Genomic DNA, 143,276 nt, shown 5'->3' with positions numbered 1-143,276 from the left:
GGATGTCCTCCTGCATAACCATAAAACACACACAGTAATGGGCTAATAAAACCATGAGCCATGGTTGTATTCTCAGTTAAGTATATTTTCTACTGTATTCCATAAAACAAAACAATAAGTCCAAACAAATACTAACACCCCTCCCTCACACACAGAGCAGTGAGCCTGCATGCCCAGAGGGCTAAATCATTCATCAAACTGCATCTCATGCTCGACACAAGCTCTGTATTGTTACTGAAGCTGGTGCTACTGCACTGCAGCAAGATACATGCAGAAATATGTTAATGAAGAAACCTAATAGCAGTGTCATGTTTCCTGCTGGAGCGAAGCAAATGTACACGCACAGGCAACGCACACACGCATGCAATAAAAATGCCACCGAGGCTTAGATGACTGACACCACACACACAAACACAGACCAACCCCCCCTCCACTTCAGAGCTGTAGGCCCATACAGACCCAGAGCTCTCATGGGGTAACTGCCAATCATCAGACAGAGCCTTGAAGGGTTTTTGTTTTGTTTTTGATTTGATTGGGCCACTTGAGAACGCACAGCTGGCCACTTACTTCACATCAGAAGACATGTGTGCACAAGACAGAGGAAAAAGTAGGTCCACCAATTTCCAGAATGTGTAAAGTGATTTCTGGTTTGTCTCTCGTTGCGTTTTTCTTCCTTTCTTGGGGGGGCGGTGTGTTCAGGTTTAGGAAATAGCCAAATGCACACAGCAAAAACAACACACACATACAACACACCAGCTGGAAGAAGTACATGAGATGGTGCGAGGAGATACTTTTACATCCAACACATCTCAATACACAAAGAAAAAAAGGAAGCAGTAAATATCAAAACAAGCATTGGCATTTGTTCCAGTGCTCCCAGAAAGATGAGGAATATTTTGCGTCACTTAGAGCACGCTTAGTTGAGATCAGCATAACTCCATTTTTACACTCACAGCGTGAAAGGTGGGAACAATACTAGCTGCAAACATTTGGCTTGAGCTTGTGTAAGTTGGAAGCTTGAGCAAAATCCTGAATGTGTTATCATGTGCCACCTGAAGCTTTTTTTTTTTCTATGTGTGTGTTTGTTTTTCCTTTACAAATGTGCTGCATGCATTGAAGTACAGTAGCTTGTGAAAGGTACTGTTTTGACATCGTCTGTGCACATTGTGCAGTTTGCATTCTGGTTTATTTGCCTGGGTGACCACAGCGATCATTCCTGATGATGTGACCCAGATATGCTATGGGATACAGCACATTTGGTTGTCAGTCTGCTGTATGCAATGAGGGACAAATTTGCTTTTGATTGTCCTTAGTTGTAGGTAAATGTAATGTCAGGGTGTACACCATGACATGAGCCAGCAGGCAAATTAGTCAGCTTAAGCATACATCAGGTGACTAATAGGGCACCAAACGCGTTATTTGGATTTTTTATAAAGAAAGAAAACAGGCGACAGTCTTCTACCAAACCCTGTCTGACTTATAGTCTGAGCTTGTAATCAGATGTGAAGGTGCTAAATAAGTCAGTCTACCATAACTGAGATGGCCAAAAGCTTGTGGTGTTGCTTTTTTGTCTTAATCTTTAAACTTCTTTCTTTTTGCTCCTGGAAATAGCACCATGACAAAGACATGCACAGAGCGGTCACAGCACAGAAATTTCCATCTGCCCCTCCTGCTTTAAACCAACGTGGGGGATGGCAAATGAGGAGGCAGTGGTTGTGTCTGTCAGCTGTGCTCTGTACAGTGCTCAAGCAAGCTTGCAGCTTGCAGGGTTGTATATTTTTGGTACTTGTTCCTCTTCCTGACTTGTGTGGTCAGATCTCTGAGAAATTTTTTCTTTTCTCTAGAAATTAAAAAAAAAACAAACAGCACATCCACAGGCTTTCCACAAATGTAAGGAAACAGTGATGCAACAGACTCATATATCCTGCTGAGTAAATGCTCAGTGGTGATGTGTCAGGGTCACTGAGTCCTCCGAAGGCTTGCTGCTCCTGCTGCTGCTGCAAACGCTGCTACCGATCATGCGTCTTTATTCGGTTACTGTAGAACAGAGGGATGGTCTGCACTGCAGAGTGTGTGAAACAGACACAAAACATCACTTTAAAGCTGCTGTCAGTCAATCAGACAAGATACTGTAATGTCCTTTGAAGGATGGGGGGGCGGGCGATGCAGAGATGTATTAACCCTGTGAGCATGTCATCCACTGTAGCATTGAAATCACTCCAAGCCCTGCAAATGGAGGATCTAATGTATTTGAGTTGATTATTCTCCTCTGGCCTCCTCCTGTCAGCAGTTGTAGCCCTCTCTTTCTCGTGTTTGCCTTTCACCCAGTTCACAGGTCGAAGAAGACTCATGTAGTGCAGCAGCCCCACCTGTTGGAGAGAGGTGAAAACTGCAGGTGAAAAAGGTCCCTGACCAGTGGATTTGCTTGCTCTAGAGCCTCACGCCTGTAGTAGAAAAAGAAAGAAGAAGAAAAAAGGAAGGAGACACTAAGTCTCTTTTTTTAAAAATGAGAAAACGCCCCACCCCCCACCCCACTGTGTCGTTTCTCACAGACACTTTTGATCTAGGAGTGCTTCATTCACAAACACCTGCAGTCCACAGACAACACACACACACAACCCTGACAAAGACCGGGAAAATAAAGTGTAGTACACTACAAACACACACACTAAGCGCTGTTTCTCTGGCAGTGCGTGTTTTGCTGGCGTGGCAGTAAAAGGATATCAGAGGGAAGCAGTCTCAGCAGAATCACAGGGGTGCGCTGGGGCGGGAGCTGCAGTGAGATGGAATACATTTTCAATACCAAACACACTCGATCCTCGGCGTGTGTGTGTGCGTAGCCTTTCTAGAAGCATGCATATATGAATTTCTATCAGGGCAAGTGCACACGTCTTTATGCATATGCACGGACCTGCATGTCCTCTCTAACAGGCCTGCATTCAGCTCAGGATACAGCATGAATCTAGGGCAGCCTGATTAATGGGAGCATCATGACTTTGGGCCGCACTAGATCTGTGCTGTCCCTCTCTCTCTCACACACGCACGCACACACAGAAACAGGATATGATGCATTGAACTTGAGGGTGGGGCTGGTCTATCCATCTTATCCTCTTTCATCTCTCTGATATACAAATGTGGAAGATCCGCTTTTAGAAGTGCACAGGAAATGGGCCTGTATCAGCACGGGATCTTATTTTCCCACCATTCTAGGAAAGCTGGCATGAAACCACAGCTTCAATGGCAGCTTTTAACTGCTGTCTCACAGTTTCTCCCCAAACCCTTTGGGTTCTAATATATATACAGTAGCGTGCAAAAGTTTTACGCAGGTGTCAAAAAATGCTGTAAACAAAGAATGCTTTCATAAATATAAATTATTGTTTATTGGCCCCAAATGTATTCTGCAGCAGGACAACAGCCCCAAACATACAGCCAAAGTCACTGAGAACCAGCGTAAAGAAGATCAAGAAGTACTGGAAGTGATGGTATGGCCCCCACGGAGCCCTGATGTCAACATCATCAAGTGTGTCTGGGATTACATGATAACCACAGATGATGTTTGGAACAACCTACCAGCTGAGTTCACTCAAAAACTGTGTGCAAGTGTACCAAGAAGAATTGATGTTGTTTTGAAGGCAAAGGGTGGTCACACTAAATATTGATTTGAGTTAAATTTCTCTTTTGTTCATTCATTGCATTTTGTTGATTGATGAAAATAAATTACTAATACTTCCATTTTTGAAAGCATTCTTTGTTTACAGCATTTTTTCCTCACCTGCATAAAGCTTTTGCACAGTATTGCATATATATATATATATATATATATATATATATATATATATATATGAAAAAATATATATGTATACCTTGCACATGCAGTTACTCAAAGCACCTGGTCAACCGTGCATTTGTGCAGAGAAAAACGACAACGTGAGAACAGGCAGGAGAGTCACGCCTTAGTTTGTGATAAATCAGCCTCTGTCGCCACCTGCTGTCTAAACAACGCAACTGCCTGAAAGAATCTTTTTTTTTCCTTTATGGAGAGATTTAACCTCTTGTCACTCACATCATAAAACCAAAGTCTAAAAACAAAAAGATTACTGTCAAAGCTTTTTATAGCCAATAAACAGCTCATCATGAGGAAAGAAGTGAAGTCATTAAGAAACACACAAGGGCAGCGAAAAGACCCTTTCATGTGACATTTAGAGACTGACTGAACTTTAGTCACGTTACTTTACACACAGTGAGCTCACGTAATACTAAAAACAAAAACAGGTCAGCATAAACCCCTGAAGCACCAAAAAGCAGAGATACTGATGCATTTAAACATACTCCGAGACGCAAAAGCATCCTGTTACAGTCTGCATGTACTGTGCATTAAGTTTAACTCGGGCAGTATTTTCAGAATCTTCTAACATTAAATGAGATCGAGGCTTCGCCGGTTCTCAGCAACAGTCAAATGGAAGGGAATTACTGGCAAGGCGCTTTTAATGGGAGAAGCCACGGTGCACCCACCCTCTAACCTAATATATACAAATAGCACTTATGGCACTTTAAAGCTTCATGTTAATGAATCACTCACAATAAATGGTAAGTGGTAATTGATTTATCTGCCATCTAGCAACTTGGCTTTAACAGCAGCACTACTTCATAAAAATGCAGACCAGCAAAAGCTGCTTAGAGGTGCATTGCTATTATAGCAGTTATGAAGTTATCCTACACTTGCAAGCACAGCTTGTTTAAAAGGGAGTTAATTGAACCCATTGGTGATTAAATTTCTAGTTTTAGCTCTGGCAAGAAAATACATCACTGCTGTAACAGCTCGAAAAGGCCCAAGGGCTGAGCACAGAGCGCTGGAAACTGCTTGCGTTTAAGACAGGATGTTTCAGCTTTGCCTTTAAGTGTATCAAAATGTAGATCTACATTCAGTTTGTTGCCATTTTAGCTTTAAGCTTTTACAGATACCAGCTCAAAGACCAAAAACTATGAGCAAATGAGCTATAATAGAGCTGCACACTAGCATGACTTTGCTCCATGAATAAAGCATTGGTCTGGTTTTTACTGCTGTATAACTGGCATTTTAAGTCTTTAACACTCACTGTAATAATTTCAGCATTACTAAAAGACGACTAAGCTGTAGAAATGTTAAAGTCATAAAAACACAAAAGTCAGACATCACTTCGGAACACATGTGCACTTTATTGGGATTGTTTAGTCAGTGTACAGGTTGGCCCCACCGGTCTGGCACCCCATGTTTACCCCATCATTCCGAGACACCCCCTTGCCCCACCACCCCAGGGATGAAACCGCCAACATGGGGGGAGAAGAAGTGAGGTCAGGATGAGGGTTTGCATAACAAAAACAAAAATTAAACAGGACCAAGATTTTCTTTTAAGGCTGAAAGTACAAAAAACCCAGACATAACTTACATACAAGCGATACTACAACCATGTTAAGTATGCGCCAACCACTGGGCAGCCTTCACAGAGGCAAATACGTATCTGAACAATGCAAGTTAACATTTGGAATCATGTGTCTGAACAATGCAGTTAACAAACATTTGGAATGACCTAAAGAAAAACAAAATGTACATTTTTTTAAGCCCCAGATGAGACTGCAGAACCCTGGGGTGTCTTTTTTAAAACCTAGCCAAAAACATTACTGTCTCCTTCATCGTTCCAGTTTTTTTTAAATCCTGAGTCAAGCGCCAAAAATAACTGAAGCCATGCCAATGAGTTGGTCATCTATTCTCTGCGCCTGAGTTGTGTATGAGAAATGTGTGGTGTGTGGTTGTTTTGCACAGAGCTGAAGTTGTTGGGCGTTTGGTTGGGGAAGGGGAGAAGGAACAGTCTGTTTAGAAGCATTTGCGGTGGACGATGGAGGGGCCGGACTCATCGTACTCCTGCTTGCTGATCCACATCTGCTGGAAGGTGGACAGGGAGGCCAGGATGGAGCCTCCGATCCAGACGGAGTATTTACGCTCAGGTGGGGCGATGATCTGCAGGACAATGAGGCAGAGTGTCATTGGGATGCTTAATAATTTTTAAAAAGCGCATTAACTGAACCCTTATGAATGCCACTAGAAGGCAAGTCAGCTCACCTTGATCTTCATGGTGGATGGGGCCAGGGCTGTGATCTCCTTCTGCATCCTGTCAGCGATGCCGGGGTACATGGTGGTACCTCCAGACAGCACGGTGTTGGCGTACAGGTCCTTACGGATGTCGACGTCGCACTTCATGATGCTGTTGTAGGTGGTTTCATGGATTCCGCAGGATTCCATACCTGAGAAGATACAAGACACCAGTTAGCAAGTGGAACTGCAGGACACTATAAGGGCCCAGTTTGCATGTGAGGATTTAATAAGCGGTGGATTTCTGTTGGAAACATACCCAGGAAGGAAGGCTGGAAGAGGGCCTCGGGGCAACGGAACCTCTCATTGCCAATGGTGATGACCTGTCCGTCAGGCAGCTCATAACTCTTCTCCAGGGAGGAGGAGGAGGCAGCGGTGCCCATCTCCTGCTCGAAGTCCAGGGCGACGTAGCACAGCTTCTCCTTGATGTCACGCACGATTTCCCTCTCAGCTGTGGTGGTGAAGGAGTAGCCACGCTCTGTCAGGATCTTCATGAGGTAGTCTGTGAGGTCACGGCCAGCCAGGTCCAGACGCAGGATGGCGTGGGGCAGGGCATAACCCTCGTAGATGGGCACTGTGTGGGTCACACCATCACCGGAGTCCATGACGATACCAGTGGTACGACCAGAGGCGTACAGGGACAGCACGGCCTGGATGGCAACGTACATGGCGGGGGTGTTGAAGGTCTCGAACATGATCTGCAAGGAGAGGGAGAACACATTTTAGCTTTACAAATTTAAAAAGACAAGTCTAGCTTTTGTGACCACTGCACTCACTACATGCTTTAGAGTGAGGCTGACTGAAGTTAGTAGAATAAAAGTGCAGAAAGTAAACATTCCTTCACACTTGTGCAAGTAAGTCAATGTCTAATAAAGTGCAGAGCTACTGCGCTCCTAAATAGACACAAGTGCAGGTAAGGCACACAGTCAAGAGACCTGTTGATGATAGATCATCTTAGAGAAGAGAGTTCCTGGAGGAGAGGAGGGAGGGGAAGGAAGGAGCAAATGAGAATGGAACAGAAGGAAACTGGGGAGGAGATAAACAGAGGTCTGGAAAAAGTGTGTACCTGGGTCATCTTCTCCCTGTTGGCTTTGGGGTTCAGGGGAGCCTCTGTGAGCAGGACGGGGTGCTCCTCAGGGGCAACTCTCAGCTCGTTGTAGAAGGTGTGATGCCAGATCTTCTCCATGTCATCCCAGTTGGTCACAATACCGTGCTCGATGGGGTACTTCAGGGTCAGGATACCTCTCTTGCTCTGGGCCTCATCACCAACGTAGCTGTCTTTCTGACCCATACCCACCATCACACCCTGAACAGGGAAATCAGTTTTAGTTAAAAAGTCAAAAGTTACACAATTTAGAGAAATTAGAGAAGTGTTTGCCAAGTGATAGCTGAACTACAAACATAATATTTACTGTCATTAAATTGAACAATTTTCTTGATATAGGCTTGATTTGCGACACAAGTCACAATTTAAGGTGGCATTAAAAGTAGACATGCGCAGTCGCTAACCTGATGCCTGGGGCGACCGACGATGGAGGGGAAGACAGCACGAGGAGCGTCGTCTCCGGCGAATCCGGCCTTGCACATACCGGATCCGTTGTCAACAACCAGTGCGGCGATTTCATCTTCCATGGCTGAACTGTTGAAGATAAATGAAAAAAGGATTAACACTCAAGTCTGCGGCCATTTCGCTTTCACTTCCTGTTAACTAGCGGAAGTTCACGAGCTCTGCCGCTAGGAGGAGCTCGTGCCCCACATTCCGAGTAAGCCAGACAAAAGGAAGTGGCGCTGCGTTCTGTTGTTACCATATAAGGACATGGTTCGGTTTTGAGCAGCTTTGCGGCTACCGGCGCGTGGCGCGACGCCAGAGCGGCAACGCACGGCAAAAAAGAAAAAAGGGAACAGTCCACATTAAAGAGCCGACAGACCACTCCCTTCATTTTACTATCGTTACAACCAGCGCCCTCCCACTGTTGCTTAATCACGCTCGCTTTTATGAACCTTCTAAGTCCTTTGAGTGAATATCACTGCGTCATGCAGCAGCACAGTCATTCATTGCACAGCACGAGACACTTAAAGGCTGCAGGTATAAAGAAAAAAAGATCAAGTCTGCAATTACTTAATACTGAAGCTAGTTTATGAGAAGAGAAGTTGCATAATGAACTTATGCAGACTCATGAATGGTCACAAGCGCTTGACTGGTGATCCATTTCCTGAAAGCCACGCCTTTTCTCGGAGTGGAAGATCAGGCGATTGATTGGCAATTTCCTCATTTCTTTCTTGTCACAGCTAAGAAAACTAAACTGATCGGGACATATTCAGTCACTTGAGCTATTACTCAGTTTATCACCTTTAAAAGAAAGATAAGCTAGGCCTTTTATCTTTTTACCGCAAGCCTTAAACTGACACCAGATCAGGTTAAATAAAAAAGAAATTCAGCTTTTAAAAGCGTGTGTGGGAGTATCCAGGATAAACGAGAGAGACTTAAAACTGCAACTGCTGCAAATCTGAAGGGCGTGCTAGCATGATGTGGCTAGGCTAATATGCTAAAGTAGGTCACACCCCGCCGCATCGGGCGCACAAAGGGAGCAGCCGGGATCCAGACAGTCTCAACTCGGAAACCCTCTTCAAAGTACCCTGCCTGGGATCAAATGCCAGGCGTCGCCACAATCCTGCAAAAAACGTGTACGACTACACGGTAACAAACACCGGTTTTAGCGCAACCATTAACTCATAGGATGCCATTTACTAGAAGCCGGCTCCATCCAAAAGCACCTGTGAATCGCAGCAGCAGCGCTAATGAACTTGTCTGCAATCATAACAGTTCCTCGTTTTGTTTTGTTTTTTTTTTTAAAAGAAAAGCCAAACACAAGATACAGATACTGCTGTTTAACAATCAATACAATTCTTGTACGGGAAGACAAAGAACCGCGTGGTCCCCGACGACAGTTTGCATTAAGGTGAATAAATTCATCCATGTTTACATAAAATAAACAAATCAGCTCGTTGTTTACTTGATAAACATCCTAAAATAAGAATTTATAAATAAGGATTTCTCCGTCTCCTTACCTTTGGGTGGGGGGCTTTTCGCTTTAAGGGAAACGGTTTCAGGCAAATGATATCCCGCACAAGCTGTGAGTGTGACGGCGCTCAGAGTGAATCCGTTAGCTGTGGGCGCTTGTTTTTTATACCCAGTCGTTTGCCTGGCTCTAGCCATAAAAGGTAAACTTTCGGAATTGCGCCCCCTGATTGGTCCGGCGTCACTCACTGGGCACGTCGCGTGCACGCTATGGTGCACCGAGCGCTCGCGATTCGAGAGAGAAAGAGAGAGAGGGAGGCGATAATAGCAAAGGATTGGAGAAAATAAAAGGGAAGGGATTGGTGTGGCGAGGCCTACCTAGTAAGTCTTAATGTGTAGATATACCGCTGTATGTTCAGGTTAAATGACGTTTATTGTTTATTAAAAGTGAAATATGTCCCTGGTGCAACTGCTCAGAGCAGTTTGTTATAAACATATATGAACGTTAGCAGAGCTCAGCACCCAGGACTCCTCCCTGTGAAGGCTGCAGAGGCCTCAGGCTTTTTTTTTTTTTATCAAAAGGCTGCCCTCTCTCCCGGTTATTCAGCCTGGAATAACCTGGCATTATTTGATATTTCAGACATCGAAGTAGGGTGGGGGTGATGCTGAGGTTGCCTCCACTTTGAAAGGCAGATGTGAGCCCAGTGGGAGTCACAACCACTGCATCACCAGGTCAAAAGCTTAATGAACACAGAGCTGTGGAGCTGCCCCTCCACAGGCTGCGGAATGACCAGCTTGCTGTGTGTAAGGCCACCCCCTTGTCCACTGATGCTAGTTGTTTCTTATAAAGTTCATTTATATATCAGGTATGTGTCCTTCATGGTTGTCAGGTGTCCTGTAAATAGCTACCTCTTCCTCTCTGTTTGAGATACAATAGCATAATAAAGGTGTGTCATTTCAGGGGATAATGGAGGGGGGAATCTCATGCTTGTCTCAGATTTTTATGCTCCACTTGGTTATTATGGGTGTGATTCCTGCTGATTACTATGAAGCAGGAAGTATTAAAACTCCCTGCTCTATCAGACCGACGGCCAACACTCCCATGCCTCTAGCTTAATCACTCAGTAGATCCCCTTTGATTGACCTTTATTTAAATAAATAAAAAAAAACCAGGTTTTATTTACCAGTTTCAGATAAAACACACAGGCACACACACTGCGCCCATTTCCACTTCCTGTTCTTGTGTGAGTACACTTTAAAACGTGTGATTTTCGGCCTTGCTCACTCCCTGAGCAATGGGCCCAATCTAACCCCTGTCACAGACTTATGCTGCGGGGTTGACCTTAGGCCTGCAGGCAGGCAACTTTCCATCAACGATTCACTGCTGTATAAAGGTTTAACATTTAATCATACCACAGTGTGAAGGTTTGAAGGTTTTACTTTAACCCCACTCTTCCTCTGTGGTCCCCCATTCCTTTCTCATCTATCTCTCATTAAATTAAAACAGCCTGCACACCAATCCAGCCATCCCTCCATTCATTCATTCATTCATTCATTGCACAAGCATGCAGGTTATAAAAATGGCGAGGTGGCCTCAGTACCATTTAAAGCCACACTCACAGCAGCTCCTTCTCTTCCCCCCCCACACCACTTCCCTTTCCTCTCTCAGTTGCATCAACTCTTGTGTATCTCGTTGTTCCTGCCCTCTGTTCTTTGTCATGTTGACTTTAAATGGCCATTTAAATGGACCCTTATAAGCCTCTTTTAAATGAATTACAGCTTCCTGTAGTGTGAAACGGCGCGGGTGAGACCTGCACATTTTAACCCTTCTTCCGGCTGAACTTTAATACTTGGTGATGTGCAAATTTGTTAAAAGCGATCAAATCAAGTGTTGGTTTGTGCACAGACTCATGCAGATGCAGTTAGAGGGCTTGCACATGCAGGGAAGAGTGTTTGTCTTCTGGCTACACTTGCTAATTTACAGGTCTTAACTCTCACCTTGAACGCTTAAAGTTTTATTCATGTTTGTTTTATCAGTATTAAAATTGTATTTCTAATGAATAAAACAATAAAAAACAAAGCAAAAGCATGAACCCTGTTAATGGAGGTTTGAACAGAAACCAGAGGGTTGTGTCTCTGTAATGGCGTAAACAGGGATTGGCTGGGAAATGTTTAATCCGGCCTCAGGGAGTGCCTGTGGGATTTTGAATTCACAGTGTGTGTCTATGCAACGCATATTCGTGCATAGGTGAGTCATTGTTCCAACCCACAGCTCCAGCTCCTACTTTGATTCAGGGCAAAAGCATTTAAAGGAGGATCTATTGTTTTTTTGTTTAGGTTTGAACTCTACTAAAAAGAAGCTTTCCATCATTTACAGTTCAGAATAATCACTACTGATGTGAGGCTGGACCTCAGTGAGGGCACTCAATGCATTCTCGTCTTTAAAGCCAACTTTTTTTCTGATTGGTTGCCATCACAAACAGAAGGTATGGGCGTGGCTTGTGTGTACCTGACGGCCATATTGGGTCATGCCATGTACACTTGATATCAGTTCTGTGACATCATGCAGGACCAAAAGGATAAAAAAGTGCTAGGCTTGAGCTTTTGGCTCAATATTTGAACCTGTGGCCATTTAATATGACATCCACTATCGTAGCTGCGACAACGGCGTCGGAGCTTCTTCGCTCACTCCTGTATAAAGAATCAAAGCGGAGCTCAGGTTGTCAGTCAGCTTGGGCAAGCATGTATTTATGTATGTTTGCGTACAGCTCTCTGGTTGGAAGTGAGAGGTCTCTGGTTAAGTGCTATGTTGTCAACACTCTTCAGTGGGAAATGTGTACTCGCCAAGTGCTTGGAATGCTGTCCTGGAAAGCCTCCTCCTCCTCCACCTCCTCTCGTGTATCATACCAGCATGTGTGTGTATGTTGTGTAAGTGCGTGTTTGTGCTTACACCCAGTGTGCCAGCCAAAAACAAGCTTTGACCCTGGGCCCTTGCTGCCAAGATCCTTACTGCTATAAAGCCACCTAATGAATTTTTCCGGGGATTTTTCCCCCCCCCAGACGGGAGTTTACACACAGTCACTTGAGGTGTTGTGTATAATAACTATTACTGTGATCACTGGTTTTCTAAATAGACCACTTGTCAAGCTAAGTGACACTTTAATGTGAGAAGCGAGTGAAGAGTCAGGGAGGGTTAGCCATTAGACATGGAACTACGCCTGAAAAGGTCCATCTTTTCTTTACAGTGTGGATCCGCCACATGACCCAATGAATCTGCTGCCAGCAGCCCCGTGCGAGGTCCCGTCTACACGCCAAGTCCGAGCTGTTTTGATGACACAAGGAGGACTCGCACGACATCAGGCAGGTGATTTTTAAGTTATGGCAGATCCGTGTGTATTATGTAAGCACGCCAACAGGTGATCTCGTTGGCTGTTTTTTTGGCTGAAGCCAGGTATTACCCCGGCCACGTGACGAGTCAATCAGTAACCCAGTGACCGCAGCAGCATTTGTGTTTATGTGTTCTTTAAGGGACGGGAGCTAACCATGACCTCGTACTATCTTTGCTGACTCTGCTTTTATGTGTCTGAGTAATTTAGAGCTCACCGCCGACCTTTACATAGATCTGACACTGTGTCTGTGTGACTAGTGAGAAACAAACAGTGCTCTTTTGCATGAAAACACACACAACCTTGCAAAGTGCACGCCAGTCACGTGTGTCTGTGTACACTTACTGGTCAGTGATTTGAAAAAAACCCTGCTGTGACGTCAGCACCTCAGGTTTTGCTCTTCAAATAAGGTAAGCAACCAGTCGGCCGGGAGCGACAACACAGAGCGATGCCACTCCCTGAGTTGCTAAACCCGTCCCACCGTGGCTTCCTGTTCCTCTTATGAGTAAAGACGCCACAAGTTTCCCTTTGCTCTCAACTCGGCAAGGCCATTATTGGCTAACTCGCTCGCGCTGTAACCTGTTTTGGCTCTGTGTCTACACTCATGTGTCTCTTCTTCCTCTTTCTGTCCCCTTCATCATCAAGAGAAATAAGACAGTCCACGCCATGTTTGTGGACGTGGCACTGAGGCTGAAATCAAGGCTTTTTTCTTTCTTTTTTTATTGGTCTGTGTAGGAAGGTTAGAGGAACCACAAAAGGCCTTTATTTGTTGATGACTAAAGCCGGTTTAGAGGCTGGACAAGAATCATACACAGTTACACATCAGCTGCCTTGAGTCTTACTGTTACAAGACTGCAGCTCAATACAAAAAACATTAGTTGCAATTAGCTTTGCCAGAGGCTGAAAGCTCAATGCTGATGTCAGATGAGGGATGGGAAGCAGTGATGGCAAGAGCGAGCGATAAAAGCGATAAAACCATCAAATGGGATCTTGGTTGAAGCTAAGATGAAAATGGAAGCAGAAGAAGATGTCGAGAGGCGTCTTGATGTCATCTTGGAAATGCATCCTGTTTGTCGCCCGCAGGAGTTTCATTCTTGGTTCCCTGCGAGTGTTTTGTGTGACAGAGCAGCAGGAAAACAGGAGGCCAGATTAGCTTCCCGGTTACAAGCTTAAGGTGAATGCAGCTATCCGGGGATTTTCTCCTTTAGATTAATGGCAAAGTAGTTTAAACAAATACTTTGAGTACACTTTCGGTTTCTGGAGACTGACTCCAGCAACAAGTGAGCACGAATATGAGAAATAAGGGAAACCGCAACTGGGGCTCTCTGCAGGAGAAAAGGAACAACAACAGCACCTCTACAGCTGAGTTTAGCTTCAGGGGACAATAACTAGTTGCTGTTTTCCATGGTGATCTGTCCTGAATCCCTACACTATATCCTGTCCACACACGGGCTATTTCCCCAACTGCCAGCTGCTCAGAACTGAGCTGAAAGGATGTTTTTATAAATACAAAGACAAGCTGGATGTTTTCCAGTCTGCACTTTTCCTGCTAAGCTAAGCTAACTGGCCGGCTGCGTTGTGCCAAAATATTATTGCCCTTATTCAAAATGTTGCAAATGACTTGTTGGTATATAACCTGTGAAACATATGTCAAACCTACTGTATCTCTTATGAATGCCATCAAGTTATTCTGAGCCACAAACAACGTTCCTGCAAGGCAGAAGCTGCAGTCTGTTTTTTGACAAATTGACTTTTACATAGCCTTTATTTATCTGGCTAAGACATCTCACCTACATTAACGTGTTCTTTTTTTTAATAGAGGTCAGGCCAAGAGCGCAGCAGAAATTACAACAAATATAACATCACAGTTGTATAAAGATATTTTTAGTAGCCAAAAGGGACTGAATTGGTTACTGTGTAGGTACGATTATGCAAACTTATAAAGATACTTCCAAAACTGCTCTTTCTTGAGTTATACATGTCCGTACAACTCACTGATAAATCCAGTTGACTTCAGTCTTTTTACCAAATAAGCAAAGACAGTACACACACAAAACACACACAGAAACATTGGAAATCGCTTTTTAGCACAACACTGGCTCTGGTCTTATATTTCACAAACATCAGTGAGGTCTCGTCTATCCAAGTAAACTTCTGGTGTTTCTTTCTTTTTTTTAGAGTCATCTATCCGCCCATTTTGCTGAGCAGACATTTCTCTCCTTTTCCCCTGTCAAACACACACACACACACACACCCGTTTGTTTCCCTCTTGTCTTTGCAGCCTGATTAAAAGTGACTCGCTGACCGATTGTTTGCCATCTGTGACTGGTCATAGTTTCAGAGAGGGAAGCCCTATTCACCGTTCTTCCCTAGCCTCGCTCCCTTCCACTCTGCCTCCCTCCTCTTTGCGATGCAGCCAATGGATTGGTCGTCTGCAGCGTCATTGATCCGCAGGTCACCGTGGTGACAGTCTGACTCCAAGGCACGGGCCAGTTACCAGCTGTGTGTGTGTGTGTGTGTGTGTGTGTGTGTTGTGCCTGCCAGCTGGCCAGTTCGTGCTTCAATTGGATTAGCTTCCCATTTATGGCCTAAATGGATTCTTAACGCCGTCCCTCCCCACCCCCCCACCTCACGACTTCTTAAATGCACTAGCTATAGACACACAAATAATGTACTGACCACGCCCCACGCTGCCACCCTGATGGTATCTTATGTCATTTATCCTAATGCATATAACATATATATAAATAATGGATGAAACTCTTAATTGTCTTTTGTGATTCCTGGCATTTTGTGATCCTCAGATGAGTTCATCCCCAGCAGTGAGGCTGGTAGTTCAAATGAATGTACATTGCTGTTGATTTGCCTGTTTGGCACTTCCTGTGTGTTGGACTCCTCAACGAATGTGATTTATGTGTGTAGATTGCAGGCCACTGCAAGAGTGCCACCCTGGTTTTTGAAAGTCATGTGATTATGACCACTTTTCACACTTTTTTTGGTAAACAAACAGAGTCTCTCTATAACGGTTAAACAGTTATAATAAGGTACAGTGTTTTTCTTTCTCTCTCTCTTTCCTCTCTGCCTCTTCCTGTGCACCCACCTCACTTCCTCCTGTAGCTCTGGGCCCTCATTGGCCCAAATTTTAGGCCGAGGTGCCTTTTAAGGGTGCTATATGTTACTCAGGTAAACTGATGACAAAGCAGTCTCAACCATGAATGGAGAAATGTCAACGCAAAAGCGGCACATGTAGATGACCTCAAGCATTTGTTACGCTAGAGGTGCAGTTTTTTTTACACAAAAGTGTAGAAATGCATGCAGGCTTGCACACTTTTAGATGTAAAAGCTCATTTGCAGGATATATGCATTACTGCTGCACAAGCTCAGAAGACTGACAGCTTTATCTATCTCTGTATCTAATTCTATCTCCTACTCATGCACACACACACACACACACACACACACACACACACACACACACACACACACACACACACACACACACACACACACAATCCTTAGTCACCCCCTGCACGGTGGTGGACCCAGGGAGGCTTATGTCTCCTCTACCATCTGTCTCTGTCTAGTAGGAGGGAGCCTCCTCTCACATTGGCTCGTTTCACCACTTACCAGCCCTCTGATTGGCTTGTGTGGGAATTATGAGCTTCTTACAGGCTGCGGCCACGCTCCCACTTCCTGATCTACCTTACTTCATTGCTGCCCCCACTAAAGCATGGCGAGAGAGGTCAGCCACCTACTCACGCCCATGCATGCTCTTTGGTCTGCAGTCCTTGGTGATCGGCTGTTTGCACACTCCTTACATAACATGACAGCCTGTCCTCTTATTTCTGCATTTCCCAATTCCCTTTACATGTTCTCCTCTGTTTCATTCTCTGTCATTTACTTCCCCCTCTGTGTCTCCTCCTAAATCAAAAGTCAGTTGCTGACCATTCCCTCAAAATAAAGCGTCCGGGGGAATTGTGGCATCGTGCCGAGTCATATCTTGGTCCACACCCTCTTTTCAGCTCTGGAAATCTATCTCCTCTCCTCTGCATAGTAACCAAGCCCACCCTTTCCCATTTGCCACCAAAAAACAAGTTCAGTGCAGCGCTGCAGCATGCACCCAGTGGCCCCCGAATTTGCTGCTGAGTAAAGTTTACATGTGTCGCTGGGCTTTGTCGTCGTATTGTGACACCTCGCTTTTGTTTTAAGCCGGCGGGGGAGGCTTATGCGTGTGTGCCGGTGGAGTATATTGTTTTTGCACAGGGCGATTTCTGTTCATTTCTGTTTGCAGTTCCCACCCTTCTCTTCTCTCACACTGGCAGTTTGAATGAGCTGCCTGTTCAGTGCTGATTGGCTGCCCGCAGTTGCCATATAAGGGCATAGGCCTGCAGCAGAGGCAGGAAGTGGGGTAAGGAGGAAGTGGAGAGACGGCTCTCAGAGGCCGGCAGCAGAACGTGTGGCTTATGGAGGATTCATAAGAAATTTGCCACACCTTTTCTTTAATCCCTTTTTCTCCAGATTCTCTTTTCAGTTTCTAATCCCTTTAATTTATGACACAATCATCTCCTCCTCTTCATCTGACATAACGATTCCCATCAATCATCTCTCTTTTCATCTTCTGTTTTCCTCCGCTTCTCCTGCCTTCTGTCTTAGCATCCCTTTCCCCTGACGAGCACATGTCAGGGAAAGCCGGTCATCCATGGGTACCACCCGCAGTACCTGTGCTTGAAATGTGTACCCGGAAGCCTCTTAATCACTCACGCCAGCGTTTTTTCAGCTTAGTGCAGCATATTAGCTTTACTTTACAAGTGCAGAGTCCAGTTGGAACTGGGCAGCAACACATGGCAACAAAGATTTACACGAGTGAAGCATGACATAACGCGCCGGCGGGAGGCATCAAAGGAGAGGTCTCCATTTCTTCTGTCCACATCTGAACATCCAGCAGAGATTACAGGGGGAAGGGGGGAAGGCAAGCGTGTAGGTTCCTGTGCAGACTGAGGGATGTAAGATGGAGGCTGCAGTTTTATTTATAAAGTCTGAATAGTCTCCTGCCACCACTGTGGTAATCCAGTCTGGATTTATAAAGATAAACTCAAAATCTGCACTTACCCACCCCCACTCCCAGGACTATGGCAGCCAAGTCAACCTATGAGCTTTGGCAGCCTCCAGGAAGTTTTGAAACTTGAGCTCTAGTGAGTAGCCTTTGTTAAATTTCAGATTTTTTTAAGCTTGTGAGGGGACTCGTGTTTGAAAACGTTACCTACTAGGTAGGTGTATGTAAAAAAAAAAAAACCCTATGAGCCCAAAAGCTGAGGCCTCACAGTGTTTGAAATGCTCAGTTTTACACAGTTATTTCTTCTAAAGCTCTGTGTGATATTACAGATGTGGGCACAGCAGCCCCACCCACCTGCTGTTCAAATCTTCTGTTTTACGAGGGGCAGCCAGTCAGAAGACAGTTAGCTTTAAAGGTTCTGGGAAGAGAGGGGCTTATTTCAGACAGATGAGGGCCTGCTTTAAATGAGGATCAATTTGAATAGCGACTCATGCAAAGCTACCCTTACAGAGTCCAAAGAAATGAATGAGTTCTTGACTTCTTTACAGGCTTAAATAACAAAAACAAAACTCCAAATCACTCCCTTGTTAAATAAATGAGCTGAAAAGCAACATAACAGGGCGCCTTTCGTGTAATTTAATTTCATTGGCTGATTTATAGCGGGATTAATGATCAATAAATAAAATGGGCTTAATTATTGTTTTCATCTGTTACATAAAGTTAAACGTTTTTTCAGTTACAATGGGTACACTATTATGATCCAGGTGTCACGCAATGAAGCAGTTGGCCTGAAACTCTGGGGCGGTTGGAGTCTGGTAATACCTGCAAAGTGACTGTGACAGAGAGGATGACAGTGCTGCCAGTCTGATTTCACAACTCCCGCACCACTTTCTTCCGTCTCTGCAGGGTTTGTTTGTGTTTGGGTTGGAGCGTGAGGTATTTTAGAGTACATTTTGAGTGCATTCTTCATCAGTTTCAGTGCCAGAGTGCGTTTTCCGTGTGACCTGGGTGTGCATTAGTGAGGCCACACCCTCTTGTTAAGACTGACGTCCATAAAAGGAGATCTTTAAGTTTGTCACATGACAACAATCTGAGGAATGCGAGTCACATGGGATGCCATCTCAAGGAAATCAGCTTCACTCCCTAAGGACTGTGTTGTGTGCGTGTCTGTGTTTATCTTATTAGTTATGAGCTCTGTGTAGACACATGATGTATCAGTGTGTTACTGATGAACAGTGCTACTCTGTGTATTTTAGTAACTTTCCCCTTTCTTTGACTTCATGTGTTTGTCCGTGCATGACTGTGTGTGTGTGTTGCGTGCGTGCGTGCTTGCTACATTACAGGGGAATTCACAGCTCGAGAAATTTCACTTCTCGTTCAGTTGTGTTTCAGTAACTGGAAACTGCAGAGGAGGACGTTCCAATTTCCTTCTCTGTCAAGAGAACAAGCACTTCTATGTGTTCGTGTGTGTGTGTTCGTGTGTGATTGATTGTGTACTTCATGTGCGGCCTGTGCGCCTGTCAGTTAAGTACAAAGATGGGTGGGTTCAAACCCATTGATGCTACACAGATCGGCACACTGATGTGTCTACGAAAGCTGGGAAACAGCAATAAAACCATTAGATCCTGATGATGAGCCCTTCATACATGAAGAGTGGACCTGTAACACACATCTGTGGTCATGTAGAAATGAAAATCAGCACTCACACCACTTCCTAAAGCTGACAGTGTGGGCTACATGCTGATGCTGCTCTGTAGTGCCTCCTACAGCTGCTGATCCTCGACTGAAACCACACGGTTGTCACTTTTTTTTATTGCTACACACACAAAGGGACTTCCTCTTTTTTCACTATGAGGCACCATATAAGGTCAACGTTTTGACAGGTAGACACCAATACTTCGCACTCAAAGTTCAACCACGAGCACTTATGGCAAATGCGTTAGTCATATCTGGGCAAAAAACCAGGCTGTATAAACCACCTTTTCTTTCATCGCTGCGTATCTGCAAGCGTGCGTGTTAGTCATCGTGGGGACAGGAAATTTGAGGCAACAACCCGATGCCTGCCTTAGCTGTCCTCAGCATACCCGTTTGCGTGTTTTGGTTTTTTTTTCTAAACTGGACCAACAGCATTAGATAGGTTTCTGTTTTAGCTTCATTTAAATATTCCTGAGTTGAGGATTTTCATTTCAGGACTGCATAACTGGTCGGCCCTGCTTGACGCCATTTGCTTGTTTTTGCAAGAGATTTTTTTTATTGCCAGCAAACAAAACACCAGGCTTTCTTTTCAGCTAGTGTGTCTAGTGTGGTTAACTTAAACAGCCTGTAGTTTAACCAGAATGTATCTGTGAGGCCGCACATAAGTACAGTAAGGTTCTGTAGCTAACATGAAAGGTAAACACTTCATTACAACCCAGAATGTAAATTGAGGTAGCGAGTCTGAAGTCCGGGGTGTGCAGAAAATCAGATAGTTATGAAATACCCTGGACTGACCAGCTTACGGCACATCGTCTGCATGTGATGCATTCAGAATAATTCCTTTGAGATGAAGTAGGGATAAAATGCATGAACTCAGTGTAATTCTTATCATCTGAGGAATGTGCTGTGTGTGAGTTATGCTACGGGAAACCCATAAACAGATTCTGATTCAGGCTTCTGTCGGACACTGACCCTCTGTGCTGACTCAGCTCTGTGCTCAGGCCGCCACCTCACTGCCTACCCCGGGCTTTTACACCATGAGAAAACTTGGATACATTATCGATCCTCATCTGAATTCGGGCATCCCTCTTTCCCATCACAACCTCTCCCCCCTGCTCCTTTCCCATCCCAGAGCTATTACCGCCCTGACCACACAGCTGAGATCCCACCTCAACCCTCCGTCCAGACACGCACATGCCAGAGGGGAAACGGGACCTCAAACAGGATCTCCAAGACTTAGGTACTTTTCTCTGGGATGCCACATAACTTCACCATCTCTCTCTTTGTTTGACAGTCTGTCCAAATAAAACACCCCTTCTTTCCTTCTCTGCTTTTCTCCCTCCCTCCAAGTCTTCTCTCCCCCCTCTGCATTGTTGTATTAAGCAAGAAATTTGCACAAACCTATGACCCAGTTGCACTCCCGTTTCCCTTTTCAATGTGGGCACATATTCACTTCCTGTCAAGTGGTTACAGTGGAAAACACTTTACTGCTTCAGCGTGTCTTTTATTGGAAGCGCAGGCAAAGAGGGAAGACGTTAGCAGAGAAACTAGCTAAGGAGACACAGGGAAAAGAGCCTTGTGTGTGTGTGTGTGTGTGTGTGTGTGTATACTGTTACATGTATGTAAAAACATCTGTGTGTGTGTGCATTACAGGCAAACACATGGGATTCCCTAAGCAGTGGGGAACTACATTTTACCAAACACCCCAAAAATGTAGGTCAAGGGGCGCAGCAGTTTTCCTAGCACTGCTGCATAAACCTGAACGCACACACACACAAGCATTAGCTGTGACTGTGCTGATGTGCAGGGAAGGAATCCAGTGTAAGCAACTGTAAAAACACTTTGTGAGGCCTTCACTTGCAGCTGCGTCCGCTGGTGTCATTGTTCTACACAGGCTGATATGAAAATGTCCAATATGTGTGTTTAGCTTTGTATGTGTGGGTGTGCCCTGTGTTAAGATATGGCCACAGTGGACAGGAGAAAATGGAGATTGGGCTTTTACAGGTAGATGACTCCCTGCACTGTCATTGGCTGAGGAATGCAGGTAATCACCTGGACTGGATTGCCTTTTAAGGAAACAGACTGGCTGTAAATCTCTCTCTTTATCTTTATCTCTCTGTCACACATGCACACGGACATGCACACATGTGACCATTCGTTTTCCTTCACCTCTGCGTCCCTTTTTTTTTTTTGCCTATTTTAGCTTTGAGCTCTCTAAATTCTTTGTGACTTCTGTCATCAACTTTCCTGTCACTCCTGCGCTTGAACGCACCCCTCTGTGTTATGAAAGGCTTGAAGGGGAAAGTGGAGAAACTGGGCAAAGACAGAGGATGAGAAGAGGGATTGAGAGAGGTAGTTACGCCTTTCTTGGCTCATCTGATTGTAAGCTGATAACCTGGAACATACTACCAAGCTGTTACATAAGGGATAGGAGACACCCTGAGATAGTGTGTGTGTGAGACACAGTAAGCAGCAGTCTCATTTCTGTTTTGACCCCCAGCCCCCTCCCCCATTTTCTTTCCTACAGCACAGACAACTGTGTTAGTCACACTGCCATTAACTTCATGTGAAACAATCTGCTTGGATGTGTGATCCAGTGTGTGCTTTCAGAGCGACCACATTATAGCTGAGAGGAAATGGAACATGTTATACGTCTGGCTCTAATTCATCTTCCTTATTCTGACCCGATTTTAATAAATATCTGCTCGTGTGCCTGATATTGAACCGGTGTAGCTGACGTACATTAGAGGTCGCTGAATGTCCTACAGAGTTATTTAATGGAAAGTCCTGTATCATTTCAGAAGTGAAAATGGGCGTGGAGGGGCAGTTTGATGGGGAATTGTGGTCTTGATTGCATAAATTATTAAAAGCAAAACTTGAATAGAAATTCCCTGCACTCTGTCATCCCCCTGAATGCATCATTCACCGTATGAGTGGGATAATATGCATATTTTTTATTCTGCTGCTTTAATAATCAGAGATTTAAAAAAAGATTCCTGTCTGTCAAAAATCAAGCGATGATGTGTGAAATGTTGTAAAATGACTTTAGAGTATATACTAAAGTATGATATGAATGTTAGGTCTGCCTCCCTAGCATGTAGCAGCATCACACAGTTGCTGCACATCTGTGATGTAAGTCTTCTGTTCCACCACATACCAAAGGTACCCTACTGGATTTAGATGTGGTGACTGTGGAGGTCATTTGAGTACAGCCAACTGAGATGATTTTAGCTTTGTGGCATGTTATCCTGTTAGAACAGGGGTGTCGAACTCCAGGCCCCGAGGGCCGGTGTCCTGCAGGTTTTAGATAACATCCTGGGTCAACACACCTGAATCAAATGATAAGTTCATTGACAGGCTTCTGGAGAACTTCATGACATGTTGAGGACATAATTTAGCCTTTAAATCAGCTGTGTTGGATCAAGGACACGTCTAAAACCTGCAGGACACCGGCCCTCGAGGCCTGGAGTTCGACACCTGTGTGTTAGAAGCAGCCATCTAAAGATGGATAAAGTGTGGTCATAAAGGGTCAGTAGTATTTAAAAGAATCCTCGGTTGTTACTAAGTGATCCAAAGAGTCCCGTGAAAATATCCCCCACATTATTACACAATCACAAGCTTCAGTTTCCTTTTCTTAGCTGACAGGAGAGGCACCTGGTGTGGTCTTCTGCTGCTGTAGCCCAACTCAGAAATGCTTCAGAAATGCTCTTCTGCGTACTTTTGTTTAAACCAGTGGTTATTTGGGTTACCATTGCCTTCGTGTGAGCTTGGGCGTGTGGGTGAATCTCAGTAGATGATCATTTTCTGAAAATACTCAGAACAGCTAGTGTGGCACCAACAACCACGCCCTGTTCAGAGTCACTGAAATCACCTTTCTTCCTCATTCTGATGCTCACTAGCTTGACTGTGTGTACATGAATAAATGCTGCTGCATTTATAAATAAATCCCGTGGCAACTCATTCGTTTTTTGCACCATAAATACCTTGTTGGTGTAACAGATGAGAGTACTTTTCTTAAGGATAAGGTGATATGTGACTAATCCCAACTGGAAACGTGTTAGGTTGAGCAATGAAACAGTTAGGCTGGTCTAGTAGGAAACACTGAGTTGTGCATTATGTAACTCATATTTAAATTAAGCTGAAGTTGTTTTGTTTTTCTCAGCTTTGCATGTAGGTTTGGTTCCTTTTGAGCTGTACCAGGAACTGAAAGCTGCAAGATGTTCCATAACAACAGTGTTTCTAAAAGCGGTATTCCAGAGAATCTCATTGGGGCCATGTTACAGTTGCCTTTTAGTAGGAAATGTAACTTCCTGTAATTAATAAAGTGATAACATTTTATGATAGGGAGGTTAATGATTTCTTTGTAGCATCATGGGTGAATAAAACATTGTGTTCTACTCTATTATGATGTGTACCTACTGTGTGCGGCCCTACGCTGGGCTGAAACCAGTGTACCCGGATGTCTGGCTCACGAGGGTGGCAGCTCAGTGTGCTTTCAAGATGGCCATCTGTGCCAGATGTTAACGATCCCTGCCCCTGTGTGTACAGTGGCCGTGTGCAAGTGTAGTGCATGTGTGTGTCAGCAGATGGTGTGTGTCCATCACACACACAAACACACACACATTTTCTTCCATTATCAGTTCCCAGTCATCAATTATTCACACCAGGAGACCGAAAGCGATGAAGAAAAAACGTGTTTCCTGTAGAACCTGCCAGCTCGATTTCATTTTACCCGAAATTTGATAGAACTGCATAAATATTATGAGCATGGAAAATTTAGGGTGGTGTTTTATTCATGCGTGCTGGTGTATTTGTCTGCGTGTCCCAAAAAAGAAAAAAGAAACGGGAAAAAAAAGCGAGAACAGCTAAATCTTTCAGGGGGTCTGTGTAATAAGAGGCCAGCAGAGAACAGCTGGTGTTTGGTGTGTGTGTGTGTCCAAAGAGGCTCTCCGAGGGGGCCTCCAACCCTTTGTTGAGAGAGGGCATATCATTAGCATCTAAAACTCCTCATTGCCCGTGAAGAAAAAGAGAGATGAAAAGCTGAGGCGAGACGAAGGGAGCAGGTCAGAGACAGAGAAGAAGACAGAGAGAGAAAGAAAGAAAGAAGAGAGGTAAAGGGATGGAGAAGAAGGAGGGGACTCCGATGGTGGGGGTACAGCAGGAAAGTGGTGGCAATAACCGGCAACACCTGCCACTTCAGACAAATGGACTGTCTGTGTGTACGTGTGTGTGTGTCCAGCCGTCCACTGGGGATACACATGTGTTGCTGTGTGTCTGTGCAGAGCTGTGGGCGTGGAACCATGAAATTGGTGGATGATCTAACTTGTGTAGTATGCTGCTGTCGCCAGTTGGTGGAGCAACAGAGCTCCTATAGACTGACCTGAGTGCTGTGCAGGCAGCAGACCTTAAGGTGATTTGGTAAAATAAAAAAGGATCAAATAAGAGCAGACTTTTTGTTATTGCACTGTCCCTTCAAATTTTGGATTTATTTATTTGTATCTATTTAATGACATAGGACACGTCACAGTTTGGTAAAATGGAGAATAGAAGAAGAATCGACCTTTGACCTGTGGGTTAAGCTATCCTTTCAGGGATCACATCCACGTGGGACGCAGCAATATGATGCTTGTATAAAACTATGTGCACTTACATGATTACCTGAAGAAGTATATTTGGTTGTATAAAGACAGATTTAGATTTATTTCATTTACTGAAATATTTTGGGGTCTTAAATATATACCTGATCATTTGAATCAGGTGTGCGGGAGCAGGGATTTGGCTAACACGATAACACTGAGTGGTGGGATATGTCAGTAGGTGCTAACATAAATTTGTACCAACGTACAGGAAATGTTGACAAGAACTTTTTATGGAAAGGAAAAGGTCAATTAATGTGTTCGGAGAGTGAGGCTCACTCCCTCAGTGAGTACGGTCTAAATCAGGCCTGAGAGTGGACCCCAGAATCAAGTTGGAGAAACAGTTAGGAGGTCAGGGCAAGACAAACCCTTGCATGCATGAGCACGCACACACAATTTAGTTGTTCGATTAAATGTTTATATGAAAATTAACTTTATTTGTTAAAATGAAATTAAAATAGTGAACCAACTGCTTGTTTTCTACTACAACTACAACATGAGTATATACAGAAAACTGTGATATTCTCGTACCCTTATAGCACAATATTACCCTGAGGCAACAAAGCAATTTCTGGTGCAAGGCACATTTATTGATTGATATATCATCAGGGATGCTCAAGCTCTTGAAAAGTAGGATGAAATATTTTTTTCTCCCAGAAATAATATTCATGCCACAGAGGTCTAGTCCTGCAAAAGCCTTTTTCCCATGAGTTTATCTTTGTCCAATAGCCCACTTCTCATCAATGTGCCCTGGTTCTTTGAAATAGTTCATTTTTACTGTCATGTTCTGAGGTAAGCTTGGGAAGCCTTGGGGGCTTTATGGGATGCATGTTTCAATAGGGGTAATATTACCACTACATTCATACACATATGAACCTGTGCCGTTCCCACCAATGCTGTACACAGTGTTTTCATGTCTTTCGGCTGATTGTTTTGGTTTTACGTACCTCTGCTTTACTGCTTTGTCCCCGCTCTCCTGTCCAACACCAAACCGCTCAAAGACACAACTAGCAATCATCTGGTGGTCACCAGCTCCAAGTTAGCTAAGGACAGAGACAGAAACTGGCCAGCTTCGTTATCAGGTACCTGCTTACTCAAACTGATAATACGCTAATGCTGCGTTTACAGTTGGTCTTTCAGTAAATGTTTATCTCTAAATAAGTTGACTAAACCTTAACAGGGCAGGCTTTGTAAGGGTAATGACATGATGCCGTCTGAAGGAAAAGAAAAGCTCAGTATCTGTTTGTTAAGACGGAGAGAGATTTAAAGTGTGCAGCTGTTTACTGCATCGGAGATGAAAGAATTAAGGCTGGAAGAAAAGGAAGGAAATTAGTCAGGAGAAAGATCTATCAGGGCTACAGTGTTCATTCATAAGGACAGGATGTGATGTCACAGGCTCTCACAGTGAGGCAGGAAGAGGTATTTTTAGTGGTCCCGATCAGGTTTCCCTTAAGGCGCCAATCATGCCACAATCAATTCAAGCACACACAAAAGACAGAGCTCTCTGGCTTCTCCTGAGTTGTGGGGAGAGCAGTGTGTGTGAGTGTGGGGGGAGGGGCCTGAAAATGAGAAGATGTGACAGTTGCACCCACAGTTGACCGTCACGCCAGCATAAAAACACACAGAAAAACAGATAATATGTGACGCTAACAACACAAACGCATGCGCCTGCGCCGGCCTGCTTGTGGCTCATTGCTCCGTCTCTCCTTGAGCGGCCTGCGTCTTTCTGTCGGCTTCGGGCGTCGCCGTCGAACTCACAGAATCTCACACACACACTGTGTTAAACGAAGAGAGAGGCTGTGAAGTAGCTCTGCTGATCTCAGTTCAGCTGCTTTTCTGTAGCCATGACAATGTGAGGGCACAGGGAGCTGGAGGACACCCCCAGAGCACACACACATCGACACACACACACACACACACACACACACACACACACACACACACACACACACATGCTGAACTTTGACCTGACCTCTGTGTGAAGAATGGAGGTGAAGGCAAGTAGAGGGTGGGGGGCTGCCCAGTGGCTTCAGCTTCCAGTTCTTTGTTGGTGGAGAGGAGGCCCTTGGTAGGGCAGCAGCTGTGTGCACACACTCACAAGAAAACACACACACACACACACACATTCCTTACTGATTGCAAGAGACACCAGCACGCACACACAGGACCCTCTCAGACATCCACTTTCAGGATTGCTTCAGTCCATCTTTCAAAAAGTTTTTTTATGCAGTTTTCTTCATATAACAGTACTTATAGAAACATTTAAAAGGCTTTAATTATGACTGACTGGACATTTAGCAAACCTGAAGCATGAAATCTGGAGAACTGTTTCTCAAGAATTTAAGAATATCAAGTATTTAATTTGTCGATGGCTGAAATCAAAGCCAACATAAAGCATAAGAACAAAAAAAATCCCTCTTACATTTCTGACTTTATTCAGCTTTGATAATGAGACAGATTTGGTTTGAGGTTTTAAGTTAAAGTATTTCCACTATCAGTTATTTAGATTCAGTTATTGCTTAAGAAATTTGACTCTCAGACATTAGAGCTAACTATAGGAGCCCTATTGGGGGCTTTAACCTGTCGTTAGCATTTTTCAGGGAGAACTTCACCAATTTTCAAGCTCTTCTTAGTGAGAAAGACTCATGAGGGCAGGAAAACAAAGAGAGGGAAAACAGGCATTTGTTGGTTTCATGACACAAGACTGTAATGACAAGGAAAGTGATCAATACAATCAATGGAAGGACCCTGTTGTAGAACAAATTTAGCTCGTTATGTCTCCCACACTAGACTGGAGCACACTAGGGATCGAGCAGTGATGGGAGGCTAAGAAATCATTTGACGCTCGGGTTTGAAATGCTGGCACGTTTGCTACAACCTTCTGTCACAGCATCATATGATTTACTGCAGCAGGAAAAGTGGGACAGTTCATTCATGTCTTCACTGAGTTGGTCAATGCTCACTGTAAAATATAGGTTAATGCTTGAGAGGTGACGCAGATTCTGTTCCAGCCGGTTTCTCATTATTGCTCTGCCGTCCCTGGCGAGCTAAAGCTGCTCTGCGCTCAGTTGTGCATGTCTGCTCAGACCTGATACAACCCTAGCTGACCTAATATGAGATCTGTAGAGCGAGGACACTCCATACACTTTGGTTTGCGCTTGCCTGCTCGCACACACTCACCATCAAACAATGGTTTCCGCAAGTTGGGGTTTGTAAATATAGGTCAGAGGAGAGGGAGAGTCCCCCTGCTCTCCCCATCATTCTCCCTTTCTTTCTCACCCTGTTCATATCTGTCCCTTTCCTGCTCCTCACATTATTTTCTTTGTTCAGTTTCAGTCAGGTTAGTGAGTCACGACTAAAAACGCTGCAACAACTTCTCCACAGCTGCAGACAAAAACAACGGCAGGGAAAAATGTTGCCATTACTTTAATTAGACTCAGGCGTCTTATATAAAAAAAACAACAACTCTGTTTTAATAAAAATGTCTCCCAGGCTTCCCTTTGATTTGCTGTTTTGTCCAAAGATGTTTCCTGATTGGTTGATGTCATAATGCAGCTGTGGAAAAGGAGGTGCCATTGGCTCCAGTCCAGAGGTGTGTGTCAAAGGCGGAAGCTTATTGGTCAGCTTAGCGTCCTCTGATGCAGTGCTGCGCCGTCTGCAGGTACTGAATGTAGTGCGCGCGCGTGTGTGTGTGTGTGTGCCATCTACAGCAGAGTGCCTGCCCTTCATCAACTGACCGATTTGAGGCTGATCACTATAGCAACCATCCTCAAAGCTGCTTTGAGAACAAAGATGGCGTCCCTCTCTCTTTCCCTCCCTACCTCCCCCACTGAGTCTCCACAGAGGCTTGTGCTGATGGGTGCTTGACTGAGGTGTGGTATAACATAACACCGCAAATATTACCACTCTCATCAGGTCCACAGCATCTGTAAGAGATGCATAATGAGACTGTGTGTGTGTGAGAGAGTAACTACCTCTCTCTCAAACATAATTTAAAGATGCATCAATGGAGGCAACACTGCATAGCGTGAGAGAGGTGTAAAATGTTCACACACACACTCTATAGTAATGAAATGCCATTCCCATAGGCTGTATATAAAAGATGGCATAGCTGTCGCGATGTAGCTGATTGGTCAATGAAGTCGTGTTTTGAAGGCTTGATTTAGAGCTGTTATTATTTTGTTTGTATTTGTTTTTTTTAAAGAAGTGTTTCTTCCTCTGTCTGTGTGAAGCCACATTTTCACTGTAGTTTACAGACCCTGATATTAGCCCCCGACTTATAGAAGTGAAACGTCTCACCTGTGTGTTTCAGGCTCCCAGAGGACTGTCATGCAAAGCTGACCCACAGTCATCAGAATGAATTCGTTGCTTGGATGAAAGTCACTCTACGTCTGATTGTGTTACACGTTTATGTTGCTGTGAAATGAATTACTGTGAAATACTTCAGATTTACTGCCCTCGCGTCATTATTGTTGCTTCATCTAAATAAGCACGGCACAAGTAACGACGTCTGAATGTTGTATGAATGTTCATCCATTGGTTTCTGAAGTCTTGTTTAAAATGTGCATTTTCAACTTTGTCATTTTAGTTTAAAAAAACAGGTGATAAGGATGAGTGAGTGTTGCTCATTGGCTAACAACTGTCAGCTATAAGTCGTTAGCCAATGGGAATTGACTATGTGCACGTTAGCATATGCTACTTCCAGTGCGGAAACTCCTGTGGGGAGCTTTGTTTCCGGTGTCCTATTCGCGCCCTGTTTACGGTCCAAAACAAGTTAAGCAAATGAATGAATCAAGCAGTGATTTACATTTCTATAGATGTCTCGGGCATTTACCCAATATATCTGTAAATGATGTTCATTGACTTGTCGATATTTTTTCCCTGCGCCTCAGAGCAAAAGAGAAAAAGGATTCAAATGTTATATTTCTCAGTATCTGTAAACAGCGGTCCCTCGTTTTGTTGTGTTCTAAAAATAACCAGCGAAAGGTGAAATCAAGGTGAAATCAAGGTGAAATCAAGTAGCCAATTTTATTTATTGACAGTGCAAAACGTTTCGTGGACATCGTGGACATACAGTACTGCACCTCAGAGTCACACTGCTAGCGATCGATGCAGCGATTCTGTACTGTACAGGAGAGACGTCACGGAGGAGATCGTCTGCAGCGATCAGGACGCAGGACACAATGTGACGTAAAAAAAATAAGCATGCAAACTTGCACTAAAAAATCTGCGAAACAGCGAGGTGAAAGGTGAACCGCATTATAGCGAGGGACCGCTGTAATTTTTAAGGTAAGCGTTCGTACATGTTACCAGCAATCATTCATTTTGTGTGTGGGTTTTTTTCACGGTTTGTTGACATGCTGTGTAGGTGTGTACTTGACTAGCTGATATCGACATAACGGGGGAAACATCTGGTTTGACTATTCTTCACCTGTAGTTTGAATGCTGAACATTTGCCTGTTTACATCATAAGACCAGTCACTATACAGAGATGTGCTTCTGAATGTGGACGATGTGTCTTCTGCAGTAATGCAGTTCTGCTTGTGTTGAGTGATGTAAACATCTGATCGATCTAAACTCTTTAAACGTCAAAATTGATCATTAGATTTTTTTATGACACAACTTTCCGTTTTCGAGTTTTGGACATGATTTTGGAGTATATCTTCACAGTAGCGATTGACCGCAAAGTAAAGCTACTGGAAATGTACAACCCCACATCCGGTCTCAAACCAGGAAGTTAGCATTTTCTCGTGCACAGGGTCTATAATAATAACATTCTTTCTGAAACATAGAATGACCAAAAGTACAAAATCGATTTCATTTTCTTTTCAGCATGATCCAAAATGAATGACTGAGCCCACAAACACATCAGGAAAGTGTTGACAGAGGTCAAGTGAGAAAGCCATTTTCTTATAGACTTCTATAGGACTGGAAGTCTTTTATCAGCCACAGCTATCGCCATCTGGTGGCCTTCAGGTAGGTTGCAGGTTTAACTATCTTCTGCATTGGCTTCACTTTCCCCACCTGGAAGCTCCATCCATCATGTTTTATTCTGTCTATGAGCTCGATTTACTTTTGGTGCCAGCCTCCAGTGGCCATTAGAGGAACTGCACTTTTCATTCCTTGGTTATTCCTTGAATGTTGTTGTCGTGTGAGTGATTCATCAATCATTATGTTTCTGATTTCTTTTTATTCATTTTTTTGCTGGGTACACCGATTTGTTGTCAGTGACTTCATCATTTCCACACACTTAGACAGAAGTAAAAACATCAGTAAAAACATCTAAAAACATGTAGCATGACGAAAAAAATCACAAAGTAGTTAAAGATGATTTTCCTAAACAGGCATGGCCGCAAACTAAAGCTGTAATTGGGATTTTGGTAAAGGGGATGAAATTCTCTGAGCAGCAAACAGCCTGAGAGAGGAGGGGAACATGTGTGATTGTTGACATGTCTGCTAATCCCACATCAAACCCGAATCAATTATTCATCTGAATCCTCTCAGTTAATTTGAGCTGCGTTTGTCAGCACATAATGAGAAGGATTCTGCACTTAGGAGAAAAAGCTCACTGATGATGCTGCAGGCAGGCAACCCCCCACCAAAAAACAGCCGATTCTTTCCAGTTCAGCAACACAAGTTGTCCTACAGATAAGACTACCTCTAAGATGGATGGGTGCCTGAAACACGATCTTTAAAGGATTGGCTAGCTCAGCTCAACCTAAAGACTAGAAACAGCTACGTTGAGTGTGTCCACAGTAACAGAAATAATCTACCAAGATCTCAAAACCTCACAAACTGAACTCTTGAATGATGTTGAACTTTTATGGGAAGCTTGATTATTGCACTTTTTCTTTCCTTGAGCTGTTTTTAAAATGAGCATGTTGTGCATGCGTGACCCAGAAGTTCTTCGGTACATTGAAAATAGTTGAGGCTGGTGTGCTGACACATTTTTTGCATGCTGTTAATCTTTCCATGGAAGCTCCACTGGGATCGCCACAGCTTCTGTACAAAAGTACAGATGCAAATGGGTTCTGTGTGAACTGCAATGACTCAAAAGGTGATGTTTCCGTGCTGATCTGCAGTTTAAAGTCACTGCTTTACCACACACACACACAGACCCTTACACGCACATTTTAAAATTAAGTTTTGCAAAATAAGGCTGTTAGAAATGAAAACAACACAAGCCCCCAAAACGGAAAAAAATACATGAGAACGAGTGTGGTGATTTTATTAGAGTGGAGCTGATATTACACAGAGATTTGATTTGTTTGAAGATGTTCTGTCTGAAGATTGGATTTATTCAGACTGCAGGAGAGAAAGGCAAAGATTACTAGTGATTAGATTACTGGTTAGGGGTCAGATTACTTTGCGTTTGCAAACCCAGCAGAGAGGGGAGTAACAAAGACCTCAGAGCCTCGTGATCAGTTCACCAGATGTGACAGTTATTAGTTTTTTTATTAAATGAAAATGAAAATCCTGTGTGTTTCTAACTATTAAAGTTGGTATTGTATTGGTTAAGATGTATAGGACTAGAGTGTGATGTACATCCAGGCCAGCTGCACTGTATGAATGATCCAACAACAGAAGCACCCATTCATTCATGAAAGTGAGTGGGAGTACATCACTCTTTACTCCTCAGCTCCAGACACAGCAGATGACAAACAGAGCCACTGTCTGTTATAAATATAACTCAAGCACTCATTAAATAAAAATATGATTAAACAAGAAAAATCACAGTGCAGGGAGGTTTCAGTGCTTTGGCTGGAGGGGGGGCATTTGGCACTCTGAACCTCTGCTCCTGTTGGCAAAGTTAAAAAAGAACCAAAACTTTATTAGTAATAACATTCAAACATTAGAATAACAGAACATATAATGAATGCATATTTAGAAGTTGTTTTTAACATGATGTAACACATCCTTTCTACCAACATGTGCAACACTTTTTACACTGTGGTGCTAATTTTTTATTTCTGAAATAGTTTTTGTTGTTCTCCTGTTTTGTTTTGTTGGTTTTTTTTTGGGGGGGGGGGGGGGGGGGGGGGTTGTTGTTGTTGTTGTTTTTTTAGCTCGATGACAGATCTCTGATCACGATTGACGCCAGCTGCAAAGGTAGCAAAGCTAGCTTGTGATTGATCTTACTTTGCATAGTTATGCAGGTGGAAAGAATATTTGTGTTTTTTTTCTGTACCCAGATTGGAAACTCCAGCGCTGTCGCTCTCATGGCGCCGTGCCATGGACGTGCACGGGTCATGTTTGGAACAACTGCCCTTGAAATTTCACTGAGCCATGAGCTACTTCTGCGTTGGCCGATATCTGTTTGTATGTTTTGTTTTGTTTTAAAGTGTACACTTTGTGTACTTGTGTGTGTGTGTGTGTGTGTGTGTGAGAGAGAGAGAGAGAGAGAGGGGGGGGGGGGGGGGGGGGGTGCTCACTCATGCACATGGACTGAGAAGATGCCAGTGTGATCTGTTTGACCTCTTTGTTTCCAGCCCTCTGATGTGCATGCTCGGCCCATGAATAGAGCTGTTTTGTGAGCGGACACACGCACACGGTCCTCGTGATTTGAATGCTGAACCGGTCTCATATGTGTCTGAAAGCGAGAGAAAGTGATATTATTTTAATGCTTGGGTGGAAATCGAGTCGCTAGATATTAAAATAGAGGGCTTTTTAAAGAATTTAAGACAATTTTAAGAGTTTTGAGCTTGTACCAACACACACTGTTCACAATTAGACTTCTAGGGAATTCTGATGGGAAGCGGGAAAACAGGGGAAAATACCTAAACTAGACGGATAAAAGCAACAGGGTTCGAGCAGAGGAGACAACCGAGCTCTGCTCCCAGATTGCTGGTCATCCTGGAGGGCGTGGTTTGATGTGCGACGTCACTGATGGTTATATAGGCTGCAGCTGTGGCGGCGGTCTCGCGCTGCTGAGACAGGCAGAGCACCGAGGACCGGCGGCGCGCGCTCACAGACTCCCCCAAACAAAGAGAAGCACGCGAGGCTGCACAGCATCCCACCCTTTCAGCCGCGAGCTCACTTGCAGAACCGCTCCTCCTCCCCTCTCCTCCTCCTCGTTCTTCTCTCATCCCTCTCAGGACAGAACCGGTCCGAGGCTCGAGCGCACAGAAGCGACAATGACAACTAACGGAGCGACGAACGGAACCAGCGACATGCTGCAGATCCAGTTCGGTCTCATCAACTGCGGGAACAAATACCTGACGGCGGAGACCTTCGGCTTCAAAATCAACGCGTCCGCCACGTCCATGAAGAAGAAGCAGATCTGGACCCTGGAGCAGAGCGGCGATGACTCCAGCGGGAACGTGTTCTTCCTCAAGTCACACCTGGGCCGGTACATCGCCGCCGACAAGGACGGGAACGTCACCGGAGACAGCGAGACCCCGGGTCCGGAATGCCGGTTTGTCATCACCGCTCACGACGACGGCCGCTGGTCCCTGCAGTCCGAGCAGCACGGCCGCTACCTGGGCGGCACCGAGGACCGGATCATCTGCTTCGCCCAGACCGCCTCGGTGGCGGAGAAATGGAGCGTGCACATCGCCATGCACCCGCAGGTGAACATCTTCAGCGTGACGCGCAAGCGGTACGCGCACCTGAGCGACAAGGTGGACGAGATCGCCATCGACCGGGATGTCCCGTGGGGAGTGGACTCCATGATCACGCTCGTGTTCCGAGATCAGCGGTACCACCTCCAGACGTCCGACAACCGCTTCCTGAGGAACGACGGCGCGCTGGTCGCCACGACGGACAAGAGCACCGGCTACACGCTGGAGTTCCGCTCTGGTAAGGTGGCCTTCAGGGACTGCAGCGGCAGGTACCTCGCGCCCTCCGGGCCCTCCGGTACCATGAAGTCCGGCAAGAGCGCGCGCGTGGGCAAGGACGAGATGTTCGTGCTGGAGCAGAGCCACCCGCAGGTCGTGCTCACCGCAGCCAACGAGAGGAACGTCTCCACCCGGCAAGGTGGGTGTGGTGGTGGTCCGGTCCAGATCCTCTGTGTGTGTGTGTGTGTGTGTGTGTGTGTGTGTGTGTGTGTGTGTGTGTGTGTGTGTGTGTGTGTGAGAGAAGAGTGTCTGGTAGAGGAAGGGTTAACGTGATGGAATTTTGAGACTGCATCTCCCTCCTGCAGCGCTCTCTCTCTCTCTCTCTCTCACACTCACACTCACTCACACTCACACTCACACACACACTCTGAATGATGGACACAGAGCATGGCCTAGACTTCTAGTCCCACACCAGAGGCCTGTGCGCACTTACACATGTTTAAACAATGTCTTTTGGGCCAAATCACCCTCTTTTCATAAAAAGTACTCCTCGTGTGCCATACCAAGCAAATACAGGGCCAGTGTTGTTGATACCAGTACCAATACTTTTAACCTATAATGGCAGCTTATGTAGGGGAGAGCAGTGTGTCATGATTTATGAGAGGAATCTCTAATTTGCAAATTCTGAGCACATTTCAATGACCACTGAATCACTGATTTTTACATTCCACTATAATTGGCACTAATGCAACAAAAACCCACCTTTCAGCTTTTCATGTACTCTGAATCTAGGTTTTTGTTTTTTGCATTTTTCATAGTGCATGTTTGGGGTAAATGATTTCCATTGATTCTATCACGCTTGTATCCATCTGATGTCAATACCAGCATTGGTATCGATACTATCGATATTTGGATCGATCAGCCCACCTCTACAAAACGCAGCACGAAATCACCACCACCACCACCCCTCCCCTCCCACCCCTCACTATTCCCAACCCCCTCAGGCTGGAGCGGATTAAAAGCACTGTTGTATCGTCTATGGTCAGTAAACTTTACAAACCACCACCATGTACACAGAGTTCTCAGCCTCTTACACACAGAGCACGGTGTGCACGCGTGCCTTCATTCAAATGTAAAACAGTCTTAAACTGGAAGGCTGACCGTGCCACCGAAGCAGAATGGCTCCACAATTAGAGAAAGGGGAGAAGATGACTGAAAACCTGGTAGGCAACTGCTACTTTTGTCTTTATACCAAAACAGCTTGCTTAATTTAGGTCGGGTGAGGTTCTGACTGATATGACCAGGAGCATTTAAAAATGCAACACTAGAGTCCTCACCATCTGTGCAGCAGAAAAAGCTCCACAGTCTCAGCTGTCCAGTGAATGTGGATGGAAAAGCTGAAACTGGAGCCTTTGTGTCTCATTAAGAGAGATGCACAGCAGCATCCACAGCTGATGTGATTATTAGCTTCGATAAGGCGGAATAGTTTTTGTTTTTCTTCAATCTCTACTCCCCCTTCCCTCCATTACTGTTTGAGTGAGAGCTCATGGTCTTCATGCATGTCTGATTTTCGGCTGCATGACTGGGCAAGGACACAAGCTTCTCCCTCCACCTTCTTCCTTCCTTCCTTCCTTTTTTCCTCACCCCTCCTTACTTTTTTCCCAGTCTCTGTCTCCTTTATTGTTCTAACCTTTGTTTTTAACACCTCTTCTATATTTCCCCTCCTCCTGCCTTGCCACCCCCTCCCCTCCCCCACTCATACCAAGCCTTCAGGCTTGGCTGCTGTGTGTCTCCAGTCGTCATCGATGGCATGCCGCATGCTGAACAGTTGTCAGCCTTGATGTGTGCCTGAATATCTCTTTTCCCATCATTAATCCGAAACAAAAAAAAAAAGTATGATGAACTCAGCAGAAATTTGAGATCAGAGCGAGAGTGTGTGAATCATTCTCTAAATATCACTGTGAGCCAGCGCAGTAATCTCTGAGTATTTGCATGAGGCCGCGAGGCTCTGAAAGTAATGAACGACTTATAACTGATGCTCTCTGAATCGCTCTGAATATCTGGCGTCTGCTGAGAAGACTGGTGGTTTAGTGGCTTTTTTGCTTTGTTTTTTAACTACAGCTTCTATTTTCATGAAGTGTGATCTGTCTATCCTTTCATTTTCCTCTCTCATCGTTGTCACACCCGGGCATGTTTGCTCTGTCTCCCTGCTTTGTTTACTTGTCACAGAGACATTCATCCTCGACTCACAAAGTAGGAGTTGCTACTTTATTTTTTTTATTTTTGTCCAGCTTCAAGCTCAGTCCCAACCCACAAAATGGTGGTCCATTTTGAAGGTGGAGGTTGCGGTATTAAAAGGATGGGCCCCTGCAATGAGAGCACGAACTGCTCTTTAATAATCCACCACAAAAACAATCACACTGTGATCTGAATGGCTGGCTGCTCCACCACAGTTTATTATGGAAGGTGCAGTATCCTGCTTACATGCATGTGTTTAAGCAAATTTTGATACTAATTGGCTTGTAATCGAGGAAACTGCAGTTTGTCATATCTATCTCTTTACGATTTGAGTGACACATGGAGTATTGGATGCAGCGTGGTGGATCTGCATTGATGGTTACCTTGTAGACAAACAAAAATGTACTTGCACGCAATGTTTCTCAGTGAGAAAAAGGTCAAACAGAGGTGTTGGGTTCAGAATGTCTCTTGCCTGCGACCAGAACTCGTCTACAAACCAGCGAGTGATGTCACAGGTGGTGTGAGTCACTTTTAAGTGCGTTGCTTTAACTTAACGGTGCAGGGAAAGGAGCACTGCTATCAGACTGCTTCTCGTGTCTTTAGATGCTTTATGCTGAAATATTGGAAATCATATCAGACATGTACCCATGATGCCTTGCTCATGGGTGACTCAACCCAAGTCGTCCCTTCTGACCGCTACAACTTATAACGAGCAGAAGATCCGAATCTTGAGAGGGGGGAAAACCACATTCAGCCCGCCAACAACGGGATCATTGTGATGCAGATTAAATGCCAAGTGGAATTAAACTGCCTCCAGATGTTTTTTCAAATCAACAGCTGCTTATAGTCCCCTCCACTCCATTCTAAAGCAGCTATTTGGCTGACAGACCCAAGTCGTGATGATGGTTAAAATCGGCTGGCTTTTTTTTGGGGGGGGGGGTTGGCTCGGGCCAGCTCAGCCGGGTCACTCTGAAAGCTGGTTTTGTCCAGTCAAAACTGTTGATTTGGTGACTCGCACTTAATTGCTGTTTGTCAAGTTCTCACGCTCAAAAGCAGTAAATCCAGTTTAGATATCCTTTCATTAGTCGGCCATGATTATTGAGTCATGAAATTCTCTTTTTTTCTTTTTATCTTTCTCATGCACCCCTACTTTAAGATAAAATTATGGTCTGCATTGTGTGTTTTCAGTTTTGGCTACTGCAGGTTAGTTTGCACAGACACAGTGTTACAGTGGAGCTCGCTGGAGGAAAAAGATTCAGCTGCTCGTTTCAGGTTTAGCACATTTGATTTGTTGTGGTTACGTCATGGGAATCTGCATCCGCACACCTCAACGGTGCAGATGGTTAATATATTATGAATGCAGCTTCAGCTGATAGTATTAAGTCAGCTCATCCAAACACACCTACCAAAGACTCTGAGCTGAATGGGATTAGAAACGTTATCAGTGCTTTTGTTTGCACTTCTTCATGAGACCTCCGTTAATCTAAAATGTTGCAAATAACTCAAATGTTGCAAATGTTTTTACAAGAGAGGAGCTGACTCTTTACTCCCTTCTGTGATTTATTTTATTGTTACAGCCCAGCAGTGTTTTAATAAATCCAATATTTCATATTGGTTCACGTAAAGTCTGATGTCCGTCATTGTGTGACTTTAAACAAAACCCAAACGGTGCCACAGTTTTTGCTGTTCACTAATCTGAACTCACAGCATTTGTAATTGCTTTTTAAACTGACTCAGTGCTGCCGCTTGTTTCCGGCTCATAACATCCACTCTTCTCGTCTCTGGTCACGAATTCTCAGAGAGGCTGTTTAACGACCCGCATATGGACTCGGACGCAATCATCAGTCAGTTAGCCTGCAGCTCGGTGGCCCTTTAGTGGCCTGTTCTTCCTCTAAACTGTAGGGCAAGTGTGAGTGAAGACTGAGTGCTGGTTTGTCAGCTAAAACAATAAGAATCCGTCACATCCTGTTGGCGACCGGTGGTTGCTTTGTGACCACCGAGTGTTGACTGTTCTTTGTAAGCAACAATTCCCTGAGGGGCAAATGTGAGGTGACTCGGGGGGTCTTTGGTTTTTGGTGACAAAGCTCCTGCTGTCTCCATAAAACCCAAAGGACTATGAAAACAACTAGATTCAACCAAACCTCCAACCCCCATTGTGAAACAGTTAGCTTACAGTACTGTGTACCATCTTAAGTCTCCCTTTATTTCTTTGTAATTTACTAGGAAAATGAGAAAGTGCAGCAGCTTGTTGAAACATGCAATATCATATACTGTATGTGTATAGTTGTGTATATAATAGAGATGGCACGATACCACTTTTTTATGTCCGATACCGATATCATAAATTTGGATATCTGCCGATACCGATATGAATCAGATATAGTGTTTTTTTAATCAACAAAACTGTTTTTTAAATATCTTGCTGCATTTTGTATAAGTTCATACTCAAGTTTAAAACAACAACTACACTAAAGCTATTCTGTTATACCTGTATGCAAAAAAAAATATTTCATAGTTCAGCAATACTGATCAATAGGGCTGCTCGATTATGGCAAAAATGATAATCACGATTATTTTCACTGAAATTGAGATCACGATTATTTGACGATATTTATTTAACCCTTTAAGACCTACTATAGAACAAAGTCCACCAGAGCTTATATTATTTTTATTTATTTTTTTTACATGCTGTAGTGCCATTTGTGGGAGCATTTCAAGTTGCTATACATCAATACAACTGTTATAGCCCATATTTTAATAATATGTATGCATTAAGTGCATAGTAATTACATAAATTGCAAAAAAGTGCAATAAACTACAAAAAAATTGAAAATCGCTTTTGTTTTGTTTACATATATTTCTACTTGGAGAAATTTAAGAGGTTTATCCCTCAAAACTTTAAATACAATAAAGTTGCAAAAAAATAGTTTCCCACCACAGGAAATTTATTTTGAGTGTCTTCATAGTTTTATTTTGGAGATACAGCAATTTTTATATACTGCAGGAAAAACAAAAAACAATCCTATGATGCAAATTTGCAAAGAAAACAGCAGGTGCATCATTTCACTGTGGGAAGTGTTACGAACAGCTGATAGTAACGGCAAAGCGTGTTTCTGGAATATTATGTTTTTGTTCCTGCAAGCGCTTTTTATGCAATTTTTGCAAAGCTATATGTGGAACGAAACCGTGACTGAGGACAAGCTGATGGCATAAAATGTAAGTACAACTCCTCCGGTTTCATATGCAAAACAAATTATTGCGCTAGCTTACACGGTTCAGGTTCTACGGGGATTTAAAAATAGTTACACAAAACGGAGCGTGCTGCTCTGACCGGCTTTAAAGGGTTAACAATGACTTTAAAAAAATAATATAAAATAGTGTGCAACTCTTTTCAACCAACGGCAGTCACTCTCCAAATAACTTCTGCTTAGCTTTCCGAGCTTCCCTCGGGTCCTCTTAATCAGCGGTCCCCAACCTTTTTTGCGCCACGGACCGGTTTATGCCCGACAATATTTTCACGGACCGGCCTTTAAGGTGTCGCGGATAAATGAGGGAGGGGCTAATAATCGGCTCAGTCATTTTTAATGATCGTTGAAAGCCCAGATCGTAATCGTGATTAAAATTCGATTAATTGAGCAGCCCTACTGATCAATCTAATAAACTTAAACCTACACCATCCTCCCTATTCTGGTATTTTAAAGAGTACTTAGCATAAATATTAAGCAACCTAACTAATAGGGTTCCAACTCCCAGCAACAACAAAAATAAATAAATAAAAAATAGGGAACCACCCCTCACGCTCCACCTCATGATGCTTAATCGACGTAATCAACCTTAATTTGATGCAGTGTGAAAAAAATGCACAGAAATCAATTATTTTTCAAGAAATATTAAATAGATTCAACATCTTTCTTCAACAGAATTGCAGACTGCACAGATGGTACCTTCCCAAAGGAAAAAGTACTATAGCTTACAAGGGTATATATATTAGACTTAATAGTTACTATATACAGTAATTGACTTCTATTCCTTTTACATCAGATTAAAACTTTGGGTGTCAGATAATTATTTATTAAAAGCTAGACATTTTAAATGAGAATAAGAAAGAAAAGTATGTCTTTGTGCCCCCTTTTCCCTGTTAATGCCCTATCGGCCCCCCTGGCTAAACTTTGCTAGATCCGCCCCTGCACAGTTACCAGCCGTCAGCTACGTAGAAAAAGATCCTGTTGTAGAAAGTAATATTAAATAAATTCTAACAACAGCTGATCAAGCTTAAACGTGCTGCTGTTGTTCAGCCGCTGATTTCCTCTTTCTGGTGCAAAGTGGGCCAAAAGCAAACTAGAGACACGGACTCGCGACAGAAAAGCCGATCAGCTGATCATTAAGCAGTTTCATGATTGAAGTAGCAGCAGGAGAGGCAGTCGCTTGTTAAGCTTAACGCAGGAATGCTTTACAAACATTTAGAGATGGACTTACACACTTGCTTTACTTCTCTCGGGGATAACTTTATCGGAGATGAAATGCCGGGTTGCTAGCGAAGCTCCAAATGCTATCCAGACCACCGACAGGTCCCGCATGCCACAGCCGCTCTATCACGTGATGCATACTGCTCCGACGTGCTAACGTTCTGAGGTGAGTTACGGCGTGTTGCAAGTTTTGTGAGGTGCTTTCATGATATTTAATGGATCGGATTACATTTTTTTATTTTTCTCCGATATCCGATCCAGTAATTTAGGTCAGTATTGATACCGATACGTAATATCGGATCGGTCCATCTCTAGTATATAATACTTTAAGTAATCTTCAGGAATAGTTCTCAGGGCTTCTTTAAGGGCATTCACAGTTCTTCTTTGGGTTTCGGCTGCTGTTTCTTCTGTTCTTTGTCAAGATGATCCCAATAATGTTCAACAAGGTTGAGGTCTGGGGTGTGGAGGCCAATCCATGCCTCTCAGGTCCCGTGTCAGGCCTTTGCATTCTTTTTTCACCTTTATTTCTTAATGATGTAACTTTGGCATTTTTCAGATATTCAAGTAAACAAAATGTGAGCTAATGTTTTTTTTTTCTCTTTTTTTTTTTTTGACGGGATGCTAGTAATAAATTTACTATTTAAAACTGGTTCTATACTAAGTTGTCCAGTATGTGCAGACACTATGCTGATTTATCTCTAGAGCTGGGAGTCGGTTTTTAAATCTCTTGAATGATTCGGTGAGTAGTAACAAAAAAACAACCCCATTCCTCTGAAAATGATCAATTGCAACTGATGCAACGAAAAACAGCCTGAAGATGACATATTTTAAGAAAATCCGGCTCCTTGGAAGCGAAATATCAGAAAATGAGGTGTGACTAAAGACACTTGCACAGTCTGGGGATCGAACAAACTGAGCTTTAAATGTAGCCAGCCTAAACATCTCTATTGCCTTACAAAGCTCACTCTTGTTAAATGGTTGCTTCTCCCTATAAAGTCATCTATACGGATTACAGATTCATCTGTGGTTGCTTTGCATTAATTTGACAGAATCCTCATCTCCTAATTCATAAATAATTTTTAAGTCTGCACATTAGTCAGGGTGAAACCAACCGTGCAATGTGTGGTAAACTCAGGAAGCAGAAACACTGGCTCCATGTTGTGTCTGGCCACGAGTCAGCCCTGACACCCTATCTGCCTCCTTCATCCCCACCCGCGAGCAGGAAATGAGACGTGAGAGGCGCAGCTCTGACCTTGGCTGGTGTGCGATAATCCCCGCGGGGTGAAGGGCGACTATTTGCTTTCTCTCACTGCAACAAGGTCGACCAGTAGGATAAAAAAGATGGGAAGCATTTAATTTATGCATCCTTGGTAATGCTCGCTGGCTGTGACTGAGTGGGCACGCTGGCGTTTTAATGTTTGCACGCCCTCTGCGTGTTTGTGTGCTGGGAGCGCGCCAGAGGATCGGCCTCGCGTCAGCTGCATACCCACGAGGGGGGGAACCTCTCCTCCTCGATGTCTCCGCTTTATTATAGGTTAGGGTTCAGCTGGTCTCCAGCGTGTCATCCTGCCGTGCTCTGGGTGTGTCTCCACATCGCCGTCCTTGAGTTCACAGCAACTGTACTTCAGTAGAGACGAGCTGAACACACAGTTTGAATCAATTTGCCCAAAGAGTTGGGGCATCCCCGGGCACGATACTCTCTCACATGCCTGACCTCCTTTTCTCTGCATGCATGTGTGTTGTTTTTGTTTTTTGAGTTGAAGCAGCAGTGTTTCAGTCAGTGTGGGCCGGCTGGTTACACTCTGTGTGTTTGGATCAGAACAAAAGCTGATGATCTGGCTCCCTGTTTGTGCCCCAGCTGGTCGCCTCCTCAGTCAGGGCCTGGTGAACAATAGGAGCCACACAAACACACAAAGTAGGCTTGATAGAATCGCGTGCGTTCACAGCAGGCCTCTGGTGCTGGCTCACTGAGGACAATCTGTGCCTGCCGCCATTAGGCTGAGTGCGATGGGTGGAGTGGATTGTTGTTTAAGTAGAGTGTGTGCATGAGGTTTGGGAGGAATCGGCATGTGTGGTTTGCTGGTGTGTGTACATGATTGCAGACCCTCTCTGTCCTCCTTCATAACCCTGTGAGCTTCAAGACTGATCAGTGTGGACAGATCTGGTTGTGTAGCGGCCTCACGGCTGAGGCTGCACGGCCTTCAGGGTGACTGTTTTGTCTGTCAGTCTGGTATTTTTATAGCAGTTTTTTTTTTTTTTTTTTAAATGTCCTTGTGATAACTCAAGACAAGGCAGCTGAATGTGTGAAAGTGTCTGACACCATCTGCAAGGCTGACTGAAGTTTATTCAAATCAGATATTCAGAGAATCATTTACTCAAATCAGCTCAGCATGCAAAACTGCGTCTTAGTTTCCGGGTTTATTTTCATATAGTGAAATTCATGTTTGTTTTTCCGCTGAAACTAACAGTTCCAAACTCACGCCAGACTTTAGCCGGTGCCGGTTTTCAGTGTCTGTGTGAAAATGCACATTAGACATGCACGTAAAAATCAGACGTCTTAGATTTGTACAAAAATGAAGTAAATGAAAAACATTGAACTGAGAATGAAAAACAGAAGCTAAAGTGAACCCTGCTGACCTTTTATTCAATATTTTAAACTGAGTTTAAAAGTGTGTGATGCTTGATATTACCCCAAGTCATCGGTCACTGAAATGAACGTATTCGAGCCTTGTGATGATTTGGTGTCAGCGGTTGTTTTATTTTAGACTGAAGTAGTTGTTTTGCTTGGGCAGAGCGCAACTGAATAAACTGTTTGTTTGAAAAATTCCCCAGTTTGGGAAGTATGCTTATCCTCTTGACTGATGACAGTCAGATAAGATGTGTGGTTACACAGCTATACGTTTTGAAGCTGTAATCTAATTTCACCGGTCGCCTCATAAGCAGAAAGAAAAAATCTCCCAAAATATTACCCCGCCAGCAGCAGCCTGAACTGCTGGTACAAGGCAGCATGGATCCACACTTTCATGTTATTTATGCCAAATTCTGTCTCTAACGTGAATGTTGCAGCAGAAACTGAGACTCCTCAGACAAGGCAGCATTTTCCAAGTCTCCTGTTGTCCAATTTTAATGATTTTGTGTGAGTTTTAGCATCAGTTCGATGGGTTTTCTTCTACTGTGGTCTTCTGCTGCTGTAGCTGAACTGCTCAAAGGTTTGATGTTTTACATTCAGAGATGCTCTTCTGCATGGCTTGGTTATAACGAGTGGTTGTTGGAATTACCGTCTCCTCAGCATAAAACAGCTTGTCCATTCTTGTCTGGTATAAACAAGCTATTTTATCCAGAGAATCATTTTTCTTCTCAGACCATCCTCTATAAACCGATGGTTCTGTGGGAAAATCCCAACAGGCTAGCAGTTTCTGAAATACTTGGACCAACATCATGCTATGTATAAAAAGTAACTTGCATCACCTTTCTTCCACATTCTGATCCTCGCTTTGAACTTCAGCAGGTCGTCTTGAACAGATCTACCTGCTTAGATGTGTTGAGTTGCTGCTATGTGGCTGACTGTTGAGAGATTTGCAATAACAAGGAGTTGAACAAGTGGCCAGTGAGTGTGCAGTCTTTGAAAGCAGTTAAAGGATTTTCATGCAAGTTATTTTTCACCATATGAACATATCTAGCTCTTTTCACCAGAGCACTGATTTAAAAAGCCATGCCAGTTCATAATATGGAAACAGCCAGCAAAGAAAAATGATAGGAGGACGTGCATACTAATGAATAGATATGGCCGCCACCAACACCTGTGCTCCATGTGTCATTGATGAGTGGCTCAGGTTTCCAGGTTTGGCTCTTGATTGGTTCTTTTGGAGGACGACGTGAGAAAACCACCAACTTTGCCTTTGAATAGATTTCTGTTCAGTGACTTTGAGTGCTGTGAGTCTCGTATGTAATTCATCACATTTGTATGAAGCTGAGGTTAGCACCAGGTTAGCTTGAAATGAACAGATGTAAGCAGCTAGCTTGGCTCTGTCCACAGTAACAAGTCCACCTACCACCTGCTCTTTAAAGCTCAGTAATTACCACACTGATTTGTTCGCCTCGCCCTGGTTGTCTGGTTTGACCCCAAACTTCCTGAGCTGGATATCAAACTGCTTGTTTTTCATAGAGCCGCCTCGACACTGTATCAAAACAGAGCCCATGCTACTGCTTTGAATGAACAGCTCACATTAACACAACCCAGATGACATAACTCACGCTTGACGGGCTTTTTCTTTGTGCTCTTATCATTTACAAGTCAAAATTTCAAAAGTAAAGACCTCATATTAAAATGAGGTTTTGAATGACTTTCATAAGAGTCTTTTGTAGTGTTTTTAAAATTAGCACATTTGCTATTTGCATTGTAAAGTCGTCTCTAATACCAGCCAAAAGCTTGTCATGGGTCAAAACCACCAGCAGATGGTTTGATCCACGCATAGCCACAGTCTACATACATGGGCTCTGCTTTGCTACTAGAGTTGCGTTGGCTGAGCAGGAAGCAGCGAGCATTAGAGGAGAGTTCAGAGACGTGTCCCATCTTGGAGGACACGGATCTTTTTTGCCAGTTTTCTTTCTCCTTGTCCTCTTCAAACCCTTCTAAATGAACATTCTTGTTTCCTCCGTACCCCCTCCTCTCCATGTGGTTCCCATTATGGTTATATTTTCCTTCTTAATCATCTGTGTGTGTGCACATGTGTGCATCTCTGCATTTTTCTGCAGAAACTCAATCCCGAGCGCCAGACACAGTCCGTGAGCAGTAACTGTTGAACACCTTTATGTAACGCTGGCTCTGTGTGAATACTGTTACTGAGTGCTGCTGGCAGAATAGTTACTGTTGGGGTAAAGGTTCCCCTCTTAATGTGTTCACAAACATGTGTTGTGCCACTTGTGCGGCTGTTTTTTTTGTTTTGTTTTTTCTTCGTCTTCTCCTGATTCGCCCTCTCACCTCTTGCTCTGCACACATTTACATAGCAGACAGGCTCTCTCTCTCTCTTTTGTGAGCCCTCTGGCTATAGGTCAGTGCACAGTATGATTTCATCATATACAATGGCGGGCTTTGTGCTGCTTAGATTGTATTTGTGCGTCTGGGTTTTCGCTCTTATAGTTGACTCATACCTCTTTGTTGCTCTTGAGTGCCTGACTAAGGTTGATTTGATTTTAATGAGGTCTGCTGATCTGTACAAACACACACATGCACTCACAGACTCACTGATTTTTGTAGTTTTTTTTTTTTGGACTACAGATATACAGCAGGGGAAGAAGGACGTGGAAATGACAATTATAACTGTGATGTATTTTAAATGTTCACAGAGCTAAAGCTTTTTTCTTTTTTTAAATTGGCCTACAAGTTTTGTCAAGGCTAGCTGCCATCGATTAAATAGCCAATCAAATTATTCAGATAGTTCCCATTGCTTTTGGTACACCTTAAGGGACACCATCACTCTCGTTTCATATTCTTGGAATCTGCTATAGTAGCTTTGCATGATTCACAGTTCAAAATAATCCTTTTATCTTACACTGGGCCTTGTTGCAGTTTTCTTCTGATATCTGATTGGCTGCCCCTCATGAACAGGAGGTTTGAACTGCAGGTGGGTGGAGCTTCTGTGTGCCTGAAATGACCATATTAGGGATATGTTCTCACTGACATAATGCAGAGTGGGGGGAAAAAATATCTCTGAAATACTAAATGCCTACAAAACGAACAACTTATACTTTAGTTGAGTAATGTTTTCATGCTAAAAATGGAAGCATGTTAATATTTTATCATTATTTGGGGATGTAGATGTAAGTATTTGGCATCAGAGCTGCTGTGCCTTCTCAGATTCCCGCAGAGACTGTTGTCACTGCTGGCTAGCAAACTCTGTGTGCTGTGACCGTCCACTGTGACGCCTGATCCTTTGAAGTGTAGTGGGGTCTGTCTAGACCAGGACAGATGTGAGTGGGTGGGTGTGGGTTTGTGTGCAGCTGTGTTAAATCCTTCACTAATCTAAGCAGACTGATGTTGTTCATTTGGTACGTCTGATCCTGACCAGCGGATGTGAACGTGTGGGCTGTGTATACCTCGGTGGGTATAAGGGTGCATGCAGCGCTGTCCGGACATATTGAATTATGTGGACAGGGCTGATGTCCTCATAATCCTTGCAAAGAAAAAGCTTTTGGAGAATGTTTGTATAGAAGTTTCAGAAGAAGTCCTTACTATACGGTTACCTGCCTCACGTGTGCGTGCGTGTGTGTTGAATGTTAATGATGAATCTTCTGTGGTTATTCATATCCCTCTCATATTCATCAGCCTGACAAGGTCTCCCCAACATTTTAACCCCACACAGGTATGGACCTGTCAGCCAATCAGGATGAAGAAAGTGACCAAGAGGTATTCCAGATGGAGATCTGCCGTGAAAACAGGAAGTGCGCATTCCGGACTGCCGCTGGGAAATACTGGACCCTGACGGCTAACGGCGGCCTGCAGTGCACGGCCTCCACTAAGTAAGAATCGCACACATCATCACAGCTACACCTGCTTCAGTGAGGTCCGTTCATTGTCCGTGTGTGTGTCTGCTGACTGTGGAAAACTCAAACTGGTCCGTCATAGCTTCTGGTGTTTAGTCCTCACTCGTAATTTGACCTGTGTGTGGGAGGGATTGATGGCATGTCCATAGCTGTGGCATGCTGTGGGAGTTGAAGTGCATTTGTGTGCAGCCCTAACCTGTGGAGTCATTTGCTTTAATGTACAGTAGTTCAGTTCAACCAGAGAGCTAGCTATTAACCCCTGACCTTTGACCCTATGCTCTTGAGTCACTTCTCTGTGAGTCCCCAGACAGATCCAGGAGTGGGAGTCTGGTCATTTTACATGTCATGAGAGTTAAGAGAGTTTTACTTTTAAAGCCTCTTTCTTGAGGAAACTATGTGCGGTGATCAGGAGGAGCTGCAGATGTTTAGCATTAGCGTGTTTGCACGTGTGCAGGAATGATGCAGAGGACAGCAGTAAACTGATCAGCTCGGTCACAAGCATGCGCTATGAGGGAGCTCAGAAGCAGACCATTCTGTTTAAGATAAGACCGAGCAGATCCTCAACACTGAGGGGGGCCTGCAGGAACTTCACCAGATTACTCAATCACATTCTTGAGATTTCCCTCTGTTTACTTCTCGCAGATTAGACCACCAAAGTGCTTTTTTTTTTTTTTTTTTTTTTTTTTTTTTTTTTTTTTTTTTTTTTTTTAAACCAGCTGTGGTCTGCTGAAAACATTTTGAGGATGTTTCTGAGCTTCAGAGAATCAAAATCAACTTAAAAAAAATCCTCTCCCAAGTGAAAGGATTTAGTAAGCTACTTGATTCCACTTAACCAAAGACTTCAAGCTTATCCCTCTACCCGGATCCTACCTATCTAATTACCCAAGAGTCACTTGCACTGCGATAAAGCTGCTGGGCGTCTCAGTCTGTGAAGATGTTTTTTTGTTTTGTTTTTTTTAGCTGACAATCCTGCGAGTGCATTACTGCATATCTGACTGCTGTGTAAGGTTTTTTGGGTACTCCTTTAACTCTTTAATTTTCTCTCCGTCTCTGCAGATCAGCTAATTGCTACTTTGACATTGAGTGGCGTGGGAAGAGGCTGACGTTCCGGGCTGCTAATGGGAAATACGTCGCCGCCAAGAAAAACGGCCAGTTGGCGGCCACCATCGACAGTGCAGGTTAGTGCAACGTGTTGATACAGCCGTGCAAACAGACGCACGGGGGATAACCAATTTACACCTCTGCAGTGACGGGGAGAATTTCAGTGCAGTGGAAGTAATTCAATTGTGGCTCCAGTTGTGCACTTGAGTGGAGGGGTTCTGTTTTGTAAGCTGTTTAATGCTTTTTAACTCTGTTGCAGTCTTTTCGTTTGCGTTTTTTGCCAAGTTTTTACTCGATGTATTGAATTAATGGTGCTGATTGGAAACATCATGGGAAAATTCCTGAGCAAGCAAGAGTGTGTGTGTGACATTAAAAATAAATAAGGGCTGGCTTTTGTTACCAGTGTTGTGCAATGAGTGAAAAGCTTCCTGCCAGAGGTGTGGACTCGAGTCACATGACTTGGACTCGAGTCAGACTCGAGTCATTAATTTTATGACTTTAGACTTGACTTGAAAAAATGTTCTAAGACTTGTGACTTGACTTGGACTTTTACACCAATGACTTGGGACTTGAATTGGACTTGAACCGGTTTACTTGAAAAGACTTGATATTTTACCCCAAATATAAAATTTAACTTGCATATTATATAGAGATTGAAAATGTGACGTCATTCACGGGTAGAACCGCAAAGGATTCTGGGAACTCGTGGCAAGCGGTACTAGCGCACGCAGGCTTTCAATTAAAATCAGTTAAACAGCGATAAAAAGAAACACAAAAATGTCAAGAAGCTGTTGTATTATTAACTGCAATAGCCGGTCGCATGACAGCCACGGGAAGCCGACGGGTAAAGAGATCGGTTGTTATCGGATTACGTCGTTGAAGAGAAATTGTTCGAGCCATGTTTCCGAAGTAACAAAGAGGCGACTGGATTGCAGCCATTCAAAGATCAAATATAACGTCCCAGAACACTCCAGCTCACAGGTTAGTCTGCTCCAAGCATTTACACGAAGGTCAGTGTTTTTTAGTAGTTAATACGTCATTTTCATAACATAATTAGTGATATAGGTTACAAGCAAGTCTGGCGCTGAACAGAAATTGTCGCGCTATGCTCCTTTATTTATTGTGCATAAATAGTGAATTGTCCTGACACAATATTGCGTTTCGCTTCTGTTATTATGGTACATTGACAAAAACATATACTTTTATTCACAGGATAAAACAGGTTTTTTGTATCACTAATTGCCCAGTGCGATTACAGACTGCGGTAAAGTGAGCCGTCATTTGTGAGCCGCGGTCAAGCCAGCCGCCTCCTATCCGCGCGGTGATTACAGCATACAATATTGTTGTCACTGCTACATTTCTGTAACGCTACCAGAAATTATTTCCACTACTAATTAATTACCGTTGAGCTCAAAGGTCCTATTAATAAACGGTTAAGGAATGTGTATTTATGACGACAATTTGTGAGACTGGTAAACTTATGATACGTACGATGGTCTTTCGTTCTACACGGTGCGTTTCAAGGTCCTGCACCCATCCGTCGGTAAACTGTACCTGGGCTTGTTGCAGTGACCTGAAGTTACTAAACTTCATGAGTGTATGCACTCACTCCAAGAACCGTATAATTATAAATATGCATATAAATATGCTAAGATGAGATAGCTGACTTCATCTAACTAGCAAATGTTGTCCAGGCTACGTTGGTGATACAGTTTTTTTTTAATGTGTATGATATTTTTGTCATGCGATTTTTAAAGCTGGTCCTACAACCGCATCCAAGAATAACATGCAGCTTATCTCAGAACTGTCGGTGAAAATTATTCTTGGAGCTAGGTTTAATTGAGCTGCATTTTAAAGAGGTGCAATTTCACAATTTGTGTATATTTTCTAAGTTCACTATTTTGTCATGTGTTGAGAAAAACACAGATTTTAAAATTACATGGTCTAATATTTACATTTAGCATAACTGCAACATTATTTTTTTCGTTTTTTTTTTTTTTAAAGACTCGAAAGGACTTGAAATTCAAAGTTTCAGACTTGTGACTTGACTCGGACTTTTACACCAGTGACTTGAGACTCGACTCTGACTTGCCTGACATTACTTGAGACTTGACTTGAGACTTGAGGATAAAGACTTGAGACTTACTTGAGACTTACTTGAGACTTGCAAAACAATGACTTGGTCCCACCTCTGCTTCCTGCTGACTAAAAACAAAAAACCTCTTTATATCTCTCACAGCCATGAATGTGCTGTTTATCAGCCACAACATGGAAAGGGAAACCATTGCCCAACACATTATATTGGCATTTTAGAAAATACAGGTTATGCTGACATTATGAAGGTTTTTTTTTTTTTAATGTTACCTTCAAACACTGAATATTTTAAGCTCTTCTAGTACTTCAAAAACTGAGTTTATACAAGACTGAAAGTCAATATTTGGTAAGATCCCCTTTAGTCTCCAACACAGTCTGAACTCTCTTGCGCAGGTATAGAACAGTTCTCCAGGCTTCTTGAAGGACATTCAAAGCTCCTCTTTGGATGTTGACTGGCTTTTGCTCTGTTCTTTGTTAAGATGATCCCACACTGCTTCAGTCGTGTTGAGGTTTGGGTTCTGGGGAGGCCAATCCATGACTGACAGTGTAACATTGTGTTTTTTCTATCGAGATATGCAGATATGCTTTTATCCCATTGACAGCGTGTTGGGGATCACTGCAAAGCGCATTGACACAGATTTTCAGTCCAGTTCTTGTATAGTTTGGTATACCTATTACAGCCTTTTCTCCCCGTTTGTCAGTAAGAATGACTTCTTGACAGTCACCTTTCTACTGAGACCATTTCTCGTGAGGCATCAGTGAACAGTAGATGGGTCAGGTGAAGTTCTGGATGCATCTCTCAGGTCGTGTGTCAGGCCTTTCACCTAAGAGCTCTATGCGGGGGAAGGAGAAAAAAAAGTGAAACAAATGTGTTCTTTTTGGGGGGTTTTTGCAATAGGCTGCTAGCAACAACGTGCCTAAAGGTGCAATTTAAAATTGCTTGTGTTGGGTGCCTTTTCTTCATTCTTGAATGATTCATAGTTCTAAACAAAAGATCTTCCCTGTGAAAATGGTCAGATATAAGAAGACAATGTTGAAATAACAGCTTCTCCTAACAGTCTTTTGTAGTTGTAGACAGATTTGATGTCAGTGCTAACCAGCTAGCTAACCGGCTAGCTAACAGCTGCAGATTTTCCTCATACACTGATGCCACATATTGTCAAGTAGTTTGGTTGATTTGTGTTACATTGATGTCCTTACATTGACATTACACTGAATTTTTATACATGTAACGCTTGGCCAGATAAGTTTTTATTAATAAGTGTTTATTAACTTTGGCTACAAGCACATGATGAAAGTCTTTGTGCTAACTGGCTGCATGTAACATTAGCATTTAATAGGCAGATCAACACTCTGCAAACACCTTTTTCCTCACATTAGTCGGTGGCACAGAGGTTCTAAAAAAGGAAATGCCAAGCTTTTGCACAGAATTTAGGCTGACAGAAACTACAAGTCAGCAAGCGGATCACAAGATGCTCCGCTTATAGATCAGGCGTTGGTCTCCAGCATTGGCGGATCAAAGCTGACGGGTTTTTGCTTTGTGCTGCAGTTTCTCTTTCAGGAGGCTTTGGCAGCTTGAGCACTCGCTGACACAGATTTCTGACATGAGTTGCATCACATACGTTATTTTTTAATGAGAACAAAGAGTCAGCATTTTTAATCATAAGCAGCATTCCAGCAAAACAAAGAAGCACAATGTGCTGATGTGAAGACTGCACATTGCTCTGACACATCTGTTGTCTCTTTCAGGTGAGTCTGAGGAGTTCATCATGAAGCTGATCAACCGCCCGATCATCGTGCTGCGCGGGGAGCACGGCTTCATCGGTTGCAGGAAGGTGACCGGGACGCTGGACTCCAACCGCTCCTCCTATGACTACTTTACTCTGGAGTTCAGAGATGGAGCGTACAGCCTGCAAGGTCTGTTTTTGACACAACTGGGTCCTGCAGAGGAGAAGTCATATTAATGCAAACTTTCATTTGTAGTAACCTTAAACAGTCAGCAAGCTGATGCTATAACGTCAGTATGTGGAGAGACACGGACACGGGGGGTTTAATCATTTATTCTCCAAGAGATTTAGATTTTCACAATGGACTCACAAGGTGTCTGTGCCAAAAAAGGATTTCAATCTTTTGTTTCTTCCCCATGATTATCATTTTTAATCCTCACTTTTCCTCCTCCCCTGTGCCTCCTCTCCACTCTTCCTGCAGACTCTACAGGTAAATACTGGATGGTGGGGAACGAGCAGTCGGTGGTGAGCAGCAGCGACACGCCCGTCGACTTCCTCTTTGAGTTCTGCGACTACAACAAGCTGGCCATCTGCCACGCCGCTGACGGGAAATACCTGCGCGGCGACCATGCCGGCGTGCTGAAGGCCAACGCCGACGACCTTGAGACCGCCACACTGTGGGAGTACTGAGGGGGAAGCGGAGGGGGAAAACCCGCGGCGAACGGGGATGTGGTCGCCTGCCGCCGTGATGCCGGAGGAGGGAAACGAGAGCACGGCGGCGGCTCGACGACACCACCCGTCCACACATATATGGTGTCCTCACCCCCCCTCCCCTCCTCCCTCCCCTCTTGCTCCTCAGTATATCCTGTACTTATAACTTTATATGTTGATGAACTGCACAGAGAGAACAGGAAGGTTAGAAGAAGGAAAGAAGGAGACGCTCCTTTTTCCTTTCCTTTTTATCCTTCCTCTCTTTTTTCCAGCTCTGCTCTGCAGTGCCGACCTTTATCTGTTGCCATAGTTACCACAGGGCTGTGCACTTTTCTTCTGCTCCAATCTGGTTTGCTGCTCGACCCATCCCCACCCCCCCATCCTCCGCCACTCACTCCGTCCTTGCCTTACGATTGGGCTGTTTCTCCCCCCCAGAGCAGAGCAGAGCCACGTTTAAAGAGCCCCCTCCTCTCTGAGTGAACCCCCTCGTCTTTCCACTCGTCTCTATTGTTTGTGTGAGCGGCACACGGTGGCAGTATTTATGGTGTCTGAGCTGATCTGGTAGAGTCCTTTTTCTACTTGATCTGATCTCTGAAAACAGACTCAAACCTCATTGCTGTGTCCTGTCAGGTGGCTGTAAGATAGGAAGGAGGAGGTCTGTTTCTCTGATGGTTGGCTCTTGTAGAAACTGGTTTTCTCACCAGGCTGTTTTCTTTTTTTCTTAATTTCCTTTTCTCTCTCATGAGCGGGCCTCGTGCGCCTGTGATGACTGTGATACAACTGGAGTGGATCTGCTGATGATAAAGATGTTGAAGATGTTCTGATCGAAGGGTTCAGTCTCGCCCGTTTTTCATCTCAAGTGTAGGAAATGTCCAAACAGTTTCCCGTGTAGTTCCTCTAGCTGTTTCCTCATTGGTTTGGCAGGAAGTCTGATTTCCTAGACCAAACGATGGGAAGTAGGAAGTTGATCGCTAATACAATTGTCACAAGAATAGTGTAAAGAAACTAAGTGAAGCATTAAAAATGATGGGCCACGTGTGGTATGTGTAATGGAGGAGGAAAAAAGTCTGTGAAACACAGTTGGATTCATTTCTTTTTCCATGTCCGAGGCACAGACATTATCATGGGTAAGTGTACAGTAGGTAGTCCTAAAAAATAAAAACTGGAGTAAAATGATTTATAAACTCTTTGAAAGCTGCTTTTTCGATTCCCTCGACTTGGCGCACGCCTCAGCCTTTACATGTAGACCAAACCTTTGATACTGGAACCGACAAAAACTGGAACCTGGTGCTACTAACAACGTCCCGTCGAGCATCTCGCACACCGTCCGGGGACGGTTTTCCTACTGCCTGTCCACCTCTACACCCATTCCCCATTCCCTAAATCTGCTGCTTCTTTTCGGTCCGAGCAGCGCCATGACCGCATTTACAGCGACGTCTCCATTTCTGTTTGCGTTGGATTTTTTTTTTCTTATGTCTGAACTGTTGGTGAAAGTTCAGTAGAGACTTGTTTTAAAAGGAGGAAAGAAGTAGTTTGATTACAAGTGGTCTGTAATGCAGTCATGTAGCACGCTGCACCCACGGGTCCCCCCCCCCACCTCTTCGATTCTCCACCCTTCAGCAGTCTGCATTCATACTAACAGAAGCAGAAAGTTTCTATCTGCTGCTTTTTTTTTTTTTCTTTTTCTTTTTTTAACGATCCAGCAAAGATGATCTTGGCACGTGCACCCCCGCCCCCACCTGAATTATTGGGCTCTTCCACCCATCATCATCCAGCATTCCTCTGATCTGAAGGTCAGTATGGAAAACCAATCACTGCTTAGCCCACGTCCAACTTTCTGAAGGTTTTTATTTTTTTTTATTTTTTGGCATGAATGGTTGAGAATCTCGAGTGAATAAAAGGAGCAGTTGTCCTCGGAGAAACCAGCTTCTCCAAGGTAACCAAGACATGGGCTTAGACAAACGGATGTGGAAGGGTAAACATGTGGTAATGACTGTGCCTTACTCTTGAGTTTTCGGGCAGTAGACAAATTAGAAAAAGAGTCCACATCTTTGCTTTGTATAACTGGAACTTCCTTTTGTATTATTTTGTATAATTTTTCTTTGATATTTGTGAATTAATCTCTTTCTCTCTCTCTCTCTCGTGCCATTGGTTCACCTAAAATCCAACGACCAATAAAACTGGGATTTGGAACGCTATGTGGCTCAATGGTATTTTTTTCTCATTTCCTGGCAAGTTTCAGACAAAACCCTGGTGTCCTCAGTGACCTCCTCTCCAGAACTGTTTTTTGTTTTTTTGTTTTTTGAACTGCATGTAGTTTTAATAATAAAAAAAAAAAGTGCACATCTGCTGCAGTAGTAGTGCTCAAAGCTCTGATTACATTGATCACGCAGCTCACCTAGATACTCGGTCAGTTATAGTTTCTGTGAAAAAGAAGCAGTCAGGTATGATCAAATGGAGGCTTTAAACTTTAGTCTGAGGGGTTTAATGTTAATATTGCATTACTGCTGTGGAATTGCAGACATTTTTAATATTTTCCTATATTTTCAAAAAGAAAATCTGCTTATGGAGCAACGTAAGCCTATAAAAATCAAAAACTCCAAAAGGCCTGAAAGACTACAAAAGAGTGCATGATGACAGAATTATTTCCATGGTTAAGAAAAACAATGTGAAAACCTCAAACTAGGAAAATACTATTGGATGCAAACCAGAGGTATCGCATCACAAAAAGGTAGGGGCAAGATTTAAGCAGTCTGATCAGTCCAGGAAAGACATTCATGGACAAATTAAGATTAAGAATTAAGATAAACTTCAAGAATGATGGGAAGAGAAAAGCCTGGAAAAGTACTCCTGATCTGAAGCGTGGTGGAGGTGTGGGCACTCAAAAATAACTGGGTCAGTTTTTTCATATTGTGGCTGCTGATTGGATCCGGATCTGAGAGCTACACTTTATGACGGATTCAGTCAGACGCCGCAAATGGATTGTATTAGAAGCAGCCTGCATGTTTCTGAAGCAGTGTCCTATCAAAGTGCTTCTTTAGGAAAACTGGGGATTTAAAAGCGCCAAGATCACAATGCAATAGCATTTATGTCACTTGCTGAAGGCTACCTTGAAGCTGCAAAGACCTACAAACAGCAGCACAAAATGGTTCCAGTAGAGACATGTCAAAGGGGGATCTTTACAGGTTCCAGACTTTAAAAATATTTACAAATATTTGATTCTTTTCATCTCAATTCAGTTATTTATATAGCATCAAATCACACCAACAGTCAGATGATCAGCTATGAACAAGCACTTTGTGACTGTGGGAAGGAAAAACAGGGTGAAATCTCCAGCAGAACTCTGAGGGGAGGCTGTTCTTGCAATCTTAGTTTGCCTTTTACTTTTTAAGTATTTCAACATGTGAAATGTCAGGAAATAAGACTATGTTCGTGTCCATCTTGCACTTTGATGGTCTCATTTCACATGCTTTATTGTGAAGGTAAACTTGTGAAGGAGAAAACTATCCAAAAGCTTCACAAATTTTCTCTTTCTTCACTACTTTCTTCAACCGCAGAGGACGGATCAGGGCGATGAATGTGCCAGACTAGGGGGGCAGGGTTGTTAACACATATAAGGAGAAAGTCTGTGCATTTTACTCGACATTTAAAGCTTACTTTGAAGCCCAAGACTTTCTCAGGCTAAATTCTTCTTTTGTTCTTGCAAACTGATTTATTTATTGTATCCTCAAGAAGACGACATTTTCCAAGTTCAACCTGGATAATTCTGGAAACCCTAGTCTTTTCTTCCCCTGCTCGTTTCTCATGTAATCATAGCTTCATTTTTAGACTCTTGCCAGTTTCTGACCACAGCAGCTCCATTTGTTGCACACACACAGACACACACACTTTTTTTTTTTTTTCTGTCTCCTGAATGGAGCCGTTGTGTTGAAACATTTATTCTAGCACAGAGAAAGGGCAACTGCTCACTCACACACACAAATGCACATTTCGGGTGGTAATGTAATGTTGGGGCCTCCAGAGAAGCCCTCTAATCCATCCACCCCCCCCCCCCCCCCCCCCCCCCCCACACACACACACACACACACACACCCCTGTCAGGTTTGCAGATCCCAGGGGAACACCCAACATAGCAAGACAAACATACACCACCCTATCTAATCTGCCCCCCAACCTCCTCTCCTCCTCCTCCAGCTGCTGACTGATTCTTCTGAAAAAATGAGTCACTCAGAATATGACCCAGATCCCAGGAATGGGTGCAGCAGTTTGTGGGTGAAGTGTGAGGCTGCAGGCGGAGCTGGTTTGGCTCGCTCTCTCTGCCAGGAGGGGGAGAGAGAGGGAGGAGAGGTTGTGTGCGAAATGGCCGCTGTCTCCACCCACATCTTGTGCACCCCAGCAGTGTTACCATGGAAACACCAGCTGCTAGAAGCTTGGATAATGTGTGTGTGTGGCACTGTCAGGGCGTGAAGTGTCAAAAACCTTCATTGCATTACTGATGCTCAGGCCTGGTTAGGTTTAATTTGAGGGGGTGGGACTGCACTGAAGGGTGAGGAGCCTTTAGGGAACAGCACCAGGAGGAGGAGGTCCCCCTTTGATCGGAGAACAGCTCATTGAGCCACGCTCTACTGTGCGGACTCCTCCTCCAGCATCCATCCTGTGTGAACGTACACTCTCCTCCACCTTCGCTATCAGCTCTCTCTGCTCTAATCAAATCTACCTCCCACCATCACCATGTTTTTCCACTCTCAGGCAGTGGGTCAGTGGGTCAGTGTGTAATCTCTTTAGGGGATGTGAGTGAGCAACATGGGTCTGTGCAGGATGAATAGCAGGTTGACTCATTTTTACAAATCAGCCATCAAAGGCACGAATGACGCTTTCTGCATAGTTTCACATCAGCAGTGGGTTGGTGGTAAAGGTAGCTGTACTGAGGGGATACAGCTGCATAAGCACATGCTCATTAAAAACATACAGAGCCATTAAAGAGACACACAGACGATAACACACACAAACAAAGCCAGCGGAGGTGGAGCAGCAAAAACCATCAGGGGACCAAATGCTGCCAGACACCAGCGCTCCCTGAGGAGGAGAGCTCCAATATGCATGCGCACACACACACACATGCACACACACGCCTGCAGTTCTATTTTTGTGAGGACCTCTGTTTATATGATGCATTTCCTTATCCTGATTCGGAGCGAGAAGACATCCCAGATTGCTCTCACTCTGCTCCGCAGAGGTTGTGCTGGTCACCATGTAACATGCAAACAATATGTATACAGCAGTGTGAGCACAGGAACGTGGATGCAAAATAACAGGAAGCAGCAGGAAGCCGAGGCACTATTTGTCCATCACAGGTGTCCCAGAAGATATGTAGGTCACGTCTGTGGTTTGTGTTTTCAGGCCTGCCAGAATGCGACGCATTTAAAATCCGTTTCATCGTTCAATCCCACTCAGAGCTTCGGCTCCACAACCACTATTCAGGGAAAAGACTCGGTGTTTGTCTTTTAGAGGCTTGAATAGCCCATGGTGATACTGTTATTGTTCACATTTATGCATCGCTGCAGATAAGGACAGTCTGTGCATATTTACATGACCTTTTCTGCACACAATGACCATTCGAGGTACTCCACCTATCACACACAAGACTTCAAACTAAACGTACAGTCTGTGTTGGTGACATAAATGAAATCCTCTAATCATAGCTACTTATGGGATTTGCGTCTCCTAACTGAAATTAACTACATTGGAATGGCTGGTTTTGACATATTAGTAAAGATATGCAGCAAAATATAGTAACACAGCTGGAGATAATAAAGGTATTGCTACCTTAGGACAAATAGTACGGTGAAAACGCTGATGAATGTGAGGTTTAAATAGATGACGGCGATGCTGTTATTGTACTGACTGAACTCCTGATTTGCCCTTTTATGCATCAGTGCAGTTAAGGACAGGCCCATGTATATTTATATGACCTTTTCTGCACACAATGAGCATTCAAGGTACTCCACCTATGACATACAATAACATAAGGGACGTCTGTGTTGCTTCTGTGACTGAAGTCCTCTATTATTGCTACTTTTGTCTGCACCCTTATTCACACAGCTCCACATGTTGGATGTAGCAGAGCGTTTGCACTAGATGCAAACACCCACACTCAAAGGGATTTGTGTCTCCTACCTGGTGTGAAGCAGGTAGCAAATGTGCAAAGCACTACTCTGGGGATGAAACCCTCTGTCAGCTGCTGCTATGTAATTAGCACTAGAAGTATAGTGATCTAAACTGACTGGGCCAGATGAAGCGGCCCACAGTGGACGAACTGTTTATTTTTCTTGTCGGCTCTGGACTGGATGCATTAGCATGCTGTTATCTAAGCAGGAAGCATGGCTGAGGCTGACTTGGTGGTTCAAGCCAACCTTACTGAAGTCGTGGCACAGGAAGTACAGGAGGTCCTCTACCAATCGGAAGCTTTGATCCCTGTCTCTGCATGGCGACACTGAATCCCGAATTACCCTCAATGCATCCATCAGAGTCTGAGTGTGTGTGGATGTTAGATAAAGTGCTTAGAGGTACAGAATAAAAGCACTGTGCGTGTCGCTCGTAGCAGAAGGTCCTCGGTAAACTCTACAAGTCCCAGTCCGTTTACTGCACGGGCAGCACATTAACACACGCACCCTTCTCTTCAGATGTACTTTTCAGTATGTTTGCTATACTTGTGTACTTACACTTTCCTCTAATACTGTAAAAAGCAATGCCTCCATCCATGACAGTGTTTCAATCATAATACCAGGGTAACTATTGAGAGCTTGAATTGTGTAAGTGACAGCATCGACTGCGTTGCCAGAAATCTCCTTTATTCAATCTAATCATGTCAGCTAAGCCCGCCCTTTGTTGTTTGAATTAAATGAGTCATTAGGAGATAATTCCCTTTAATGCTATCCAACTGTAATCCATGACCCACACGCTCTTCTGGCAAGCCCTGGGGTGTCTTTGGGGACTAGAAAAGAATAGAGTAGAATAGGATTTCTAATTAAAAGAAAAGATTGTTTCTCAGGGATTCAAACTCATGATGCCGGCAGCAGTGACAGTCGGGATGAATTCTTACAGGCTCTGAGGTCAGGGCTAACAGAGGGTGGCCACAGCAGTCATGGGGTTAGCTGGAAACAATGAATCTTTGAAGGTACAGTCCAGTGAGTTTACACATTAGTCAGTCATCATGAAGGCATCACTCAGCTTGTAAAAATAGCACATGGTGTTATGAACAGTGACCCCCCCTCCCCCTGTCTTTGGAAAGGCTTTTTAATCACATCTGGAAACTAAACTGATGATGTCACAGTGATGTCAGCAGAGCTTCTTTTTTTTTTTTAGTTCATTAGTATAATAAAAGCGCTCAGTTATTTTAGCTCAGATGGAGTTAAAAAAAAGGTTTCAAATAACTTTAGCTATATGAAGAAGAAAGAAAAAACCTAAAATGATGCAATCATGCGTGAACGTGAATTTGAGTGAACGACCCAAAAACGACAAACGTCTGTGAGCCTCATTTACATGATTCAATTCATGTCGGCTTGGCTGGTTTAAGATGAAGAGTCTGATTAAAGTCTAATTCCAGCTCTCGAAGTCTGTCTCCCACCACCCATGACTAAAACCATTAGGACCCCCAGGCTAAAATGGAGCTTTGCTGTTTGCTAGTGTGCACGCAGAAATAAGAAGACAGCAAAGTGTGTGCTGCAAAGTGATTTGTCACACTTGCAGCACGCTTGGCTGAACAAAGGAGTCCCCTCTGCAACATCACAAAGCCCGGCTGTCGCGACACGGCGATTGGTGGAAAACAGTCCGTCTGTCATGTGATTGGCGCATAGCCCTGAGGCGGGGTGGGGGCTCAGTTATCATGAGTCAGCCCCTTTTTCTGCATGAGCTGAAGGAGGAAGGAGGGGGTGAAAGAGAGGCTCAGACAGAGAGAAATGTCTCCCAACATCGGCTTTGCAGCAGGTCTTAAAAATGCGAACAGAGGACTTTATTAAAAAGTTTGCAGTCTCACATGTTACACAAAAGATACAGAGCAAATGCTAACAATGTTTTTTTAATTTTCCGCTTTTATTACTCAAAAATATCTGTATAAACGGGAAAGAAATTGCCTCAAGATTCTCAACTGTCCGTGAACATTTTAACGAAAACAAAAAAAAGGTGGAAAAGAGTAACAAGAGGATCTCGCCATTATTGAAGCCCAAAATCAACACGAGAAGGCAAAAGTATCTGAAAGTGTGTTTGTGATTCTCTAAAAACGCACTTTCAGTGTGTTTTTCTTTATTTGAATTGATAAGGAGAGGCTAGCTCGCAGAGCTATCAAAACGGATGAAAACACTAGAATGAAAAACAATAATGCACAATAAAAGGAACGAAAAATAATAATCAGACGGGGGAAAACTTTACTGAAATACTGTAGTGAGGGTACATGAGTGTGTGTGCAGGGGCACACCGGGTCAAAGCAGGATTCACGCCATCGCGTTAGAAGCGTCTGTAGTAGCGGTGCGGTGGCCCGTAGTGCATCGGCATGTCCATCACATCCATGTTGTGCTGATGAAGGTTGAAGGGACCGGGGTTGTGGTGGTGATGGTGGTGGTTGTTGTTGTTGTTATTGTTCAAGGGTGGGAGGTGCTGCAGCGGGGGCACGTAGGGCGCCGGGCGAAGCCGCGGCATGATCACCTGGGGGTAGTGCGGCGGTGGCGCCGGTGGGTAGCGGGGACGCGGAGGGACGAAAAGGGGAGCTTGCACTGCCTGGGGCAGAGGAGCGGGCGGGGGGTTGGGTATGGGTGGGTTTTCTGCAGGTGGACCGACACGGGGCCGCTTGGTGTCTGCGACGGGCTCCGGTGGTGGGCCGACTCTCTTCCCTGAATTATCTGAGAGGAGAATGAAAATAAATAAAAGGATCGGTGAGGTGCACAGCAGGATCAAATGTTTCCCTCACGCCTATCCTTCACATAAACCACACACAGGAAACACTCATGCAACTGCTGCCAGCACGCCTGAATAAATAATAGTCAAAGGGATGAAGAGGAAACACCGGAGAGGAACAGTGTTGTCGTGGCAGTGCCACAGTTTCCTGCCAAAGAACATAATTCACTGCAAACTGAGCGATTAATAGCAGTTTGATGAGTGCCAACATTATTTAATATGTTATTATTATTAGGGGCTTTTTGCTGTTATTATATAGTGCAGTGAAGAAAAAAGTGGGGCGGAGAGACACAGCAAAACCGCTGCACTCAGCCTGACGGCGTATGAGTTAAAGCTCATCGTTTTCAGAGCATGTTTTTGTGACTGACCTGTGCACTTCTTATTCAGCTCCGCCTCCCCTTCCTTCTGGATCTCCTGAATGATTCGCTCGTCATCTTGCTGTAAAAACACAACACACAGAGAAGTTGACACATTTCCAAAAACGCTGTTGCCATTATTACTTGACCTTAAACGACTGAGCTGGTTCGTGTGTTAAACGGTCGTTAACCTGCAGGTCTGCATTATGTAGTTCCCTAAACCAAACTATTTCTAGTAGCTAGAGTTCGCTTTACTTCCTGCTCTGTGCTACAAGTGACCGAGGACATCAGAGGATGAGCTGGAGCTTCTCCAGCTCATTAACTGACTGGAAACTAAAGGCTGCCTGTTGGTTGCCAGTGATTCTGTAGCCAGGCCGCTGTGGGCAGCCACGGCCTCAGATGGTCAAGGTCAAAGTGCAGTGGGAAACACAACAAGAATCAAGATCTGTGAGAGTTTTGAGTTTTGAGCGCACCGTGGGGTCGGTCCAGAGGGAGCACTTGCGGCAGTGGCGGCAGGGAGCGCCGGGAGACCGGGCGTGCTGGCAGAAGTGGTTATAGCCGGTGATGGGCTCTCGGCAGAGGTAGCACATGAAGCTGCCGCAGCGGCACGACATCCGGTTGCAGCCCTCCGATTTGACCAGGCCCGTCCCACACTTGACGCACTTCCTCACCCGAGCTGCCGTCATGCGCTCCTCGCTGCAGCACAGAGAAAGTTTAGGAAAATGTGACGAAAGAGGATCGGTTTTGGGATTTTCATTGAGAGACACACACACACACACACACACACACACACACACACACACACACACACACACACACAGTATAACAGAGACATTTTCTGTGAATGAACAGATCCTCTGGATGCAGCAGAACAAACTCCTGCTACTATGATTCCCTTTTAGTTTTGTCCTGTTAGAATCATCAGACCTCGATCCTCTGATCTGTCTACCAGGCCGCTTCCCGTCTCCTTCAGCGCCTGGAAGTAAGACGATCTGCGACCGGCTCAAAACAGGAAGCACTGCAGGAAGCAGCCGGCCTCTCAGTTTCCTCAAATGTTGTCCGGGAAACTGAAGTGTTTACCCAGCATCCTCTCTGGTAGATGTTAAATCTAGCTCTCCTCACATGTTAAATCTGAGCACCCTGTACATTACTGATGAAGGATTCCTGTGACCCACTTACAAGCGCACCCTCATGCGGATCTCGTCTCTCTCCAGGACCTCATCGCAGGTCTTCCCAACATGCTGCTTCCACTGGACGTGGCACTTTCGACAGCTCTCCTAAACAGAAGAAGAAGAAAAAAAAGACAGGAAGGGGATGTTGAGAAAGAGGGTGCTGCTTCTGTGCTTTTCTGATCAAAAGTCAGGAGATGCATCCACCCATAGTTTTCCCATTAATGCTGAGCAGGCGGTGTAAGTGGGTATTACACTGCAGTCAGAGTGTCTCCCACACACACATACACACACACCGCTGCCTCTGCTCAGCATGCTGCTGGTGCTGCCACTGCAGGGACTCGGGGCTTGCACGGTTAGGTGTGGCTCTCTCTCTGCATGACTGCAGCGAGAGCGCTCGCCGCTGACTGCTCGGTTGCCTAGAAACAACGACTCCAGGCTCCAACCTTTCTCCGTCTCCTCAGCCAAAAGCGCTAGGTTAAAGGGATGTTGGGGAGTGGCGGGGTGCAGGCGGCTCAAGACTCCCACTCTTCCTAACCCTTAGCTAAGTGGTGTCACCATAAATATTTGAGCCCCTCATCTAATATTAAACAGTGTGACAGCTGATGCAGCAAAGCATGATCCACATCTCCACCGCTGCTGCTGCTGCACCTTCCCTCTGTGTCCTGTGACCTCCTCACACATCCTCCTTTCACTGGGGGATTTTTTTTGTTATCATGCATGTAAGTCAGAGCTGATTTCACAATATTCAGTGGGACAGCTCTGCATGAGTAAGGTCAGCCAGAGGGTGGTGGGGGAGAATCTATGGTTTTGGTTGGTGCTTGAGTGATGAGCGCTCCCTAAAAAAAGGCACAAGATCTGGATCTAGTTTAGTTGTTTCTTCAAAAAGAGAAAAAAAACATTCTGAATAAAACTGATATAGAGATGAAAAGCACGGATTCAAACCATATGGAGGTTTGGGGTTCATTATGTCAATTATTATAAAGACCCAGTGACCTAATGGATAAGGCAACAGCGTGCGGGGCTCAGGATTGTGGATTCAAATCCCATCTGGACTACATTTTGTCAATTTCCCAACTGTGGAACTAATAAAAGTGATATTAACTTATCTAACTGAGGAGCAAAGACATTAGAAACACTGTGTGACACTGATCTTGTAACTTGTGTTCTGCTAATAAGCTAATAAGTTGCCAATAAGTCTCCCCGACAGCAGTGGTCTCCCAAGAAGATAACTGCAAAACTGGAACATCTCCGGGACCCCGAGAAAGTGTTTAAGATGCTGACTCAACCTGACACAACCAAGTCAAGAAAAGCCCAATCATCCACACACACAAAATATGATGTCTCAGCCGTCACAAAAACATGTTAATCTGCAGGCCGGCTGATGTAATCATGCAGACGAGTGAAAGCTAAAGAGGAAAATACCCCTATAGTCTGTAGTTAGAGAATAACTGTTAGAGATTACAGAAGCGGAATAAACAGGAAAAGCTCAGGTGGAAGAAATATTCTGCTTAAACCTCAAAAGAAAAGAGCCAGAGTGAGCATTCCTGGACTCAAGTGTCACAAAACCCCCCAAATCAAAACAAGAAAACGCCAGCTCACACAAAGCCAGACCAGGGCGAGAACGACAGAACGATGAGAGATCGCCCCCTAGTGGTGACATCGAGGCCAAGGAACGAGGAGAGCAGAGCGAGCGCGCCTGTCCGAGACCTGTTTGACAAGACACTGAAAACCAGGAACACACCTGAGTTCTTATAGTGCAGCTAAAAATACAGCTGCTGATGTCACAGCCAAACCTCGAAGGGGGTGTGTCGTCCACGCCTTCACTTACACACAAACACACACACAGGAAAGAAAAAGAAACGAAAAAAAAATTGAAGCAGGCTGAAATGTGACAGAGGTCACAGAGATAAACACACAGCAGCAGCACCACAAGTTTGTCTTTTTCACTCTCTCTGCATTCATTAATTCACACTCACTGCTCCTGCTATTTTTTCCCCAGCATGTTCCAGCTCGCCTTACTCCTTCATTCACTGCTCTCCTTTTCTGCATGCCACTCCCTAACAGCACCTCCTTCCTACTTTCATTCATATTTTGCGTCTCCTCTAAATCTTTTTCTTCTTCTCTTGCGGTGGACGCTACAGCAGCCCTTATAAGGATGTGCACAGCTTCTGATGGGCTTGTAAGGGGATGTGTGTGTCTGTCAGTGTGTGGCTTTTGCTGCAATCAAACTCGAGTGGCATTTCGAATGGCAGGAAGGAAGAGGTTAAACCTGACATGACAAGCCATAAGCTTGTTGCTTGCAAGCCCGTCACAGGACTTGCTCCTTTGAGAAAATTCATCTGATCTACAGGAACAGCAACACCAAGACTGCAGTGTACAGATTTGCACAGTGCTTCCACTTCCAGTGTCTCACATATCACATTCCTCAACAAGTAATCATGCACAGGCCGGGGACAAACCTGTGCAAATGTCCTCACAACCACATGTGGAATATGTTTGTGTAGGTCAGACAGAGCCAGGACAGATTGGGAGAAAGAAAAAAAACTGAAGGAGAGGACAGAATCTGGGTCAAATTTGATGAGAACCACATTTGAAATGGACGAGGAAGTGTGACCGACCAGTCAGAAACCAGTATGAGGGGAGTGGACAGTGTGGCTAGCCAATGAGACGGCGGTGTGGAAGAAGGCGGGTGGGCTTACGGAAGTGTGTCAGTTACATAATGAGGCCCCGCCCTGCTTGAGCGGGCTGTGGGGTAGACTGTACAGTGTGTGTGTATGGGAATAAAAAACACACACACGTGAAAACAAGAGAGGAATTAACACCTCAATATCACCCGTCTCTTATTAAACACTGGTGATAGTACCAGCGTGTGTGATGGGGGTTTCCAGGTAACAACACACATCCCAATTCTAAGTGGAAGTGGAAGCAGCTTTTTGCGGCATACATAAGCAAACATAACAGAGCTTAAACGTGCTGGCTTTAAAAGCTGACTGAATTTGCACTGCAGACGAATCACTGAGCAAGGATCAGACCCAGAGTTATCTGGAGCATGTCTAACTTTTACGTCTCTGGGTGTGTGTGTGAGCTTGTAATGAGGTGCAGCTGTGCAGTGATGCTGCAAGGCCAGCAACTGTAAGCCTATGGCTCCACCTACAGGCTGCTGGCAGGAATTGCATTGGATTTCTATTCTTCACTGCCTGAGGCGAAAATCTGCAACAAATGCAAGCATAATGCCGAGCCAAAAGGAGGCATCTGAGAGCCACGTGCTAATAGAGAAGCTATGGTAAAGACAAAACGCTACTGTGGAGCCACAAGTAAGAAGAACTAGTCCAGCTTGGGCCAAGTCAGCAGATGTAGGATTACAGAAGAGGTTTGCTATGGAGGAAAAACCCTGCTGGCACATGGAAAAGCTCAGGTGTAATTAAGAATCTGGTTAAAACCTCAGTTTTAGTTTCCTCCAAAGTTCCTATAAAATCTTTTAAAAAGGCCTCTGGGAAAGTTGATGCTGGAAACACCCTAAAATACCAAGGCAGCAGAAATGCTGAGGAGGATAACTCACATGACTCATTTCTTACTGTTTCAATGTGGTGTCTGCACTGCTTTGAGAGCCGTTTAAAGGGCAAACAAGTCTTACACTGATGTCTCACAGCCCTCTGAAACTAAAACAGGGTTTGCTCAAACACAAAGACAAAGTGCTGCTCTTGTATGAAAACAAATTAAAAAGTTAAGTATATCCCATTTTCAAAACAGAAAATGACAAAAAGGAAAAATATTTTACACTTTGGAAGAGACTTTTTAAATATGTGCTTACACCACAGGGACATGCTACACCATGAAACCAATTCACAACAACCTGTTTCACAAGCCTGAATATGAGAGCTACTGGCAGCTTCGGGCATTTAATAAAATATTTTTTCTCTTGACTTGTCTGAGTCCAGGTTCTGTGGGCAGCACTCTCAGCAGAGACACCCAGAGCACCCTCCTCTCCCAGCTCATCTAGGAGAGATTCAGTCTGTCCACTGTCCCTACTTCAGGGACTCCGCTCTTTAGGAGGTACCCAGAACACTTCACCTGTGAGGGGGTCCGGCATCCTAGTCAGATTTCCAAACAACCTCAACCTGCTACCTTTGCTGTGAATGACAGCTCTACCCAAACGCCTGCACTGCTCCCACTGTCCCTGATGACGAGCTCAGACTGCCTTCAGACGAAGCTAATTCCTGCTGCTTGTATTTGCGATCTCATTCGTTCATTCATTTGGTCATCCACTGTCACCAGAGCTTGTGACCACAGATCTGCTCAGTCACACAACAGTGCCTGTACAGATTGCGAGCTTTACAGTTTTACTAATGTTTATGTGCAATGCCGCCATCTTGGATTGTTCAATTGGGGCTGGTGGGGTTGCTTCAACTGGGAAGTCTGACTTGAAGGGCTGTTCAAGTCGAAAATTTCAATTGGGAACTTGGAAATTCTGACTTCAAACAGAACACACCAGAAGAACCATGTCCTCAGTCTTGGAGGTGCTAATTCGCCCCTCTCCACTTCACACTTGGCTGCAAACTGCCCCAGCACAAGCTGGAGGGGCTCGCCCGATGGAGCCAGAGAAACAACATGATCTGCAAAAAGCAGAGAGGTGATCCTGAGACCACCGAACTCGATACCATCGGCTGCACCTAGAAATGAAAACTTGTCTTTTCTTCAGAATCAGAATCAGAATACTTTATTGATCCCTGGGGGAAATTATTTTTTGTTACAGTGTTCTTGACCGTGTTTCTACAAGTCTCACAGACCTGATCTGTGCGGGCAAGATCCTGCAGTTTGCCTGCACTGTACAGACTGGCCTTCTGCCATGAAACTGGTTGAGCTCACCAGCTTTATAACCATGTTCTCCGTCCATTGGCTACCAATTGGTTTGAAAGCGATTGCACTACTCCTGCTTCTCTTTCTTCTGCTTGGTCTTTTAGCCTTTTTCTGTCAACTACTTTGTTAGCTTGCAGGTTTGATCTGTGTTTTTCATCATGTACATGTGCGATGTTTTGTTGGCCAGATTAAAATCTTCAAACGGCCCAAATCTGGCCCACGGGCCTTCAGTTTGACATGAAAATTGGAAGAATGCGAGCTCATCGGTTAATGAAGGGTTTGACCTTATACCACTGTGCGAGGAGTCACACATTTTTCTTGTATGGCTACTGACATAACCCCCTCCCAACTTCTCTCCTACCTTTGAGGGAATGCAAAGATAGCAGAGGTGTGTGTGTGTTTGCTTCTCTTTACAGTTGTGAGCAGGAGTGAGTGCGAGACGTTTACAGAAGCAGAGCTCACAGAAAAACAGAGGAAAACGGGAGGGTTGTATTTATGTGGGGAAAGGAGCGTGAATGAGCCTGTGTGTGTTTCTGCCAAATAATGAAGGTTTTTTTTTTGGCCTGGAATTTGTGCGACAACTCCGGCAGACAAAGAGCATCGCCTCCCCCTGCATTCCTCAGACAGAGGGAGGAGGCCCCGAGATAAACAGAGAGGGAGCCAGAGGTGGCGACCTCGCCACATGGAACGGTTCATCATTTCCAAAAGCTGCTCATCAATCTCTCCTCTGCCTCTCTCTCTTATGCATGTCGGGCTTCGTGTCCAGGCTGCACGGAGATGATTTATAGGTAGACACCATTTTGCTGTCACGACGCTCTGAATTATTCACGATTCAGTCGTCCACTCTTGGTTTGAAAATTTAGATTAGATCTTCTGTGCTGTAAGTACTCTTACCCAGGGTCACATCAGAAGATGTGCAGATGAGTGTCGACCTACTTTGGTGTACACTTCTTTGCGAGAGTGTTGAATTTACTTTATAAACAGAGAGAGAGCAGAAGAGCAGAACTCACCTTGCGGCACCGAGGGTTGGGACAGCTAAACAGAGACATGTCTTTGTCCAGCAACGCTGGGAAGTTGCAAAACGGACACCTGGAAGAGATCAGAGAGGAAAAATGAGCTACACAAAGCAGCCAGATCTTCAACATCCCACATTAGGAGAGACAAAGTGCTAATCATAAATAGGTTAGGCTGCAGCTAGCTATTATCAATCTGCGGACCATTTTCTCACGGCAATTTCTCTAAGCCCCCCTTCCTTTCGTTCTGTAAAAGTGAAGATGAACCATACTGAACATGAATCTCAGCTGACTGGCTTTTGCATTACAGCTGAAATATTTTCTACCGTTTCTGTTTGCATCACCTGATTTGAATTTCCACCCACCCATGTTGTCGTGTAGACTTTGAATCTACTCCTGATGCTTTGTGTTTGCTTTGAACACATGATTAGCCCATGAGCCCAAGTTCTAGCCAATATTTTAAAAGTTTGATTTTTTTAATGAAAATTTTACATTTTCAATAAAGGCTGGAGGCCACTTCTGCAAAATGACAGGGGGCTCAGCAGCCAGTTATTAAAAAAATAACTGATTATCATTTATCATGATTGAATTTCATTCAGTTATATTTTCATAGCACTGAATCACAACAGTTGCCTCGAGGCGCTTGGTAAGACCCTGCAATAGGACAGAGAAAACCCCAACGAAACAAATCAAACGACCCCCTCAAAGCAAGCACTTGGCGACAGTGAGAAGGAAAAACTCCCTTTTAACAGGAAGAAACCTCCGGCAGGACGAGGCTCAGGGACGGGTGGCCGTCTGCCAGTTGGGGCAAGGAGAAGGAGACAGACAGAGAGCCAGAGATTAGTAATAACTGATGACTGCATGCAGAGGTGTGTATAAACAGAGTGAGTGTGAAAAAAGGTGAGTGAAGAACACACACTTGCAGTGCATCATGGGAAGCAGCCTAGGCTTATTGCAGCATGGTCACCAGGGTCACCTGAAGCCCTAACTACAAGCTTTATCTAAAAGGAAAGTCTTAAGCCTAATCTTAAAAGTAGAGAGGTTGAATCCAAACTGGGAGCTGGTTTCACAGAAGAGGGGCCTGAAAGTTGAAGGCTCTGCCTCCCATTTTATTTTCAAATATCCTAGAAACCACAAGTAAACCAGCGGTCTGAGAGCGCTCTGTTGAGGTGGAATGGTACTGTGACGTCTTTAAGATAAGACAGGGTCTAATTATTCAAGGCCATAATTCTATCCATCTGTAAACATTGCTGGAATCTCTTTATTCAATTTTATTAAGTCAATTAAAAATCTGTTTGTGGACAAACTGGCACCTCGAGTTATCAGTTACTTTATTATACCTATAAATCTGGGAGCAAAGAAAAGCAGAACCCAGCTACAGAGCTACCCCCACACACACTTACCTCACTAACTCATCTGCACAGGTGGCAGCAACCGCCTCCTCCGCCTGCCTCTCGTAATATTTACACAGTATATTCTCTGGTAGGACCTTCTCCAGCTCACACACAGGGTAGGAGCACGGGCAGCCCCCCTCCATGCAGCTCAGGTCCGACTACAAGAAGAGGACGGAGCGCGACTTCATTACAGAGCAGAGACGCTGCACGTTCACAGCCACCTCCAGTTTAACTGACCATTATTATGACACATTATTAGGTACAACAGTGCGCTCAGATGAGGCGGATGAAAAACACGACAACCTTTTATGCAATACAGGATACACCAGTACCAGCAACAAGGCACCTAATAAATGGGAAAGTCTTTATTTTCACAATAATACATGGACAACAAACATTGATGATATGCGAAATCTGTGCCCCAGCTCATATTCAATCTTGACATTTATTTGACAGCTCATCACTCAAAGAGGTGTGTATTATTATGGGATTAGTCAATTATAGTTGCCAAGCAACATTACCAGTTAAGTCGTATTGAAAACAGAAAATGTCTGCGTGTACCTTCCCAGAGCCGAACACCGCCTCCTGAGCGTATTTGACCAGGCACTCTTTACAGAACAGGTGACCGTCCGAACACTGCGTCATCTTCTCAAAAGCAAACTCCCCAAAACAGCAGCCACACTCTATCAGCTGACCATCCTGGAAAAACAATCGGAACACATCATAAGTCAAAAACCTCACATTATGCAGAAAATCCTGACAATATCTAAAATGAACCTCGAATGAAACCAGCACATTCTGCAAGCTAACAAGTTTTATACTGGATTTATTATGATTATTTCTGAAATAGAGAATATGAGGCAAAAACAGACATCGTAGAATTCTAAAAAGCTTAAATTTCAGTATTTTGTACCACAAAAGACCACATTTATTCTTCAACACAATCTGAGCTCTCTTAGGCAGCTTTCTTGTCATTTCTTTAAGTCATCTTCAGGAATAGTTCTCCAGGTTTCTTTAAGGACATTCAAAGCTCTTCTTTGGATGCTGACTGCCTTTTGTTTCAATCCATGACTGATACTTTCCATTGTGTGGTTTTATATCTAGGTTTATTTAACTGCATTGCTGGTGTGTTTGGGATCACTGTCATGCTGAAAGGTTAACTGTTTCAGGTTAGATACTGAGTAAGATCCTCAATAGTTTCTCAACAGCCACCCTTCCACAAAGACCATTTCTGATGAACCTTCAGTGGATTAGTTGGATCTCTCAGGTCCTGTGTCAGATCCTTGCTTATGTCTTCAGGACACGACTTTCAGACACTGAAATCTGCTGTAGATACTTCTTTAGACCTACCACTTCTTCTTTCATCCTCCACTTCTCCAGTTTCCGCACTGCTGACCAAGCCAAGCTAGACAAGCTTTCAGGTAATACTTTGGGAATCATGTTATATTCAATTTTATGCCTGTCAAACTGTGTTGTAGGTATTTAGCATTTTTAGCAGATTCAGCGAAAGAAATGGGAACAAATAAGTTTTTTGTGACAGGCTGCTGGTAAAAAATTGGCTAAAGATACAATATAAAACTGGTTCTAAGCAAAGTTATCTGTTATGTGTAGGCACAGCACTGGTGTCACAGAAGCTGCCTTATTATCATTATCATTATTATTAATACTATTATTATTGTTGTTTAAAAGCTTGATTGAAATGAGTGAAAAGGCAGCCAAATATCCAAAGAAAAAATGTAAGAGCTTTTTAAAGCCGCAAAACCACGTTAATTAAAAAAAACAAAAACAAACGTCTGGCTCCTTGGCAACACTATAAAAAGAAATGAGGGGTGTCTCAAGACTTATTCACAGCACAGTGTTATCTGGAAACATCACTGAAAAGCCACTTTAGACTGAATCAACAGATAGAGTCCTATAGATGAATCCTACCTTTTTATACTCATCTTCATTGACCTGAAGAGCAAGGAGGAAGTCCTCATGCTGGGGGGGGGGGGAGAGAGAGAGAGAGAGAGAGAGAGAGAGAGAGAGAGAGACAGAGAGAGAGAGAGAGAGAGAGCGGGGCAGTCGATTAATTGGTGAAGATCGGGCGCATGAGGTAAGCTGTAAGTCAACATTGCAGAGAGTGACCTGAAAACAGAGAGTCCCTGGGACTGAACCGGCTCCGCTGCTGGGTGTATGATGCCATGGGTGTATGCTAATTTAGCTACTGACTGTGCCTAAGTTTGACTAACATATTCACCCTACTAAGTGCTTGAAATCTAAATGACTGAACATTAGCCTCAGAAACCTCTGTATTCCATGTTATGCAGCACATCACAAGGTTATCAACAGTTGCGAAGCAGCTCTATGCAACATATCCAATCATTATAATTGTTCTATTCGCTGAAGCAAGGCGCCTTTAATATACTGAGCAGCACCACATTATTCCCTGGTCTTCGAACAAATGCAGCTTCTAACAGTGGAGTTGTCCAATTAGTAACTTAAATCTTCAAGCGGCAGATAAATACAACCGCCTGTGCAAGGCAAGAAATTATCATCATGAAGCTGACTGCACAATATGAAGCTCCAGACTAGTTCCTATATGCTTCAGTTTCACTATGCAGTTCTATCACCTGCTAAATGGTTAATGGCACAAACAAAATAGGGAGAGGATAGCTACTGGTGGCAACCACAGACAGGGGAAATAGCAGACAGTGGAAACTCTACTCAGCAAAAAAAATAAATAAATAAATAAAAGGCCTGGTAAACAGAAGCAAAGAAGGTGAAAGAGACCTAATAAAAACAAGAAGGAGCTTTGGATACTGGATGGAGAGACCTCCAGGACATGAGAGGGATTTAAAGCAACATAATTAGCCCCATATACCCGACTGCTTTAAAAGCCAAAGCTATCCAGTCTTTGAGACAATGGTGCAGGGTGGGGAAGGGTACAGTGGGAAAAGCTAGAAAGAGTGCTTGCTATACAAATGAGTTACTGCATTAGAAAGCTACTGTTTAGATAAGTGAAGTATATCATTATCTGTTAAAAAATGAAGGCTTATAGAGTTCAGGGTTTTCTTGCACAGAGGAATTCTTGGTGCAGAAAACAAAGAGGTTTTTACACAGCCATAAACACCCCCGTAAGGAATGTAAGGTAACACAGACTTGCTGCCTTTATACTCCATGAACCAATTATGGTTGTTGTGCTCAGTTCACTCCGCCACCCCCCACATAGGGCCATTCTGGGCTATAAAAATCGTGATAAATGCAACACTGAAGGAAAACAGAGTGCCCGAGTGAGTGTATTTGTGTGTGTACCTCTGCCCATTCCTTTGCCTTCTGCTGATAGAACGAAAGCTCCTTCTGCACAGATGCCTCCAGACTGCTGTATGTCCTACAGTACCGACGGTCATTCTCCAAGAAGTACATCCTCTTGTCAAACTTAACCGAACCTGGCGGACAAGGAAGAAACCAGTTACTGAGAGTTTCCAGTGGCTTGTGAAAGCAATTTCTGAATGTGCAAAAGAGCAATAAGTAAAAGATGCAAAAACAGGTGCATGCTAAAAGTTTTCTCACCGTACTCAAAGTGGAAATCGACGTAGCAGCGTTCCGAGGTCCTGCTCCGTCGTTTCTTTCCCGACGGGTCCCCTGACTCTTGCCACTTCTTCAGAGCTTCACATAAGGCCTGGGAGGAAGAGCGAGGGAGAGTTGAAAGGTACGACAGCAAAGAAGACAGAGGAGGCATGGTGTGCTCTCAGATGGGACTTTAGGTACCTTGCGTGTGATTGCATAGTGTCCCTTCAGGGCGTTGAGAGCCCATTTAATGTCCTGACAGCTGAGCATCCTGAAATCTGCCATGAGCAAGTCAGCGGCCTGCATCACAACTTCAGGTCCCACTGCGCCCAGCTTGCCATAATCAAACAAGTCCTCGGTCACCTGAAAGATCGCAAACATGAAAACAGAAACACACATTAATATACGATTCACAGATTATATGAAGCTGTAGTCAGTGATCGGCTTGAGTGGAAAGGTAAAATAAATAAATATCGGTAAACCTCCAGCACTTAAAAGTCAATTCAACAATGAAAAATTGCAGTGTTTACTTGAACTAACAGCTACACCCTGACACAGGCAGTCATAGCTAATAGCTGTCTGCTAGGCCTCACCTCCACCTATTTGTATCACTGATGTGAACCTATTCCCTACATTTACATCGGAGGAGACGTCTGGGACATTTTTATTATAATAATCTCAAAAATAAAAAGGCCTACTCTGAGATACATCCATAAGGATAGTCCCTCAGTTTTGCTTCTATTACTTCTGAAGTCCACGAATTGGTAGATATTAGGGTCTGATTGTTGCAGTTAGCTAATAACTTAGCACTCAACCCTTTGGTCTTAATATAATCACTTCTGACATCAAAATACCCCCAAAGAACATAGACAGTCTATATTTACATACAGCATGATTTATTTCTTTTAATTTGGTTACTAGACGGAGCCTCAGCACATCCATTCCATCATTCTACATCAACACTCTTTAACCACATTATAGACATAATCTGATACCAGAAATAGTTCCATTAGAAACTATAATGGTCTGCTCAGCTTGAATTCATGTAACGAGGAACCACGTCGCCGTTATTAATTTGTATCTACACTTTACATAACTGTCCTAAAAGGGCTTTTAAACCCTGACCCACACTGCGAGATCCTAGCTTACGTTGCACTTTTTACTGATTGAAATTCTACTGTTTGCACATTAACACCATTTACACACATTTTCTGTGCATCTAACACGCACACACAAAGACACCTGCCTCATTTTGGGTGCCACCAGACTCTAGTAGGATGCTGGTGGGAGCTGATGTGGCCGCTGCCGTGTCTTTCCTCGGATAATCTTGAGTCTCCAACAGCAGGTTACAGATACTGGGAACAGAGCAGAGGGAAGGGGGGCTGCATGTGTACAAGCTCTCACAAACATTCACACAGTTACAACTGCGCACAGTTGGCAATCATTTCATATGTGACCACCTACACCTGTCTTTATGACGCTGTGTAACATACAAGCTAAAACAGAATGCAATAATTTGCAAATCCTTTCAAAGGATAAAGGTACTACCAGAGAGTTAGAGACTGTATTGCTGACAAATATCAAGAAAACTGAGAAAAATTGTTATACTATCAGTCCAGAGGCCAAAAACTCTTGACCCCGGGCTCTTTGAAGACAGACTGAGGAAAAGGGGAAAACTGCCCTGTGATCAGACCAATCAGTAACTATCTTTACCGTGTACTCTGCACTAAAGCAAAGAGTTTAAATCAGCTTTTTTAAATGTTATCTTTTTTGTCAGGTAAAGTTCAAATAGAGGTGGTTAAAATCATAACACAATGAACACGTCCATATGAGTAAAAGTTATATTTAAAAAATCAAGACCCAAGAGCCGTGACGATACAGACGTACATATATGAAGGCATCACTAATACTGGAGAAGGTTCTGCTTATTTTAGCTAGATAATGGGAAACCACATGTTGCACAAAAATGATATATTATACATGTAACCACTTGAAATTGCAGCTTAGTATCCAAAAACTTGCAAATTGCTGATAAAAGAAGAAATGACACAAAAGAGAGGCAGATTTGACCTTGTCCCATCTTTTTCTGAATGTGTTCTTGGCATAAATTCCAAATAAACTTGTGTATTTAAAGGAAATACAATTTCTCAGTTTCATCATTTCTTTTTTCATTTGAACTATTTTGAATTAATCACAGACTTTATATGACTTGCAAATCACTGCATTCTGTTTTAAAATTCACATGTGGCACATTGCTTCGAACATGGTTACCCAACAAGATATAGGTATCTATTTTAAAGCTCTACGTTAAGGTTAAATTAGATAAGATGATTCTTACACATTCAAGTCTTTCACATTATTCTTTTGGATCAGTTCTGCTACATAGGTTTCTTGGACGTCGGGGAGTAGATCCAACTGTAGAGGATATTCAAAAAGTTGAGGAGAGCATGGCCGGAAAGAAGAATGGGGTTGGAACGGATGAAATGCGAGACAACACAGCACAATTACACTCATTTAACTTTATAACAGATAAAAGAGATGCAAACAATTTTCGTAATGAGATACTCACAACACCATTGATAAGGGCTCTAACGTGAGGCTGGTGCTCTGGTCTCTCCTGTTGTGCGGAGGGTCCAGGCCTTGCATCCTCTATCTGGGGAATGTCCTCTGGTGCTGGAGGCACTGCGACCAGATTAAGTCTTTCGGGGTTCTGACCCAGAATAAGTCGTGCTTCTTCTCTGTTGTGTGGGACTGAAGCTGCGGGAGCGGGAGGAGCTGGAGGAGCAGGAGGAAGGTTAGAGTTCACACCAGGTACCCTAATGTTAAGTCTGTTGGCTGGCTGAAGCAGACCCGAGGGACCAGCCTGAGCTGGAGGGTTTGGAAGGGCATTTTTGGGTGCCTGGCTCCCCAGGATGATCCGGTGACCTGCTTCTGGAGGACCCAGTCTCTCTGGGGCTGCAGCTATTAGAACTGCAGGGGGCATCCCTGGTATAACCTGAGGGGGTTGAGGAGGCTGGGCCGCAGCCTGGGCAGGGGCCTGAGCCAAGGGCTGCGGCTCAATCTGAATGAGATTGCCCCGCATTCGAGTGACTGGCACAGGCTGCAGCAGACCCTGGGGCTGGGTTATTAGAGCCGAAGCTTGATTTGGCTGTGGGGGAAGAACAACTAGCTTCACCTCCTTCAACTGGATGAGGTGGGGCTGCACTGGCACTGTTCCACCAGACTGGAACAGTGAAGTACTAGGCTGAGGGTGCGTCCGTATACGAGATGGAGGATGTGCAGACGAAGTACTGGCCTGAGGATTGTCTTGCGTAAGGCTACTCGTGCTAGCCTTTACTTGAGTCTTTGTAGAAGAACTTGAAGCAGTCACTGCAGCAGCACTAATATAGTGTGTGGCACTGGCAGAGGAGTTCGCGTGATGCTCCAACCGTAACTGTGCTGAGGAGCCAGGTTGTGGATGCGCGAGTCCAGATGTGCTAGGCTGAGGCTGGACAAGCATTTGTTCAGGTACTTGTGCAGGTATTCTGGATGAGATGGTGTTGGCCTTGGCATTTGTGGAGGTAGATGGGGTGTGGACAGAAGAAATTGCATGGAGCTCCCCACTTGTGTCTGCTGATGTACCGTTGTGCTGCTGTGAGTTTATGGTCGGTTTTGGCTGGGAGAGTGATGAAGGGCCGAGATCCAGCAGTGTGTTTCCAGATGTGCTCGAGTGCGCCGGAAACTGTACTTTAATGGCTGCTTGGGGAGACGTGGTTCCCTTGGCATCTCTGGAGGTAGAGGGGGCACAGGCAGGGACTGGGTCCAGTGTGGAAACCCCAGAAGATGCGCTACTTTGACTTACAACTTTAATTGGGTTGTGCGAGGCCCCGCTCCATTTCGCCGCTGGGCGGATCACGTGTCTGCGCGCAGGCATTAGCGGCTGAAGAGAGCAGAAAGAATCCCAGAAAAATGTATTCAAACATATATAAATAAGTCTCAAGTGACATACACGAAGAAAGGTTCAAGAATAATCTGCATCAGTTACCTCCAGTATGCTGACATCGTCGTCATCTGCATCGTCCGGGACCAAAACGGGACTGCTCGGTACAAGAGTCACAGGCTCTTCATCCGAGTCATCAGAAATAGTGATGAGCTCTCTCAAATGAGAGCGCGAGCCTGCACAGACACACGCACAGTGGAGTTATTAAACGATGCATTTACAGGGGATGTAAAAAGGGACATTCACTGCATCGTGTAGAAATTTAAGACAAAGGAGATGAGCGATTGCAACATGAGCCAATGCTGAATTTCTTTGCAGAAACCGTTAGTTCATCAGACAACTAGCTGAGGTGCTGAAAATAATCTGCACTTTTGCACTTCCTCCTAAAAAGTACAAAACACGAGGTTTATATGCGTGTGTGCAACAGGTCAAATACACGAAAGTGGCTGGACCTCTCAGAGCATAAGCAGAACATTTACATCTTAAAACGTGAAGCTCTGCAAGGCAAGATATTCGAGCACATTTTGATAATTGTTTTTAGGTTTTTATTAACATACTGTTACTAACCTGAAGTTTATAAAGGTGCTGACGGGTTTATTAGACCAGCAAATTATTTTTTTATGTAGTTATGGAGCATCTGTTGCACTTTTTACACTGTTACAACAAATGCATGTACTATGCATGTCTGTGACTTCTCTCTGTGTACTCCAGCTTCCTCCCACAGAGCAAAACATGCTTGGTGTAGCAAGGCTGACTTACAATTCTAAATTGACCATAAAGCTTGATTTAGACTTCTGGTTGAGATTTATGGAAGGAGTTGAATTGGAGTGTTAGTGTGAATGGTTGTCTGCCTCTATGTGTTAGCTCTGCAACAGACTGGTGACCATTCCAGGGTCTACCTTGCCACAGATGCGAAAGGCTCTAGCCCTTTCCTTGGCCCTAACTTGGACAAGTGGAAGCAAGCAAATGGATAGATGCATAAAAACAATAATCATATATCCTGGAGACAGACAATTGTGTCTACATGCATGCCGGTGCGGATGTGAAGTCTCACCTTGGCTGCGGTGAACGTTGAAGCTTGCCAGGTGAATGACCTCATCATCGCTGCCTCCATCTGCCATTGTGAAACTACACTTAGCAGCTCCCTGAATCAGCCCACATACACAATCACTGCTCAATCAGTAACATCTACACCCACACACACAGACACACACATACAGAGAGTTATGTTTCCATCAGAGGACATTATATACACACGCATTACTTTCCTGGAGATTTACCATAACCATAATCACTGCCTTTTAAACCCTTACCACAAACAAACTCTTGAAATGAAAATAGATTCGTGTTATGGGAACTTGTTTTATTTTATTTTTCTCGTAAAAAGGAGGCAAGTCCCTTCAATGTGACTTTTTATAACCATTAATTTCTATCGTTAGAATGTCTATGTATGACACGCGCACAACAACACTATCACCCTGCTGGTATTCCCCTGGAATCCAGCAAATGGTTTCAGTTTAACATCTGTCACATTTACAGAAAACGAGGAGAGCTGGACTCCACCCTGAGAACACAACTAATCTAATCGCACAGACTACTAAAGACTCAGGAGCACGTTAGTGACTCCCCCAAACACGTTACTAGAGAGAACTCAACAAAGACGGAAGCTCCACGGGGAAACAGAATGCGGAGTTGGGCTCATTTAAATCACCACCGACGAATAACATTAGCGCTACCACTGATGTGTTCGCCGGCACAGTCGTGTAAACAAATATGTGCTAACGACCTGTATCGGCTTTACTTGCGGGCGCAGCTCTGATCGTCCTCGATCTGATCAAAGGTGGCACAAATCTTGTGTTGTTAAAACAGGACACGCTAACCCAGCGAGAAGCTGCCTGTACACGTCCCCCGCACTTGCACCGCTTTCCCCGCCGTGACATTAGGTTTAACATGGCCCTTTTAGCATCAAGTTTAAGGCGGTGTTTGAAAACAAGCATCCCATCATGGCTATCGATCATTTCCGCTGACACAAACAGAACAAACTGCTCTTAGCCAAGCTAGCATTCGTTAGCTTGGCTGGCTAGCTAGCCAGACTAGTTAGCTGACTTGTGCGAGGCTTCCTGTCCACAGAACCGCTTCAAACAGTCCCCACACGGCTCGAAGTCACAACACGAGAATATCTATGTAGAAAAGTACTATACCGCAGCTCCGTCTTGGTTCATGAGTACAATACGTCTTCTTGGTCAAGTGACAAACCGTGAATAACGAAACAAACTGCCAAAACAAGAAGAGCAGAGACGTCACGACGTTAAAAACACCCAGTCACCACGTTCAGAAGGCCCGTGGGAAATGTAGTCCCACCCACACTTGCCTGATTCTTCACCAAGCGTTAAGTCCAAGATACAAACGTATCATTCTGTCGCGAAATACAGGTTATCTACTGCGTGAGGTATTGTATTTATATGTAGGGCTCCTTAAACAAGAAGCAGAAAAACTTTGAACTATTAGCTCTCTCTCCCTTTTAGTTAGGATTAAAGAAAACCATACTCAAACAACAGATCAAAATAATATACTTAAAATGACTTTGAATATGAAAATCATATGTAACTATCAAATATGTATGTTTAAATGCTCTGTAACGCTATAACCTATTTACAGGAAACCAGCTATGCTTTTCACGTTTTCCTAACATTTATAGGATTCTATTGCAATGATGAATTAAATAATCATAAATAAACAGTTCAGTGTCTGTCCAAGTTATCCCACAGACTGCACTAAATACTCTGTTTCAGATGACTGACTCAGCCACTGAAGAATCTCCAATTTCTTTGCCTCTTGGGTTATTTTTTACAGTTTGCTTTGGGTCATTATCCATTTGCAACGTGAAGCTCTGTCTTGCAGGATTTAGCTGAATCTGAGCAGACAGTACAGCCCTATACACTTCACAATTCATCCTGCTGCTTCTATCAGCAGTCACATCATCAATAAACACTGTATGGCAGCCATACCTCCACCATGTTTGACAGATGATGTGGTATGTTTCAGATCATGAGCCGTTTCTTTTCATCTCCAGACTTTTCTCATCATTCTGGTAAAAGTTCATCTGAGTTTCATCTGTCCATAGAACTTATTTTGTTATTTTACAGAGATGCAAAGGCTCTTTTAGATGTTTTCTTGCAAAGTCTAATCTGGCCTTATTCATGAATAACAGTTTGCACCTTGTTTTGAAATTTCATTCATGAAGGTGTTTCTTGATTGTAGACTTTGATAATGATATGCCTACCTCTTCCAGGGTGTCTCAGGTTTGTTACATGTCGAGAGCACCCTGGAAGAGGTAATCTGCTTTTCTTAACCTTGGGAGTTACCTACTGAGTTGTTGAGCAGGTCAGGACATTCTGTCTTTTACAAATGAACCAGATTGTTGATTTGCGCTCTCTCTCTGCGGTTTTATTTTTGCAGTCTAATGAAGGTCTCCTTAATTTGCATCAACATTTGTTTGGCTCTCATTTTGAAAAATCCAGTAAACAGCTACAAAATCCAACACTTGGAATCAACTCCTGATACTTTCTGTGCTTCGGCTGTTATGGAATACCATGGGAACAGGCCTCACCAGACTGTGAAACTGTTTGTCAGTCAATTGCCCAATTACTTCAGAGCCTCTGTAAATGGGGGCACTATGCATAAAAATGGCCCGAATTCCTAAACAGTTGTTAAACCCATTGAATTCAAACTGAAAGTGTGCACTTCAATCACAGTTCCTTTAAAATCCACTGTGGTAGTGTACAGAGGCAAAAATGTCCAAATACTTAAACTTTACTGCAAATATTAATCATTTTGAATCGATTTGTGTGATTCATGCAAAGTCCAAGAGCAAAGCAGGTCTCTTTTGCTTACATGCTCTCATTAATGTTAATGTTTGAAGTGATGGAAACCTGCTTAAGAATACATATAATAAATGTGTTTGGTTTAATTAGACCCATAAGAGTCGACATAGAGACACAAGACACAAGCAATGTATTTTCAATGTAATTTCTTTTAATATAATCTTATTTACAACGCAATTTTCATAAATGTTTAGTACATAGTAAGTTACAATACTTCTGCATCCATTACACAGTGAACTCATACCCTTGATAATACAGACTGAAATGGTCCTGCTTATTAACAGTCTTCAATTTAAAACAGAACTTTCTATGTTGCTTGCTCAACTTCTAAGCTTCTGATTTCGTTCAATTTGGAGCATTAATGACTGCTAAGAAACTCATTCATGGTCTTGACGATGACTTCTTGCCAACATTCAGGCTATGGAGAGAAAAAGGGGCGGGGATCAGGGCCACAAAAAAAAGCAGGTAAAATGAGGGCTAAAACTTGTATAAAAGGCTTAGGAGATGTAACTATACAGAATTCCAGAAACACGTTCTTTCAATCCTCGGTTTAAAAAAAACAAAAAACAAATCCAGATGACCTCTCCATAACATCAGTAGAGTTAGAATTTTTTTAAATTAAGGCTTGGGAAAGCCACTTTGATTTCATTTTTAACAGATGTAACAGGGCATTTAAAACACCAAAAACACTAGCAGGTTTCATACAATGACAAGGAGTATTTCTCTGCAGTAATACGAATGTTAAAAAAATGTAACAAAATTCAATAGAACCCACTTTGTGGGTTACTTGCATGTGAATTGACCCTTCAACTATGGGGGAGGGGGTGATGAGGACATTAGTGTGGGCTCCACGCAGAGCATATAGCAGCTTGGTCAGTAATCACTTAGTAATAAATAATAAAATAGAGTGGATCAGAGTGGTCGCAGATACAAACAAAGGAATTAAGATTAAAAAAAAAAAAAGAGAAAAAGAGGAGCAGGCTCATTTGATCATTTTTACAGCGTAACCGAGTGTCATGCCTGACACAAACGCAAAAACACGCAGACACATAGATCTGCACTCTCTCACATGCACACACACCCAGACAAACACGTGTACATACATGCGCTCATTCTGAGACACGACAGTGGTTAAACACGAAGCATGAATACTAGTCAATCAATCGACTCGTCAGGCAGAAAGACAAACAGGCTCTGTCTTTTTTTCTTTTTTTTGTTTTGTCGTCTTCTTCACAAATCTGACTTCTATGTTCCCGGCTTCGTATCCGATTGGCTGAATCCGTCCCGAGACTTCGCTGCGGTGGTTAAACATTCTGAAGGATGACATCATAGCTTGTTAAAACAGAAGGATAAAAATGCTTCTTCAAAACATTTGAAAAATTTTTTAGTCCTTTTTTTTTTTTTTTTTTAAATGTTCTCCTCCCGCTGTGCTTCCTCCTTTAACCTCCAACAGGTTCGGGAGGTGAAGGTGTCGCCGGAGAGTGAGTGTGTTCTTGTGATGCTTGGCTGCTCTGTATACTTTGTGTATACTTGATATTCGGTTTGTGTGTGTGTGCATATATGTAAAATGTCACATAGTCTGTGTGCACGTGCAAGGGCCAAGTGTGCGCAGATTCATCACTCCACAGCAAAGCCGCAGGTCTCCTCCACAGCAGTCAGCAGTTTCTCGTAAAGCTTCTCATAAGACTCATAGGGAGGGATGTCTATCCTGTTGAAACTGGAGGCAGAAAAGAGTGAATTACTTCACTAACAAAAAAAATAATTGACACAAATATAGACACACTAAGAGAAATCGGTTCTTACCACGTGTGAGCCTTGGGCAAGTTTTCTGTGTTAGCATCTATCAAATGGATGGTGAAGAGTCTTGGTCCTGCAGAACCTGTAGAGCCTTACACACATACATTCTAGTTATCACTGCTCTGGTACACAGAAAAGACTTTAAATAGAAAAAGCTCTCAACACTCTTTAATGGGTTTCAGATTGAAACGTGCATCTAACCATTCTCACATGAAGCTAATATCGTTCTAATTTGGGTTAAAAAGGTTGCATTTAAAGGCCTTGTATATGAGTTATGTGTTGAAAAAGTGAACTAAATGTTACCATCAAAGGAATAGCAGAAGCAAAGTGTAACCAAAAGGTGTATGTTGTGTTTGTACCAGTGCATGACCCACCCTGCAGCGCTTTGAATCCCTGTAGGGGGACCCTGGTGGAGCCTGTGACAAACTGCAGGAGGCGTCCTCTCCTCTCCTCACTGAAAGCCTCCACTGCTTGCCAGAACCACCGCACCACATTGCTTTCACTTGTGCAGTGTTTCAGACGGGTGTTAGTCTTCCAGTCTGCAAGGTCTATTTTTCCTAGTCCACCAATGATCAACTGAAGAGATTTAGAGACGGGGTGGTGGGTAGGGGTTTGAGATGGATATAATGAATTAGATAACAGATTAGAAGAAGAAATTTAATCAAAACTACCAATCCAACATGCAGATATGGTAAAAGTCATATAAATATTTAATAAGTACTAATATATTGTTGACGTATCAAACGCGTACCTCAAGTTCTTTATGGTCGAAGGCTTTGAGGAGGTGCTGTGGGATGAGCTCACTGAACCCCTTCTGCAGAGCCAGAAACTGGGCTTCAATTCCACGCATAAACCTCCAGTTCACATAAAGTCTGAAATGAATAAAATAAAATAAAAAATAAGTAAACGTCTGGCAGACGTTTGCAAGTAATGTTTACACTCTGTATCCGACACAGAGTTTAGAGTACTACTGTGGAGTTATTTACCTTACATATTCTTTCTTGTTCTCCTCAGTGACGGGGACATTACGACCATTAGGCTTGAGTTCATGTTGTGAGAACTTCCCAAAGGCATTGTGCTCTACACAGAACGTGTGATCAAGTACTGAAGTGATGTCATTCTCCCTGCACACAACACATCAAAGTAAAAGCTGAAATGGAAACTATGTAGACAAGCACGCAGGACACAAACTAAGCAGTCTGCCTGCGCCAGGCTGAGAGGATTCATTTATTGGTGCTTTTGCTCACAATATCCAGACGAGGCTCTTGTGCAACTCGGGGTCGGTGGTCTCCAGGTCGTTGAGTTGGATGGGTTTGCCCAGCAGCTGTTTGTAAAAGGGCAACGTGAAGCTCCCGTTGATGTAGTGACCGTGAAAAACTGCCAGGCCCATCACACGACCCACAAAATGGAAATATGACAGGTGGTCCTTAAAAGAAAGACAGTGTGAGACACAGAGTCGGGACTTATTAGCATTGTTCGTTATGTGGGTTTACTTGTGTGTACTCACAGGATTGATGGAGGAGTCTGGGTTGATCTGTAGTGTGTAGATATTGTCTGTGGAGTACTGGAACAGGCCGTAATAGGGGTTTAACATCTCGTGACACAGCAGGTACAACCACTCCCTGCAGACAGACACCACAATGATCACAAAGATGAAGTAGCACCAAGACTTTAGTGAAAACAATCAAATACAAGATCCTGTCTTTGTATCCAGTCTTTTGTACAAGCAGTTGATGTAGCACTTTTTCAAAACATGGGGTAAATTTATAAATTATATAGTAATTAAGTTCACAGCTGTATGTCAGACTACCCCTTACTACCTGTAAATTCTCGGTGGGAAACACTGCAGTAACATTTAACATTTAAGCGCAGGCATTAAAAGAGCTGTCACTGTGTACTTAGCACTGGTACTTGGACGATAGGATGATAAAAGCACCGTGCAGCAAATTACCTGGCCACTCCACCATAATCGAGTCCTTCCTCTCCCCTGAACTTCACCATTAGCCGTTTCTTCAAGTCTTTGGGCCTCATCTTCATTATCTGCCGGTATGACTCCTGTATAACGCACACAGCTTTAATTACAGGCTATCAGGTTTAGATCAGTTTTCTTTTGTTAATCGGTTATTTAATATTCACAGCCAGTGCTTCTGTGTTTCCTCCGCTTCCACCTGCACTCACCTCAAAGATCTCCTCTCGGGACACCTCTATACGACAGTGTCCCGCTTGAGGCTGCTGCAGCGACAGCTCGTGGCGGAGCAGCTTTAATTTGTGCACCAAATCTCTTTCGTATCGCGCTGCCACATCTCCATCCCCTCCTCCTCCGCCGCCGCCACTTACTCCTCCACCGCCCCCCTCCTCACCCCCCACATCCATCTGGGGGGCCTGGGAAGATTCCTTCACTTGTGATTGCTGACTGGAGGTGGGAAGAAGTAGAGGAGGAGAACAGAAGGGAAATATAAGGTTGTGGAAGAACGATACGCACAGGATTACACACAGCCCCATTCAGCATAAGCAGTGAAATCTACCATAAGCTCATGTTTCTGTATATCACACCAGTCAGCAGCGTTAGTAGGTCGGTGGCAGATTAGATTGGTCCATGCTTTACCTGATAATGTTGTGTAGGCGCGGGTCTGTGAACTGTGTGGTTCGGTTGTTGTGGTCCACAAAGTAGATCCGGCCAGACACGGTGCTTCGGACCTCCCAGCCTACAGGTAAAGGCCCGAGTTCCTCACAGCTCACGCTGGCCAAATCCCTGCACCAGTAACAGATAAACACAGTGAGACAGAGCACCACATTTCCACCTGTTCTGAACATGCATACTAAGTAGTATAATCCTCATACTGAACTAAACTTGGACCCCAAAGGCCCATGAAAAGCTACTAAGAGTTATTTTATTTATCTGCTGCTGAATAAGAGCATAAAAAAGACAGCGGGCATGCTCTAAAGACACATGGAGCAAAGTGTTTATGCACTTCTTTTAGATATCGCTGCTCATTACAGGGTCGAACTGTGTATTTAGTGTCGGGTCACAAATTTGAAGAAACTGTTAAACCTCTTTGGGCTACAAACTTTGAGAACCTTATTAAAACCAAAACATTTGTTGAAGAAATGCTTGTACATGTTTACTGTGATCAGTACCTCACCATAACAGATTTTGAAATTTTCCTCAGTGTGAAACAAAACACTTGAATTTCATCATTTTTTTGGCCCTCTTTACGTAACCCTTGAATCATAAACTTTAAAACACAGTCATTTGGACATGTTTATGATTAAGGTCAGCATATAGGGTCAGAAGTAATGGGCTGTTATGACAGATTTATAGTTAGCAGTAATTAATATTGCTGACATTTTTATGACCGGGGGCAGTTCGTACTGTCAAAACCATCCATAAATCTTACTAATTAAGAATTGTAAGTGGTGTAAAACTGTCACAGTCACCCATTAGCACAAATCATGAGATCATAAAACAAGATGTATCTACACAAAGTATAACTTGTAGATAAAGTATGATATAAGATGTAGATAAGGCCTAAAATGTTAGCCTGAGTGTATAAGTCAAATGCTTAAAACATTAATTTTAGTGTATTGACAAGTCAACCATATCACTCTAGTTTAGAATAGGTACAATATTAGAGTTATAATCCCAACTATCCGATGGTCCTCTATGAGCATGCACTCAGCAAAAGTAGGAAGGAAGAACTCCCTCTCAACATGCAAAGAAAAGTTTAAATTACATGTAAACCTACATGTGAATGCACTCACTTACAGAAACAGACTTTTCTTGTAAAGCCTTTAGAAAAAATTTTATACAATCCTGAGTATAACCCTGAGAGTAGAGTACTTTAAGGGTGTGTTAAGTCTGCAGATGCAGTGGCTAAGTCTCTTTGTAGGCTTTCACCTCTTTTCCAGTTATGCTTGGACTAAATGAAGTGCAGCATAGTCATACCGTGGTATCCGGGGGTCATGCCAGGTGCTGACGCCTGTCTGTGTGTGGAGGAAGTACACCTGGCCCTGCACTGTTGTTCGCTGCTCTGTTTTAACAAGTAAAGAAAGCCATTAAATGGACTATGTGAGGTTTAGGTTAAACAAATATCTATAGCCACAACAGGAGTTCATCACTGACCGTATCCCTCTGGCAGGTCAGGCGGTTGGTGTCCATGCGGTCTGTTCTGAGGGGTGTGGCCATGACCTCTGGAGTCCTGCCCTCTGATTCGCTGGGTCTGAAGACGGCTCTCCTGACTGGGAGAGTCGAGCCGACAGTTCCCGCCTCCCGCGGCACCGGTGGAGTCGGAGTAGGGCAGCGGTTCTTCACTGAAACACCCCTCAAACACAGGCCTACACACAAACGCACAAAGAAAAACACACTGGAATCACATGACGGGTCAACTGCTTTTTATTTCAAACTCAGCGCAACAAAGACAGCAGGAGGGACAAATACTTAACAAATAGAACTAAAATAATCCTCTGACCTAAAACAGGTTGTTGTGTAACATCACATGAGATCCAAACAGTCTTGTATTTAAAAGTTAGGGTGTGATATTAGCAGGGTTAACATCTGGTGACACTCACCCATCATTTTCTAACAGTCCTCTACAGTCCACAACAGGGCCTCCGCTGCCAATGCGGTCTCGTGTTTGCAGGCTCACTGTAAACAAGGAGGACGGACAGGTCAGAGAGTTGACGCCGTGTTAGAGGGGGGGAGTGCAGAAAATGCACACAGTGAAAGAAAAGCAACAATATGACTAATCTGTACATACGCTCCATCGCTGTCCAGCCTTACCTACAATCTGCCCCCGCACTGCATCACTGTCAGAGGGGTTCAGCTTACATAGATCTAGACGCTGGTCTGAAACAGGAAGCAAATACATTTTTATTTTCTTGACAGAGCAGCACTAAATAAATGGTGTGAAAATGTGTGTATTTAAAATCAGAGCAGTAGATAAAGACGACGGCCTTACATCCTGTGTCTTTTAGCCTGCTGATGGCATTAGAAAGCAGTCGTATGCAGCCCAGAAAACCTGCCCCCTGTCGTTTATGGATCTTCTTGTGGTTCCATATACTGATGGTGATGGAGTCTGTTTTACCAATGTAGCTAAAAAAACAAAACAAGTGACAAGTGCAACAGGTCTCTTTAATCCAGCTTTTTATAAAGGCGAGCCATTTTAAAGGTCAAAGATCTGAATGAATGAAACAATCAACATCTGTAGATCTTCTGCATCTTTAATGAGTTGTTACATTTACATATAACTGAAAATCAATTAAAATGACAAAGAATAGATGAGTTGCTGCCAAAAGTGGAGGAGTTTAAGTGTCTTCAGGTCTTCACAAGTTCAATTCAATTTTATTTATACAGCTCCAAATCACTAGAACAGTTGCCTCAAGGTGCTTTAAATTGCAAGGTAGACCCTATGATATTACATACAGAGAAAAACCCAACAATCACATGACCCCCTATGAGCAAGCACTTTGGCAACAGTGGGAAGCAAAAACTCCCTTTTAACAGGAAGAGACCTGCAGCAGAACCAGGCTCAGGGAGGGACGGCCATCTGCTGCGACCGGTTGAGGTGAGAGAAGGAAGACGGGATAAAGGATATGCTGTGGAAGAGAGCCAGAGCTGTGAGACTGACGCGGGGATTGGGGGCAGATGCTGTACTGATCTGTGGTGATGAAGAGAGCTGAGCTTAAAACTGAACCTGTTGATTAACTGGTTGACCTATGCTCCTACCTTCACCTATGGTCATGAGCTCTTGGTAGTGACCGAAGGAATGAGGTGGCGGACACCAGTAGCAGAAATTAGTTTCCTTCGAAGGGTGGCTAGCCTCTCACTTAAACAGATTTCATACTTTCTGTGTCTGTGAGTTTGCTAGGATCTGTTTGGGTCCCAGTGACGTCAAACTCATCATCAGACAGTCAGTGTGAGGATCAGCTCAGGCATCCACGTACCTGCCTGTTTTTTGTAACCGCACAGATTCACCTGCAGAGAATTTACATTACAATCCACCAATGACGCATCCCATCAAGGCAGCGTACTTCAAAGAAGTATAACAGGAATGAATATTTGGCTGTAGGGTCTCCAGCAGTCCGTGTCCCCAACAGAGCATAATGCAGGCTTTAGAGACAGGGTGAGGAGTTGAGTCGTTTGAGAGGGATTCAGAATAGCGCCACTGCTACTCCACATCGAAAGAAATGGTTCGGGCATCTGAAAAGGATGCCTCCTGGACACTAGGCCTCAGGTTAGACCCAGAACCTGCTGGGTCCAACCTGCTGGCTTGGGAATAACTCAGTGTCGCCTGGTGGTGACTGGGAAGAGGTGGCTGGGGCAAGGGGAGCCTGGGTCTCTCTGTTTGAGTCCCCAGTATACCTGGTGCGTTTATTGCTTTGTGTGCTGCCGGTAATGTCTTTAAAAGTCACTTCTACTCATGCCCTGTGATAAGGCACAGGCAGCCGCTAATGTCTTTTCATGAATGATAGGTGTCGCCACTCAGACAACACCAGCACATCTGTGCTGATATAAGACAAGAAGTCAAAAACTGTTGTTTTATTTTATTCTGTTTAAAACGCACGACAGAGGACTGCTGCCTCCGTGACCTGAACACAGACAAGTGGTAGAAAATGGATGGATGGCTATGTTAAACTAATTATAATTCATTTTAAATATCTATACCTAAGCAGAAATTACTTTACTGCAAACGTATAGTAGATTTGTTTTTAGAGCTGTGGACGAGACTCACAGGTCATAGTGCTGATTCCATTTGGGGTCCAGTGTGCTCTTTACTGTATCTGTAGAGTGGCATTGACCTGATCCGTCCACCACGACTTTGGCAAAAGGATCTGGCAGACCTGCACACAAAAACTTGTAATTAAAAATCTGTTGCCCATAAAGTCTCTCAAAATCCAAAGTGGCTTAGGTGCTTCTCATAAACATGATCTCCATGTTAAAACATTTAACATAAATGGAGTTGTTGTATTTGTATCTAGACTCATACTGGCCTGCAGTTTAAAAACAAACAGGAAATTCAGTTTGTTTGCCATTCTTATTAACAGTACTTGAGATTCACCATCTAATCTGACAGGAAATGAAGACTCTAATCCAGGCAGCCTTTAACAAATTCTGACCAAGAACAAAACTGGGCACACTCGGAGAAGCTTTGCAGCCTTAAACAAACCCCTGATTGTGGGGTGACAGTCAGGGTCATTGTTGTATTCCAGCGCTACCACAGGTCAACAGTTATCCCTCAGAACAGCAAATGAGCAACATCAATGGCACTCTGTTTTCACAGTCGCTCCTATGTCACACGGGCTCTTTATAATGCCAGAAATATGCATGTGAAAAAGATCACAATCAGAGTACTTACGAAAGAAGTCTTTCTTTGCGAGGTTCTTGGCACATAATACTGCAAGAGAAAGGAGAAAAAAATTACACAAATATATGTAATATCACAGCACGTAGGCTGACACAGAGGACGCATCTGAGGGGAAAGAATGTGGGTCAGGATAAATGTATGAATGCCAGAGGACGGTCATGAAAGTGGATATGACACGGACAGAGAAGTACAGGCTAGTGTCAGGCAAAAGGCACAAAGACAGACACACGCTGAAAGACCACCCACGGATAAAGCAGGAGACCACTTTCTATACCCACACCATCTTTGTAGAGTCAGAGAGCAGAGCTCAATCTGACCAAGACTCTGAGAATTTGTAAGTGTGTGCAAACTGTTGTTTATCATGTACGTGGGTGTACACAAAGTCTGGTTATTTGTTTCCCCAGACAGCTGGCATATGACACCCTAGGCTAGCTCTCCTCTAACACTGAAAACACAAGAGAGCAACAACTTTACAGCTATTTCTTTCTTCTTCTTTCTTTTTTTTTTTTTAGAAATACACTCAAGTGTTTGTTTCAGGGCAGAACAAAAACAAGCTGCATGTTGGTTTTCACAGCTGATGCAATGCAATTCAAAAGGTAAGCTGTAATCAACACGGATAATGTTTGCACTTCAAGTCCACTGGGCCTTTGTCAAATTTATATGCAGTGTTTTTATTTGGGCTGGTAAGTAAAGTGTAGGGTGTATACCTGTGAGCTCTGCTTTGTAAAGAAACAGTAAGGTTTTTGTTCTGACTGCATGTGAGCTTTGTGTTTGCTGTTTGACACACTTATCTGTAAAGATCAGCTGATCACTGTGCATTAAAAAGGACCTTCAAAGTTCCGCTTTTTTTAGTTAACTGTCCTGATGTTTCATCTCTTATTTCAGCGTGTCATAACAGTCAGTATGCTTAAGATTAGATTATCATCTTCTTCCGGTGCGCTAACATTTCTAAAGGTTAAAAAAAGAAGAATGTATTGGGCTAGCTTCATTTAGTCACCATCAGCGTCCAGAAGACACTGTAGTATTTCTGGCTTCTCTTCCCGTCACAGACGACGGCAGACCTAAACTTAGTTTTAGTCATTTTTAACTTTAGCTTTTAGGAAAAGAAGAATCCACACACTCCATGTCATGACTACGTGGGCAACAGCACAAATGCACAAACAGCACTTTCTGCCATAATTAGTAATCGTTTGCTTTGGAAGGCACTGAAGAGTGGAAATCACTAAAGCTGCACTAACTAACAGCTACAACTAACAACTAACAGCTTGAGTGAAAGTGACTACGTGCAGGCAAACACAGCTGTCCCAATGCCTCTAGCCTCTGCTGTCAATGCAGAAAAAAACCACAGTTAAGCCACTGTACTGGGTTATTGACAACATATAGGTTATGTGTGGATAAAGTATGATTTCCGTTGGTGTCGTGTTGCACATTTACTCCTGTGTTACTGCAGAATGTCAGTGTGAGTCTAGTGATTCACAGTCACACTGATATTTTAAGGAAGTAAATGCAAAATCTAACATGAACAGCACATTTCTTGAGCTGGACTGCAATGTCAGCAATTTATTTATTTTTTGATTATTCTTTAAATATTAAAAATACACACCACTATGGACCAACATAAAGGTCGCCAGAAAGTATTTATGAGTTCTTGTGCTAGTTTCAGCTCAAACTGTTTGACATGACACGTAATTAAGATAAACGGCTCTGTGGCCAAAAACAAGACAGCCTGACAGAACCTTAGAAAAATAATGTGGCTTCATCTCTCTGTTGTTCATTTTCATATTAAAATGAATTGGGGTGGGGTGGGGGGGTCAAAATCAGATCTGAGTTAGAATGTGTAACCCAATCAATCACCTGCATGGAGCTTGGCAGGGGAGCAATGGGTGCATGAAGTGGGTAGGCGAGTCATCCCACACATCTGAGGGGTTTTGTGGCCTTCATTACACATCTACCGCAACTTTAAATTACCTTTCATGGCAAGTTGAAATAAGCTGACTCTGCACTTAGTCTACTTTGATGATCCCTTAATTATTTGCCCTTCTTTTTTTACCCAAATGACCAAATATTTGCGTTCCTCAACATGTAGATTTGGTGCTTTTCTTGTTTTGTGTCCATTAATAGATTTAATCTTTGAGCTTCACGCTGCTGACCTGATAAAGCAATATTTTCATTTATTACCCCAGGCACTGGACTAGATCAGTGTAATTAATTCTTTAGAAGCTGATTTAAAAAAAAGTATTCTGCATATTAATAAAGATAATCTCAAAAGTCCTCCATCCAATCTACACTAACTGAACAATGCTGGTGAGACACTGGGAACATTTCAGAGTTAAGTACTGCTGGTACCGTCAGGGGAAAACAACCTTAGATCTTAACTGATCTGCCACACACCTAAACTGCCTTTTGATTCGGTTTGGCCCAGACGGCTATCTAGGATCTAGTCAGGCAGTCAGTGGTTTAGGATGTGGTGACCAGAGTGGCACGTACGTGTCTGATGTTGCCTAGTCCATTTCCTGTGATTAACCAATGGAGAATGGCTTCAGGATATCCTTCCCTGTTCCCTGTCAACCTCTTCCAATCCTTTCCTCCTGACTCACACATTCCACACTGAGACTTCATCTTTTCTACAGACGTAATGAAAGAAACGCAGTGTGTGAGGAAAGGGAGGGAATCGAGTTTCTAAAGTCTGCCACCTATTTCAGACTGGAAGTAAAGGAAGCCTCTGTCGCTGTCCCTGCTGTGCTATTCACCAATTCTTCCCACAATGTGTTTTCTGACTTGCTCTTCTGTGGCCCTGAATGTGTGACAGGACCTTTCTCAGCATCTCAGGAAATTCCTCATTCTGCGAAGGTCATGGCTGGTAAAAAACACACAGAGCTTACAGCCTAACAGCTCAGCTGGTTCTCAGTTTCTTTCCCCACTGTCATTTCCCTTTCTTTTTATTTGCATTTACTGCCTTTCTGTTTAAAAAAAAAAGTATGAAAAAGCTAGACAGTCAGTAGGGTAGTGATGGCGGGGGTTCTATTCATCCAATCTTGATGGGACAAGCAGAAACAGTTTGAGAGAGGTGAAGAAAAAGTGAGCCTCTTTTGCACCAGTCAGTCAGCTACATAAGGAATTTAAAAATCACATCAACCATCTCCTACAGACGTTAGCAAACTTGCTCTACACCTCTTTGACACCAGATATTCTTTGGATAATGACCAGAAATGCACAACTGCAGCGCCTAATTAAAGCTTCCTAAATCACCATTAATGGCCGAGTGCTCCGGTAACGAAGCCAAGGTAGTGCAATCTCTTTGCACTTTGATCACAGCTCGAGTCAAAAAACATGATGAATGCTGACAAACTTCGAGCGGTCTAGACTTTCTTGTCTCAGCAAGCGCCCGCAGCCTTACAAGCAGAACAACTCGTGAGCTTATGATGATGTCATTTCCTGTATGACCTTCTTCTTTCGGCAACAAAAACAAAGCAGTGGTTGGTGGACATGTGAGCAAATATCACACCTGCTTAATAACAAGTAGCCTGCAGTACACAGACGCAGGACAACAGAAGGGCTTGCACAAACACCCAGACAATGGTTCTGTAATGAAGAATAAGTGGACGCTGAGGCTCTTTAACCTCTTCATCCATGTTTCTACATCCTGTTTGGCATGCTTTTCTGTAAATGTGTTTCTGCACATACTGCAAGCTTAGTAAGTGAAGGGATTAGAAATGCTTATGCTGCTTCCTAAGTAAGCATGAATCGGACTCCCCCCTTCTCTCCTCTGTTGTATCCATCACACAAACACTCATTTTTATTTCACTGCTTTTTTTCTCCTTTTCTTTGATTGTTCCTCATTCCCTCGCACTTTTGTCCTCCTCTTTTCAGCTCCTTCACCCCTTCCCTCTCAAGTAACCTCTTGTCCTGATGCTGCCCGGTATTGCAGCTCAGGCAAGTTAAGCACTCAATCCGACTGACTGGCACCAAAACCTGAGCGGCACGTGTTGCGTCCACTAACTTTATCCTACTAAATGACTGATTCTTTAATTCCTTTCATGGCATTTTCCACAATAAAACACAAACAAAAACACCCTTTTCTCCACCATTTTTGACCTACTTATGTTCTGCATCTTGCCTTGACCATATTTTTGCATTCAAATGTTATGTTTCACAAGCTCAAAAACCAGAGATACACTACAGCTAGTTATTTTATTTATTTATTTTTTAAAATATTACTGCAGTTGCAAGTTTTTGGTATCAAAACTCACAAAATTAGCGTATGATCAAACATTTGGTGCTTTTTTTTCAAAATATTTAACACTGTGTATGACATAAATAATTTGGTTATACATTGGTTTCAATACAGAAGCTACTTCTGACTGTTCCCTTCTCACAAGCGGTGGATGCACTAGGTTGATTTGGTAGAGTTTTATGCCAGATGCCCAACCTAATGCAAACCCAGGGATTCGTGTGTCTCTGGCTGGAATTCAACCAGTATCCTTTTGCTTCCTAAACAAATGTCTATACCGCATTACACAAGTTTCAAAATAGTTTACATTTTTTCCCCCTGTTTTCATTAAGTATTTCACTTACTTAGGTCTTCCGTGTTATTCAAAGCAATACTTAAGCTTAAGAAAAAGATAACGAACACAGGAAGACACAACAATCACTTGTAAACACAACAAAGTCTCTCAGATCTGACCCAGTGTCAAACATGCTTATGTCCCTACTGCACACACACACGTGCACGCTTTCCAGATATACTGATGTTAAGGGGGGGAAACAACCAACTCTTTCTGGCAGACTGAACAGAGCTGGCCAGCCTGGCAGCATTGCACTCCCATTGGCTCATTGCACATTCCTTACCCAATTAGAATTCCACTCATACCTGTGGAGGCGGGGCACAGTCAGGGGCAATAACCTCTGGTTGCATACAAGTTTACACACACATACCTTCTCTGCTTGCTTTCATTTTAACTCACCTGATGAAACACTTTACGATAACATACTTCTTGTAGAGCTTATTTTACCAGAGTCGCTTACAGTAAACTTTATCATAAGAGGACAGGATCTATTATAATCCCAGATGACTGCAGTGTTTTAACTGATTCTGATTAAAATGATTTGTTATCAGTTAATCTACCAATCTTAGTAGTATATAAAATACCCGCTTACAGTTGATACAATGACATAATCTATTTTGATCACAGATGTCACTCTTGAATGTCAAGAGTGACATCAGTCCTTTGTTATTATTTCAAACAAAAGGAGCGATGAACTGTTCTTTTGCAGATCTACGTGGCTAAGTGAGACTCAGTGATAACGTCAAGCGCAGATAACCTCAACCTGAAATGTATAAACAGTGGGATAAGTGACGAAGTGTGCTAGATCCCTTGGTCTGATTCCCGCCCTTCCTTCTTGAAATCCACTCTGAGAGGAAGAGTCAGTAAGTAAACAGCATGTGGGGTGCATTTTCAGACAGCACTTCACCACATCAGTGCTGACAGGCATTTGCTTTAAAAGACATCCATCACAATCATACCTTTGCAGTACACTGCTGCAATGTTCCATAAAAACCACACAAAGAAATATTTAGTCTGACGGAAAGCAAATTTTAGTGTGTGTCATTGCTCAGTTTTGACTCAGGGGGACAAGGCGTCTGCTCAGCGGCTCAGATGGGTCATTTCCATTTGAATAGAGGCCCTTGGATGCCCAGTGGGGTTACATTATCAACAGTAGGAACCTTTGTTCCAGCTGTGACTGTATGTGGAGCGGAGGAGGAAACTTCTATATGACCTACAGGAAACTGAAAAATAATTTTTTTTTTATCTCAATTCGGTTGAATAAATGACCCCTGAAGAACAAACATGCTGCACTTCCTTCAGTGGGGACAAGTTCAACGAGTCCGACATTTGTGCAGCTACAGCTGACACAGCAGCGAAATGCCAATCGATACTCATTGGTAATCCGGACTAGGATGTCAAATCTAGCGGGAGATCAATTTTCATACAGGCTGCCGCTCCACATTTGCTCTCTCCCCAGCGTTACAGAGCTCGCCGCATTCGGCTGAAGCGGAGGTTTCGGCTGGTGGTCAGCACCCCCCAAAAAGGGTGTAGCTAGCAAGCGCTAGCGGTCAACATTAACCACAATGTTACTATTAGCTAGCAGGCTAAGAAGCCACTGTTAGTGGTTGATAAAGTTTCTGAGCGTGGCTTTCAAGCGTCGGCATTCACCACGACTAGCGGACTAGTCGCCTGTCTCAGCTGCAAAACGCACAGGACAGTGAACAGCTCCTCGGCTGTCCTCTCGGTAATTTACTTAGCATCTAAGCTAACAAGCTAGCACTCGGCTGGTGTTTGCCACACAAAAACCGGATGTTTGGGCGAACAGCAGACTCGAGAGGCTCAAAGACACTTCGCGTTGTCTCGTTGGGTTTGCTAAAATCAACACGTTACCGAGCAAACACTGAGTTCCGGTTTAAACGTGCACCGTAAGCTCTTTCTTTCGCTCTCGCTTTTACCTGTCAGTCGGATTTTGATGCTGGACCCGTTCCTCCGACTCCCAGGATTCGACATCACTCCGGGAAAAACGATCACACAAACTTCCCTGTCGAGCCAGCCAAAATCACAGTTTCACCAAGTAATGGAACTGCGAATAACTTCAGTTTCCACACATGCGGTTTGCTTTTGGTTTCCTCACGGATAAAAATGTATTATTTCACCGCAAAGTCTTGCGCTCCTTCGAAATCCGACAACACGGGAGAACATTTTCGGGCAGGCTCAAGCACGTACTGACGTATTGTTCTCAGTGTCTGTACAGTACGTGCTCGCTCCGGGAAGCGTGGGCGTGCCCGTGGTGATCAGATTCTTTCAAGTCTTTAGACATTCTGTTTTGGTTTTTATTTCAGTAATTAGGGCCCGGGCACTAAAAGTACGAAGACCCTACTGGAATTGCTCGTTTATTATTATTCAGACAAAACAAGTGGCTTTTTGAGGGCTTTAACATACTTAAAAACAGAGAAAAAATAAAGAAATGTTGCACACGTGTCAGGTCTGGTAAAAAGAAATTGGTATTTTAATAGTTTCGCATATGCGTGGTGCAAAATGGCTCTAGAGCGCCACCTATGCGTTGTTAAATAAAGTCCTATGACCACATAGTTTGAGCTACATGAATGAAATTTGGCACAGACGTGTAACATACCAAGACGAACAAAAAAGTAATTGGGCCCATCAACGCAAACCCAACAGGAAGTCCACCATTTTGAATTGAATGTGAGATTTTGGCACCGATTTTGCCATTTCTAGGCGTTGTACTTTTGCGAACTCCTAGGAATTTGATCAGATCAGCTTCATATTTGGTCTGTGTCAACTACACACCTGGGTCATTTAATTTACAACAGCATTCATTTTGTTAAAAAAAATACAAAAATAGAACAACACACAGAACGGGCCAACATTTAACTAAAAATTGTTCAACTCAACAAAACTCAATCATTTTGCTGAAATGATACTGCTAGGTGTTTTGTTAGCTAGGCTATCTCACCTTGTTCAGGGATATTAGCTTCAAGGGGCAGTGTAAAAGGCATTTTTTTGCGTTTTTAAAAGTGACAGTTATGGATTGAATTTGATTGCTAAACATAATTTTCCACATAGTTTTCTTTTTCGTGTTCAACACTTCAAGCAAGCTAACATCAAGTGTGTGACAAACTCATAGTCGATCGATGTGGTCTGTGTGTGCCAGGTCAGCAGTCAAATCAGTTAAGATATGAAGATGCCTCTGTTTAGAAATATATGACCAAAAGAGGGTATCTTAAGGTGTGAGACGCCCCCTGCTACAGGGGAACGTCACTTACATTGTTGTTAAAAAAGCATTTGCTCCCTTCCAGATTTTATGGACTCCAGTGAACCACAGTGAGATCCATTAACCACAATTGGAAAAGAACTTGTAACAGTCGTGAACCTTACCAGGAGTGGCTGGCCTACCAACATTCAGTGCATCGATGACTCATCCAGGAGGTCACAAAGAACCCAGAACAACATTAACGAACTGCAGTCCTCACTCGCCTCAGTCAGAGTTCATGATTAAACAATAAGAAAGAGACTGGACATAAATGGCATCCATGGAAGTGTTCCAATGAGAAAACCACTGGTGACCGCAAAGAACAAAACGCCTCGTCTCACATCCACCACAGCTCATCTTGATGATCCCCAAAACTTTGGGAAAACATTCAAAAGTTTCAGAAGGGTTAAACAGTCCAAAATGTCTCCGCAGAAATGTGCCACCACTGTAAAATGTACAATATGGACGATAAATATAGCCACTATTTACAGTTTTCACACAAACATTTTCGCACCAGTGTACCGCAGTGAAGTGTTGCATTATTTGCAGGTGTACACCATAAATCTAGAGAGTCGTTATCTGATGGTTCAAGGGGTCCCAGAAATTGGGGTTATAACTTGATTCAGCTGTTTGCCCTCTATGGAGCTGTAGATGAGTATAGGCCCCTGGATGAGTATCCTGCTGAGGAGTTCACAGAGGTCTACTTTGTAAAGTTCCAGAAACTGTTCGTTATGCATAACTGGCAAAGTCTGAAGAACCTTCGGAATAATTTGGTTTCAGTTCAGCAAAGCGACACATGGATGAGAAAAGTTTCTATGGTGGTGTGCTGCACATGTGCTAAGTCCGTATAATTTTATACCTATAGGTTAGATTTTGCTTCACAAAATCCACCACTCCAATAAACAACAACTTAGTTCCACCTTAGTCCGAGCAAACCTAAGCTAAGATAATCACACACACACACAACTAGTCACTTTACATCTTTTCATTGTTTCTTTGTACATTTCCACAATTTCCCTTTGGCACTTTTCTTTTAATTTGACTGGGATCTTTTTAAATGATGTTGATTTTTACACAGAAAGAGGACACGCAAGAGGAGCCTTCTTCATCAGAAAAAACTACCACGTCAGACGACAACAACCTCACACGCAAACAAACCTCTGGAAATGACAATACAAGGGAAACTTCAAACATCAGCTGCTATTTAGACTTTACTCTTCTGCTATTACCTCCCCAAGAACATCATTACTATGGACCTAAAAGTCAACATAGGGTTTTACTGACAGAGGATAAAATAGGGACTTTACACAATACCTGTGCTGACACAGCGAGAAGTGGATTCAAGGTGCAAATAGACCTTCTCAAATAGAGACAAGCAGCACATCAGACCACTGCAGTCAGATTTCTCCTTTGGACCACACACTTGGGAGAACCCTAAAGGCAAAATGGAAGAGGCTGAGGAGCCCTCCATTACTGTTTCTGGTCATAATGAGCCTTTGATTGGGCCAAAACGACCACATTGGCATCAAGATCATAGTCCTGTGGGAGGAAGCACCATTGGCAGAGCTGGTAAATTATTTACAGACCTGAGAATTTTTTAAATATTTTTATTTTTTGGAAAACCACGTGAAAACAGTTTTATCTGTGCAGCAAACAGCTCACCATCTTTTTCAGTATGATCTCCACCAGGTCTTTGATTCCTTCGTCAGGGTCCTCATTGGGCCGTCTGATGAGCCTCTCCTTCAGAAAATCGAGCATCTCCTCTCTAGAGATGGCATTGTCACCATTCAAGTCGTACATGCTGAAGCAATCTGAGCCATGCCAAACATAGGAATTTGTTTTAGGCAGATAAGCTACATGTGTTAAGGTGTGAGAGTGAGCCTAAGCAAAAAAAGTAAGATTGAGGAATTACATTTAATTTTTTCATCCAAGGTGCACCGAAGAAAAACAGGCAGTCCCCTCAATCCACTCTTCCATGCCGACAACGCCGTCTTTGTCTTTGTCAAATGTAGTGAAGACTGAATGACAGACAGTTACACTCACAACATGTCTTGGATTTAATTATAGATTTTAATTGTTTGTATTGAAGATATTGTTCATTCCCAACTCTGTTCTCCTGGACAAATGTACTGAAGGATATGATTTAATCATTTTGAAAGAGCTGGTGGAGGTGAGTGATTCCTTTGTGCTCCCATATTGGAAAGTGGACAGGGCTATTGTATAATAAGAATTCTGGGTTGTGCCAAATTGGAGAGTATTTACAGGGTGATAGTGATGATTTGGAGATTTAGTTTACTTGCCACCATTTTATCGACATTTTACTATAAATAAATATAAATAACTGTAAACTGAATACCTCTACCTGTGATCCTGTCATCAATCAGCCCAAAGATGCTGTGCAGTATACTTAGGAACCTCCCACTGTCCAGACTGTGCACTGCTCTTCGAGAGTTGTCAGACTCCACCATAAGCAGGTTAAAGTTAACATTTAAAATTGTGTTTTAAACATAAAAAGCTACAAATATTTTAGTGAATGTTGTAAAAAATGACTCGAAAAAACATGTTTTTGTAAGGTTTTGAGCTAAAAGTGGAAAAATGTTGCTGTTAATTCCAGCATGTTTCAGTTTACAAACGGCCCCCATAATGAAGAGCACTAAACTACCGCTATAACAAAGTTAGCCGAGTTTAGCCCGGAGATTTTCCGATTCAGATCGATTTTAGCTTGAATAAAGTGATATCGAATCATTAATCCTCAATTGATTTTTTATAGGTGTAAACCTCCAATGTGAGGAAGGCTTTCTTGTTATATGGTCGTTTTCATGGAATATTGCAAAATAGCTCCACAGCACCCCATACAAAATTTCAAAAGACCACCCCCTACTCTATGTTTCATCTATGTGTCTGAAATTTGGCAGGCTTATGTAAAATGCCAAGATGTTTTCAGGCCTCGTACTTTAACGAACTCCTCCTAGGGATTTAATCACATTCACGTGATCTTCAACGGGTGAAATCTAAAGACCTTGATGATGCTAAATTGCAAAGCTTTTCACGTTTTGTGAAACCATGTGGTCATGGCGACACGTCGACCTTCAATCACATGATCAGAAGAAGCATTTAACTGTTGTAACTAAAAGATACACTTGGCTTTCCCAAAACTTTCCCAAACTTAACAGGCAGAATGAGAGTCCAGCCCCGAACCGATTCATGTGCCATTTGTCAGTAATGGTTAGAGCAGTGCCTAGTGGGAAGAGGAAATGCAAAGTGGGTTATAATCATCATTGAACGAGATAAAATTTTAACTGGTGGTTCTACTCATGATATGCGTCAGTGGGACATCAGATTGGATGGTAATCTCCATCGCTGCCTGCTGGGCGTAGGTGTTGGGCTTAGCTTGATGCGCTGGGGTGCGAGGGCCCTCTCGTCACTGCTTGCAGCTTTAATTCTACTTATTTATTTTTTTTTACATTTACTTCACGAAAAATGAATCAAATATAATAATACATAGATAGACATACATTAAAATCTATTTATAGAAGGTCATAGCAGTTACTTTTTAATATAGCGCTCTTTTACCTAATTTCTACTTTAACAATATCCCTACATAGAATCACTGCCAATAAAAAATGGTACGGTCTCACTTTTTATGGCTAACCTCATCAACCCAAACCTAGTTGTTTAGGTTTTTGTCAATAATTGCTCACTTTAAAAATAACTTTTAAAACTTAGTACCTAAATTAACCCTTCAACAACTCTGCTTTACGTTTCTTATTCAAAAATCAATGAATATCACTAATATAAAAAAAGCAAACAACAAACTTTTGTAACAGCTTTGCAGATGTTTGGCAGAGCTTCCATTTTAATTAAAACTCAGACAAATGCTGCGGAAAAATGGGTAATATATGATAATACATGCTGATAGGAATGGATGACGGTCTTCCTCTAAAGTTAGGCCTTGAATGCTGTTCACCCCAGCAATATTTAAATTGCATTATAATCCTTAGTTCCTATAATGTTTCACTCAGACCCACAAATGTTAATTTATGGTGTCAAAAGGAAAAGTTGGGGTTTCAACTGAGTCATGGGATTCATCTGCACAGGTACCAAAAATATAAAATACCTGAACTGTGAGAGACTTACACTTGTGCAGAATTATAACTTTGATGGGAATATGAGTGAGACGATAAAGTCATGGCAGATGTGACATAAAATTAAGTTCAATTGGATGCACCATTTGCATCATAGTAGCATAACAGGCTTTAGGAAATGTTTAGCAGGAACATGAAGCGTGCAGGCAGCTAAAACACAAAAAGACTGAAGGAAAGCCGGGTGACCTGAGATTATAGCTGCTTGGATTTGGCTCTTTAGCGGCGGCACAGTTAGCTGCAGTATTAGCAGTGGGAACAATGGTACCTCTCACCGGCCTGTTTACACACCACAGTAAATCCATATGAGCAGACAAATGTCTCGCACACGTCCCAGGGGCCAGACACAAACACACATGTTGCAGTTTCAACTCTTTCATATTCGGCCCATTGGCCACAAACCCTTAAAACAGAGAGAGATACAGGTGGAAGCAATAATTCATACACCTTTCCACCTTCCTCTTCATATGAGCAAACCTCTTTATGTCTTTAATATCTTTCCCCATTTTGTCCTCCACTTTTAAACTACATCTGTCTAATTCCCAGATGATGTTTGTATTTGTCTGTTTAACTATGTCAACACTCCACAGGTGGCTGTAGTCACGCTGGGGACACACACACACAAATCGGTCTATCCTTCTAGCCATCGTGTACAGCTGTTAGTGTGATTATGTGATTATGTGGGTGTATCTTTTATTCAGCTGGTCTCAGGGGCTGTGGAGCCCCTGAGACCAGCTGAGTGTGCTCACAACAAAATCATTCCTATCATGGAGACAGACTAAAACCGCAGGGACAAGCAGACACATAGTTAACAAAGATGAAGTCATTCTGTTTAGCTGAGCAGTTGGGGAATAATACTGGGTGGCCAAAACATGAAATAAAAATCAGAGGCTGAGACATGAGACGACGAGGAGGAAGATGAAATTACACCAAGAGAAGAAGGGGATGGTAAAAGAGAGGCTCCACAGAATCTGTTAAATCATTTTAAAAAATAACAAAAGCACAATTTAGAAAGCTGGAAAAAAATAATATGATTGAAATGCTGTGAAATGAATGATGAAGAATATGGAACCAAGTCAAACCATCATCCCCCTGAGGCTCATTCTCTGTGCCGCTGAGTCAGTACGAATGTGAGTGCCCCCTTTGGGAAACTGGAGCAACAGCTACTTCAGCTCAGAGGAAGTTGGGAGTGAGGCTACAGGCTGAGAACAAAGCAGTGATGTCAGAAAATTTCAGCTTCTGGGAAAGCAGCAACTTTTGGCATTCCCTGGAATTTTTCTTCACATCCTGGAATTTACACATCCTGGGAAAAAAAATCAGCTCTGTTATATTTGACCCAGAGCTGTTCCTAGCTGAAAAAAATCCAAATGTAATTACTTACACACCAAAATACACTGAGGGAATCATTGTTTTAATATAAAGGATTTAATCTGGCTGTAGGTATTTCAAAATAATCAAGATGGACAAAGATCTAATTGAATTTGATGGACAAAAATAACCCAATGGCACATCAGTGGTTTCAGTTTAGGGTGCCATACTAATCCTAATGTACACACACAGATAAAGTAATAACTGCTTAACAGCAGAGACATGGTGGAATGAAACTGGAGGGGTGGAAATCAAGAGGGATCGGGGAAGATAACTAAAGTAATGGGCTGAGAAAAGGAGATGGTTTTGATGGCTTTGCAGGGAAACCCAAAATGGACCAAGGCAGACTAAAGAATTCCCAAATCCACATTCCCAGGGCCAAAAGGCACACACCTATAGTGCTCCTGAGCTTATCTGTACATCCTGCACTGGTGAGTACCTGAGTCAAACACTAGCTCTTGTTGGATCAACATCTACTATCCTTTCTCTCACTCCAATTAACAACTCTGCTTTCTTTAAACTGCCAGTCTGTCTCTGATGAAGTCAGTGGGTGAGCAGGCTAATCGGTCACTAGGTTGAGTATGTTAGCGGCAGCAAGCAAGCCTGGTGTCTATAAAGGCGATTGCAGGGATGATGTGGACCCCCTGGAGGGCTAGATGTCATGAATAAACCACATGAAATCAAACGCCCCTGCTGGGTCAAAGATGACGGACGACATTCTTATTGTTATCGTCTTCTCTAACCAGACGGTGAAAGTGAGGCAGGATGATGTCCAGCAGATGAAACGGCCTAAGTTCTACCAAGCCAGTGACATCGCTGATCACACGTTCCTCAACGAAGCCGCGTCTCGGAAAACCTTCACCGCCACTATGTCAGCGCAAGGATCTACATAAGCAAGCTTCACAGCACTGAGTAATCCACAGCACCATTAAAAAGCAGTCAAACCATAGAAAAAAAGCAGTATAGGAACAGAAAAGCCTTTTGTAACTTAGAGAATTTTATTACTTTTGGTTTTCAATGTGTTATTCAATATGTTTCCCATCAATCATAATCAATCATAAAGATTATTCACTGCGCAGAGAATTAATCACGCCATGTGGTTGATGCATACCCCCCCCCCCCCCCCCCCCTCTTTTCTGTTCTTTTGCCATAATGGTTATGCAAGCTTAAAATGATTTAAGATTATTCATACAACTGATGATTTATTTGATGACAAACTATAATTTATCACATTTAACATTAAATCTACATGTGTAGCTTTGTACTACTTCTTCAGTTAGTAAAAGTCTGAAACCTTCCAGAATGCCTAGAAGGGGTAACACCATGTAATCCTCAAGTTAATAAATTGTAACCTTGTAATTAATCAAACTTCATTAACAAACCGTGAAATTGTATCTTATAATCTTTGTTTATCTTTAGTAAAAATGACAGCTTGTGATGACAATGCAAAACAATTTTTACATTATGTGTTAGTTATTATTGGTTATAATTCCGATCAGTCGTTAGCCCGTCCTGTTTATTTGTGGTGCAGTGCTCCATAAATCTGTGTGGATTTGAGGATAAGGGCCAAAAGGCATATTTATGCTTTACAAAGTCCTTAATAAGCTCAACTTCAGATGTAACTTCATTAAAAAAAGATTCAAACAATATTCATGTATGCTTTACAAATAATTTATTATTCATTTGATATTTGTTATAATAGTTTTTTCATGTTTACAACCAAATAATAACCAATTAGTAAACACGATTGTTTGTGATGTATTATTTGTGAACTATAAAATCCTCCTCCTACTAATAAGAATAATAATGATTTAATTTAAGAATTGTAAGACGTGACAACTTCTTTTCCCCCCATAAACTAGCTGATGCCCATCTGCATCTGCCTCGCAAGTTTCAGTATACATTATTTTCATGTTTATTCAATTCAATTTTATTTATACAGCGCCAAATCAGAACAACAGTTGCCTCAAGGCGCTTTATATTGTAAGGTAGACCCTACAATAATACATACTGAGAAAAACCCAACAATCATATGACCCCCTATGAGCAAGCACTTTGGCGACAGTGGGAAGGAAAAACTCTCTTTTAACAGGAAGAAACCTCCGGCAGAACCAGACTCAGGGAGGGGCGGGGCCATTTGCTGCGACTGGTTGGGGTGAGAGAAGGAAGACAGGATAAAGACATGCTGTAGAAGAGAGCCAGAGATTATTAACAAGTATGATTCAATGCAGAGAGGTCTATTAACACATAGTGAGTGAGAAAGGTGACTGGAAAGGAAAAACGTTTATGTTTATCCCAGTAAAGCTTAAAAAAATAAAAAAATTCAAATTTTTTGTAAATGGGTTGTTTATTGAACCCATTGACGAAACAAACAAACAAAAAAAAGCATTAAATACTAGTTTCCATATATGATTATTAATTTGTGTCATATTTGCTACATCTGGCATTTCATTTGCAATGTACTGCTTAAAAATAAATTGTGCAATTATGATGATACATTGATGATTTAGAATTATCAAAAGTATACAAAAACCTCATGTATCATATCTGATACATGAGGTTTTACATACAGGAGGTTGAATTACACTAAAAATGTAACATTTATTTTTTAACACAGTACAGGAAATAGCATCAACATGTAAAGGTGCCACAAAGTTGAAAAACTTTCCATCATGTTTTAACATCATTGACCGAGCATCCTTAAACCTTTAAACCCACGTCTGGACATGCACACGCCTCTTCTGTGTGACAGTCAATCCATATAAATGGCTTTCTATCTATGGAGCTAAACTGGCCCAGATATACAAGGCGGAGCAGAAACGTGCAAGTGGCCTGTCGTTACGCAGTTGTATGTTTTAAGACGGCAGTTGCTGGAGGTGTGTAATCAGTGTGCCGTGTGATGATTTGTTAGGGGAGTAGAAAAAGGTTTTGCGGCATCGGGACAGCTGTCTGTGTTGTTCACAGTGCTGACGGAGGGAAATCAGCAGCAATTACTCTCCTCTCTCACACTCACTCTGTTTGTCTGCCCCCTTTCATGTCCTGTCATCGCAGAGCGCGAGCACCAGTCTATGCTGATCACGTAAGGATAACACGCGTGTTCCTGTTTCCGACTTTGAGCTCCCTGCAAAATCATGTACACCGTGTAATCACACCGTTCTTTTGATCTCTGGTCCTTTCCTATCAGTGGGGAATCTGGTGCAGGCAGGACTGAAAACACTAAGGTTATCCAGTACTTTGCCAGTTTTGGAGCGTCCGGGAGCAAAGCCTCAGACTCCAAGGCTCAAATAATGGGCATTTGAATGTTGCTGCTTCCAGGGCTCAGTGGAGGACCAGATCATACAGGCCAACCCAGTGTTGGAGGCATTTGGTAAACCCATCAGGAACAACAACTCCTTGCACTTTGCAGGGATCAGATTTTAAATAATCAGATAAACTATTAATGTCTCGCATGAAATGAAATAGAAAAATTGTTTCCGAATATGTGCGTCTGTTTTCCTTCTAAGGAAAGTTCATCCTCATCCACAGCTAAGCCGGCTGGCGCTGACACTGAGACCTGTGAGTGGATGTTACTCTTGCATTACTTCTGATCAGGCTTGTCAGTGTCAGGGGGCCTTGTTAAAAATAACACGCCTTGCTTTTTATGTGCCGTCGTCCGTGACATGAAGATGTCACGCCGTGACAAAACATCAAGTGAGAAATGAAAATAATTTGGATAAATGGGCCCTTATGAATTGCGTTTGTCTTGGTGCTAGATCTGCTCGAAAAATCAAGACTGATTTCCCAGCAGGCTGCCGAGAGAGGATCTCACATATTCTACCAGCTCCTCTCTGGAACGAAACCAGAGCTCAGAGGTAAAGCAGATAAATCTGCAGTGGATAGAATTAAAATGACTGAATGTGAAACGACAGACTGGGGAAAAAAACATGCTTTAATAATGTCATATGCTGCATGCTAATATGCAAGAAAATGAATAAATAACAATTTAAAATTCAACGTTTTAAAAACTAAAACACTTGTAGCGGTTTTAAAAGCAAAGGCTTGGTTTGTGTGGATATATGCAGTTTCACTCTTAGGAGATTATTAATCCTATTAGGCCAAGATCCAGCAATTCATTCTTGTCCTCTGTAGTAGACATGAGTCTACATGACTTCTACATGACATCAATCATCATTAATTCCTGCTGTACTGTCAAGAGGAGATCCTGGGCTTTCTATTGATGCCCCCAGCCACCTCCTCCAGCTTATCCGGGGGAATACCAAGGCATTCCCAGGCCAGCCGAGAGATATAATCTCTCCAGCGTGTCCTGGGTCTGCCCCGGGGCCTCCTCCCGGTGGGACATGCCTGGAACACCTCACCCAGGAGGCGCCCAGGGGGCATCCTTGTCAGATGCCCGAACCACCTCAGCTGGCTCCTTTCGATGTGGAGCAGCAGCTGCTCTACTCTGAGCCCCTCCCGGATGGCCGAACTTCTCACCCTATCTCTAAGGGAGAGGCCAGCCACCCTTCGGAGGAAGCTCATTTCTGCCGCTTGTATCCGCGATCTCGTTCTTTCGGTCACTACCCACAGCTCGTGGCCATAGGTGAGGGTAGGGACGTAGATCGACCGGTAAATTGAGAGCTTCGCTTTTACACTCAGCTCCCTCTTCACCACGACGGACCGGTGCAGCGTCCGCATTACTGCAGCTGCAGCCCCAATCCGTCTGTCGATCTCCGGCTCCCTTCTCCCATCACTCGCGAACAAGACCCCGAGATACTTGAACTCCTCCACTTGGGGCAGGAACTCATCCCCGACCCGGAGTGGGCACTCCACCCTTTTCCGGCTGAGAACCATGGCCTCAGATTTGGAGGTGCTGATCCTCATTCCCGCTGCTTCACACTCGGCTGCGAACCGTTCCAGTGCGAGCTGGAGGCCCTCACCCGATGAAGCCAACAGAACCACATCATCTGAGGCCACCAAAGTGAAAGCCCTCCGCCACTTGGCTGCGCCTAGAAATCCTGTCCATAAAAATTATGAACAGAACCGGAGACAAAGGGCAGCCCTGGCGGAGCCCATCACCCACCGGGAACGAGTCCGACTTATTGCCGGCAATGCGAACCAAGCTCTTGCAACGGTTGTATAGGGATCGAATGGCCCGTAGCAATGGGCCAGACACCCCATATTCCCGCAACACCTCCCACAGGACACCCCGAGGGACACGGTCGAATGCCTTCTCCAAGTCCACAAAACACATGTAGACTGGTTGGGCAAACTCCCATGCACCCTCAAGTATCCTGGAGAGGATAAAGAGCTGGTCCAGTGTTCCGCGACCAGGACGAAAACCGCATTGTTCCTCCTGTATCCGAGGTTCGACTAACGGACGAACTCTCCTTTCCAGCACCCTGGCATAGACTTTCCCAGGGAGGCTGAGGAGTGCGATCCCCCTGTAGTTGGAACACACCCTCCGGTCCCCTTTCTTAAAGATGGGGACCACCACCCCGGTCTGCCAGTCCACAGGTACTGCCCCTGATCTCCACGCAACATTGCAGAGGCGTGTCAACCAGGACAGCCCTACAACGTCCAGAGCCTTCAGGAACTCGGGGCGGACCTCATCAACACCAGGGGCTCTGCCACCAAGGAGTTGTTTAACTGCCTCAGTGACCTCGCCCCCGGAAATTGGCGGGTCATTCCCCTCATCCCCAGACTCTGCTTCCTCCTCGGAAGACGTGTCAGTGGGATTAAGGAGGTCCTCGAAGTATTCCTTCCACCGCCTGACAATTTTCTCAGTCGACGTCAGCAGCGCTCCGCCAGCACTATACAGAGTGCAGGTAGAGCACCGCTTTCCCCTCCTGAGACGTCTGACGGTTTGCCAGAATCTCTTCGAGGCAGTCCGAAAGTCTTTTTCCATGGCCTCTCCGAACTCCTCCCACACCCGAGTTTTTGCTTCAGCCGCTGCCCGAGCCGCATTCCGCTTGGCCTGTCGATACCTGTCGGCTGCCTCCGGAGTCCCACAGGCTAACCAAGCCCGATAGGACTCCTTCTTCAGCCTGGTGGCTCCCTTCACCTCTGGTGTCCACCATTTGGTTCGGGGATTACCACCACGGCAGGCACCAACCACCTTGCGGCCGCAGCTCAATGCAGCAGCTTCGGCAATGGAGACGCTGAACATGGTCCATTCGGACTCAATGTCCCCAGTCTCCCTCGGAATGCTGTTGAAGCTCTGCCGGAGGTGTGCGTTGAAGATCTCGCGGACTGGGGCCTCTGCTAGACGTTCCCAGCACACCCTCACTACGCGTTTAGGTGCACCAGGTCTGTCCAGCGTCTTCCCCCGCCACCTGATCCAACTCACCACCAGGTGGTGATCAGTTGACAGCTCATCCCCTCTCTTTACCCGAGTGTCCAGAACATATGGTCGCAGATCTGCTGATACGATTACAAAATCGATCATCGACCTACGGCCTAGAGCGTCCTGGTGCCACGTGCACTTATGGACACTCTTATGTTCGAACAGGGTGTTCGTTATGGCCAAACTGTGATTAGCACAGAAGTCCAATAACAGAGCACCGCTCGGGTTCAGATCAGGGAGGCCGTTCCTCCCAATCACGCCCCTCCAGGTCTTGCTGTCGTTACCCACGTGAGCATTGAAGTCTCCCAGCAGGACAACAGAGTCTCCAGGTGGAGCACTCCAGGTGGAGCACTGCCACTCGGCGCATAAGCGCAGATGACATTCAGGACCCGTTCCCGACCCTAAGGCGCAGGGAACAAACCCTCTCGTCCACCGGGAAAAACCCCAACGTACCGGCAGCAAGCCGAGGGGATATTAGGATACCCACCCCAGCCCGCCGCCTCTCACCAGGGGCAACTCCAGACTGAGACAGAGTCCAGCCCCTCTCCAGGAGACTGGTTCCAGAGCCCAAGCCATGTGTAGAGGTGAGCCCGACTATATCTAGCCGGTACCTCTCAACCTCACGCACTAACTCAGGCTCCTTCCCCACCAGAGAGGTGACATACCATGTCCCTATTGCCAGTCTTGGCAGCCGGGGGTCAGTCCGCCAGGGCCTCCGCTCCTGGCCGCCACCCGGCACACAATGCACCCGACCCCTATGGCGCCTCCTGCGGTTGGTGGGCCTGCGGGAGGATGGGCCCATGTCTCCTCTTCGGGCTGTGCCCGGCCGGCCCCCTGGACTAAGGCCCGGCCACCAGACGCTCGCCCTTGGGCACCCTCCCCGGGCCTGGCTCCAGGGCGAGGCCCCGGTGACCCTATCCCGGGCAGGGTAAACTGTTCCCTCAGTGTCCTTTTCATAAGGGTCTTATGAATCGCTCTTTGTCTGGTCCCTCACCCAGGGCCAATTTGCCATGGGAGACCCTACCAGGGGGCAAAAGCCCCCAGACAACATAGCCCCTGGGATCCCTGTGACACACAAACCCCTCCACCACGATAAGGTAGCGATTCAAGGAGGAGCTCCAAACATCAATTTCAGAAATATACAGAAATTATAACGCTTTCAAAACAAAGCTTTTAATCTGTGTTCTTTAAGTGTTCTTTCACTGTTTTCTCTGTGTGATTGTAGGGTCTTTACCTTACAACATAAAGCAAATTCAGGCACCTGTTGCTGTGATTTGGCTCCATATAAATAAAGTTTAATTGAACAGTGGACAGCAGGACTTACTAACTCCCATTGCAATATGTCCGTGCTTCAGAAGGCAGAGGTTTGAATGAGGAACAAAGGGTTTTAGTCAGAGCTGTAGAAGGGGAGTCAGACTTCTTGCTGTCAGGGGATGAGGCGGAGGAGGGCCAGACATTAGAGCGGGAAGGTGAAAGCTCAGAGGACGACATACCAGCTTTCAAGGAGCCTGCGCAGGGACAAACTGACAACGCTCGCCACTCATTATAGATAAAAAGCATCGTGTAAGATAGGGCTCTGACGTTTTTTCACATTGCAATGTGTAGAAGTGGAACACACACACACACATACAATAAAATAAAAGTTTGGTTTCTTAAACTATTTGCTTTGCTGATTTATATAATTAATATATTTCCCAAAGGTGCACTAAACTCCAGCTCTTCTTTCCATATCAGTTCTGTTTCAAACCTCCTAAAATTGGGTTTAAAAAAAGTTTACAATATGAAAAATTAAAAGTGGGACATTGTTGCCCACAACCACCAAAACTGGAGGCTCTTTGATTACATCAAACAGTTAATAAGCAACCAGGTTTTTTTGGGGAAAAATGAGTCACAGCACATAAAACTACAAGAAGGTGCTGCTATCTGAAGGCATCTTTAAAACTGAAAGCATTTTTTAGCATGTGTATGTTCACAGTATGACTCGGACATCCTCCATCCAGACCCAAGTCAAGTACCCTAGCTTACACAATATAATGGATTCCTGGTGTCACGTTTTTGTCCCTGCGCAGGCTTCTCAAAAGCTGGTATGTCCTTCTCTGAGCTCACACCTTCCTGCTCTGATGTTTGGCCCTCCTCCACCCCATCCCCTGACAGCAATAAGTCTGACTCACCTTCCACAACTCTGAGTAAAATCTTTCCGCCTCACTCAGCCTTCTGTCACATCCACAGTGAGGTGACATAACAGCACAGCTTTAGGTGCCTGTTAGCTGCTGAATGCAGTTTGACCAAAAAGCTTGACTAAGAGAAGTTCTTTTTAAACAGGGTTTTTGTGTTGAAATGTGTTTCTTTCATTTTTAATTTCCACAGTTTTAATGCTCATAAAATAAAAAGGAATGTTACCAGAAAAAAAATGAAAATATTATTACGTTAAATCATTTTGGGATATCATGAAGGACAGACTATCCCTGGGTCTCAGAGATATGTTCTTGTGGCTACTCTCTGTTTTCCCAAGGGGTCATGGTGGTGAATTTATCCACATGTTTGAGTTGACAAATTTTGCACCAGTTGCCCTTGTGACACAACATACATTTATCCAGGCGTAAGACCAGCAAAAAGAATACACTATCTTGTGATTTGTTCCTCTTCTTGGTCTCAAACCAGGGGTCTTTTGTGTGTTAGTCAAATGTGTTAGTCATTACACTGTGGAGCCACCAAATCTATTTTAATAGGATCAGTTTTTTAAGCTTTCTAGAGTCCCAGTTTTGAAAAAGTGCCACCTGAATTACTGATTCCCAAAACAAAAACTTGCAGGAGATACCAGTGCAGCTGTAAGGTAGCAAGTGGAGAGTTCGAGGTGTAGCTCAGCTAATTCAATGGAATAAATTTTAAATGAATTTTAAATGCATTTACTTCAATAAGTTGTAACTTTAGTAAATGAAAAGTAGTCAGCAAGCAAGTGAGTAGACTGCTGACTCAGTAACGTAACATGGTTGGAGTAATGTTAATTATGTTAGCTTTAAGACTCAGGGAGTTAAAAGAAAATAGCGAAACCCACCAAAAGCAGTAGATTAAGGTTGAAACTAAAAGTAAAGCAATACACGATTGAATAATTAAATGTGAAGGGAAACAGCGAAGAATGCGTATCAATATGTAAAACCGCTACAAAGCTCTGGATAAACAGATCCAAATAGTGGCTTAACACAAATTTAATATGTCTGAAAAATACTAAAATACAAGTATAGTTCAGCAGTTCAGATGGATGTAGCCAATGTCACACCATCTGTTGATTTGTGGACTCGTATTTTACATTTTGAACCAGTAACTTTACTTGGAACCAGAAGTCACCATGTTTGGCCAAGTGGGTCTAGCGCTATCTAGCTAGCAAACCTCATGAAAAGGCAAAACCACTATTTGTAGCTTTTACTTATTAAAAGACTGAAAAATTGCAGTTTCATTCACCAAACCTGGAGGACAAATGTCTGAGGGGCAGTTACAACAGGGTATTTACTTATCAGTTAAGAAAAAGCAGCTAGTCTTGGCTACCTGCACCCAATGCTCATGCTAACAGAACCCCAAAGTGGACTTGTGTGGCTGGCTGAAACTGAACCAAGCAAATGTATAAACCTTACTAAACTATGGACCCATTTATTTAACTATCGTGTAATTGCATTAAAAACTCAAAAAGGCAAATAAAGCACCAGTTAGTGGTCTAATTTATCTGTCACGAAGGACTGCAGACAGCTAGTAGCTAGCCTCCTTGTTTTTATATACCTGCTGATCAAAGTAACCGCACCCCTAATGTTAAACTTTAATTAAAGGATTTTTTTGTAGCAGGCCATAAACAGTTTTATTTCTATTTTTTTGCTACAGTTAAACGTATTTGGGTGTGCTGATGAGTTTAAGTTTGTTTTTTGAGTCTAAAGGACATACTTTAAGAAATCAATATTTTATCAAATCTTGTAGTGTAGTAACTGTGGTGTCTCTTTTCATTATAACAAAAAGGTAAAGTATCATTACCTTACCCGAAACAGTGTGGGTGTGTCAGGGAGTCACTCTGGTGGACAACGTGGACGGCGGCGAGGAGCTGCTGCTCACTGATGTGCGCTCACTCCTGTGCTCACACTGAAAGCTTTTATCTTTCATTCAGAGTTTGTATATAACATTTGATTATGGAAACGTACTGGACTGTTGATGGTGCTGTTGCCTCTTTTTGTACAGCTTTATTGTGATACTTTGTTCCCAGTACGCTCTGTTCTCTCTGCTTGTGTGTCCACAGGAGGCCTTCGGTGTCCCGGGCTTCACTCCTGAGGAGAAGATGACCGTGTACAAACTGACCGGAAGAGTAATGCACTTTGGAAACATGAAGTTCAAACAGAAACCCAGAGAGGAGCAGGCTGATGTGTCTCCACTGATGGTAGAGAAAGTTTACCTCCCTCTCTCAAGTTTACCCCAGTTCTTCTCTTTTTAGCTCTCTCCTTCTCCTAAAACATGCCCTTCCATTTTGACATACAACCAAATATTTTTTCATCCACTGCATATTGTTTTTTTTTTTGCTTCCATTAATCACAGTCTTGGCAGCAACCTATTTTTCAGCTGTGTAATTAGATCCTTGTCCTCGCTCTCCTCTAAAGTGGCTGACAAAGTTGCCCACCTCATGGCCATCAACTCCGGGGAGCTGCAGAAGGGCATAACACGCCCCCGCGTCAAGGTTGGCAATGAGTTTGTGACCAAAGCTATGAGATCACTTCAGTACTAAAGGTCCTTGTGATTACTTATTTAACAAAGGTGCCGATGGACTCATTCACATTTTAAAGATCATCCAATTTTCAAGTCAGAACCAAGACCAGTGTGTGTACTCCATCGATGCTCTGGCAAAAGCCACCTATGACCGCATGTTCAAGTGGATGGTGACCCGCATTAATAAGACACTGGACACCGAGATGCAGCGGCAGTTCTTCACAGGAGTGCTGGACGATGCTGGGTTTGAAATCTTTGAGGTAAGCTTTAAGCAGAGTGGTCTCGATCAGAAGCTACAATATGCTACTTCCTCTTGTCAGCTCGCAGGGTCATGCTCTGTGCTTTGTCTCCAGTTCAACAGCTTTGAGCAGCTGTGCATCATCTTCACCAACAAGAAGCTGCAGCAGTTCTTTAACCACCACATGGAGCAGGAAGAGTACAAGTAGGAGGGTCTTTGTGGACTTTGGCCTGGACCTGTTGCAGAGGGTAACGCAAACATACTCTCAGAAACGCTGTGTGCACTCACGGGGCATTATTTCCACCTTAATGTATTTTATCCCCCCCTCCAGCCTATTGGGATTTTATCCGTCTTGGAGGAGCAGTGTGCGTTTCCAAAAGCAACAGATGCAACTTTCACAGCAGCTCTGTATGAAAACCACCTGGGCAAGTCCTCCAGCTTCCTCAAGCCAGAAGGGGGGAAGAAATTGGCCAAGGCCCACTGATGCACTATGGCGGCACTGCAAGTACTTCTTAAGAGATTACTGGCTGGTAAATACACGAATTGCTCCAAACATGTGTATGTGATGGAATAAAGTTATTTCAAAATGCTTCTGTCAATGAAATCAATGCTAATGTGTGACTTTAAGCTGTTTTTACTAGGGGTGCAACGATACACAAAATTCACGGTTCGGTTCGATACTTTGGTGTCACGGTTCGATATTTTTTCGATACAAAAAAAATGTTCATGCCTTTTTAATTTGTCATTTATTAAAATTATAAATATATATTTTAACTCAAAAGTACAGTTTTTAAATTTAACCCTAACCCTTGTGCATGTTTTTTATTTTGACAGCGAATGCGCACCTGCGGACCACTTATGTGCAGCCCTGGTTATTTAGCTCGTCATATTGCAGCCACAGAAATTATTTTGTCCATGAAACCATAAAGCTGCACTTTCTTTTTGCCTTATAGTCTGATTTGTCATAACTTTTCCGTTTTGTGGTAAGCTTTTCTTTGGCTGTCACTTCTTCACCCTAACCTGTCTTATTTGGCTCAGCAGAACTGAAATATATATCCTGCTGCTTTTACACACGCACTCACATAAGCTCAGCGAATCTCTGCGATCAACCTCTCACATGTTTAAGCTGCGGGAGATTTCACTTGTCATGTTTGTGTAGTAAGCTACCAATTAATAAGACGATGTCAGAGGAATTGGTGCACAAATTATCATCACTCACAGATCAGTGCTGTCGCTCTCTATACACAGTTCGCGCGATTGCAAAGTGAAAGCAAAAAACAAGAGCAAATTCAAACGCGATTTCAATATGTCACATATTGACAGTGGCTCACCGATGCCAATGACATAATTACCCAGCTACATTTCTGAAAGAATGCAAAAGCATTGACATATATTTTTGCTTCCTACGATAGGCCGACGGGCAGGGCAGAGATAGATTTTGGTAGCCCGACTGGAAAAATCGCTAGCCCCAGGACGTTGGGCTAGCGATATTGCAAGCCCTGTATCTGATTGAGGAATTACTCATCTTTGGAAAAGAGAGTTTATTACAGAGAAATGTCTCTTTCCAAAATAAAAGCTATACTATCCGCTTCTTCTGGGTTATATTCTCAGCAGCATATTAAACATATCAGGTCCCCATAAGGAGACTCATGTGCTAACGGCTGTCTAAATGACTCGGGTAAAGTTTGTAGCATGCGTGCTTATTGTTTTTGTCTGCTTCCACTTGTCTTTGCACTAGGATGCTGTCGGAGTAAATGTGCAGTCATATTCGTTGTGTTCCCACTAGTGCTTTCAGGTTAATCTCGTTCAAATGACCTTAACGACACAACACGGCAAATCTCCGTTAACGAGCTACCCCTGATCGCCCCGTGCATGGGGCTAGACTGCCAACACGTTAACGAGCTAACTGCGCTAACACACTAGCTCCCACCCATGTAATTGAGCATTGCGTGGCACATCCAACATACTGTTTTACTTTAGTCCATGACTCGCTTACCTTCAGGGTCATACGTCACATGAAAACCAAAATAATTCCAAACGCCAGATCTGAATGAGGGTGGGGAGGTTCAATTTGCCATGTTGCAAGGAGAGCTTAACTTCTGTCTCGCTAGCTTGCCCTGCGCTCAGTGGATCTGCGCTCGACAGTGCAGCCTAGGCGGAGTAGTCAAACGCAGATTCACTGAGCGCTCAACACAGACAGCATCGTCAGAAGGAAAGTTGATAAAATAAATTACAAATTTTGTATTGTTCGATACATATGCGTACCGAACCGAAAGCACTGTATCGAACGGTTCAATATCGATACGAATATCGTTGCACCCCTAGTTTTTACCTCTCATAGGTGGGCTACAATATAACAGCGTGGCTGGATAAGAACAAAGACCCCCTGAGTGAGACAGAGGTGGGACTCTTCCAGAAGTCGTCAATGCCCTTGCTGGCCCCTCTCTTCAAAGAAAAGGACACTTCCGGAGGATCCAAGAAACAGAAAAAAGGGTCTTCCTTCCAAACCGTCTCCAAATTCTACAGAGCAACTCACACAGCCACAGGAACAAATACACATCTGCAGATACTGCACGATACCCATAAAGTAACAGAGGGTAAAAAAGGACTTAAGGACAATACAAAACGTAAAATTCAAGAAATAAGAACAATGCAAATGTCATAGATTGCTCATAGTCTACCTTTAACTACTTATGAACAACATAAGTTGTTTCTTGTAAAACAAAGGGGGGCTCTGTTATGGAGCGGCTGTGTGCAGACAGGAATCGTGGACCCAAAAGTGCAGACACTGAGAGGCACCAAGTAAACTCAAAAAACAGCTTTAATGCTGAACTAAAAAAGAAACCAGAACTGAGACTTTAAACATAAACTCAGGCACGCAGACAAAACACACAGCAAAATAAACGGTAGATCGCAACACAGAAACACAGGGCTTAAATACACAGAGGGAGCAATCAGGGAATGGGTAACAGGAGGGAAACACAGCTGGGCCAAATCAGGCCTATCGAGACAAGGGGAAGCGAAACCAGATACATTAACCTCAGACAAGGACCTTCAAAATAAAACAGGAAACATGACACAGACTGAACTAAAGACGCAGACTCGCACGCACTGCAACAAAGGGAACAGAGACGTGGGACCAGGGCAGACACAGACACTGACTGGACACGGGGATATAGCAACTAAGGATACACAGAGACGCGAACTAGACAAGGGAATACAGCTGACAGGGGAGACAGAGCAACTAGAGAAGACAGAGACATAAACTATAAGACAGAACTCAAAGAAACCAAAGACTAGAAATTATAAATAATATAATAAACTCAAAAACCCTGGGTCAACGACCCAGGCATCCTAACAGGCCCAGCAAAAAAAGTTTGGGAACCACTGTCATAGACATTGGTGAATAATTTTAGTTTCCAAATCTGATCTTGGTATTCGTGATTTCATTCTTTATTGTTTGTGTTTCAAAGGTGTGACAGACAGTCTTCTCATCCTGCACCAGCATGCCTGTAGTGGGGTGTTAGAGGGAAAGGATTTCCTAACCCAGAGTTCAAACCAAGGTCTAACTACATCTGTATTTATCCCAATCATTCTAGTGTATATACACATACACAATGTAACTAGAGTTTAGTTAGTTCGATCCCAACAGAGCACTTCAATCTTGGACTCTTTACCTTAAAATAAGATAAGATAACTCTTTATTGTCATTGCACAGTCATACATAGTACAGTAGTACAATGAAATTGGAAAACTGTCCTAACTCCGAACTGTAGTAAAGGGACCTCTGACTAATACGGCGGGGTCCCTGTCGGCTCGTAGCCGAAAAATAGCTTTACTTTGTTGTGTGGGTCAACTTTTTTTGACAGAGACAGAGAGAGGCGTTGAAAGACTGCTCCAACGGAACTTATTGTTTTCGGAGGAAAACACGAACACGGTGTACAGTCGAGTCTTAATAGCTTACTTAAAACTGGGCTCGTCAGGCACTCTTCTTGGCTGAAGTGGTTATTATTACATTTACATGCTTCCAGCTGCCGTTTTTCCTCGATGACAACTCGTACCTTTCCACTCCCCTTTTTCTCCCTCCTTGCGCTCACAGACCCATAACGTGTATGGCAGTCCATTCTCCCTGCAACACGGACTACACTGCCCATGATGCTACATTCTTTAGAGCTATGCTTGTAGCATTCTGCCTGTTAGCTTAGCACAACAACAACAACAACAAAAAAGGCGCTCTCTCACCCAGGAAACACACAGTTGCAGAGAGAGAGAGAGCGTCGCCCTGTAACCATGGCAACCGTAACGCTGCCGCCTGGAACAACAGCACGTAGCTGTCAAACAAAACCCAAACAGTCCTGACCCGCGACAAAATGAAACAGGAAAGTACCGCAGTGTAATCCATTTATTTCAACAAAGTAACTGTATTCTGAATACCACCTTTTTAAACGGTAACTGTAACGGAATACAGTTACTCATATTTTGTATTTTAAATACGTAACGGCGGTACATGTATTCCGTTACTCCCCAACACTGACGATATGACACATCACAACGCAACAAACAACACAACACAGTATATTAACTTAGTATAAAAAAGAAGAATAAGTGTATGTGTATTGCACACTGTTATTATTGCACATTAATTATTATTGCACCTTGTTATAAATATAAATATTATTATTGTTATTATTTTAAACATTGTTACCTCCCCCCTAAAAAAGTCCAGGGAGGTAGCCAGTCAGGTCAGCTATTCGCATTGATCAGGGCTAAATACACAGAGTCCTCAAGTCCTCAAGTCATGCGCGGCTCAGCTGGCTGGAGTGTTCACACACACATCTTCAACCTTTCCCTCTCTCTGTCTGTAGTCCCAGCCTGCTTCAAAATGGCCACCATCGTCCCTGTACCCAAATCCTCCACCATCTCCTCATTGAACGACTGGCGACCTGTAGCCCTGACCCCCATCGTGAGCAAATGCTTCGAGAAGCTGGTCAGGGACTTCATCCGCTCTGCACTACCCGACTCACTGGACCCTCTACAGTTCGCATACCGCCACAACAGGTCCACTGATGATGCCATAGCCCTGACACTACACACTGGCCTGTCACACCTGGAGAAGAGAGACACGTATGTGAGAATGCTGTTTGTAGATTATGTAACGGAGCGAAGGTGATTTTATTTCCACAGTGTCGTTTTTTTTTTAAAGGAAGGAAACCTTCCTCCAAACGGACAGAGCAGTGGAGCCGCCAAGGGAAAGCACACGATTAAAAAAAAAAACTGTATAATTAAAATATAATTTATTATATTTAAATAGTTAAAAATGCAAAATGAATTAAAACAACCTTGGCCAAGGGGTAACACAATAAAAAGCAATAAAACACAACATTAAAAGTCCAGTGGCATCCGCCACGATATAAAAGTCACAAAGAACTAAAAAAGTCCAGCGAAGTGATGTAAAAGGGAAACCCAGCGGAGTCCTCGCCTTCCTCCCCGCATTCCGCGTCCTGGTACGCTGAAGAAAGGGAGGGAGCGGCAGTCACTATTCTTTTCGGCAATTTTCATTCAATAAAAGGGGCTAAGTCGAAGACTTACCCCGGGTGGGCAGAGCTCTCAACTCCGCCCGCCGCTTCTTTAAAACTGCAAATCGGCACCAGCTGTCTCGCCGCCTCTGCTCTCCCGCAGTGCACAAGCTGGGCTCTCGTTACTACTACTGCCGTCCGCCTGTTCGCTCCGCGTCCCTAGTCGCTGGTGCTGTCCGTCCTCCTCGAACGCCAAGCTCCAACCCTCTTATGTGTCACTCAGCACTCTGTAAATTACACTGCCTTTCCTCTCAGGTGTGTCCAATTAGTAAAAATGGGGAAAGGCGGAGTCTCTCCAGGACAATTTGACGGTATAACCAAAACATGCAATCTAAATAAAACACTGCACAAAATATAACCAGTACATGCAATATAAAAATATAAATAAGTACACTTCACATTAAAATACAGCACAGCAAAACAACATCCGTCCTTCCCTGGATGACATCTACAGCTCAGCATTCAATACCATCGTTCCCTCGAAGCTGGACAGGAAACTGCAGGATCTAGGACTGAGCAGCTCCCTCTGCAGCTGGATCCTTAGCTTCCTGTCTGACAGACGCCAAGTTGTCAGACTGGGCAGCATCACCTCATCCCCCGTCACACTGAACACTGGTGCTCCACAGGGGTGTGTACTGAGCCCTCTCCTGTACTCACTCTACACCTACGACTGCACAGCCACTAACAACTCCAACATCATTGTGAAATTTGCGGACGACACTACAGTGGTGGGTCTTATCACCAACGGTGATGAGACGGCCTACAGGGAGGAGGTCAGCGCCCTGACCCACTGGTGTCAAGACAACCATCTCACCCTCAACGTCGCAAAGACAAAGGAGTTGATAGTGGACTTCCGGAGGTGCAGAGAAGTACACACCCCCATCACCATCAACGGCGCTGCTGTGGAGAGAGTGAGCAGCTTCCGGTTCCTTGGTGTACACCTGGCTGAGGATCTTACGTGGTCAGTACACACAAACAAAACAGTGAAGAAGGCGCAGCAGCGCCTCTTCTTTCTCAGGAGACTGAAAAGATTCGGCATGAGCCCCCGCATCCTCAGGACCTTCTATCACTGTGCCATTGAGAGCATCCTCACTGGATGCATCACCACCTGGTATGGCAACAGCACCGCCTACAACCGCAAAGCTCTCCAGCGAGTAGTGCGGTGCTCTGAACGGATAATTGGAGGTGAGCTTCCCTCCCTCCAAGACATCTACAGGAAGCGCTGCCTGAGGAAAGCGGGGAGGATCATCAAGGACTCCAGTCACCCCAGCCATAAACTGTTCAGACTACTTCCATCAGGAAGGAGGTTCTGCAGCATCCGGTCCCGTACCAGCAGACTGAGAGACAGCTTCTTCCATCAGGCCATCAGACTGCTGAACACGTCATAGACACCTCACCTTCACTACTGGAACTTTAACATTATGCACTCCATACTGTACAGTAATGCCACTGTTTTGCACATGTCTCAACTCTGTATATTTTTATATATTTTATTTATTGTTTACTCTATTTAATCTGTAAAATATGTGTATACACACACACACACACACACACACACACACACACACACACACACAGAAAAACATTTAGTATACACATCCAGAAAATTTTTTTTGCATATACTATTATATATTGTACATATATTTATTAGTTTCAGATTTAGCCATTCGTATATTTGCCTGTTTATGTTATTGTATTTTGCACAACTCTGTTGCTTGTGAAGCTCGCACACAAGAATTTCACTCACATGTACTGTGTCAATGGACCTGCACATGTGATGTGACAATAAAAGTGATTTGATTTGATTTGATTTATTGCCCTGTTGTAAAAGCTGTCCTTGAGTCTGTTTGTTCGGGACCTCAGCAGCCTGAACCTCCTGCCAGACAGCAGCAGCTTAAACACCCCGTGTCCTGGGTGTGTGCAGTCCCGTAGGATGCTGCGTGCCCTCTTGAGACAGCGAGTGCTGTACAGGTCCTTCAGGGAGGGAAGAGGATGTCCAATGATTTTTTGGGCCATATTGATGACCCTCTGGAGTGCCTTTCTGTGTGCTGTGGTGCAGCTGGAGAACCACACACCGATGCAATATGTCAGCACACTTTCAATGGAGCAGCGGTAGAAGACGGTCAGCAGCTCCTTCTTCAGGTCCATTTTTCTGAGGATTCTCAGAAAGTGGAGACGCTGTTGGGCCTTCTTTAAGACCGCAGAGGTGTTAGAGCTCCATTGGAGGTATATAAAGCGCCTTGCGGTGAAAGTTGTTGTGATTTAGCACTATATGAATAAAATAAAGCAATCATTTGAGTGTGATCATATTTTTTGTTACTCTTTTCCCTCTCTGGTCTTCTCTGTACTATGTCCAGGTACTATATCCTCAACACCCACATCATCCTCAAGGGACTTGCTGACAACAAGAAGGCCTCTGAGCTCATCCTAAATTCCATCGGCCTAGATAACATGGAGCCACTCCAAGGTACACCACTATTACAAAGACCCAGAAGAATGAATGCTACAATATTCCTTTGCTTCAATAAAATCATACATTGTCTAAATTTTCTTATGATTTAAATCTTCAAAAAGTACAAGTGATGATTATGACTGTTAAATACTATCTACTATTGGCATCTGGTACAGATATAGTATAGTATATAATATTGTAGTACTAGTATAATACTGTCTGTAATATGTTCAAAGCTGTTTATCTAAAGACTGACCATAGGTCTTCTTTTTTTCTATCATTTCCTTTTTTCTTTGTCTTTCTTTTTTCCATCTTTTGCTTGTCCGTGTTTTCCTCCCATCCTGCCAGGATTCTTTTTCCATGCGGGCATCCTGGCAAAGCTGGAGGACATGCGTGATGAGCGGCTGGCAACGATCATAACCATGCTGCAGGCTCAGCTTAGAGGATTTCTGATGAGGATTGAGTTTAAGAAGATGCTGACCCTCAGTGTGTGGATCTGTTTGTATATGCATGCATGCACAGTACTGTAGCCGTTTTGGTTGTTCTTTCTGCATTTATGTGGCGCGTGTTATGTAGAATTGCACTGATGGGTATCCAGCACAATGTGAGGAAGTTCCTCCAGTTACGCTGCTGGGGTTAGTGGAAGCTCTACACTAAGGTCAAATTTTGAAATTACTCCTCTTGACAAATGATTAATTATCATCATCATATTTTCATCATCATATTTCTTGCTTTGTGCCGACAGGTGAAGCCCCTGCTGATGGTCAGATGTCAGGAAGAGACCTTCAAAGCTAAGGAGGAGCTGAGGGTGGCAGTGGAGAAGGTGAAGGGACTGGAGAGCTAGATTAAAGATCTGGAAAGAAAGCTTGTCACTCTGTCACAAGAGAAGAATGACCTTGCCCTGTCATTGGCTGCAGTAAGTAGATCATTATGTCTACACACAGCACTGCTTAGCAGATGTTTCTGTGCATTTATGCTATATTTAGAGTCCTGCAAATTAAATTCCTGTAGTATATTGGAAATCTTTTTTCTGCAAAGTAGCACAGTAAAACAACCAATACAATAAAAGGCTGATGCCTTTGTTGTTTCTTTAGTGTAAAGGATGCTTATGAGCCAATGTTTGTGCTTCCCATGTGTTACCGTTACATCAGGATAATACATATTATACATCTTTAAATCGCTTTGTTTCTCTTGTGCCTTTGTCTCTCTGCAGGAGCAGGACACAGTGGGTGATGCAGAGGAGCGCTGCACATGGCTGATGCACCAGAAGGTCCAGCTGGAGGAGACTGTGCAGGTAATTTGCAATACAGGATCTGTACTGTGTTACAGACGTCTTTAGCATCTACCAGTAGAGCTCAGTGGAGGCCATTTGGTATAATCTGCAGTAATACAGCAGCAAACAGGATAAAGGGAATTTTTTTTGTCAGTAATAATAACTTGGATCGCCAGTATATGTGAATATAAATGGAGTAAAATTTAATGTTGGGATAACTAGCAAAATGGCCTTGTGTATGTTTAGCACATACACAAGGTCGAATACTCATTAAATGAGGTCATTATTATTTAGAGCTTTTCATTTCTTGGAATCCACAAAAAGTCTTTTTTTTTTCTTTTTCTTTTTCTTTTTCTTTTTTACAAACAATTGTGAGTTTAGGATCTAAATGAGCGCCTGGAGGAAGAAGAAGGCAACACAGCGTCTCTTCACAACCAGAGAAGGCAGCTGGAGGGGAAACTGCATAAGCTGAGGAGAGACCTGGACTCCCTGGAGTCTACACTGGCCAAGACTGAGAAGGAGAAACAGGTTAAGGGCACAGGGAACAGGAGTGTAGCAGCTGATGAGATGTAGCTCATTTGCATTTTCTGTGCCTGCAGACATTTGGACAAATAACCACAAAACCAGGAGATTTGATGCAGAATTTGAAGGTTATGACTAAATGCTGGTGACCTGTCCAGAGTGTACCCTGCCACTTGACGAATGGGAACTGGCATATGAAAAGTGAGAGAGGGGACAAGAGTGCTCTCTCTCTCACACACACACACACACACACACACACACACACACACACACACACACACACACACACACACACACACACACACACACAGATTTACATTTATTTCCTGGACACTTGCACTTGATAAACAAAACTTTCTTCCTTGAAAGCCTAACCTAAAAGTAAACTAAAATTTGTCTTCATCTCAAAATTTAAAGCCCGACATTATAGATACATGCTTTTTGTCTCATCATATTGACCTCATCTGTAAGTATAACATAGAAGAAGATAAAGGTTTACACCATTTCTACATATATTTGTGTATGTTCCTGTTATCTACAAACTGTCAGTGGAAATGGACCCTCTTTCATGTTCTGCTGTGTCCATTTGTTGTGTGTTTAAAGGAGAGACTTTGAAATTATCAACACGAACTAGAAGGAGGAGGATGAGCAAGCTCTCAGCACCACGCTCACCCAGAAACTCAAAGAACACCAGGTTGGTGAAACTACAATAGCTTTTTATTTTCACTATATTCTTAATAAGGGTTATTTGAAACTGTTCCTTCTTCTGTCAGGGCTAACAGGGTGTCAGAAGCACCGTACAAGATGCACACTTTAGCAGTTGTAGATGCTATTTATGCAAAACCTGAACTACAATTGTAAATTATTTTTAGCAGCACAGATGGCTGTACTAGTTGGTCTACTGTTTATACAGAAAGTTCCAACACTCTGAGTCTGGTGGTCATCTGACCTCTCTGACGGCATCATCATGAAGCTTAAATTTCTATTCATCCATTAAATGTCTTACCAACAGTTGGAGGATTGTTCATTTTCTTTTGGCTGCTCCCGTTAGGGTGAGCCACACATCATCTGCCTCCATCTCACCCCATCCCTAGCATCCTCATCTGTTACGCATATCCACTATCTGTCCTCTGCACATGTCCAAACCTTCTTCTAAACCTCAACCGGAGGAGTCAACCGGAGCCGTCTCTCTGATGTATCCTGTCCATCCTGGTCACTCCCAAAAGAATCATAGCATCTTCACGCTACAGGATGAATTCTAATAAATACACTGATAAAAGTGAACTTTTATTGGAAGTGAAGAGAAAAAAAGATTAAAGCTTGGTGAAAGCAAATGAAAGCTAACCGGACGGCTAAAATGACAATGATGGGAGCAAAGAAGCATTGCAATGTGAAAATTTGGAAATAGGAAAGTGAGAAGCAAAAGAGGATAAAGAGCAGTGATGATTAATAGTCTGGCTTTAAAGACGCAAGGTTTTTGCTGTGAGTGCTTATGCACGCGTTGATTCGTTTTCTATCCTCTTTCAGGGACGCATCGAGGAGCTGGAGGAGGAGCTGGAAGCTGAACGAGCCATGAGAGCCAAGGCACACGGACAGCTTGTATCACAGCTTTACCTAGCAGTTTCATCTTTGAGAGTCTATTTCAGTCCAAAGGTGATACATACCTGACCACTACGCATATGAATTCAAGTAAAAAATACGCAGACATGTGACATTATGCTACAGCTAGAGAGTCAAGTTGTTTTCCTGTTAGGTAGAGAAGCAGAGAGCAGAGCTGTCACTAGATCTGGTGGACCTCAGTGACAGACTGGAAGAAGCGGGAGATCTCAACGCCACCGTGAAAGCTGCTCAGAAAGCAAAGCTAGATCTTTAGACTCTTGTGTGCTTAACTCTTTCAAAATAAAACTGCCACAAACATAGACGCTCAGCCACTCTTATAGATGAACTCTGAGGCCCACAAAGTGGAGGGCAGCGTGTCGGAGACAAACACTCGCCTGGCTGAGATGGAGCACACTCAGACAGAGCTCAGTGCTGGCAAAATCCATCTGACTGGTGAGAATGCGAATGCATGCGTTACTGTTCCTTGTTGAGCTGGATGCATCATGCATTTGCCTCTCCACCTCTCCATCCAGACTACCTATCCACAGGCTCATAACTCAGCCTGGTGAATGCCCTGCATGATCTCTTGCAGTTAAAGGAGCAGCTGGATGAGGAGTTAGAATCCCGTGGGGAGATCCAGCGTCTTGTGTCCAAGCTCACTGCTGACGTCACCACATGGAGGAGCAAGTATGAGACGCCATACGCCGCACCGAGGAGCTGGAGGAGACCAAGTAGGTTCAAAAGAATTTTAAAAAAAGAGTCTTATGAATCATGACAGTGATAAAATTTTAATTTAAATTCCACTCTGGTTCTTTCCTCCCACTCTCTCCCAGACGCAAACTTGCAGTGCATCTCCAGGAGGCTGAGGAGGCAGCAGAGGCGGCTCAGGCCAGAGCTGCCAGCCTGGAAAAGGTCAAGCAGAGGTTGCAGGGAGAGATGGAGGACTTCACTATAGACCTAGAGAAGGTACACATGCACAAAAACAAAATCTCAATGTGTACAGGACACAGAAGCACCAGAGGCTATTACACGGCAGAGGTCATGCACATGAGGTTAGTTGCTAACAAACAAATCCAGCAGAGAGCAGTCAAGAGGCAAAATTCCAATAAACAAGCAAAGTGTTTTCAACAGCACTGGAAACAAGAGCAATGCTGGAACGTCTGATTATTCAAAGCTATTACTTAGAAACTTAGTTACCCAACTAATTTCTGATCCAGTTATCCTCACCTTTTGTGTGGATAATGCACTTCTTTATTATATTAATGCTTTCTGTAATGATATATCAGCAACAATTAATAATAATAATGAATCTAACTAACTGAGTTTGCTATGTCTGCCTTTGTGTAAGCAGTCCAATGCGGCAGCTCTGGATAAGAAGCCGGGAGTTTTCGATAAGATGGCAGCCGAGTGGAGCCAGAAGGATGAGGAGCTGCAACTGGAACTGGAGAACAGCCAGATGGAGAGCCGCTCCTACATGATGGAGATCTACATGCTGGAGACGGAAAGCCAGGATCACTTGATGACTGTCTGCAAGGAGAACAAAACCCTCTCAGGTGCTTTCTAACTTGTCCATTACAGCTGATCATAACTTGCAAGCATTTGAAGAAAGGAAAATATGATTCTCAGTGATTAACTGTTGTGTTTTTATTTCTGTGCCATTTCGTTTCAGAGGAGATCAAGGAGTTGACTGTCAGCTTGGGGAAGGAGGCCGCAGCGTCCACAAGCCAAGAAGAACGTGGAGGTGGAGAAAGAGGAGCTGCAGATGACTCTGGAGGAGGCTGAAGCTTCACTGGAAGTTGAGGATGTGCCTTATTTTCCCAGTGTTTTAAAAAATATTATGATGTTATTTAGAAAGGTTTAAGATTTGACATGTGACATGAGTGAAAGAAAGCAGACACAGTGTGTGTGTGTGTTTCCAGGTGGAAGAAGGTTGGTGCTGGAGCTGGCAGCTAATTTGTGTGTTTCTGTAAGAATAGCAGGCCAACAGCAGCCTGTTTAAATACATGAAGACCATCCATGACCTGGACGATGCTGAGGAACGGGCTGAAATGGCAGAGATGACCCTGACAGGAAGTGGTGAACAAGGTCTTAAACTATCAAAAGTCTTTAACATCACTGATAGTCATAATCAGTGTAGTCTTAGAAAATAGCCTGCATGCTGTTGATGTTTTTGCTGATGTGCTGTAAATGTACTGTATGTGTTTTTGTGGAACATCGGGTTTGGGGCTTTGGTTGTTGCTCTTAAAGTTTTGCAAAACTTTTAGATCCTGTATTGTCGATTAACATAGCAGAAAAATGTTTGAAATGTTTTTCTGTACATGTGGAATGTGATTTATATCATCTCAGCGTTGGTGCATAAGCCCTCTAGGAAGGAGTGGCTAAAGCTGTGGTCTCACGTCAAGGATAGAGTCCACCCTCGCGTGTGAGTGTGTGTGACCTGCTGCAAAGTTCAATAAGCTGCAATGAAGCAACTTCTTGAGCACATTATTACTCTAGTAGCAGAAAATTTGTATCTTATTGTATTAATTTATTTTTTCCTTGTAGGTGATTCAGATTTGGTCGACTTTCCTTTAAAGTGGTAGCGTTTAAAGTGTCTACAAAAGATTCTGACAAATGGCTCCTTCACGTCCTGAAATGTTACATGAAATGTGTAATTCAGTTCAATTTCATTTCTAAATCTGGACTACTTTGAAGTTCAAGTTCGTGGCATTGTATTAACACAGTGCCAAAAAATTCTCCTTTTATAGGTGCTCACACTTGCCGATGATCAGTTAATGAAGTGCATTTGATTTTCAGCACCTGGCTGCCATGTCATGTGGAAAAAGTAAGGGTGTAAGTATTGCTTTTGTACTGTCAGGATAACTTTGATATTATGGCTCTTGGCATTACCCCCCTCCCCAAAAAAAGAAAAGAAAAAAAGCATATTCTGACTGAGGCAGTTGGAAAGGGGAACCCACATCACATATGAGCAACATGGGGTACTATAAAAGACAAAGCCACATGTGGTTGTGCAATGGAAAGCTAAAAATTATTTTTCACCTACACGGGCAGGGCTCGAGTCCCACATGAAGTCAGCACTGACATGTACAGAGCATGCACACATCCCCATGCTCTTTTAGTAGGAAGGGCATTAAACTGAGATGGGAGGCAGGTCTATTTTTTAGATGCGATGTTATGTTACAGCACACTGCTCTCACTCGGGCGTTCTGGTCTGTGGGTCAAAGGTTTCTGCTTAGCAGGAGTCATTCTTTCACATACATATTATAGTAATATTACAGTGTGGCATAGAGGATGTCTGAAATTATGTGGTAACACCTAAAAGTATAAAATTCCGATGCTTAAAAACAAATAAAATAAAAACTGGATTTTACCTGACTTCTATTGCTCCAGTAGCTGTGATGCTGGGTAACACATCCTCCCATTCAGTTGGCCTAAGATGCTCTTTATAATGAATGCAAGATGCCAGTGCAACAAGAACAAAAGGCACTTAACTTCATACATCAACATGAATTTATTTTAGTTTCAGATGAACGTTTCACATTTTATACAAAATCATTAGAAAATGCCCGACACTCCAAACTCCCACATCTAATCCTTACTTGGTGGCTTCACACACTGAAAAGGATTATTTGGAGAATCATGCAGCATCCCGGCCCAGATGATGAGGCTCAGCCCGACCTCCAGATCACAATCGAATGATGATGCTCAGCTTGCTCGTTGGCCAAACACTCACTATCCCTGCGTGACACAGTGATATCTCGCCACATCTAATAATGTACAGAGTAAGATACAGTAGGATGAGTTGTTAAGAGGAGACCGGAGAGCTTCCTGCCTTTCTCCGTCGATCATCACCAACCACCGCTTAGATGTATGGACACAGTACCACATCAACAACACCATGCATGTTTTCATACGCATGACACATCATTGGTTATGATTAGCTATGTAGTTTAAAAAAAAACAAAAAAAACCCAAGATTGATAGTTTAAAAATTAACCAATGACTGCAGGCCTGAGGACAGGGAGAGGGCAGGCGAAGGTCCACTGAGCCTCTTGTTTGGATGAGGTAAAGTGAGCAGGGGCAGGTGTATAAGCTCATGACTAGATGGTTTGCTAATGTACATGCCCGAGCACACACACGCACGCACGCAAGCAAACAATCACATATTTGTCAACACCTCTGCCTCATGCCAAAAACCTTAGACTGATGCCTCGCCCTCTGCAGGACAGTGTACAAGAAAGTGTGTGTGTGTGTGAGAGAGAGGGGAAGGGGTCAGAAAAGATAGCACACACCCTCGATTAAGATTGAACAAATGAAAGAAGATTTTATTCAGCCAATGAAAAGAGGTCACCCCTCTCAAACACAAAAAAGCCATCACAGCAAGGGCAGAGAGGCACTTACACAATCTGTTTCTACTCACACACACAGGCTCGCTGTGTGTGAGAGAGTGTCTTTAACAGCGACACAGCTACATTTTTTATTTTTTTAAATGACACTCACACTCTCAGATACTCATTTTCACACTTAAGCTTTTGGCACATGTACATGCAAAGCTTCAGTTTGGCCTGCTCAGGCTAAACTGAGGGAAAAGGGAGCGGAGGGGGGGGGGAAGAAAAAAAGACGACGTGTATGTGAACGGACGGATGCATGAACAAACTGGCGGACAGGCTCTTGAACACTTTAAAAGAAAAACAAAGACACTCCCCCCTCCCCGCCTCCATCTTTGATCCTGTCCACGCCCCTTTCGGGGTCACGTGTCTCTAGCAGCACCAGAGGAGCCCTCTGATCGGTGGGTACAGCCATCAGTCCAGTCACTCGGTCTCGAGGATGAGCGGCGGTTGCTCGTTGTCTTCCTCTAAGTGTAGGTCGCTGAGGTCGTCGTCAAGCCCCACCCCTCCCACAGCGCCCTGCTCTTCACAGTAACCTAGGAAAGAAGAGTTCACAAGTCAAACATTGATGAGATTTCTTCTGATTGGATCACTTCCAAACTTGTCCCGCCTTTCTGCACAACTTAATTACAGATAGTCGCTCCAGAACAGCCATCTTTACAAAATAGAAAAAAGTTTATTCGTTTTTATTATTAGTTTTTATTTACCTATTGCCTTTTTTTCCCCCAATCAGAAAAAAAGAAAGATATCAATACTGTGTCACCTACCCTTTGAGACAGCAGCACTGTAGGTCTGGGCCACAAGTGGGCGATCATGTGACCCCTGCTCAAGGATCTCATTGGGGGGCTCGGTACTCCCGTCTAACCTGAAGCCAAAGACTGAAATCCTCAGTTTAACTCCCCAAAATTTACCTTACCAGCTAAAGCGAGCCACAATCTGCCAATGCTGTGTTACCTGTGCTGCTTCGTTAGTGTGCATTCGCCTCCCTCCTGTGGATCCAGGTTGTACATATACAGGTAGCCATCAGCCGCTGCTACAAGCAACCTGGGAATCTTCTGAATCCTAATTTTTAACAATTAAAAATGGAGATTCATGAAAGATCCACAAATCCAATCCAACACGTCAATCACATTTATCCTCTTCAGCATCTTCTCTTCTTCAGCACCAGATGTGACATACCAAGCAGCTAATAAGAATCCTACAAGCTCATTAATATTTTCCAGTTTCCTATTCTTAGATTCCTCCTCTGATTCCTTGGCACACAGATGAGGAGCGGCAGAGATGACGGATGTTACATTACTCAAGTATTTGCATTATTTTAAGTGCCTGTCAGAAGCTCAGGACCTATTATGGAAATGCTACTAACTTCAGTTCTCCATACAAAGTGGTACAAAGGCAGAGTGACAGAAGCCTGCACATCCTCAGGAAAACCACCTTGTAAAAACTCATTTTGATTATTATTAATATTAATTATTAATACTACTCGCTACAACTTTAAATTGAAAAAAAAAAAAAGTAGGTCAAAGGTGACCAAAGATTAAAATCAGTCAGTATTTTAAAACTTCCTACAATCAAAGTGCAACGTAAATAAAATGTGCTAGAAATTTTGTATGACCTGTGATTGTAAATTCAGTCAACGCTACTTCACATTTTTTCCCCCCCCCTTTCTCTGGCGTGATAAGAAGTAACAATTTCATAATGTCTCAAACGCAGTGTTGCATTTGTGGTCACTGCGAGTGTGGAAAGTGTGTACTCACACAGCTAAGGCGCAGATATTCTTATGCCCGCAAAAGGGTAGACGTACAGTGGCGAAGGCTCGCCCCTGGGTAAACATTTCCGTGACTTGGGAAGGCAGGTAGGTGGTGGACGCCATCAAGACCTTCCCCAGGTAACCTCCCCACGTGGTGGGCTCCTCGGCTGGCCTGAGCGAACACGTACAGAATGTGAGATGCATGTTTTCGTTGGAGGAAGCAGCAGCTTGATAAGTGGCTACGAAACAAGCCATCCAAAGACAGACAGCTACGTACACATACTTCTCCTTCTGTGTTTCTAATTTGAAGATGTGGACCGTCTCTGTGTTGCTGGAGGCAGAAAGGTACAGGCTGTCCATACTGAACGCCAGCGAACAGATGCTCACGCACCTGAGAAGACAAGCACGGCAACACACGTGCACAGAGGAGATGGTAAACGCGTACAAAAGCGTGCACAGATGTTACGAAGAATCAAAACTGCAGTGCATGAGCCGTCTACCTCTTGACTCCTCGTCGAAACTCAAAGAGCTTCTGTCCCTCTGGGATCGAGAAGACACGGATGACTGTACCCTGAGAGGAAGTGAAAAAAAAAGGCACAAGATGTACAGAGTTGCAACACTATTACAGGATGCAAGAATCAAAATCTGCATTTCCTCATGTGGAAAACAAAATTAGCTGCGGAGATGACAGGGTAATGTCCTGCACAGCAGCTGAACTACCTTCTCTGATGCTGTAGCCAGCTTAGTTCCAGTAGCATCGAAAGCCAGAGCCGCTAATGGGCTGTCGTGGGCTGGAATCATATTTGCTGCTCTCTGGAAAACGACACACAGATTAACTACTTTACAAACCTGCTTTCAGGCCCAGAAACACCTTCAGACAAAAACAGCCAAACGCACAATAAGCACTGCAGGAGTGCTCAGACCTTTATATAAGAGAAGCCAAACCACCAATTTACAAAACACACGGCACAACACAGGAGAACCAGCTGAAGAGGAAAAGACTCAACTCTAAGCCTGCACTTTAAAGACAAAGGTCGCTCTTTCAAAGATGCAAATGTTCACATTTTAGGCCGAGAAGATGGAAAAGTAAAGGAGGTCATCCACGTCCACTATGAAAGACCATCAATTAACCAAGTTTGTGATTCCGGTCAGACACAGGGGCCATGCAGTCCTTCAAGACTCCTCCATCACTGTGTGTTGCTGGAAGCGCATGAGTTAAGTATTTGCTGAATGGTGATTGGTTGACTAGATCAGGGAGCGACAGCTGAATTAACCAGCAACGCTTTTAAAAGTAATAACTGTGGTTCTTCACTGCAGCTGGCTGACCGACCAATAACAGCACTGCCGCCATCTGACAACAGAGCTCTCTGCAGGCAGACGGCTCTGTGCCCCGACTAGAGCGACTACATCTGCTGTTACAGGCTGTTCAACCCCCGCTCGCACTCACACTGTGCCTCAGGAGACCTCAGCAGCCACACAATGGTTGGGCGGGGCAGTGGCTGACGGAGGTTTCACACTTCGGTGCTCAGTGATGGTAATGACCCAGTCTTTTTTCACAACTTGGCTGATGATTAACAACAACCCTTAGTGGAAAACCCCCACTAGGTGTTAAACACCTCTCAGCCCAAGTAGTTTTAAAACTGAAGAAGCCTCTTTGATGAACCTAAAGAAATCCAGCTGATTTCTTTTCAAGCACTCAAAGCTACCATGACCTGGACGACTGAGTATCTACGCAGACATTCGTCAGAAACTGAAACACTACTGTGGCACAGCAAGCGTATGCCCCGGAAAATGCTTTGTAATAAATCCTGATGATGGCTTTATTTAAAAACAGGAGCACATAAAGTATCATTGTCTGGGTTCACCTACCAAGTTGACTGTGTCAAACACTTGGACCTCTCCTATCGTAGCACTGCCTGGGTATGCCAGGTAACAGTTATCATTGCTGATGGAAAGGGCACACAATCCTGGAGAGATACGAGCACAAAGACAAACTAATCAGTAAAAAAAAAAGATGGAGAGAAAAAACAAAACGTGTCAACACAACCAACTACAACAATGGTATCGGTAACATTAAAAGAAAAGAGGAGAAGAAATGAAGTCTTAGTGTTGAGAGTGGCAGACAAAACAACGCTGTTCAAAATAAACTGAGAAAATGAAAGTGGAGACACTTCTCAGCTGATACGAGAAAGTCATATTACTGCTTTCAGTGGGCCTCACTCATAAACCGCGTGAGCACACGTTACGCACAAATCTGAGTCGTACTCTGCAAACAAATTTTGAATAGCTACGTATGAATCTTGGGCTAACTGAACAGATGGTCCTTTCACTCCAGCTCTTTATTCTCTTTTGATTAGTTTTATTCATTCGTTTTTAAACCTATGCTACAGTCCAGATCTACATACAGTCATGGAGGCCCAAGATTTTTTCCCTTTCATTTTAAAATGAAAAACTAGATTTGTACATTTCTAAATATTCACGATGAGGCCCAATACAAGCACATACATGTAAAGTGGAAAAAAAGGTAAACTTTTATAAAAAGCACATATTACATTCACTATATTTTCCTATTTATATGATGATGATGACAGACTGTTTCTTCAGACTCACCTGAAGGGTTAGGCGGAGTCTCTCTAATAGTGTGCAGCACTTTCATGTCTCTGATGTTGTGAATATAGAGCGACTCTTCCAGGCACACAATCAGCCTCTGCGGAGGAACCACGCAACATCAACTTGTGTGTACTTAGCAAACAAAGTCGTCATTAGAGGGTAAATAAGCCTCTTCATATTCATGAACACTGCAAACGACCCCTGGCCTACCTGTCTGTTGAGCTTCACAGCCAGTATAGTGTTTGAATAGGAGTAGTTGCAGATCTCAGTTCCCTTCTTGAAGTGACAGACTTTGAGCTTCCGGGGGGCCTTCAGACTAACTATAGCCACCAGGCTGCTGGAGAACAGACGCTCCACAATGCACACATCCTCAGTGTCAGCTGCAGGAGACGGACACAAAATTATTATTTCATCAGTGCTCTGACATTTTATAATCACTTATGTGATTAAAGGATTAGATCATCTTAAACAGTTTGACAATTTGGGCTTAGACATTAAAGCATCCCATAATAACTACAATACTGTAATAAATAATCAACTGATGAGCAAAGGAATAAAGCTCCAAGCATGATAGTGCATTTGTAGCCTGCAGGTGCCATAGAGCACTGTGCAGACCCACATACCCGTTTACTGTCACCAGGGGGCAGTGTCAAAAATACAACAAAGGAAATACGTGCTACGCTGTTGTTAGCGTAGCACGTACCATCCAGAAGAAATAACTCAAAAAACTTAATCAGTGAAGTGAAACCAAATGTTAAAAACAGTAACCTATATCTGCTCCCAGTGAGTGCATTTCCCCATTCCTCTTTGTGGTGAGCTCTACCTTGTTTCCCCTTTCCTAGTTAAGCTAATTGAGCTACACATTGTTGCTTCTTCATAGCTAAAGACTTACACCAATGTGTCTACCCTTTATTTTTTTTGACTCTACTCGAGTTATTTTCTGTGATTCAGACTTCAAAATATACATATCCACCTATAGTGGAACAAAGAACCACAGTGGCATCACTGATAACTGAAAGAACTACTAAATGAAGTAAAGCTGAATTCATGTTTTTCTACTGCTATCATACTTAAAACTCAGCTTGGATCCTTTGTTTTAGTGATGATTAATAACATTGGTGGAATATGGGGCACAGCTGTGGAAGCGGGACATGCCACAAACAGGAGAACCACTACTTAAGGAAGCTGTCTTCTGATTGGCTGACATTTGAAAACAAAAGGTTTCAACAGCAGCCGTATGGGTTGCTGTCTCAAAGCCAGAGGAAATACAAAAGCAAGAGGGAGGGGAAAAAAATTATTACTTGCACAGATTACTCATAGTTTTAAACTGACCATGCTGAATGTGCACCATGTAACAGTGTGTATGAAATGTGAGCAAAACATTCTGGGACTGGGAATACCCCCCCCAATTATTCTCTCTTTGACAATCTTCAGCGTGGCTGCTATTTTTAGATCACTCCATGGAAGTCGCGTTAGGTCTCATTGCATCTGCACCTCTGTAAGACCTGCTGGATCTCCTCCAGTGTCTCAAATCGTGATCCTTAAAACTTTATTTTCATTTTGAAGAGTGGAACAAGCTGTAGGAAGCCAAACGGTCCACGTGGCGAGTGAAAATTGGTTCGGTGAGGCCAAGAAGAAAACTCCTGGTATGCAATGCGACTCAGGGCTTTTCATCTAAACCGGGGGGGGGGGGGCCTCACGCACCCTAATCATTTGATTCGGGTGCGTGAGCCCTAGAGTATTCCACCCCTGATCTAAACATCATCTCTCCGAGTCCAGAACTCTGCAGAGGGAGGGCAATTCATGAGGCAGGGTCCTAGGAATATTGAGCAATGATTTCACACACACACACACACACACACACACACACACACGGTCAGTGCTTATCTGCTTGCAAGTCTGAGGTCTGTGGTGAAACTGCAGCATGCACAGTTCCAGTGGTCAGAAAGGGACTTCCAGGGAATGATCCAAAAATACAGAGTGGGCTGGAATCTGTCTGGTCTTGCTCAAGAAGTATAGATGTGGATAGTTTTGCATTTTATACCTAGACTGTGTGAACTTCTTTCCTTCTTTTATCTAGGGTGCAAAAACAATCAAAAAGCTAGCCTTTAACACTTTGTTTCATGAAAGAGTCGAACGAGCGGTGTTCAGAAATTGTAGAAATGGCTTTCCCATTCTCTTGTGCTGACTATAAAACTTAAATCACCTACTCCCGTCTTCTTCTTTGGTATTTAAATATAAATTAATTAGCAAAAAAGTCAGAATACAACATATAGGTTAATAAAAGGGATGCAGCAGAAATCATATGTAACCTTTGTCCATATACAAGGAGGATGGTTGATGCTTAAGCATACTAGTGAGAGGAAAGGGCAGACATACTTCATTAATTATTTAAAGTAAAAGCACTGCACGAGTGGTATAGTGACTCCAAACTAACAGGAACAAATGCAGTAATACCTCATAAAATATAATCAAGCAATGAAGTAACAGTTTTTATAAGACAAGTACCTTTAAAGCCAACTAACTTAAAACAAATTATTTGCTCCGCTGCAAATACCTCAATGGCCAACTACATCTGGACAACTAGATAAAGGTATATCTGGCAGCCTCTCCAGCGAGACTGTCCTGCAGATGGACTGCTTCAGACTGCAGCTGGTAAAGGTAGTCGGCCATTTTATAACAGGCAAACCTTGCAGTGTCCTCCTTCCCCTGTGCAGTTTTTCGCGTTACGCCGCATGGACCGATTATCTACCTGTTGAACGTTGCTTCAGCTCTACAGTGTGCAGTCGATCGCCGTCATCGGCATCAGTCATAGGTAGCACAGATGGAATCTGTGCCTGGGAGTGAAGACTAACTGGAGAGGCAGAGGAAGAGCGACATCGAGGACCACCGCAACAGGGGCCTACTCTGTCTATGCCATTAGCATACACATGTGTGGTTAAATTACTGGAAAGAGTTTCATGTTATGCAGCCTCGTGCACCATTACCACCACCATTACACCCAAGTCGCACTTTCACAAAAACAAACCAAAAAAAATGCATGCCTTTAAAACAAAACAGCTAACTGCATGCAACTATTGTGTGTGCATTCTGTTTAGTGATTGGATGAGGAAAACAAACACAAACGGGTGAGTAGATGGAAGTAGAAAGCCAGAACAGAGGTCAGTTTATACTTACTACATTCATATATCTGCTCCAATTTGTCCACAGAGGACAGGGAGAAAAACTTGTATCCTGATTTGGTGCCAACAGCTAAGGACCTGTACATGACACAGAAAGGAAGCGTGGCAGTGACCAAGCACGGTGTCACAGACATACACTGAATAACAATGCACTCTGTGGTCGTTGTTACAGCCACATTGTATTAGTCTACACAATGAAAAACAGGGGGTTCGGTCTAATTTCAGTGATATCGACTAACTCCGCGTACCCTAGATACATTGGTCACTGTGGTCTCAGTGTGATTGTGATCACACGACTAACGCTGTGTTGCAATAATACCAGGCCTCTGCTGCTGAGAGCAAACACCGGCAAATTTAGTACATGACCGAGTTTAAATTCGACATGTCTATCTTAATCATATTAAAACAAATACAGTGACCCAGTTCGAGTCACAATTTCCTACAACAATTTCCAGCAGTCTTCCAGCTGTTCACCAGTAATGAGTCCAAAACACAGAAAAATCGAATTGCCTTTTACTATTTCTATCTACCGCCAGCCTGAATAAGTAATTACAATTACCCGTAGCAAATATGCGCCTACAGCACACTTAATTTACGAGCATGTTGCTAGTTAGCCTCGGACCACAAAACACTATGCTAGCTAGCAAGCTATGCTAGCATCTGATAAAATAAAAGGTAAATGGGTAGTTTAAAAGAGTAGCTAACCCAAAACACGACGCCTACTGATAGTCTTTTCTAGCATGACAAAAACTACATCTAGGAGATTTCAAATCCATTCCTGTGACCCCGCTAGGCGTCCAGACAAGTCCAAGCTGGGTTAATTAGCATTAGCTAGTTTCACAGCACAGGCCATCCGATCCCAAGCCACTTTCCCCGGCCCTGCCTTACGTGTTGTCCTGGTTAAAGTTGGCGAAGAGCAGCTGGCTTCCGCCAGCGTCTCCGCTTTGACTGGCCAGGTTCATGGGTTCGGCACCATCGACGTATAAAGCTTCAGTAGAAATAGCAGCAGCTGGACTGAATACAGTGGTAAAGACCAGAAGTGTTGAGCTTTACGGAACCATCTCTGTTTGCTGCTCTGCTCTAACGATTGTTGTTGTTTTCCACAGGAGCTTGTTGCTCACCCCCAATACGCATGCGTTATGCGCACAGCGTGCAGTTCCTTTAAAGGGCCATGACAGATTTTAATAAATGAGCTCCCCGGACTCTAAACAGGAAACGATACAAAACAAAAATATGAAATGAACAAAAACAAAACATTTAAATAAAGAAAAACCCCACAAACAAAATTATGGTAAAACGGTAAACATACTGGTATCTCGGTTTCTGTCCTTTTTAAACCAATAGGGAGACAGAAACCAGGACCAATCACGACTCTATCAGAAGACTCCTCTGTACATTGAGGATTTCAGAGAACCAGCGCCCCCCATCGTTACATTGTGTAAAAGTCATCTACAATGGAGGCGCTGCTAGTAAGTATTTATTCTACAGTTCCCATCTCCTCATAACACCAGCATGAAAAATTATATTGTTGTATCTTTAGCTTTAATTTAGTTTAAAATTTTAACCTCCTGTTATTCTCTTTTTTAAATTATTAAATATATATAAACAATCATCAATCGAGGCAACGGGATCCTCCCTAAAATGACGATAGTTTATAGTGAATTTTTAAAATGATAAAAAGTTAGTTTTTTTTTTCTAATTTGAAGCCTCTTCAATCTACAATTTATGTGCACGTTTTGTGTTTATTTGCCACTTCTTTTTTAAATGAATTTGTGCACTTCTTATTTCTTACAGAGTGCAGTTCCTGCTCTACACTATTGCAAAGCAAACCTCCAAATAACTAAAAGAACACTGATTGCGTGTGTGAGATTTGAAAAACTCAATGTACTGACACTTTCACTTTCACATAGTCAGATCTTTGTGTTAGAGAGAGGCAAGTGAGTGCAAACTAAGTAATGCCTTTAAAAAAAGAGTTGCAACATTTCATACATCACCATTTTTTAGCCATTATCTGTTGCCTCTTCAGTTAATGTGCCGCAGTTTACAACATTTTAACAGATGCTGAAAGGATCATGTAGAGCAGCTTTCAACATATGTGAACATCAGATATTAAAATTGTATTACATATATGTCTAAGTAGCCCGCGTTTTTTCCTTTTAGTATGCCATATTACTGAAAAATAGAAAATTAAGCTTAATAAAGCCACTTATTTGGAGCTTTCTGTGCTTTTGCAAATGCCTTCAATGACTTCAAATGAAAAACGTTCTCTTTCCTCTTTGAATTCTCATGTGGGAGCACTGGACTAAAAACTTTCACATAGCATGACAAAAGTCCCAAATTCTGGCAGTTGGAACAACAAAGTATAAGGCGTGGAATGAAAAGGAAACAGCGAGTGATCCCATCCACTGACTGAAATGTAATTTAGAGCATGAGTCATAGAATTTCTGTCTGTGTATTGGTTTCACTGGAGTTTCAGGTGTAAGTCTGAGCATGTTGGAGTGGAAATTATTCACTCACGCAAATCTGACAGGTAACGTGAAACACCAGGATGAGACAGTCTTTCCAGACAGTTTATCAGTGAGGATCTCCCGGGAAAACAAAAAGGAAGTGTATAATGTTGAAATACTGTCACCTAGTTGGCAGAGGGGTAAAAGCATAGAAAACAAGAACACGAGTAAACTAAACATACCTTAACCAGAACTCAGTCCACTGTGACAGACTTTTAGTGTAATGAATTACCCTGTTTACCTACAAAGATTCCACTAGAGTAGCTTTGCATGAGTCACAGTATAAAGAAGGATTATTATTAGTGCAGCCTTTCAGTTCATTCTGTGTAGAACAAGTTGTTTAAACTCTCTCCTCTTTAACACCACTTACCTTTCGTCCCATTGGCTGCTCCTTGCAAACAGAAGGTTTGAACAGCAGGTGGGTGGGGCTTGTGTGCCCACAGCCAGAATAATGACCTTTGATCTCGTTGAAAGTCTGGTGTATCCAGGATAAACACAAAACATATGGAAGCTTGGCTTTAAGAGCAGGAATCTTTAACCAGTTTCTCTCTAAGGCTCCTCTCAACATTATTTGGACTGTTTCAACACTATCTAAACTCTCATTATGAACAATATTTTGCATTTTCATAACCATGGTGACGACTCTAGTTTTTTTTACACAATCAAGATCGATTATAGAGCATCGCACACACATTTATTATAACCAGTGACTCCACCGAGAGCTTTTCATTTCTTCGTCTGCTCCAGTGCCTTCATCGATCTGAGTCAGCCGTGTCCTTTGGACCAGCCTGCCGTTTCCAGGGGCCGGGTGGCCGCCTCTTCTCCAAAGGTCTGTCAGCACAAACATGATGGGCAGAGATGTGCAGACATATCTTGCTTTTCAAATAGAAAGCAAAGCTGCAG

General features: G+C 43.5%; 6 protein-coding genes across 10 annotated transcripts; 2 read left to right on the top strand and 4 right to left on the bottom strand.

The window, feature by feature from the left end:
- Window positions 1-5,172: 5,172 nt before the first annotated feature.
- Window positions 5,173-9,352, bottom strand: actb2 (actin, beta 2). The gene is made up of 6 exons (XM_004560737.4): window positions 9,197-9,352; window positions 7,637-7,766; window positions 7,194-7,433; window positions 6,387-6,825; window positions 6,098-6,279; window positions 5,173-5,995 (listed from the first exon to the last, which is right to left on the bottom strand). Exons 2-6 carry the CDS (start codon window positions 7,757-7,759, stop codon window positions 5,852-5,854), a joined length of 1,128 nt encoding a protein of 375 aa, XP_004560794.1. The 5' UTR covers window positions 7,760-7,766; window positions 9,197-9,352; the 3' UTR covers window positions 5,173-5,851.
- Window positions 9,353-33,827: 24,475 nt separating this feature from the next.
- Window positions 33,828-55,770, top strand: fscn1a (fascin actin-bundling protein 1a). The gene is made up of 5 exons (XM_014414485.4): window positions 33,828-34,891; window positions 47,759-47,915; window positions 48,996-49,117; window positions 52,884-53,051; window positions 53,343-55,770. The coding sequence occupies exons 1-5, from the start codon at window positions 34,051-34,053 to the stop codon at window positions 53,549-53,551; spliced, it is 1,497 nt and encodes a 498-aa protein (XP_014269971.3). The 5' UTR covers window positions 33,828-34,050; the 3' UTR covers window positions 53,552-55,770.
- Window positions 55,771-61,561: 5,791 nt separating this feature from the next.
- On the bottom strand, window positions 61,562-81,190 carry rnf216 (ring finger protein 216). The gene is made up of 17 exons (XM_004560739.3): window positions 81,043-81,190; window positions 79,896-80,029; window positions 78,887-79,017; window positions 77,432-78,781; window positions 77,201-77,277; window positions 76,109-76,217; window positions 75,064-75,225; window positions 74,866-74,974; window positions 74,608-74,741; window positions 73,243-73,293; window positions 71,875-72,012; window positions 71,323-71,471; window positions 69,917-69,995; window positions 64,057-64,154; window positions 63,351-63,573; window positions 62,890-62,959; window positions 61,562-62,466 (listed from the first exon to the last, which is right to left on the bottom strand). The coding sequence occupies exons 2-17, from the start codon at window positions 79,960-79,962 to the stop codon at window positions 62,075-62,077; spliced, it is 3,339 nt and encodes a 1,112-aa protein (XP_004560796.2). The 5' UTR covers window positions 79,963-80,029; window positions 81,043-81,190; the 3' UTR covers window positions 61,562-62,074.
- A 1,666-nt stretch (window positions 81,191-82,856) lies between these two features.
- On the bottom strand, window positions 82,857-98,675 carry smurf1 (SMAD specific E3 ubiquitin protein ligase 1). Of its 2 annotated transcripts, none has more exons than XM_004560740.5 (18): window positions 98,389-98,675; window positions 91,878-91,916; window positions 91,254-91,362; window positions 89,481-89,614; window positions 89,303-89,368; window positions 89,092-89,167; window positions 88,646-88,857; window positions 88,469-88,553; window positions 87,128-87,274; window positions 86,701-86,935; window positions 86,474-86,577; window positions 86,030-86,144; window positions 85,770-85,948; window positions 85,509-85,646; window positions 85,274-85,394; window positions 84,897-85,098; window positions 84,529-84,613; window positions 82,857-84,442 (listed from the first exon to the last, which is right to left on the bottom strand). In XM_004560740.5, exons 1-18 carry the CDS (start codon window positions 98,441-98,443, stop codon window positions 84,343-84,345), a joined length of 2,202 nt encoding a protein of 733 aa, XP_004560797.3. In that variant the 5' UTR covers window positions 98,444-98,675; the 3' UTR covers window positions 82,857-84,342. The 2 variants fall into 2 exon arrangements, with proteins under 2 accessions (XP_004560797.3, XP_012777188.3); XM_012921734.4 differs by having other exon boundaries at window positions 84,529-84,604.
- A 7,246-nt stretch (window positions 98,676-105,921) lies between these two features.
- On the top strand, window positions 105,922-131,294 carry LOC101486719 (myosin-16-like). Its single transcript, XM_076883565.1, is given in 37 exon segments — window positions 105,922-106,057; window positions 106,060-106,100; window positions 107,936-108,106; window positions 108,271-108,296; window positions 108,402-108,495; window positions 108,533-108,648; window positions 108,732-108,772; window positions 108,970-109,068; window positions 110,056-110,081; window positions 111,389-111,404; window positions 115,571-115,638; window positions 115,816-115,940; window positions 116,145-116,272; window positions 116,370-116,536; window positions 116,630-116,727; window positions 116,729-116,762; window positions 116,846-116,980; window positions 116,983-117,015; window positions 118,856-119,041; window positions 121,364-121,638; window positions 124,448-124,557; window positions 124,891-125,025; window positions 125,115-125,200; window positions 125,288-125,458; window positions 125,756-125,836; window positions 126,197-126,343; window positions 126,415-126,483; window positions 127,865-127,990; window positions 128,091-128,192; window positions 128,278-128,401; window positions 128,458-128,625; window positions 128,628-128,667; window positions 128,770-128,902; window positions 129,288-129,489; window positions 129,606-129,623; window positions 129,626-129,658; window positions 129,661-131,294. Coding segments are annotated over 37 exon segments (3,897 nt in total). The 3' UTR covers window positions 129,798-131,294.
- A 134-nt stretch (window positions 131,295-131,428) lies between these two features.
- Window positions 131,429-141,022, bottom strand: wipi2 (WD repeat domain, phosphoinositide interacting 2). Of its 4 annotated transcripts, none has more exons than XM_012921735.5 (13): window positions 140,755-141,022; window positions 139,862-139,944; window positions 139,437-139,595; window positions 136,895-137,064; window positions 136,685-136,781; window positions 135,944-136,041; window positions 134,795-134,887; window positions 134,575-134,645; window positions 134,352-134,465; window positions 134,082-134,246; window positions 133,279-133,386; window positions 133,092-133,189; window positions 131,429-132,860 (listed from the first exon to the last, which is right to left on the bottom strand). In XM_012921735.5, the coding sequence occupies exons 1-13, from the start codon at window positions 140,826-140,828 to the stop codon at window positions 132,748-132,750; spliced, it is 1,443 nt and encodes a 480-aa protein (XP_012777189.1). In that variant the 5' UTR covers window positions 140,829-141,022; the 3' UTR covers window positions 131,429-132,747. The 4 variants fall into 4 exon arrangements, with proteins under 4 accessions (XP_012777189.1, XP_012777190.1, XP_012777191.1 ...); XM_012921736.5 differs by having other exon boundaries at window positions 134,358-134,465; XM_012921737.4 differs by lacking the exon at window positions 139,437-139,595 and having other exon boundaries at window positions 140,755-141,019.
- Window positions 141,023-143,276: the final 2,254 nt, after the last annotated feature.

Source organism: Maylandia zebra, linkage group LG4 (genome assembly GCF_041146795.1).
Source record: "Maylandia zebra isolate NMK-2024a linkage group LG4, Mzebra_GT3a, whole genome shotgun sequence".
In the NCBI taxonomy this organism is placed as follows: Eukaryota; Metazoa; Chordata; class Actinopteri; order Cichliformes; family Cichlidae; genus Maylandia; species Maylandia zebra.
This window is presented reverse-complemented; position numbering and strand designations above follow the sequence as displayed.

Bases quoted from the DNA above. Each gene is read 5' to 3' on its own strand.
- smurf1 (XM_004560740.5), bottom strand. From the start codon at position 98,443: ATGTCGAATCCTGGGAGTCGGAGGAACGGGTCCAGCATCAAAATCCGA. The intron at 91,363-91,877 runs GTAAGTACTCTG...TTTTGTGTGCAG, and splicing joins CGCAAAGAAAGACTTCTTTC to GTCTGCCAGATCCTTTTGCC. The intron at 85,099-85,273 runs GTACGCGTTTGA...AAATCTCTTCAG, and splicing joins TCGACCATAAAGAACTTGAG to TTGATCATTGGTGGACTAGG.
- wipi2 (XM_012921735.5), bottom strand. From the start codon at position 140,828: ATGAACCTGGCCAGTCAAAGCGGAGACGCTGGCGGAAGCCAGCTGCTC. The intron at 134,466-134,574 runs GTAGACGGCTCA...TTGTCTTCTCAG, and splicing joins TTTCGACGAGGAGTCAAGAG to GTGCGTGAGCATCTGTTCGC. The intron at 134,247-134,351 runs GTACGTAGCTGT...GTGTTCGCTCAG, and splicing joins ACACAGAAGGAGAAGTATGT to GCCAGCCGAGGAGCCCACCA.
- actb2 (XM_004560737.4), bottom strand. From the start codon at position 7,759: ATGGAAGATGAAATCGCCGCACTGGTTGTTGACAACGGATCCGGTATG. The intron at 7,434-7,636 runs GTTAGCGACTGC...TTCCCTGTTCAG, and splicing joins TCGGTCGCCCCAGGCATCAG to GGTGTGATGGTGGGTATGGG. The intron at 6,826-7,193 runs GTACACACTTTT...CTCTCCTTGCAG, and splicing joins ACAGGGAGAAGATGACCCAG to ATCATGTTCGAGACCTTCAA.
- rnf216 (XM_004560739.3), bottom strand. From the start codon at position 79,962: ATGGCAGATGGAGGCAGCGATGATGAGGTCATTCACCTGGCAAGCTTC. The intron at 74,975-75,063 runs GTACCTAAAGTC...TCTTCCTCCCAG, and splicing joins ACTATGCAATCACACGCAAG to GCCTTATGTGAAGCTCTGAA. The intron at 64,155-69,916 runs GTGAGTTCTGCT...TCTTCTGTTTAG, and splicing joins CCAACCCTCGGTGCCGCAAG to GAGAGCTGTCGAAAGTGCCA.
- fscn1a (XM_014414485.4), top strand. From the start codon at position 34,051: ATGACAACTAACGGAGCGACGAACGGAACCAGCGACATGCTGCAGATC. The intron at 47,916-48,995 runs GTAAGAATCGCA...CCGTCTCTGCAG, and splicing joins CAGTGCACGGCCTCCACTAA to ATCAGCTAATTGCTACTTTG. The intron at 49,118-52,883 runs GTTAGTGCAACG...TGTCTCTTTCAG, and splicing joins GGCCACCATCGACAGTGCAG to GTGAGTCTGAGGAGTTCATC.